Source organism: Malaclemys terrapin, chromosome 4, assembly GCF_027887155.1.
Source record: "Malaclemys terrapin pileata isolate rMalTer1 chromosome 4, rMalTer1.hap1, whole genome shotgun sequence".
NCBI lineage: Eukaryota > Metazoa > Chordata > Testudines > Emydidae > Malaclemys > Malaclemys terrapin.
The window spans coordinates 24,349,491-24,469,679 of record NC_071508.1 but is presented as its reverse complement, the minus strand read 5'-3'; the positions used below and the strand labels follow the sequence as shown (position 1 = coordinate 24,469,679).

General features: G+C 49.0%; 1 protein-coding gene across 3 annotated transcripts; it reads left to right on the top strand.

The window, feature by feature from the left end:
* Positions 1–17,315: 17,315 nt before the first annotated feature.
* Positions 17,316–94,842, top strand: KCNC4 (potassium voltage-gated channel subfamily C member 4). 3 transcript variants are annotated; one of them, XM_054028703.1, is made up of 5 exons: positions 17,316–19,364; positions 31,034–31,970; positions 35,623–35,808; positions 37,051–37,167; positions 78,508–79,328. In XM_054028703.1, the coding sequence occupies exons 1-4, from the start codon at positions 18,720–18,722 to the stop codon at positions 37,146–37,148; spliced, it is 1,866 nt and encodes a 621-aa protein (XP_053884678.1). In that variant the 5' UTR covers positions 17,316–18,719; the 3' UTR covers positions 37,149–37,167; positions 78,508–79,328. The 3 variants fall into 3 exon arrangements, with proteins under 3 accessions (XP_053884678.1, XP_053884677.1, XP_053884679.1); XM_054028702.1 differs by lacking the exons at positions 37,051–37,167; positions 78,508–79,328 and adding an exon at positions 93,958–94,842; XM_054028704.1 differs by lacking the exon at positions 37,051–37,167 and having other exon boundaries at positions 17,317–19,364.
* Positions 94,843–120,189: the final 25,347 nt, after the last annotated feature.

Below are 120,189 nucleotides of genomic sequence, written 5' to 3'. Positions count from 1 at the left end.
GGTCCCCTGCTGGTGGAAATCTCATTTTGACTTCAGTGATTTGCACCAGCTGTGACCGGGACCTCCCTTTTTTTTTTCTGCTCTCATTTACGTTGGCATCTCTTCCCGGATTTCCATAGCGTTACCCCTGACTTGCACTGAGGGGAGACTCAGGCCTGGCATTTGAATCGCTCAGCTGAGCAGTACCTCAGCCTGGAATTGCAAACCTGTCATCTGACCCCACTCCGCAGGACCAGGAGAGCCGCAGACGGGACAGAAGTGCAGGGGAGAGCAGGGTGTCAATGGCATCAGAGCAGAGTCCGTTCTGCTTGCAGCTCGTAGTCCCTGTCCCTGGGGAGCTTTGTAGAGGGCTTCTGCTGGGACAGCTGGCCATGTGCAGGCAGAATCAAAGCCACCTCTCTCCATCCCTTTGTGTCTTTCTCTCTCTCCTTCTCACAGTGCATAGGAACACAGGAATGGCCTCACCTCATCAGACCAGAGTCCACCTCCCCCAGGGCCCAGCACCAGCTGCTTTAGAGAAAGGTCCAAGGAATCACCTCGTGCTCAGTCATGGAATAATATGCCCATTGGGGGCGGGTCCTTCCAAACTCCCTCTATTGCTCCCCCTCCAGGTCTTTTTGCTCCCAGTGGGCCCCAGGATCCCAAGCAGGGGATTATCAAAGGAGCACAAGCATTATACCTGGTGTAGCCTTCCCGGTCTGTGTCTGTAGAGCCACCAGGCCAGGCTATCAGCTGGTGCAAATCAGTGTCGCTCCATTGGAGTCAATGGGGCCAGATCCCCAGCTGGTGTAAATCAGTCGTCGTTCCACTGGAGTCGGTTCACCCCCAAGCAATCCCCAATGTCAATGAGGCCAGATCCCCAACTGGTGTAAAATCACGTAGTTCCAGCCACTTCAATGAAACAATGCTGATTTATGCCAGCTAGAGATCTCGCCCACCATCTGCTGAGTTAACGCTTTCCAGCCAGCAACCAATCCACTCAGTCCCCCTCCCTCTTCTTGTGGTGTGTCAGCCGTGGCGGTAGAAAGATGAAGAACAGCTCTGTCACCTATATACATATATACATAGTAATCTATAGTTTCTATTTCTATTGTATATTTACTCTGTAAATGTTGGTGTAAATTCTGTTAAATGCCGAACATATTCCAAAGTGACCCGTGGGCTATTTTCATTCTCAGTGCTGTACAGATCTATTTTCATTGTATATTTGAGATATTTATAATTTCTTATTCTAGTGTGTGATTGGCAGCTGCCCTGCCACACTGCCCACAGTGGGGAACCACAAGGGGGAACTGCCTTCATTTCTTTTCCGTGGAAGTACAGTATTGCTTGTGGCGTTTGCTAGATATTATGTTCGGGGCGGGGTTTAAGTGTTAGGTGCTGTATGCAGTCACCGTGTGTGTGTGTGTGTGTGTTATGGTTCATAGATGCTACGTGTGTGTTATGTTAAGACTTTTCTGTAATCCAGCCACTCTTCAGTTTCTATTAACAACCAACTTTAGCCTGTTTATAGCAGCAAACGTGGCCTAGGGTACGTTCCCAGATCTTGCTCTCTCCCTGGCAGGGGAAGGGTTAAAGCTGATCAGCTGCAGGGTTTTATGGCCAATGATCAATTTCTATCACGCTCTCTCAGACATGAGGATGAGCCAATATTATGACTGCATGCACTTTTTTTTTTCTGATTGCAAAAATTTGATAGGTTGAAACCCTGTGGCGTGGGATGGGGTCAGTGAGGATTGGGGAGCAATAAGGGGTGTTCTCAGAAAGTGTCCCCACCTATCCTTGAGGGGACACTTAGCTGGCACCTGTCTGCTGAGGGGAGGCTGGTTTACTCGAGCACAGGATACAACTTCGACAAGCACAATAGCCTCTAAGGAAGAATTGACTTTCTAAGGCCTGGCCGACTTGCACAGCCTGCCTGGGAGCTGCCAGCACTGTTTGTAACTCCACTCTCACCAGCTGCCCTATCCTGCCCTGCCCAGCCCCACAGTATCTCCCGTGCTCCTCAGCAGACAGTCCTCCCCGTTTGCCCTCCAGGAAGAGACTGCCCCTTGCTCTGCTGAGCAGCCCTTTATATATGGGCTGCTCCAGCAAGCCTTCTCCTGATTGGCTCTCCCAATAAACCTTTCCTAATTGGCTGGGTTCTGCGCAGCCTCTCCAAGGATGCCTTAACCCTTCTCCTGCCCGTGTGGGGCAGCTACCCCACCACACCCCTATCTTTTTAATGAGGATGAAATACCCCCCACCCCCCCCCAACACTTCCAACCTTGGGAGAGTGGGGAGGTCAAAATCCCAATCCTGGTTTAGTACATGGTCCAGTTCTTTACAAAACTCTAGATCTGAACTTTGGAGATGTTCAGAATCCAGATCCAGGATTTTGGGAGCTTGCGTCTGACTCTGCTAAGTGTCCCCCGAACAGACAGCTGATTTTGCCTTTTGCTGCTAAACCACTGGCAGGACCGAGTGGCAGCCCAGCCCCTCTGCAAAGTGATATTTCTATCCAGGTGGCAGTAAGTGGGGTGGGTAATGGTTTCCGGCAATACATTCCCATGCACGGTGCTTTTAGTAACATATTGTAGATCATCATTGTCTTTGTCAATACCTGTTAGTGGCTGAATAGGTGGTGTAATTCCTCTGGGAACAATACAAACTGGATGCCATTTCTGCCACTGCGAGAACAGAGTGAGCGTGTCTCCACATCTCTCCCTACTGGCCTTGTGCAGTATTACTGGGTGATGCCATCCCCCTGTGCCGTTACCTATAGAGGACCTGGTGACTCAGCATTGCACTCAGCTGATCCCACAGTCCCTACCTTGCTCGTGTTTTGCTCAGGTCGTTTAGACGGGAGCCAGATCTCACTATCTTGTGGAGTTTATTATTGTAGATTTTCTCTCTGCATCCTCTGCCTTTCATCCTGCCTAGCGGGGAATCTTCCTGGCCAGGGGTGTCCTTGCGCGAAGGAGGCAGTCGTAAGGGGCACCTCATAGGCTGATAGATTGCGAGGCCAGAAAGGCCCATGGTGATCATCTCGTCTGAAGTCCTGTATTGCATAGGGTTACCATATCTAATAAATAAAAAAAGAGGACCCTCCACAGGCCCTGGCCCCGCCCCAACTCCGCCCCTTCCCCGCCCTAACTCTGCCCCCTCCTCCCTCCCACTCCCAGCCACGGGGAAAGGGCTGCCCCAGCGCTACCAGCTTCACGGTTTGCCGGGCAGCCCCCAGACCCTGCGCCCCCGGCCGGCGCTTCCCCAGCACAGCTGGAGCCCGGGAGGGGAAGCGCCCAGCCGGGGGCGTAGGGTCTGGAGGCTGCCCAGCAAACCGTGAAGCTGGTAGCGCTCGGGCTTTGGGCAGCCCCTATGCCTCCGGACCCTGCGCCCCCAGCCAGGCACTTCCCCTCCCGGGCTCCGGCGGCGCAGGGTCCGGAGGCACAGGGGCTGCCCAAAGCCGGTAGCGCTCGGGCAGCCCGGCTCTTAAACAGAGCAGAAGAGGAGCAGATCCTCCAGCCGCGGCAGCTCTGCTCCTCCCCGACTCTTTGGCTCTGTTTAAGAGCCGGGCTGCCCGAGCGCTACCGGCTTCGGGCAGCCCCTGTGCCTCCGGACCCTGCACCACCGGAGCCCGGGAGGGGAAGTGCCCGGCCGGCAGCTGGGGTCCGGAGGCAAGGGGGCTGCCTGAAGCCCATAGCGCTTGGGCAGCTCGGCTCTTAAACAGAGCCGAAGAGTCAGGGGAGGAGCAGAGCTGCCATTTTCCCGGACATGTTCGGCTTTTTGGCAATTCCCCCCGGACTGGGGTTTGACTGCCGAAAAGCCGGACATGTCAGGGAAAAAGAGGACGTATGGTAACCCTAGTATTGCATAGGCCGTAGGACTTCCCCAAAATAAATTCTAGAGCAGATCGTCTAGAAAAACATCCCTCCTCCATTTAAAAACGGTCAGTGATGGAGACTCCACCACAACCCTTGGTAGAGGGGGAACCTTCAGGGCTGCCTACTTCACCCCCAGACCAGTTCTGAACTGCTCCTCAGCTCCTGGTTCTGTTCACTCCTAGACAATGAGACCCTGTGGGAGTGAAGTGAGCTGGGGTGCCATTACAGACCCAGCACCCACCAGGCCAGCTACCTGATGCAAGTTCTGTTTACACTGCAGGTGGGTAGGCATAGCGGTAATCATAGGAATGAAGACAGGGATTTGGCGGGGGCCAGCTGCCCAAAGACAAGCTTGCTGGGGAGACTGGATACGTATTTGCATTGTTAGCCCCTGCCACCATGTTGACACTGCTATTGTTACCCATGTCAGCTAGATTAAAGCTAGCAGGAGTATGCCTACCTGTGCTGCAAACACCCCACGACTTGCAGCGTAGACATATTCCTACAAACCAAAAGGCTTTGGGAATCAATGGGAGTCTTTCCATTCCCCTAAGCCTGGGGTCTTCCTGTCCTGAGCCTAGCAGGCACTGTGGTACTGCGGAGTGGCAAACACGGTGCCTGGTGTATGTCCCAGAATCCTTTGCATTTGGAAACCAAGGGCCTGATCGCCAGTGCAGACAATGGATAGACTCCCATCGGCTTCCAAGAACTTTAGCTCAGGCCCCAGAGGAGCAGAAACAAGGGCCAAGAAGCAGGGGAGGGAGATGGGGAAGAGGTCTAGTTGCTGGTGAGCCAAGGGCTGACCCTGAGTAGCAAGGCCTTTAGGCCAGCATGCCCCATGGTGAGATGGCCCCAACTGTAGCAGAGAAGAGCCCTTAGAGTGGCTGTGGTGTGTTTGTGTGAGCTGCTGTGGTGATTAAACTTTGGAAAGCACATATCTGACGAACCCCTATTGTACAGGGCAAAGCACAGAACTCGTCGTCTCACGTAGAACATAGCCGGTGTATTTACAAAGCACACCCTGTGCCGGCAGGAAAATGTGTAGTAGGAGAGAGATACTGTAACAACCATAACTGAGTCCCATTAAAGGTCTCTTCTTACCAAGCGCTGCCTCCTGGACTTCTTTTCTTGCGATCCGTGTCTGGGTAACTCAAAGCTTCGGGGAACCGGGATGTCACACAAAAAACAGGAGCAGCTGTGATGCTATCTTGGGGCACCCAGGACTGTGAGCCACCGTGTTACCCCCCCGGCTTCAGTGAGAGACAGGCTTGCTGGTACTTAACTGGGGTCAGCTCCCTGACGCCCCTAGTCTGTTAGCCACTTCCATTTCCATTTCCTCAGCTCTGCCAGCCCCGACTGTGCTTTTCGGTGTACCCCAATCCCCTCACAAAGTGTCCCCCTGTAGTATCCGGCCCCTGTCACTGGACACTCACAGTAATTACCAGGTTTGCTGTTCGCAGCTTGATTAGTACAATGCAGGATCTGGTCCTTTATAACCACATTGCACGGAGAGAGATTTATAGTGGAACAATCCTACGTGTTTTATCAAAGATTAAGATTTAAGAGACACCGAATATGGATAATGGAAGCGGAAATGGTTACATTTAAAACAAAAAGTATAACACGCTTCTTGAAGTCAAAACTTAACTTTACCAGGCTGGAATCCTTGTCTAAAGTAGGTTATCACTTAAAACAACCACCCACTAACTCCATCCCTGGATGCAAAAAGTGCTGTCTTTTTGGCTACCTCCGCGATTAGATAAAGATGTCCCCTTATACTCCATCGTTGCTCTCCCCCGAGTCAGTAAACCCCCCCTAATGTCTATTCCATGCTGTCTGGTGGCTTCATGTTGACTTCACAACCTCATGTTGAGTCATGTGCAAATGGGCTTCTATTGTGTTGCCTTACAATGCTTCAGTTACACATGACAGAGTGAGACACATTTTTCTCTCCTGTGTGGGGGAGACCTGTTTGCCGGCTCTGCCTGTGATACAGGTTTTAAAGCATATGTCTAGTACATAGACACAACTTCTGAAATATCGTCCATCCATACAGCACGCCATGATAAGGGTCAATGTGATCCTGGCTTTCATTGTAGATCTCACATAGCATTCTTTACAGATAAATACAGTGACAGGAACGTGCTGGGTGTAGTGAGTTTCTCAGGCCAGCCACGGGCTGCTGATCCAGAACAGCGACCCCTTTGCCAGTGGGCACTTAAAGGGTCACAGCAATGCTTATAAGGGCAATACAGATTGAGCCTGAAGGAGGGATCTGGCTGCAGTGACAGAAAAGGGAGATGTTAAATGGAGAGTATAAATATCTATCCATCCATCCATCCATCCAATAAACCGTCTGTCTGTCTGTCTATCACCCTATATGTCTGTGTCTGTGTGTGTGTGGGGACCATCTCTTTAGGTATTTGTACAGCAATTAGCACAGGGGGTCAGGGCCTTCAGCCAGTACAAATAATACTTAATGAGCTCAGTCTATTGCCATATGATCTCCTATATGGTCCTTCAGTCATCAGCCAGGCTCTGAGGAAAGCATATAACCATGGCAGTAGAATCCACAAACTCATAAATGAGGCAGAGAATTGCTTGAACTGGCTGGCACTTGGCGCCTGCAGGAGCAATGGGGTTCTCCCAGAAGATGAGATGAGACTCGTTTTGGAGAAAGCTCAGACAGTCAGAGAAGCATTTGGAGCTGTGGAGAAGGCACACAGGGAAAAGCGACGGGAAGTGCAGAATGGGCGGGCAGGCTTCATGAGCAGCGCCCAATCACTGCACCATTACTTGCTAGAGCTTGTATAGCGCTCTTCTCATCCTGCCCTCCCCCTCACCCCATAGGAGCACAGGGAAAGGGGAGCTCCAGAATGCCTCTCACACCCCCATTTGGACATCCCAGGCTCAGGGCTCTGCTAGGGCATGCAGTGAGACTGATTGTTCTCAATTCCCCACCCTGCTTTCGGGGGTGAGGCTCTGGCATGCACTGATGGGGCCTATTCTGCATTCCCCAGTGATCTCCGTGCTTGTGGCATTCAGCAGGCCCCCTCTCCGCTCCTGGGGACTCGGCGGTGTGTCTGTGGTATGAACTCAACCACCCCTCTTTGGTCTCAGGACTGTTTGCCTGAGTCATGTCCATTCTCAGCCCCCGTACAGTCACAATGTGGCTTGCCTGTAATATGGGCCAAGTAGACTCAGCTCCCCTGTGTCTCAGTACACAGGGACTTAGGTGTGGCAATACAATGTTACCGGCCCTCACTTTTAAATGCCTAGAAAACCATTGGAAGAACAATGGGGCCCCCTAAGCCTGAGTTATATGCTTAGGCTCATCAGTGAATGGGGAAGAGACAGGCACCTAAGATTGGGGTGCACAAAAGCCACCACATTAGGCAGGGAGCCACCTAAGCCAGCCACTGGGAGATGCTGCCAAGAGGTTGGGGGTGGGAAACAGGGGATTTTAGAGCCACAGGGCTTGCTCAGAGGTATATCCCTGCCCTAGGGATGCTGGTGGGGCAGAACGATCCCAGGTAGACTCCAGGAGGGGAGCCTCAGAGAGTTTTCCTCCCGCCCAAAGCTGTAGCGTGTGGGTGGTTAGGATGATTAAACCACAGGTGGAGTTGACACGTCTGTCTAAACCACTTCCAGCCACAAGGGGGCGCCCTCTCCCTGCAAAAAAAACCACTAGGAGCCACTTCACTGCACAAATTGCATGAGCTGTTAGGACTCACTGCTGTGTCTGAAATTTGCAAATGACAGTCAGTCACTTTCCTCACTCATCCTTGCCATGGTGTGTGTTCACATTAAAAGAACACACACAAAAATGCCCTCGACTCTGTGATAACAGAAGAAACTATTAATTTTCATAGCGACTTTGGCCCAGAAACTCCAACTAGTGGAAGTGAGGAGCCAAAATACCTCCTGAGATTCTGGGCCTTCCTTCCTACGCGATCTCAGAGCACGTCATCACAGGACCTGCAAATTACAGGCCACAGGCCTCAGCTGGTGTAAACCAGCACCGCTTCGTCGGTGGAGCTACACTGGTTTACACCAACTGAGGATGTGGCCCTGTATCATAGAATCATAGAATATCAGGGTTGGAAGGGACCTCAGGAGGTCATCTAGTCAAAGCAGGACCAATCCCCAACTAAATCATACATACAAGCGTCAAAATGCAGCCACTTCTAGGATGAAGCATGGCTCCCACTTAACAGTGCACAGCAACAGGCCAAAGGCCAGGAAGACTACTGCGTCCGTTTGAAAGTGCAGGCAGAATTTAGAGCAGCAGGATGTATTTCACCTGGGTGGAATTTGACCTGGCCACCAGGTCTTGCTCTTGGGAAAAAATCCATGGGATGTTTAGTGCCCCAAAATCCAACCCCAGCAGCCCAGGTAATAGGCCTTTGTAATAGAATCGTGGAGTTATTTGGATTTGAAAAGGCCAACCAGTAAAACACTGAGGGCCTGATTCCCTCTTTACTTACACCCACTGAAAATGGGTGTAAATCCTTCCGCTTCCCCGGAGTTACTCCTGATTTTCACCATCCTGAGAAAGAAGAGGATCAATCCCCATCCATCGGGGTGGGGGTGGGGGGTGACGGCGACTGAATGAGGAAGAAAGGCTGAATACAAGGGACCAGATCCACAGTGGGTTATAAATTAGGAACATTGCCATGGCGCTTCCATGAGCTACAGCAGCCGAGGATCTAGCCCAGCATGCCTAGGGACACGCGCCATATTGGAGCTGCAAGAATTTAGGATAGAATCCCCCAAATACCACTGAAATGCAGCCACCTCTGGGCTGGAAGGCAGCAACCAGGCAGACAACTGGCTCACTGCCAGCCACTAGGAAGTTTTGGACAAGGACCAGTGGGGCAGACTCCATGTTTTCACTCTTGGACACAGGTGGGCCAGATCCTCAGCTGGCGTGGATCAGCACAGCTCCATGAATTTCAGTGTAGTCACTCCTGAGCTATAGAACGTCATTCAGACCCTAGTCCTCTGAGGAGCATAGACCCCAGCCCTTGGGCAGTGGGGGCACAGACCCATTGGATGCCGCTAGCCCTGGCAGAAACAGGGTCCAAAGCTGAAGAACAAGCTGCCAGTGACTGAGACGTCTTAGCACTTGATAAGAAAAAACCCTCTATAGAAGTGTCCTAGGGAGTCTATACATCTAATGGGCTGCACAGATGGGAACCGTCTGGAGCTGCATCACCCCAGGGCACTGCAGAGGCACAGCTCTTGCCTTGGTTTCTGCTCTGCTCCAGGGGGTAGTCACAGCACCCCCCACATGCTAGCTCAGGTGTGCTGGCCAGTGAGTGGGAGGGGCCATAGCCTTTCTGTAAGCCAGTGGGGCCAGCTCATTGGCCAGTGTGTTAAATAACTCCTAACAGCAGCTGCAGACAAATCCCTTCTCTCTAGGGGGTGAGATTTGTTTCTCCAAATCCAAAGAGTTCAACATGACTCATGTCTCCCACAGGATCCTACCTTCTCCCTGCAGATCTTACTCAGGGGGGAAATGCTTGTTGGCCTTTGAGCTTAGCACTTTGATCTTTGGGTTGTCCTCTGGCCTGTGACCTCCTCACATGGGAGACAGATAATTAGTCACAAGGGGGGGGGAACCCCTGTTCTCTTCAAGGGCCATGCCTACTGTAGCCCCAGGAAGCATGAGAGACTGAAACCCTCAGAGACTGGAGCAGCCTTTCACGACAAACCGCTGCGTTCCCCGTGGCTGTCTCCTCTCTGATCCAGGTTAGTCCATCCCGCAGCGGCAAGTGGCTTCTAAGACTGTAATTGAGCGAGGCGATAAAGAGCCACCCTGACCTATGTGGCGGAAAGAGCCAAGAGAGGCTCTATTAGCAGAGGCTCGAGTGGAAGGGGACTGATAAAGGGAAGCAATTAAATTAGCAGCACAGGCAGTGGAAATGGGGCCGCTGCCGCGTTTAAAAGATACGGGCGCCCTGCACCACCAGCCACAGGCTCTGCCGGCGTAGGAGCCTCCCAGGATGATTGGCATTAGCATAGCACCTGAGACAGGCGTCTCCTCATGTTAGATGCTGTACACACAGCAATGAGAAATCGCCTCTGTTCCAAAGAGCTCCTACTCGATAGAGAAAAGCCAGGGGAAGGAAGGCTTATTCTGCCTGTCCTACAGGCAGGATGAAGGGCCTTACCCAAGTTCATGCAGCACCTGAACCCAAGTCAGTCACACGAGGCCGTCTTTGCACACTTAGAAAGCCGGGCCTCTTGGAAACACACCTGGGGTGTTTGCACGGATCTGGCATGCATCCCGTGCTGCTACAACCCCCCTGCCAGTTGCCTACAGCACTGACCTCTGCCTCTTGAGCTAAAGAAGCAGCTGCCCCGGCTGTAGTAGGGTCTGGTCCTCTATGTGGTCCTGAAACGTGTTGAGGATGTGAGGCCCGTGGGTAGCGTCTTGCACACGCAGATTGTGCAGTGGGGGGTTTCAGAAGCCCTTTGGGATGTTGGCCCTGGGTGGGAGCGGTGAGGTGAGTAAACAATTCGGGAGCCCGATTAAGCCGAGCTCCGCTGACATCACAGGGTGACCTGGCAGGTGTGTGATGGCATCGCTCCTCGTGCCAGCCAAGAAGAGCTGTGCATTCCAGGAGCCTGTTCTCCAGAGCAGGGAGGGCCTCAACCCATGGAGCCCTGCCTCCACCAGCCTGCCTGTCCTGACATGATGTTACATCATGTCACACTGGCAACCTAAGCGCCATTCTAATCTGTATAGGTTTATATTGCTCTGCAGAATCCGTCATGAAGCTGTTCTGGCTCAGAGGCAAGTGCACCTAATGTGAGGGGAGATTGTCTGCCCTCTGGGGTCCTTTGCACAAATCCCCCCCATGACACCCACCATCCTGGATCCACGAAGGGTTCTCCACTGGTCATGAGGTCCCTTTGCGGGGGGGAGGGGGGGGTGGTGGAGGCGGGTGTAGGGCCAGTGCTCCCAGACTCCCATGCCCTCTGCTCCTTGAGTTTTGGTGATTAGTGAGTGAGCAGCAAATATTTGAGTTTCATCCCCTTTCTGAGCCATGAAGTCATTGCTTTGGGCCCGCTCTGTTCTGCTGACTGTTGGAATAGCAGTGTGTTGTGTGCCCCTTTGTTGGCTGGTCCTCATAGAAGATAACAGCCTACTACTGCTGCCAACTAGTGGAGTCATTCCTTTAGCCCAAGTGGCAGAGCCGGGTGCTTTGAAGCTGGTCTTGGTTTCTGCCCCTGCTGACCTCCCACACTGGGGTGGGGGGGTTGTTACAATGCAAAGGTGCTGAGCACCATCTCTTTGGGATGAAGGACTTTCAGATCCTCGCAAACCCACCAGAGGGCAGAGTGTTTCTATGAAGCTCCCCATGTCTAATTCCCGGATTCTGCTGTTTAATCCCTGAGTTCTCTGCTTATCCCCCATCCAGGGCCAGCTCCAGGCACCAGCAAACCAAGCAGGTGATTGGGGCGGCACACTTTCAGGGGCGGCATTCCAGCCAGCCTTTTTTTTTTTTTTGCGCTTGGGCAGCAAAAGCCTAGAGCCCTGGCAGCAGCAGTGCGTCCTGCTCCGGGTCGCCCTGTGGCCGCTGCGGTTCGCGTGGGGAAGCAGCGCCCGCACCTTATGGCCGGGCGGACTCCGAGCGCGGGACACTCGGGCAGGGGGCCACCCCTCGGGGCACACGGAGCCATCTGCAGGTGCCGCAGGGCGGCCGCCCCCCCCCACAGCGCCGCAGCTGGGGCTGGACGAAGCGGCCAGAGTCCCCCAGGGACTGCGGCAGAGAGGCCAGCTGCAGCAGCAGGAGCGGGGCCATAGAGGGCGGGGCACTGCCGTGTGGGGCCCGGGTCCCGCTCTCCGGGGCTCCGCTCCCTCTGGGGCTTCCCTGTCCTGGCTCCTCAGCCCCTGCCGGGGTGGTCCCACAGCTCGATCCTCCCTGGTCCCAGCCGGTCCTGGAGGCGGGAGCCCCAGCTGGAGGGACCCTGGGCTGAGGCGCAGCCTGGGAGCCCCGCTGCTTACCCCGACCCTGCCAGTGCTGGATCGGCATGAGGCGAAGGGGGAGTGGGCAGAGTCAGCGCTGCTGGGGGGAAGCCCAGCGCTGGGGTGGCAGAGGGTGCAGGTGGCGTGTGGGGGGGAAGAGCCCAGAGTTGGGGTGGCAGGGGGTGCGGGTGGGGTGGGGGGGAAGAGCCCAGAGTTGGGGCAGCAGGGGTTGCGGGTGGGAGGGAGAGCCCAGGGCTGGGGTGGGAGGCAGCCAAAAATTTTTTTGCTTGGGGCGGCAAAAAGCCTAGAGCTGGCCCTGCCCCCATCCTTCTTCCCCACGATCCTTTTTCAGCCCTGACTCTCTCAATTCCTCCCCACCTCGTCTGTGCTTTGTTCACTGCTTCTCTCCCCTCCTGCACTCACACTGCTCCCCCCCACACTGCAGCTCTGCTTTTCATCCTTCAACCATCCACCCAGCCTTCTCTCTTCCTCGCCCTTCTCCACTTGCTCCCTTTCCTATGTGCGCCTCCTCTCCTTGCCCACTCACTTCTTCCTTTCCTTCTGCTCCAATCCTGTTTTATTCCCCTTCCTTGTCCCTATGCAGAGGGACTTGGGACACCTGGGTTCTGTTCCCATCTCTGCTACTCTGACCTGGTATTTCCCATCCCACCCGCCCTCTTCTCGGTAGATTGTAAGCTCTTTGGGGTGGGCTCTTGTCTCTCTTACTCTGTGTTTGTACAGCACCTCGCACAATAATAATACCTTGCTCTTATGTAGTGCTTTGCATCAGGTCTCAAACTGGTTTACAAAGGAAGTCAACGTTACTATCCCCATTTTATAGATGGGGAAACTGAGGCACAGAATGTTGAAGTGACTTGTCCAAGGGCACACAGTGACAGAACAAGGAATAGAACCCTGGTCTTCTCAATCCCAGTTCAGTGCTCGGCCCACTAAGAAACACTACCTCCTGGATCTCAGAAGTTACTAGCTACTATCCTAACAGAAATTATACTAATCCACATTCTTGGTTCATTCCATTAGGGGGTTGTAATAAGGGGGTAGACTCACAAGAGGGCTGGTAAGAGTTGGATCTTTATTGCCAGGCCCCAGATCTTGCAGGGGTTAGGGTTACATGCCAGGCGCCGTTTTCCACTCACTCCAGTGGCTTCTGTTACGAGAACCATTTGCAAAAACTTGGCTTTGGATGCATGTTTGGCTTTTAAATACCTCAGAGGGATTGGATCCAGGGTTTCCAACTGGCCTTTTAGAAGGATAAGGACTATGTGCAAAACTTGGATATGTAGCTGAGTTTGGATTTCCGTCATCACAAAGTTCAGATACTGCCTCAGATCCCCAGCTGGTGTAGGTTGGTGTGTTCCCATTGAGCTGAGACGCTGGCTCATAGCTTCACAGATATTCAGTGTTGAAGCTGGTTCATAGTGTGGCCAGCTCTCCCGATGTTCTGGCAAGTCTTAACACACCAAGTATGACTAGTAAAGCCCCAGCTCCTGGAGACATGTGGTTGTGTGAAAATCTTGGCTTTCATTAGAAGACAAAAGTGCATATGTAGCTCTCATGGTGATGGAAAACACCCTGGAAATATGATCGGCATGTGACCTAAAGGCTCAGAACCCAGAAGGCAAAGAAAAAGAACCCTAAATTTCTTCTTTTTAAGCCAAACTATTGATTTTTGAGACAATCTTGTGATTTTTTGATTATTATTTTTGGTGATCTGGCATAAGAACATAACATAAGAACGGCCATACTGGGTCAGACCAAAGGTCCATCTAGCTCAGTATCCTGTCTTCCAGCAGCGGCCAATGCCAGGCATGATATTTGAATTTGTGGGGATGGTGATACTGGGTTATTAATTTATGGTGTAACACTTACTCTCAGAGAAGTATCCTTCTCAAGTGGGACAAATGCTCTGGGCTCATCAATGGGAGCCTGTAGGAGCCACTTGTCACAGAAGATGAAAGGCATTTCCACCAGTCCTGAAGGCATTCCCAGGGTTTCTGCCCCCCCGGCTGTGCAGTCCACCCTCCTCTTTTTGTCCCTCCGAAAGCAGGCACGCAACTCATCCTCCTGGAGTGCTGTCTGGGGAAGGAGAGCCTCTGCCAGCCCCTTCCTGCCCCTTTGAATGGGAGCTTCCAGGATGCAGCTGAAATGGGCGAATTGAAGGAAGTGAGAGAAGGGTCCCAAGCGGGAGTCACAACAAGGCTGGTGGAAAGCTAAATTCAGATGGGGGGGGGGCTTAGGATGAGCTGTCCCCATCCTGGCTGTTCCTTTCGTTTGGGAAGGGCCCACCTCCTAATGGGTGCTACAGCTACCACTAATTATACCTAGTTTTTATCTAGTGCTCTTCCTCAGTAGATCTCAAAGTGCTTTACAAAGGAGGTCTGTCCCTTTTTACAGGTGGGGAAATTGAGGCACAGCAAGGGAACACAACTTGCCCAAGGTCACCCTGCAGAGCTGGGAATAGAACCTGGGTTTCTGCTTTATCCATAGTCTATTCTCTAAATTGTCTGCCTCCATAATTCTCTCTACCCTGCAGGCTTCACAAGGACACTCGTCACAACAGCAATATCAATGCCCCTTTGCTATGCTGTAGCAGATATCTGGGTCCTCCAGCTGAGTTTCCTGTTGGAGGAGAAATCAGTGATATGGAGCCAGGGTATTTTCTTAGTGGAACTTGTTTATTTACACTATATACACCAGTCCTAGAACAGAGATGATCACAAGCAGCATGCAAGCAATCCCCTCTCTCAAGAATCTCAGCCCAAACACCGATGCCCAGTTCCGAGGGAGAACTCAGTCCTGAGAACTGACTCTAGTTAGAGAGATTCGGGCATAGAGCAAACTTTCCTGTGATTTGCAACAGCTGCCCTGAGGCAAACCTGCATCACAAAAACTAATAGCAAAAGAGCATATCTTCAAAGACTGTACACTTGCTCCTACACTGAAAGGGGCGGGGGGAAAGAAACCTTGTAAGACTGTGTAACAGGGACCCGACTGACTCCTGCAAGAACAGTTATTTCTGTAAGGCAGAATAATCCATCCCACTGCAACTGTGGTCAGAAGCATGTAAATACATCATCTGGAATTTAAACAGGGCAGTGGGATTAATACACCTCTCCTACTGTATGAGCTCTTTAATGACCAAGTGGGCCAGACCTCAGTTTCACATCTCATCTGAAAGATGAATGAGACACCTTCCTTCATCCTTCTGATGTAGATACCTGCATAGAACTCAGTTTAAGGGCACCTTGCAGGGGAGACAGTATGTGCTCACTGTCTTTCTGCATGCACATTAAAGATCTGGTGGCATTTTTGGACAGAGCACAGGTTGGCACAGGTGTCCTTGGCCAAAAGTTCCCTTCCTCCTTCTGATGTGAGCTAGTTTTCTGGCTGGCTGCTTCCCTGCACCCCAGAGGAGGCTGCAGTCCAGTAGTGCCACATGAGTATGGGTTGCTCAGTGCATTAAGGTCTCTGGGGATGACAGGCACTATATAAATGTAAAATATTTGTCATTTTGGGTCCCATCCCTCAGCTTTCACTCCTACTTCATTCTGGCCAACCATCCATTAAGGATGGCAAGGAATAGCCTGTTATGACAGATTTATTATGCATAGAAAGGGGAGAGACCGTTTGCTTTTCCATAGCAGCTTTCCCATTCAAAGCATCCCAGGGCCAGATCCTCAGCTGGTGTAAATTAGGGTAGCTCCATTGACTGCTACAACGCTATGCTGATTTACACCAGCTGAGGATCTGGCCCCCAAAGGGCAGTGAGTGAACCATGGATAGTGTGTGTGTGGGGGGTGTAGTTTAGGTCTAGTATTGCCATTTGATTTTTTTTAATACCTGTTCCGTAATTGAACATTTTTCCCTCAAGCCTAAGGGCCAAATTATGCTCGTCCTTCTGTGGATCCACAAAGAGGGATGCCAGGTACCTCCAACCCCATGCAGGAGGTAGCTGTACTTGGGCTGCGGATGCTAAAAAGAGCAAAGGAGGGAGGGGCCAGCACTGCCAGGGAGGTGTATTTGGGACCATGGGCTGGCCACCCCCCACCCCGCACACAGCAGCCAGGGGTTTCAGGGGAACAGGAAGTGAGTGTAGATTGCACCTTTCCCATGCTTTGTATTAAGTGTCCTCTGCATAGCATATTACCCACTTCCTTCTTGTCTCGTATGCAATGACCCCCTAGCTGGAGAGAAAAGTGCCATCTGTGCCATTCATCACTTCCCTGCAGAGGCAGAAGAGTCATGTGGCCCATTCTGGATCTCCCCTCTGACTGTGGGCTGGATCCCAAAGCCCAATACGTTCAAAGGAAAGACTTCACTCCCTGAACTCTGGGGTTACCCCTAGCCCTGCTCCAGAGAGCCTCCAGAAAGCCCTGGCCTCCCGCTCAGCCCAAATTGCCAGCACTGTATTGGGTTTTGAGCTCCGGCAGGCTGCAGTGGGGATCCTACAGACCTGGCTGCACAATCCTAAAGGCCCAGAGATGACTATGTAGGTAAACATGGCACCAGTAAGCCGCTGATTTGTATGGGCTGATTTGCAGAGGGGCTGAGCACTCACTGTGCCAGTCAGGTCATGAGCAGATGGCTCACCCAGGACCGTGGGCACTGGCCTTGACAAAGGAGGTTGTCCCTTATTCTTTCCCCAAAAGTGCCTGGGCTCCTTAGCTTCTCCCTGGACAGTCACTAGAAACCAGCCAAAGGAAGGTTTTGATTTGAGGTCCCATCCAACATCTAGCAGTCCAGCTTTCCCCTGGGGGAGCATTTTCAGCAGAAAGTGCACTTTCTGAACCTTCCTCAAATTTCCCCTGGCACATCACGGCATCTTGAAAGATACCCCGGGAGGGATAAAGAGCCCTTTGCCTTGCAGGGCACAGCTAGCTAGGAGGGAATGGAGTGCCAACAGACCTTGGTTGGCACATCCCATGCCAGCGCTCCAGGGCATAAGGGAAAGCGGGAGACTATCTGCTAACTGTCTTCTGAGAAGGTCAAACTGGGTTGTGTAGATTTACACGAGCTGAGGATCTAGCCCATTCTGTCTGCTGGTGGCATCTATTAGTCTGGCTGTGGATGGAGCTGGGTGGGGAAAGTCAATGGCTCTTTTACTCCAGCCTCTGGAAGTAGCTGGCTTTGATATCCCTGGGCCGGTCCCTCCAGAGCTCTCTGCTGCCTTTTCCCCAGGGAGATCATTACATTTCCATCCCTCCCTGGAGTGTTGCCAGGCTTAATTCATCGGGGTAAAGTGCTGGCAGATCCCCAGATGGTCCCGGGGTGTAAAATCTCTATCTGGGTAGAGATGGATGAGGGTGGATAGGGCTGGACTGATCAATACAAGGCGAGCTGTGAGGCGGTGCGGGAAGGGTTAACCGGAGAGGAAAGAGGGGCTGGGCTAGCGCTGGCTGGAAGGGCAGGAGCCGAGTATAAAAGCAACAAGCAGCCGGAGGCATTTCATCAAACCAGCCCCAGAACATGGCTGTGCCGCGGCCCGCGGGTCTCTGATCGGCCTCCACCCCAGACGCAGCTGCCACCTGCAGCACTCCCTCGCTGGCGCCCTGCCTGGAAAGGTGGCGAGCACAGAGAAGAAGCAACAGATCCCCGTGCCCCAAGCCCGGGAAGCCAGCGCCTGCTGGGTGATGCAAGAGGATACTTTGGGTGTGAGGAAGCTACAGCTGCCACAGCCCAGCCCAGCCCCACCAGATCGCCTCCCTCCCTTCCTCCCTCCTGCCGAGGCAAAAAGTGACCGTGAGTTGGCAGCGAGCGATAAACAAGCGGCTCCTGGATCCCACCCATCCACGCGTGTGAGCTCGTCTCGGGGCTGAAAAAAACCCAGGCTCGGAGAGAGAGAGACACACAGAGACCGGGCAAGTCTCCTAGCCAGTGTGTTTACAGCGCCTCCGTCTGAAACTGACCCGGCTCCCAGATCCTAGCGACTCCCAAGCCAACCCTCCGCTCCCTTCCCTCCCCGAAGCGCACCTGGAGGGGAAATCCAGCCGAGTTTTGTGTTTCTTCTTCAGCATCCATCCAGGATCCCGATGCATCCGGTGCTGTCTGCTGGGAAGCGGATTCTATGGAGTGTCTGACAGCAGATGAAGGTGGAATAAACCAAAGCCAGCCGTTCTTGTTGGTTCTTAAGCCTGTCTTGGAGGGAAGTATAAACACAGAGAACCAACTACTCTAAATATAGACAGGACCAGGTCTCTACTCATCTTGTGTATGTGAGAGAGAGAGGGAGAGAGAGAGACAGAGATCTTCCCGGAGCATAGATCTCAGTCACTTTCCTTCCAGCTCTTCCAAACTTTAAGATCTATTTGAAAGCAGAGCAAAGCTCTCCCATCTTTTCCCAAAGACTCCGATTTTTGGATTGATTGATTTTTTTTTTTTTTTTGCCATCGCCAGCAAAGAGAGGAAGACAGACACTTGCTGCTGCTGTCGAAATCTCTCCTTTTCTCTCTCTTTCTTCCTCAGATTTGTTTTTGTGGCTTGCCCAACAGCCACATCTATTTGTTCCCCTAATCAAAGTGCCTTTGCCACTACTTTCCAGCCTGCATCTCAGTGGCAGGAGCTTCTGTCACTGTTCTTCTTCTCTTCCTGGTGGGGATTTCCTTGTTGCTGTTTCCTGGTGTCTGGAGCAAGGGCGCCAGGCCATTATATTGTCCCCTACCTTCTCTCCAAAGCAACCACCTGTGCCCCGTCTCCTCCTGCGGAGAGGGATCGATGAGGCAGCCAAAGGGCAGAGCTGTCTAAGGTTGGGGAGAGAGAAATCTGAGCTTCTCCCAGGCCTCTCCCCACAATCGCCCTTCCCTCCCAGCTCCTCACTAGAGGAAGGGTGTTTAGAGGGCATTTCCCATCCACCTAAATCTATGATCAGCTCGGTGTGTGTCTCATCGTACCGTGGACGCAAGTCTGGGAACAAACCACCCTCTAAAACATGCCTGAAGGAAGAGATGGCCAAAGGGGAAGAGTCGGACAAGATCACCATCAATGTAGGGGGCACCAGGCATGAGACCTACAAGAGCACATTGCGGACGTTGCCTGGCACCCGCCTGGCTTGGTTGGCCGACCCCGATGCCCAGAGCAACTTTGACTTTGATGGCAAGAGCAATGAGTTCTTCTTTGACCGCCACCCGGGCATCTTCTCTTATGTGCTCAACTACTACCGCACGGGCAAGCTGCACTGTCCCGCCGACATCTGCGGGCCCCTCTTTGAGGAGGAGCTGACCTACTGGGGCATCGACGAGACCGACGTGGAGCCCTGCTGCTGGATGACCTACAGGCAGCACCGCGATGCCGAGGAGGCGCTGGACATCTTTGAGAGCCCTGAGCCCGGGGCAGGGGGAGAGGAGGCAGAGGAGGAAGGGGGCAGGGAGATGGCCCTCCAGCGCCTGGGCATGGACGACAGGTCGCCGGGGGCTGCTGGGGCCACAGGAGGGGGTGGATGCTGCCGCAACTGGCAGCCTAGGATGTGGGCACTCTTCGAGGATCCCTACTCGTCCAGGGCAGCAAGGGTGAGTTTGCGAGAGACAACCCCGGGGTTGGGGGTGGGGGTGGAGAGAGGGGGATCGGAGCAGGTGCAGGGTCATTGACATGCATTGGTTCCCCCCTCATTGATCTGCTCCCTGGGCGCATTGGTTCATCCTGTCATTCATCTACCACCCCTCCAGGGTGCCTTGGTTCACCCTGTCATTCATCTACCACCCCTCCATGGGTGGCTTGGTTCACCCTGTCATTCATCTACCACCCCTCCATGAGTGCCTTGGTTCACCCATTCATCTCCCCCATCCCACCTGAGCTGCATTGAGGCCCTCCCCATGTTTCCCCCCTGAGAGATGCTGACTCTTCCTCCCTCCCACCACCCATGCTCTTCTCTAACTTCCTATACTCCAATTCTCCTGCCATGCACAGAGGGTGGTTTCACCCACCGAACGATCAGCAGCCAGCCCCCGACACATGTCCCCGGCTGCCATCCCACAGCCGGTGGGGACTGAGGGATTGCCAGGGAGAGTCCTTGCCAGCCCTAAGTCCTGGCAGAATTCCAGGTGGCACCAGAGGCAGGTGGATTATCCAGTTCCTCTTGTCGTTCTCGGTGGATCTACGTGCTGAAAGCGGTGTTTAATGTCACAAGGTTACAGCAGGGAGTCCAGGACTGGAATGCTCTCACAGCCATGCCCACCGACATGGACAGACCCACAACACACCCCCACAAAGCCTGTCTCTCTCACACACACATCTGTGCACATTAAGGGGACTCATGCAAACGCACCCACCCACACCCATCTGTACATATTCAAATACATGGAACATCCCCATACAAACTCTCCTGCCTGTTCCCTCACTCCCGCATACCAGCATCCGTATCGATTAACACACTGGCACAGACACACCCCCATATGCATGAACACAGACCCCATCCGTGTGTACACAGCAACACAGACACACACATAGTGTATCCCTACCCAATCCCACAGAAGTTCAGCTGCACCCATCTTCATCCTCCCCCACACCAGCATGTGCCTTTCTTCACACACTCCTCTCCAAGCCCACACACTACCAACTCATATAAACACACACACATGTGCTGCCACGCACGTCCCCATCTACCCCTGCTCCTTTGACCGCTCCTATTCGCACATCCGTTTCCCTAGTCACACCCAGTTCGTAAATACCAACAGGCTGACACGCTTCGGATCTAAAAGAGTTTTTGACATTTTGGAGGTGCAAAAAGGAACAGCAACAAAAAATAGACTCTAAGCTCCAAGCCTGCTCCTGGCAGGAACCACACTCAAACCCAGAGAGTGAGATGCTCCTCGAGAGTGTTTCCTTTCAACTAAAAGGGAAACCCAACAGACGCCAGAATAAAATGCTTAGGCAGCGACAGCCTTTCCAGAGAAACCTGCTCTAAAGAGGGAACCAAATCTCTGTCTCGGCTCTGAGAGAGATCTGGCTTTGAGAGCTGCTCTAAAATAGACTCTGCTGAAAACAATTGCCTAGGAGTTTTTTGCACTGCATTTCCCTCACCCTGAGCTCCTGTTTTACCCCTGCCAGGCCGAGGTGCTGATGATGGAAACCATGCGTTTGGTATTTTTTATGACTACTTCAAGCCAGCGGGTGTGGCAGCACCAATGCTGCCAGGGAACCTCGGGCATAGCTCACTGGGAGCAGAGGTTGATGTCCTGGGTGCAGTGGCTGGGAGGCTATAGAGCAGCTAGGTAGACAAGTGACTGTAAAAATGGCTCCTTCTTACCCTTTATAATAGGAGTCTACTTAGCATAGAGCTGCAATGATCTTGGGTTCTTTTCTGTAATGCTTTCCATTCGTCTAGCTCACAGCATTTTGCAAAAGTTTGGGATGGCAAACGGTACTTTTTTCAGGGAAACCGAGGCACCGAGCAGTGAAATCACCAACTCCAGATTGCTCAGAGCCAGGAACAGAACGTGGGTTCCCTGATTCTCAAGTCAGTGACTGATCCCCTGGACCACAGGCTCACTGGCACAGAGTAACTAAAGGAGGTAGCCATGGTGGGTGGTTAAAGGATGGGGTGCGAACTGGGGCCACATCCTCAGCTGGAATAAATGGCATCATTCCAAAAAGCCTCACTGGAATTTGGGGTGTTTAAACTGGGGCTTTGTTTCCAACCCATCTTTAGGTCTCATAGTCACCTTTACTCTGACCTACATCAGTAGCTGTAATGAAGTCAATGGAGCTGTGCTGAGGATCCAAACCTCTTTGTAACCTGACAGGCTGGGGGCTAGAAGAGCGTTTAAATACATGCTGAAATCTGATTGGGTTCTAAAGCCCTTCTCGAGCCAGGCCTTGGTATTCCACCAGCAGAATTATAAACAAATGCTTCTGCCTACTGGACTCTGTGCTTGGAGGAGAAGGAACGGGAGAGTGTGACCAGCAGGTCCCCTCTGACATCTGTGTTGTCTTGGCAATGAGTTTTGCAATCCTATGCTCTTTGTTGGGGCAGGACTTGTCAGTGCTTGGCCTGAGTCTCCTCTCCCTCACCCTGGTGTAAATCAAGAGTAACTCCATTGGATCTCATGGCATTATGCCAATGTAGTGTGAGAGGAGAATGAGGCCCACACCCCATCTATGCGATACACCATTTTACCACTGCTGAATAGGACCCATTGAGTGGAATTGCACCAATTACACCGGCGAAAGCGAGATCAGAATTTGGCCCAAGTTGTTTTTTCAGAGGATGTAATTGACTTGGTAGGGCCAGGGAGAGCATATGTGGTAACCTGTTTGATGTGGAGGTGACTCCCCTATAGCTATATAGAATATATAGGTACAGGGCCATACCCTCAGCATGTGTCAATCAGTGTAGCTCTATTGAAGTCTTTGCACAGTGAGTCTTGGCTCTTTATTTGACTGTGGGAACGAGAGGGGAAAGGAGAATATGTTATACCTAAGCCTCAGCAGGCCGCCTCCTCAGTGGATGTAAATGAACATACCTCTGCTGCAATCAGTGGAGCTAGACTGATTTACACCCCTCATTGGGAGTAATTCCCCACTGGCTTATGCCTTGTAAAGTCTCTGACAACGGTGCAAAGTGAGTGTAAAAACTCGACCAAGTCAGAATGGTGGTGTTTATGTAGCATCTTTCATCCTGAAGGATCCCAAAGAGTCTTACAAAAATGTGGATTGAATTCTGCTTTACTTACACCAGTGTAAATGCAAAATAAGCCCATTGAAACCCTTGGAGTTGCTCCAGATTTCTAGCAGTGTCGCTTAGAAGAATTTGGCCCTTTATAGAAAATTTGTCACCCACCACCAAGATATAGTCACCTCCAAGGTGGAGCATGGCAGCATGTAGTAACACTCCCTGAAATATGGGAGCAGGAAGCCTCCAATATCCACATGAAGTAGAAGGGAGACTTTGTCTTTGTCTTATGGTAGCACCTAGAGGCCTCATGGTGCAAGGAACTGTACAAATACTGTTCGGTAAAACAGTTCCTGTCTGTAGAGCTTATGATCTAAGCAGACAAAACAAGTAAAGGAAGGATTACTGTTCCCATTGTAAAGGAGCTGAGGTGTAGGGAAGTTAAGTGATTTGCCTAAGGTCACACAGGGAGTCAGTGGCAAAGCCAGGAAGTTAGTCCAGATGTTTTGAGTTGCTGGCTAGTGCCGTAGAGAGGAAGGATGGTCCAACGGTTAGAGCACTGGCAGAGGACTTGGGAGAACTGGACTGAAGACACTGCTCCGCCCCAGATTTAGCCTCTCTCTGTCTTAGTCCCCCTTCTGTACAATGAGGATAATAGCACTGCCCAATAACAGGGCCATCTAAGTACTATAGAAGGCTAATCATGAGGCTGTCCTTCCCTGTGTGGATCTGCTGACTCAGCCTGTCCTGGGGCTGGCATTACCCCGGTCAGGTGAAAGGGAGGGTGTGTTCCCGAAGTGACAGAGTGGCTCCGAGGCTGCTGATGTGAGCTGAACCCTGAGTAAATCTAGTGCACTCCAGTGCTGGTGGGGAAGTGATGGACGTGTGGTCACAGTAGCTCGACTCACGCATCCCACCTGAGCTGCAGGCCTCCTCGCCAGCGGCCGAGCATTCAGACACCCTGAGTTTGAGAAATAGATTGCTCCCACCGAAGCTAAGCAAAAAGTAAACAGGATGGAGGGGTGGGGAATGGAGCTGATGAGAACTACCTGTTGCCTAGCTACGGGCCTGTTTCCTGCTTACTCAAGTCCTGTTTCACCAGAATCACAAAGTCCAGGGTGTCTGGACTTGGGAGCCAGCTGATGGCTTCCATCTCCCGCCCTGTTTGTGGCCCCGGTGCCCCATCTTAGCCTCTTGCAGCGCAGTGCTATTGCCACATGGTGCCAGAGTCTTGCCTGGTTACCTCTGTGCCCAGCACAGTTTTTCCATTAAAAGAAGAACAGGAATACTTGTGGTACCTTAGAGACTAACAAATTTATTAGAGCATAAGCTTTCGTGGACTACAGCCCACTTCTTCGGATGCATATATGGGTTGTAGTCCACGAAAGCTTATGCTCTAATAAATTTGTTAGTCTCTAAGGTGCCACAAGTACTCCTGTTCTTCTTTTTGCGGATACAGACTAACACGGCTGCTACTCTGAAACCAGTTTTTCCATTGTTAGACTGTAGTTTCAGTCCCTAGGACTGATGCTGTGTTGCAACGGGCAGGCAGGTCTGCTGCCTGCTTTATCTCAGCCCATCCAGCCCGTGCCTCGCATGTCAAATTTATTAGATTTCACTCGTTGATGTAACCAATAATTTAGGATCAGCTGGAAAAAATTATCCTTTGGATTTCTGTCAAAACATGCCAGTGTATGAAGATCACATCTGCCCTTCTATTAGCTGCCTCTGTTGATGGCAGGGCAGAAGCCAGTTATTTAATTCATCTGGGAGCCTGATCTTTTCCTTCCCAACAGCAGTGTCTTTCTGGATGTTTTTTCTCAATGGGTGAGCATGAGATGGGCTGTGACGTTTTCCCAGGGCAGTTCAAAGGAAGCAGACTAAGGCTCCCTGATCTTGGAAGCCAGGTGGGACAAGTGCACGGCCTAGGTCCACGGTTGGAGGCATCTGTGATGCTATGTGAAATGAGGCGCCGGTGTGGCTGAGATTAGAGATAGGAGGTGACCGAGAAGGGAGCCTGATTCCCCTTCCAGTGTAAATCAGGTGCATCTCCACTGGGCCTGCTTGACTCACATCGGGGTTAGTGAGGGAGCAATTGTTACTCTACTGATGCCAACAGAGCTATACCAGTGTAAAACTAGTGCAAACGAGAGGAGACTCAGGCCCATGAGTGCTTAACCCTTCCTGTGCCAGAGTCCAGATGTGGAGCGGCAAGTTCCCTTTGGATTAAAAGTGTAGGAGAAGGAGGGAATAGAAGATCTCCCAAGCAGAGTCACAGTCCTTGTGAAGTATCAAGGTGTCATAAGGAGGAGGGAGAAAACCTGTTCATCTTAGCCTCTAAGGATAGAACAAGAAGCAATGGGTTTACTGCAGCAAGGGAGGTCTAGGTTGGACATTAGGAAAAAGTTCCTAACTGTCAGGGTGGTTAAACACTGGAATAAATTGCCTAGGGAGGTTGTGGAATCTCCATCTCTGGAGATATTTAAGAGTAGGTTAGATAAATGTCTATCAGGGATGGTCTAGACTGTATTTGGTCCTGCCATGCGGGCAAGGGACTGGACTCGATGACCTCTCGAGGTCCCTTCCAGTCCTAGAATCTATGAATCAAGACTGAAGTGTTAGGAACAGATGGGCTCTCCCACTCCTTGATCCAAGGCTTCTTCCTAACCAGCCCTTTCACTGAGGGTTACTCTGGAAGGCACAAACGCTCTTCAGTGGCTTTGAGGGGCTGATCAACAGGACATTGAAGTCAATACAGAGACCAGGGTGAGCTTCAGATTAGGCCCTAGAAGCCTTCCCTTCCCCTCCCGCCCCAGATCATTGATTCAAGTCCAGCCCAAAGTGGCAGCAATCAGAAGCTGCTGCCAGGCGATGGTGGTTTGACAACCAAGGAGAAATGAGTTGACAGTATGCTGGTGTCCCAGAGACTATTGCTGCCATTAGCCCTTCCCACGTCCCAGGGGAGCAATAACTGAAATCCCCTGTTAGTTCTCTGCAGGGTAGAAACCTCATGCTGCCCTTGTCCGTCTCTGCGGCTGAGTCCCCAGAGCTGCCCACCTGGCATCTTTCACTGGCACCAAATCACTAAAGTGACTGAGGAGCCTTCAGCCTTTTTGTTGCTGTCTGAATGGAACTCGCGTGTCCTGCTCTAGAAGTCTCTGAACAGCTCGTCTCCAGGTTCTTTTCTTTACCTACACGTACTATTTTCACAAGCGATGCGAGGGAAAGAGCGGGGTAGCAAGAGAAAGCACAGGCTGCTTCCCTTGAGATGGAGATTAGATGCCAGCCTAGCCTCTTGGTATTTAACCTTCTGCTCGGTGCTCTGCATTATCTCTGCATTAGCCTGGCAGCAAGCAAGGCTGATGGAAATGAACCCGGCTAAATGGCGAGAGCACCCAAGCAGCACGCAGCAATTTCCCCCCCAGCCTGGGGATTGTGAGACACCCTAGAGCCCCTTTTGGAGAAAGTAGACCCGTCTAGTGCAGCTGAATTGTAGCTCAGGGGCACTTTGCTTGGGCAGTGGCTGGGGTATTGCTCTGCACGGAGTTTGTGGGTTGGGTTTTTTATTCGTATCGCCACCCGTAGAACTTGGCAACTGACTCAGCATCTGCTTACAAGGTTCTCCCGAGCATTTAACCTCTCTCCCCTGTAGTAAGATGACAGCATCAGTGCCCGCAGGCTCATAGACCCATTAGCTCATCTGTCTGGTACAACTTCCCTGGCACTGGTGCAAGATTGGTCCTAGTTTATGCTCTCCCACCCACCCCGCCTTCTGTGGAGAGAGCTTGATCCTTAGCTGGGCATAGCTTCAGCACAGCAGACACTGTTTTCTAGTCTTGTATTCTAGACAGGTCACTTGGGGTGGGGGGAGGGGAGGTATTGGGACACTTCCAAGCGCCACCTGCAAAATAAGCCCTGCCCACTTTAAGATGCCAAGGTGCTGCTCACAGTAATGTATGCAGATGTTCTAGATATCATCCCATGTGTTCTGTTGGGCCCCCTTGGTGGGACTTAGAAGCCCTCCTGGGCTCTGCTGGGCTTCTTGAGGTTTGGTGCCATCTTGAGTATTGTGGGAAATGAGGGGTGAAAATCTCTCCCCAAGCGCCACCCACTTGTGGCACCAGAATGAGTGGTCATTCACCTGTAATATGTCCGCTTTCTAATATGCTCCGTCCCCTTCCTGGCCTCAGGCAGCAGAGAAGTGCTTTAACAACGTTGACATCTCAGTGGTCGTTGCTGGGAATCTGAGTCAACATCCCAATGAGGGGAACGTGGCAGGTCACCCGCTCAGAGGTCGTGTTTCAGGCTCTCTGAGGACAAAGAGCATGCCTGGCACTGTGAGAGTCAGTGGCAACTGGACACTTAGCTCCTACAGGCCCATGTAAAACGCTCCAGCCTTAAACCTTGAAATCACAATGAAATATTTGGGGGTCTGGAATTCTCCTGTGACGTGATCTCCCTTTGCTCATTCTGGGGTCTTCTAAATAGCAGGCTCAGAAAAGAGCCCCTTTAAAAGAAAAAAAATCACTTTGACTTGCTACTAGACAAAGGTTGGAGCCAAGGTAAAGATTATGGGCCAGATCCTCAACTGGTATAAAACTGGAGCAGTTCCACTGACTTCAGAAGAACGTCACCAATTCACACCGGCTGGGGATCCAACCCTTCTGTGTTTAGACTCCCCAGACCTGATTCTGATCTCCCCTAAGTTGGGTCTAAAACCAGTGTAGCACCAATGTCTTAAGCAGAGTCACTCCAGCTTTACACTGGTGCAAGAGAGAGCAAAATCACGTTTGTTCTTTCTTTCCTTTGGTCTTTTGGGCTTGATTTGGATCTAAGTTACACTGGTGTAAATCCGGAGTCAGTCCTTTTTATGTCCATAATTGTGGGCTGGATCCTATTAATTGCCTATTGACTTCAACAGAGCTACATCAGTTTTCACCAGCTGACAAATTGCACTGGTGGTTGGGTCAGATCAAAATGAGGTCTTTTGTCTGCCACCTTCTCCATCTCTCTCTCTGTCTCATTCATTCCATCTTCTTCTCCTTCTGTGTGCTGCGGGACATTATCTTTCCCTTCAGTGGTTCTCTGCACTGAACACAGTGTGATATGAGGTCATTCATTTCTAACAGCTCTTTTCCTTGGGGAGCTCAGGATGGGGCTCCGGGATACAGATCCTTTCAGCCTCCCGCAGCCTCCCTCATGTCTTGGCATTTAGGACCAGCCCCTCCACTGGTGTGAACTGAGGTAGCTGGAAGTTGATTCTGATTCACTCCAGTTGAGGATCTGGCCTGTAATTTTTAACTGTCTTGCGGTGTCATGGTCTGATGCAACAAGGGTGGTCAAGAGGAGGTCTGACACGCAAACTGGTCCAGTTCTCTTGACCAGAAGAGACCGAGCACTTAACTTGGCCCAATCCTGCTCGTGTTACAGCCAGCGGTGGAGAGTTTTGCTATCAACTCCAATGGGAGCAGAATCAGGCTTGTGTTTAATGCTGCACGTCACTTCAGTGCAGATCAGGTCCATGTAAAGCAGAAAGCCTGTACGTGCTGTTAATAGAGGAACTGGAGAAGATTCAGCAAGCTTTCTCGGCTGGGGCTTTTCTGCTCCGAGGCTGTTCAGGTACTTTTGGAAACATGCCCTGGATAATGGACTCATGATGAACTCCTCCTGTCAGGAAGGAGGTCTGAGCATGGCTGATTGGGGAATAAAACCCATTTCTCCCACAGAGCGTTTGCTTTCCAGCTTATTATTTTGGGCCCATTTGCAGTTGCTTGTGGTCTAGATGAATGAGAAGCCTGACTGCTGTCACTGTTAGTAGAGGAGCTTTGCTAAGCATTTGAAACCAGGGTTAAAGGTCTGTCTAAGGAGCACAGGAAAGCCAGATTCCTCCTGTGGTCCTATGGGTTTGGGCTGCCTGCACTGCCCCAAGACTCCAGAATCATCCCAGAGCCGGAATTGCTCTGGAACAATTGTAATTTGCAGCTGTTCCATGCGAGCAGAAAATTAACACCCCGCCCCCAGTGCCAGCTCAACTCTGGCAGCTGTTTATACAGGCTCCATCCCTTACCCGCCTCTCCCCACCTCACCCTACCTCCGGTTCAGAATTGGGGGGGTGGAGACATGAATGGAGAGCAGCATCCTGCCTGGACATAAGAGCCTGGGAGCTGCTCAGCTGGTGTAAATTGCTATTAGAGCTACACCAATTTGCACCATCTGAAAATCTGGCCCCTCCTGCTGCAATTGGGTCTGACAAATTTCAGGAGATTCTTACACTAGAATTACAAGCCCTCCCTCCCCAGCAAAATTAATTTCTTTATTCTAATGGAAATCCAGACAGATCCTTAACTCTGGAGCTGTGAATAGCAACACTATCAGTTCCAGCAAGAGATGTGGCATTTGCATGCAGAGCAATTGAAGGCTTTTAATTGGTGCTGTTACACCAGCCTTTCATGTGAATTCATAATGGACACTTAAACAAATCTGTTACTAGAGGGAGTTCCATTTCAGAATCTCCATCTCCTCATTCCAGCAGCTGCTGCAGCTTGACACGCCCTGCAGCCACACCGGATTGTAGCTTTTGTAAATGGATCTGGCCTGGCAGCCCTGGAGCTCGGAGTCCACAGGACGGGTACAACGTGGGCATGGCAAGCATCCCAGCACATGATCCTCAGAGCCCATCCTTGGCCAATTCTAGCCCTGGGAGAGGAGTGGGATATAAGGTTCTAGCTGGAGCTGCACAGATTCAATGGAGCCGTGCAGATTTCCATCAGTGGAAGAGCTGGCCCGTCCCTTCTATAACGATTCAGCACTGCCCGTTTTTAACTGAGGCTCCCAATTCGGATGTGTACCTCTGCCTGCTGGGCAGCTTTGTGTGTGTGCAACTTAGTGGATAATGCACTGGCCTAGGACTCAAGAGACCTGCCTTCTATCTCTGAGCTGCAGGGGGACCTTGAGCAAGCTGCTGCCTCACTCTGTGTCTGTTTCCCCATCTCTAAAATATGCATAATGATACTGATCTTCCTTTGTAGAGTGTGCTGCAAGCTACTGATGTGCTATTTACGAACTAGGTGTTGTTATTACTAGTAGGAACACAACACTGATCTCGCCTAGACTACCAAACAGCCCTCAGATGACTTATATACCTGAGTCTCTTTGGGCTTGGGGTCAAATGCACCCCTGGGATGCTCCCATAGGCTTCAATGGAGATTTGGTTCCAGAGTTGGATTTGAATGAGAACATAGTGGTAGAGGTCAAAACCACTGTGGGGCTGGAATTTCAAACGTCCTCTGCTCCCATTCAGACATCTGGATGAAGTGGCCAGATTTTCAGCTGAGTTCAGGACCCAGCACCTCCCATTGTCCTCAATAGTGTGCGGGGAGGGGGGGTGTGAGGAGCAACCATTGTTCTCAATGGGAGCTGCTGCAACATGAGCTCTTGAAATTCTGGCCCGGGAGGGCTCGAGCCGGAGGGGACTCTGACTTGAATGGAGCTGCTGTCATTCATACAAACTGAGGAGCCAGCTGGTTACCCTAGTAAAAGATGAGCCGAGGGTCTCCCAGCTTTAACTCAAGGTCACCGTGTGCCCGGGGAAGGAGTCATTATCACACCACACCGTGACCCTTTGCGATTTAGGGGGGAGTCTAATGATCGAATAGTGGCATTGTGAATTTTAATTTCTCATGTGGAGCTGCGAGCTCAGGTGAAGAGCAAATGGACTGAGAGAGATGCAGCAGCACAAACATACCCAGGTCACCTCAACCGCAGAGGCCTAGCTGTAGGATCAGGGTCGTCTTCTTTTTTTATTGGTAGTACCAGTGGAAGGTGCCGGGCTGACATTTTGAAAGCCCTGGAGGCCAAAGACCTATAAGATACATCACCACCCCGATCAGCTGTGCGAACTTCCCCCGGCCTGTTCAGTCCATCACCTCTCCTCAACGGGAGGGTCAGGCAGTGGTGGCTTTGTGACATCCTGGCCTGTTCCCTGGGAAATGGTCTAAGAGCCACCCGAGATTCCCGATCTGATATGAAGAGGGGAGCTAGAAGTGAAGCGCTCTGTAGTTGTATCATCCTCCTGGTCCTTGTGGTCTTGATCTTCAACACCAGGGTCTGTTATGAAAAGTAGAGCAGGGCCGAGCCCTCTGACCCCAGCAGAGGTGACCATTTGAAGAACATCCCCACCGGGTTCTGGAGGGCAGTGGTTACCATGACAATGCTGGGCTCTGGTGACAGGTACCCAGTGCTAGTTTCCTAGGTGTCACTGGAGGGGCGGCGTCCTCTCCTTGTCTGTGACCTCTAGCAGGGCAAGCTTCTGGGCTCTGCTTTGATGGGGAACTGAAGGAGATAAGAGCAGGGCTTGGGTCAGAGGGAGTGTACGAAATACAAACAATACCAGGAATGTCCTGTGGTTGAACCCTTCCCCTCAGATTTGGACACAGTGTGTATCTTTCCTCCTATCCCCTTGTAGTGATTGACAAGAAGGGGAAGGAAGTCTATTTTGAAGTGCTTTCATCCCCTTCCCTGTCTGCCCCAGGTTGTTTCCCTAACCACTGAGTTCATTTCCTCTTGCAGGTAGTTGCCTTCGCCTCACTCTTCTTCATCCTGGTCTCCATCACAACGTTCTGCCTGGAGACACACGAGGCCTTTAATAGAAATGTCAACGTGACTGAGACGATGGTGGTTGGCAACACCACAAGGGTCCTGCTGACAAATAAGGTGGAGACGGAGCCTGTCCTCACCTACATCGAGGGGGTGTGTGTCCTGTGGTTCACGCTGGAGTTCCTGGTGCGCATCATTTGCTGCCCAGATAAGCTGCTCTTCATCAAGAACCTGCTCAACATCATTGACTTTGTGGCTATCTTGCCCTTCTACCTGGAGGTAGGCCTCAGTGGCCTGTCCTCCAAGGCTGCCCGGGATGTGCTGGGCTTCCTGAGGGTGGTCCGCTTCGTCCGGATTCTCCGGATCTTCAAGCTGACGCGGCACTTTGTGGGGCTCCGGGTGCTAGGCCACACGCTCCGGGCCAGTACCAATGAGTTCTTGCTCCTCATCATCTTCCTGGCCTTGGGGGTCTTGATCTTTGCTACAATGATCTACTATGCCGAGCGGATTGGGGCCAAGCCATCCGACCCCAGCGGCAGCGACCACACTCACTTTAAGAACATCCCCATTGGGTTCTGGTGGGCGGTGGTCACCATGACAACGCTGGGCTATGGTGACATGTACCCCAAGACCTGGTCGGGCATGCTGGTGGGGGCGCTGTGTGCCCTGGCCGGGGTGCTGACCATCGCCATGCCAGTGCCTGTCATCGTCAACAACTTTGGAATGTACTACTCACTAGCTATGGCCAAGCAGAAGCTCCCAAAGAAGAAGAAAAAGCATATACCCCGACCAGCCCCACTGGACTCCCCCACATACTGCAAGTCCGAGGACAACTCGCCCCGCAACAGCACGCAGAGTGACACCTGCCCCCTGGCAGCGGAGGAGGTGGTGGTGGAGAGAAAGCGATCAGGTGAGATGCAAAAGCCCAAGCTCAATAAGAGGGAGGAAAAAGTGCCAGGTATGTAAGTCCTGCCTAATGGAGACTCTAGGGAAGAGTCCACGCCCACTGGGGTGTTTGGCTGACTGCTATGATTCAATGGGGACACTCCAGATTCACGCTGGAGCGAGAGCAGAATCTGGCCTGATGCCATCACCTCAAGGCGAGGCTGTCCCAAGAAGGGTCAGTGGCATTCAGGTATTGATTTTTTTGAGAGGGACTCCAGGCCTTTGACAGAGGCAGCTGGCTCAGGTGATCGTAACATTATGGAAGCAGAATCCCTGGAAAGCAACTAGGAATGGAGCCGTATGGACCTGATTCTGCTCTCACGCTGGCATAGATTAGGAGTAAATCAGTAGGGTCTAATTCCTCTCTCTCTCTCTGCCCCTGGGGTAAACCAGGAGTAACTCCACTGAAGGACTGCCTGATTTAAAAGCCCCCATGGGATCAGAAGCAACCCCAGTGTGTTCACTATTTTGCCTAACCCGAGAGTGAAGGTAGTAGCGATGAGTTTTATTCAGTGTTGCTTCCTGTCCATGGCTGGCATTTCTGTCTCGATGGCTAGCATGTGCCATGCTTCCCATTGCTAATGGCTAGCAAAGAAAATTGCACTAAGCCATCGGCAAATCCTCTAAGTGCCTCTGTGCTAGCAGCTAGCCCGAAAGTGCCAGTTACTAGCCAAGCACTATGCCTCAGTGTCTTTTGGGCTAGCCTGGCCTGTGCGTTGCCCTGACACCTTCCTAGCTGGCCTGGCCTGTGTGGTAGCTAGCAGCTAGCCCAGCCCATGCAGTGCTCCTATGCCCTGATAGCTGGCCAAACCCATGTCGTGACCTTGTTCCCCAGTAGCTAGCCCAGCTTGTCCTGTGCCACGTGATTCGCCTGAGCTGCTCCAATGATCCCTTTCATCTGGAGCAGGTCAGGAAATGGAATTTCCATTCCCTGGGAAATTCCGACATATCAAAATTTTGTTTTAATTTCAAATTTTGGAGCAAAAAGCGAAACATTTTGAAATGTTCTAGTGGATGAAAATTCTGGGGCCATCGAATCGGTTAGTTTCAATATGGTAACAATGTTTCCTTTCAATAATGTTACAACGTGACCATACCCAATTGCACAAACGTGGGCTGACGTTAAAATTGGCATTTTAATATACACGTCGAACCAAAATGAATCAAAACGATACAGGCAAAACAAAAGGGTTTTTACATTATTGCAACAAACCTCGAAATGATTTGTTTTGACTTTTTCCTCTTGACAATGTTGTTGCAATGGACGCTGATCCTGGCAAACATTTTGATTTTGACCAAACTGCATTTTCCGATGGAAAACGGTTGTGTCGAAAATTTTCCTGCTAGTCCCACTTGCATCTAGCAAATCCTCTGCTGTTTTGTCCAGCCTTATTCACACTGCACCGAGCTGCCAGCACCAAGCATCCACGTGTCTTTGGGGTGCAAAGGTTAGCAGCCAGCCCCCAATGGAATGGATTACAGGGTAATAGATTGGAATCACTGCTGGGGTGTCTTCAGAGCACAGCCTGTCATTGAAGCACATTGCTGCATGCTCCTGATTTGTGCTGTATTTCCTGGTGCCAACACTTGGCAGTAGTTAAGCTCAGTGTGGCTGCTGCCTGGGGTTTGCCTCTCTGGGATTTCTTGCTACAGACTCCTGGCTGGCAGAGGAAGGCACTCTGAGGCCTCCGTTGGGAGCCTGGCCTCTGATGTTTGTCTCCAGTTTTGAATTGCAAACAAAAGATGCATTTAAATTGCATGGAAAGGCTTGGCTTAGAGCCAAGGAATCCAGAGCGAAAGCTGAAAAGCCATCCTTAGCTTGGCCTGTTGCAGGCCTGGAGCCATCTAGGTCACTGGCTCAAATCTATTGAGCTCAGTTCTGGGTGTGAGAGGCTGTAGATCAAAGCAGCAAATAGATACAATAGCAAGTTGATGGTGACCAACAGCTTGTGGGCCGGCTGAAAGTGAGTTGGCTGGGTCTTAATCCAGTTCCCAATGAAGAGGGGTCTTCATCACAAAGCTGCTGTCTACACTGCAAAATGAAGCGGTGATGGTAGCATGGGTGTCAATAGCAGTGTAGACGTGGTGGCGTGGGCTTGGCTACAGGCTAGCAACCAGAGTATGTACCCCAGTGGACTTGTACTCTGGTTGCTAGCCCATGCCATCATGTCTACATAGCTATTGTTACCTAGGCCAGCTAGATTGAAGCTAGCATGGGCATGCCTACCGATGCTACAATCACACTTTCGCTTGCAGTGTAGACGTACTCTAAGACCAGGGCCGACTCTAGCATTTTTGCCGCCCCAAGCAGAAGAAGAAAAAAAAAAAGCTGCAATTGCAAGCGGCGGCAGCTCTACCACCGCTTCATTCTACGGCGGCAATTCGGCGGCAGGTCCTTTGCTCCGAGAGGGAGTGATGGCCCCACCACCGAAAGGCCAGACGTGACGCTCCCCTCTTCATTGACCGCCCCAGGCACCTGCTTGCTAGGCTGGTGCCTGGAGCCGGCCCTGCCTAAGAAACTAGCATAACTGGCACCAACAGGCCGCTTTGCTGGCAATCTCAGCAGAGAAAACAAGGACTGAATGGGCTGTGGAGACTGAACTGCCCTCTGGCCCCAGGAGTTGGTGGTATTTAAGACATGTTTGTGTGGGAAGCTGGCCCTGCTACTTCCCCTGATCGTACTTGCCCTACAGAGGAATCTCCACCCTCCAGGGCTCTTAATCTGGTGTCTTCACCAGCACTAAATTCACACCATGTACAGGGCCAGATCCTCAGCTGGTGCAAACTGCTATAGCTCCACTGAAGTGCTACGCTGAATTACACCAACCGAAGATCTGGCCCTGCTCATGTTCCCTCCTGGGTGAATAGTGGGGCCTGCTACAGGCCTGTGTTTTATACTCATCAGCACAGGACCTGAACACCTCCGTTAAAGGTGCAGGCATTTCCTTTCTAACCCCATGTTTGTCCACACTCATGGAACATTTCCCTTCTTAATGGAAAATTTCCATCCACAGGACCCAGCTCTCAGCCAAAATCCACTGGGTGCAGCTTGGGACAGTTGTAAAGGAGCTGGGGGATAGTTTCCCAATCCTGCAGGTGGCTAATTTGTTGTAATTCAGAGCCGCCTCAGGATTGATCTGAGGATTGAACCCAGAGAGCCCAGGTACTGGTATAAACTGGCGCAACTCCATTGGCGTTACTAGACCAGATCTTCAAGTGGGGTAAACTGACATAGGTCCAATTAAATCAGTAGAGCTTCTCCGGTGTACACCTGCTGGAAGGTGGCCTCCGTCTCTACCTAATGGTGGATTTTTACTTTTTGGAAGGTTTGAACAGAGCCCCTCAAGTTATTTCTGATTTATGGGAGAGCGGCATTAAATTCTCTGGGGGATGAGCCAGCAAACCCTATTGCTGCCTCAGTTCCACTCACATCAACTTGGGCCACATAAGGGGGAAGTTTGCCCTACCATTTCCCACACTGTAGCTAGCGGGCAGTCAGCCACACAGCCTCCCTATTGCCAGTAGCAGGAGCAAGCAGACAAGTATCTTGGCTTGTCAATTTCTCTGGAAAATTGATATTTTTCATCCTTCTTTCCCCTCCTATCCTGGCCCTGAAGATTCCAAGCAGAACGGCGATGCCAACACAGTGCTGTCAGACGAGGAGCAGCCCCTCTCGTCCTCACACGAGGAGAAGCGGCCGATGAGGCGCTCCAGCACCAGGGACAAAACCAAGAAAGCGGCCACCTGCTTTCTGCTGAACGCTGGCGATTTCTCCTGTGCGGCCGACGGCGGCATCCGGAAAGGTACAGGCGAGACCCAGAGTCATTTGGTGGACAGAGTGACAGCACGGGTGGGGGAGATGGAGGACAGAGGGTCGAGTATGGACGCGTAAAGGCCACCGGGGGTGGGGGAAGGTGGGTGGAGGGCATTTCCAAGTCACTTCCCCATTAGCTCCCCCAATAGCAGTCCCCTTCAAAAGCAAAATGCTTCATTTCTCAGAAGAAACACCTCCTCCATCGCTTGAGAATGGCTGTTTAGAAGTGAATGCCAGAGCTGACGTTGCCCATAAAATGCCACCTTGCCCTGAGCTTTGGCTTCCCCGGGCTCATTCCTTCACTGCGTGCCACAGGCATGTGCTGATCTTACAAAGGGCTTGCCTAGTGCACTATGTGATCCATTTCCATCGTCCTGTGTGACCTTTTTCCTCTTTCACATCTGTCCCCAGGAGACCACTAGGATTATTTCCTTCCCGCCTACTCCATCTCCCTCTACCTTTGTCTTTCTGTGCTAATGGAATCCCCTTTGGGCTTCTCTTACCCGTAATCCTCACCTGTATTCTTGGGGTCCTTCTTCCCCATCCACACCGAGCTGCTTCACTAGCCACAGCATTACCTAGAACCACTGGTACTTCCCTGCACCTTGTCTAATCCTTATTTACACCTGTGCAAAGCGTGTGTAATAAGCTACCAGTTCAGCATGATAGTGCTTTACGCTCACTTTGCCCAGAGAATCAGGTCTGCTTTATCTACCTGCCTCCCATCCAGCTAGACTACCTGCCTGTGAAACTACCTTGCCACCAGTATCTTCTCTTCTCTTTTTGCAGCTGCTGACTTTTGTGCCAGCTTCCTTACCCTCCAGCTCTGCCCATACCTTGTTCGTCCACTTCCCGACAGGGCATTCTGATGCCACTCAGCTAGCTAGATCCTCAGCTGGTGTAAACTGGACAAACTCCACTGAAGTCCATGGAGTTCCAGCTACAGCTGGTGAAAATGTTTTCTAGCACAAAAGTGATGCTAGGGCGGGGTTTGGTCAAAATGTTCAGGTTTTGCGATTGAAAAAATAGAAATCGAAATTGGAACATTTTTCAGTGAAAATATTTGGTTTCCTATAAGCATTTTGAGTGTATGGGTTTCGAAAGCCAGACCTCGGTACCAAAAACTGTTTCTGAAAACTGAAATGTTGGGCAATTTCAATTTTTCAATGAAAAAAAACAAAAAATGTTCATGAGAAATTTTGAAACTTTTTTTTTTTTTTTAAATTTCCAGCAAAAAACAATTGGCCTTTTCCAACTAGCTCCAGTTACCCTAATTTACACCAGCCAAGGATCCAGCCAATGGAGTTACTGAGAGATCTGACTGAGTAGCCCAAAGGGACTGCCCCAGGTGGGTTTGTGCAGGTCTGATGGTTTTGCACTGGGTCCTCGCTCCTCCAGTCAATCAGATGATCACTTTGTGTGTTGTTGTTTCATAAACAAATTCTGTAAAGAGCTTAACTGAAAACTTGGAAAATAAATCAAATCAGGATTTTTCTCTTTCCTATTTAATGAGCTGCATAAAGCAATCTGCTGGCTCCGTCCTCTCTTGCTGCGTTTAGAGCTCAGAAGCTCTAGGCAGTGGCTTTGTTCTTTAAATCTGCCACTGAGGCATCATGGCCTATTCCCCCCCTTTCTCTCTTTCTGATGGTGTAACATGATCCAGTGCTTAGGTGCTCTGCTAGTTCTAACCCAGTAGGCAGGGTCAGTGTGTGTGTTACACATTCCCCTCTGGGCCCAGTCTACAGAGGAGATGAGTCTCTCACGGTCCCAGAGATGGACCCAGACAGTTTAGCTCAACCTATAGGGAACTTCGTTTGTTCCTTGGTGTGAGCCAAGAACATTGGTTGCCACGCTATTGTCTCTCATGGCATTAGAGACTGGGTGAGCTAGCAATGAGCAGTGCCCAGGGTTGGGGAGCCGTGGGCCACTCCACCAGTGACAGTCTCTCTTGCAGTCTGAATGGCTAATCCAATGGCAAGAGTCTAGTTCCAGTGTTCTCTTATGGCAAGAATAAATAACCCGCTCCAGTCCCTCTTGTACTATTTGCAGACCTGGGACAGGTGGGTCAAGCCCCCCCGCAAAACTAACGGGGGAGTAGCCGCTATGCTCACGCTACAAGGGAGTGTGTGGGACAACGAAGGGGAAAACAGGAACAGGAGTGAGGTCAAAGGTTGAAAGTCAAGGAACCAGATGGGGACACCCTCGGAGAGCACCCACTGCTCCTCAACGGCATGAGGCCGTCCGTGGACACTGCCCAAAGGAATTCTGCCCAGAGGTGTGATTGAACGTGGGAATAGAAATAGGTCCCACAGTTGCAAAGCACACCGCACCCCCGCTCCCAGCTTCCTCCTCCTGCAGCGATGGAGGCCATCTTGGCCAGCACCAGGAGGAGGTTGATAAGGAGGTCCCAGTCCCGTGACTTTGTGCATAGATCAGGGAATGCAGGGAAAAGTGCAGCCAGCACCTGAATACAAGGTTCCGGAGGAGCCAGAAGAGGGGCTGCCACCTGACACACCTTACTCCAGTTTCCCTTGTCGTGGCAATAGCTGATCCAGCTCTGAGGAGCTTTGGACCAGCACTGCCTTTCCAGTGGTCAATGTGGATCCAGTACTGTGTCAGATCCAGTCTCTCTCTGGCAATGCAGAGAGCCCTGAGTAGCTTCGCCAATTCCATCCTCACTTTGCCATCACAGCTCCTGGCTAATCCAACACTACGCGGGACTGGGCATCACTGCCAGCCCATTGTTGTGATGTAGAAGCAACATTGCTAGACCAAAACTCTCTAGCTCCTCCAGCAGAGACGAGAGCTGGAGCCTTCTGTGTGACTCTGCCATGGAAGGACCCTCTGTTATTCTCCACTAACATGGAGATTAGGCGCCAGATCCAAAGGCCACTGAAGTCCACTGATTTCATTGGGCTTTGGATCAAGTTTTGGGTCAGCTAGGAAATTGGAGCAGCATATTTTGATTTAGTTGGGGATTGGTCCTGCTTTGAGCAGGGGGTTGGACTAGATGACCTCCTGAGGTCCCTTCCACCCTGAGATTCTATGATTCTATGATTCATAGAGGAGATGGAATTTATATCATATGAAGCTTCGTGCTTTATCAGGTGAAGGAAGGAATTAGAAACTCAGAGATATTAGGATTTTCAGATTTTTGGGAGAGTTGGAAGAAAAAGGTCAATTACTTTTCATGGGAAACGTTGAAACATTTTTTTATTATAAACATTTTCCTGCCTTTTATTTATTTTTTTTTTAATGAAAAAGCAAAACTGAAAAGGATTTTTTTTTTTCAGTGTTCAAAACTAGTTTTTGGTTTAAAAAAAATTGACTTTTGTAAGCCAAAAATACCCAACAATGTTTACTAGACCAAATACAAATATTTTTTTGACTAAAAGAATAAAATTGTGGAGGGGGGTTGGTTAAAAAAAAAATTGCCCCCCCTCCCCCAAATGGTTTTGAGGGTTTTTTGACCTAAATGAAAAATGTCTGCAAACTTTTTATTTTGGACCTGAAGTCATATTTTTTCATTCACAAATATTTTGATTAAAAAAAGTGTCAACCAGCTCTGATTTGTAAACTTTCAGACCAGATGGGGAAACTGGTTGGGGAAAACAAGGAAGAATTAACACTGGGCTTTTCCCTTTACTTCTTTAGACAGAGCCTCTGCTGGCGTAAACTGGAAGTGGACCAGCTGAGGATCTAACCTGTTCTCTTTTAAACTGCACAAGTCAATTGTAGAGGGTTGAGTGGGCTCTGAACAGGAAGTTTCAGTGCGTTACAGGTCTGTCGCATCTTACACGCATTTAACATGCGCGAATTCAGCTTTACGCGGTCGGCAAAAACAAAAACAAAACAACAAAAAAAGAGAAATAACAGTATTTAAATTGTTCCTGTAGTGCGGGGGATTCCGCCCGCCATTACACTCAATGTAATTTTGACTATACGCGGTTTTTGCTTTACGTGCTGACCGCGGAACGTAACCCCAGCATAAGATGAGAGAGACCTGTACAATGGACTCTTGAGCTATCTTTTATAAAATCATGATTGCTGATTGATTATATGGTTCCTTTTGCAAGCACAAGGGGCTTTACAAAGGTATGAATTCTGTGCATACAGGGGTAACTTGCCATCACCCTCAGCTGAAATGCCACCACCTCTGGAATGGGATGCGGCAGTAGAATAGCTTGAGCAACACTCTAAGGGTGCTCTAAAACTGAAAGTGGGAGAGATTACTGTAACCAGCTGGAGCAACTGGGAAATGTAAGTGGATGGGATGCAATTACCCACATTAGCTGGGACCCTGGCACTGGCATCCCTTCTCTGGTGAAAACCTTCATGGGATCTTTCATGATGACATGTGGTCAGGACATCTCACCCAACAGCGCACAGTATCCCCTAACACCATGCTGGGGCACTGGTTCACTAACAAGTCCAAGCAAAGTGCACCCACCCTACTGGATCACCAATACTATTTCCTATAGCATCTGCATTGGTTGCCAGAGATCTCTCTTCCAAGGACTGACCCAGCCTGGCCCTGCTTAGCTCTGAGAATCAATGTATTCACGTTCGTGGGGTGTGAAAATAAATGGACCAGCACATTCCTTTAATGTCCCCACCTAAAACATCTAGACCTCCTGGTTGAGGTGCGGTCAGAACTTGGTATCGGATGACTTGGGTTGAGAACTGGGGAAGATGCTCATTTGGAGATGCGACTTCCAGTTACTGTGTGATGTGATGAATGATAGGTCTCTGAGGGGTGAGATGGCCATTTCTCAACATGCTTCATGAAACACATTTAGCCTGGAGACTAGTGATTGTTTCTATTAACTGCGGCCTTTGTTTCACACATTGTTATTTAAAGAGGTTTCTTCGGACCAGAAGAGAGAGAGAGAGAGAAGATTAGATATGCTTAGGAGGATGCTTTGTATCCAAATATTAGAACCTTCTAGCTCGATTGTCAGAGGTGCTGAGCGCTCTCAGTCCTAGATGAAGTTAATGGGAGCTGTGACTGCTCAGGCCCTAATTAATCTCCTGTTGCGGCTATTTGTGCTGGTACTGGACACCCTGGCAGTGCTCCAAAGTCAGAGTACTTTGGTTCTGAGCCCAGCTCACTGAGAGACTTCTGTCAAATTTGGGGACAGGTACTTATGTTATTACAAGCTCTGGAAGCCAGGACGTTGGCGTTTGGTTGGAAGAATAATGCAGATATCAGCCATCGACAGGATTTTGGTCCTGGTTCCAGTAGAAATGTTGCAAACTGAGCGTGGTTTATTTCAGGAAGATGGAGAATATAATTCTCCTTCCCATAATACCCTTCTTCTTTGGTCCTGAGAAGGGCAAGCCTGTCCTAACACAAGTGAAGCATTTTCCCCTCTTTTCCCTTCTGAGGGCATGACCCCAATCCCTTGTCCGTACAGATGATGTGTTTGAAACCGTCTCAGCAGCAGAAGTGGGGGAATCACTTGTTGCTATCCTGAAACATGGCTGTGTGTGTCTGTTTTGGCATGTGTCTGTGCGCACATTTCCCTTTGTGTGTACCCTGCATGTGGGTGCACATGCTACCCTTTTGCTGAGCTACACAAAGGGCTCTGGAAGGTACACCCCGGCGGCAGGTCCAGAACTCATCCTGCCAGCATCAGGTGGGGTGGTTCAGGGCAGCCCTCGGGAAAGGTGTGGCATGGCTCTTGGATTCTAAGGCCTAAAGGGAGCGTTGTGATCATCTCGTCTGACCCCCTCTAGAGTACAGGCCAGAGAACTTCCCCACAATAATTCCCAGAGCCGATCTTTTAGAAAAACATCCAATCTTTAAAAATTGCCAGTGATGGAGAATCCACCACGACCCTTGGTAATGGTTAGTTACTCTCACTATTTAAAAATCTATGCCTTATTTCCAGTCTGAATTTGTCCAGCGTCCGCTTCCAGCCATTGGATCATGTTAAACCTTTCTCTGCTAGCTTGAAGATTCCATTATTAAATATTTGGTCCCTTATGTAGATGCTTGTAGACTGCAATCAAGTCACCCCTTAACCTTTTCTTTGTTAAACTACATAGATTGAGCTCCTTGAGTCTCTCGCTAGAAGGCAAGTTTTCTAATCCTTTCATCATTCTCATGGCTCTTCTCTGAACCCTCTCTGGTTTATCAACATGCTTCTTGAATTGTGGGTACCAGAAATGGACACAATATCCTATCAGCCATCTCACCAATACTAAATACAGAGGTAAAATAACCTCTCTGCTCCTACTTGAGAGTCCCCTGTTTATGCATCCCAGGATGGCATTAGCCATTTTGTCCACAGCATCTTAACATGGAGAAATAGATGACCCCAGCTGGGTCATTACACATATTGAATCTATTTCCCCATGTTAAGTATCATCACACCTTCTTGTCAACTGTCTAAAATGGGCCATCTTGATTATCGCTACAAAAGTTTTTTTTTCTCCTGCTGATAATAGCTCATCTTAATTAATTAGCGTCTTACAGTTGGTATGGCTACTTACACACACACACACACACACACACTTTTTCATGTTCTGTGTGTGTGTGTGTATATATATATATATACACACTTTATGTTCCATTCTATGCATCTGATGAAGCATCTGACGAAGACTTATGCTCAAATAAATTTGTTAGTCTCTAAGGTGCCACAAGGGACTCCTATTCTTTTTAAGGGTGTTTTAATACTGGCAGCATGAGACTCCAGCATGTGTCTTGCAAATTGAAGTCCTCCTGGTCACAGTTGTTTTTGTTTGTTTTTTATCCCTACACATTATAGATAGTTGTGTAAGGAGCCAGTCATCCTGTTCCCTAGTGTGATTTGGTGGTCTGTAGCACCCCATCTAGTACTTTATATGTTAGGACATTGATTCATAAGCATCTTAGTACTTCTTCAAGAGGAGCAGCAGCCAACCAGATTATGGGTAAAATTTACCACTGGTGCTGGCCCTTGGTATTAGGGTATATTTTGCCCCATATGCCTGGAGGGCTTCAGGGCCTGGAAATGCCATGAGATGTGCAGACGACATCCCCTTGAGGCTGTAGTTGGGCAGCAGGCATGGCCAGCCAGACCCCTAACCCAGCACCTGTGTGCTACTTTGCAGACTGTCCGGCCATCTAACTCCCACTGCCTCAGGCTGTGTCTATACTACACAGTTAACCTGGTTAGCCTAGCCTGGCATCTCCACTGCTAAGTCTGCCCTCAGTACTGGGTCCTCACTGTTTCTGCATTCACCTGTATCTGTCTGGGCATATCTCGTGGTTCTTTGGGCTGAAATGCTCTAGGATTCTTTCCCAGTCAATTGCGAGAGAATTTCTGTCCTTCGGGGGGAATTGTGGGAAGGCATTGGAGGACTATTAGAACTCAAGTGATTTGCTTGTGTCTTCACTGAAAAGTAGGCAGGTTTCCACTTTGCCAGCAGATCGAGGGATGTGATCATTCCCCTCTATTCAGCACTGGTGAGGCCTCATCGGAAGTACTATGTCCAGTTTTGGGCCCCACACTACAAGAAGGAAGTGGAAAAATTGGAAAGAGTCCAGCGGAGGGCAACAAAAATGATTAGGGGGCTGGAGCACATGACTTATGAGGAGAAGCTGAGGGAACTGGGATTATTTAATCTGCAGAAAAGAAGACTGAGGTGGGATTTGATAGCTGCTTTCAACTACCTGAAGGGGGTTCCTAAAAGGATGGATCTAGACTGTTCTCAGTGGTAACAGATGACAGAACAAGGAGTAATGGTCTTAAGTTGCAGTGGGGGAGGTTTAGGTTGGATATTAGGAAAAGCTTTTTCACTAGGAGGGTGGTGAAGCACTGGAATGGGTTACCTAGGGAGGTGGTGGAATCTCCTTCCTTAGAGGTTTTTAGGGCCCGTCTTGACAAAGCTCTGGCTGGGATGATTTAGTTGGGGGTGGTCCTGCTTTGAGCAGGGGGTAAGACCAGATGACCTCCTGAGGTCCCTTCCAATACTGATATTCTATGTTTCTATTCTACGATTCTGCTCGAGTTAAAGCAGAACCTGGGTTCTAACCCACATTCCCAGCTGGGTAACTTCTCACAGGCTCAAACACCTCCAAACCCTGGTTAGAGGTTGTTCTGTGTGGAAGGTAGGGAGGGTAAGAGCCTGGGTAACTGTGCAGTGTTAACATACGCCAAGTCCCATTGTCCTGCATCAGCCTAGTGCACCAAGCAGCTGAGGGTTTTGCCATCTATGTATGTACAAGATTATATGCATATGTGATTCAGAAGTAATACCTACATAAGTCTGTGTTGATCTGAGTGCTATGCATGTGGGAGAATGTGTATATAATTCATTTAGGAGTGTGTGTGCGTGAGTTAATGGACCGGGTCATGGATGTGCAAACATCCATGTGTTTTTCATGCTAAGTGAGTGCACAGTATGTCTGCATGAGTTATTTATGATGTGCCGGTGTGTCTGTGGTATATATACATGGATGACTGTAAGAGGGCATGCGGGTGAGTACATATGTTTTTGTGTATTTTTGCGTGACTGTGTTGCAAGAATGTGAGTAATTGATCAGAAGTATAGGAGTACGTGAGTTAATGCAGCTCCCCACCCGTGTGCATTGTTGGGTCCATGTGCATGTCTGTGTGACAATGCATTTCTGTTCCCCATTCAGTGCACGTGTGTGATCATGCAGGCGCATCACAGAGTGCTGAGTATTTGCACGTGGATAAGGTGGAATCTCTGATGCCATTTTGCATGGGAAGAGACCATCAAGGTGCCCACTGCTGTCAGCCGCTCTGTTTATAAAATGCCTCCATGGAGCTCCTTGGCAACAAACCCATTTTTAAACCAATTAGGCTGACCTCAGTTAGCACCTATATGTGTTGCTGGGAAACCAGCCTCCCTAACTAACAGCACTGATGGCAATTAGCATAGCAAAACCCTCCGATGCTTTGCAACTTTCCTTGGATGGTTTGCCCAAGCAGCAGCTTGGGATTGGGTGCTTCTGTGGCCCTATTAGAAAACAACGCTACCCCTTGGGGCTGGGTGAATAGAACCGAGACAGCTCCCTTGGTAAAGAAGCCTGCTGATCAGCCTCTTATTCACAAATGCTCACATAAGCGAGGTGTCATTCAAACTGGGCACCAGCGGCACACTTTTAACGGGGGGGCGGGGAGGGGAACTGACCACCGGAACAGTTTACTATGGGGTGGGATGGATTCTCCCATCCTTGGGCCCTGTCACAGGGTGGCTGGCCCCTTAAGGGCCTCAGCGCCCCACCTGTGGTGAGATCAGCGCATCTCCCCAGGTGGGACAAATGATTTTGGTCATGTGGCAGGAAGGTCATGTGACTGACCAGGCTCAGGGATATAAGGGAGAGTGGAAGGGCAGGTGAATGCTGTAAGGATCGGGGCTGTTTGGATTATAACAGGGAAAAGGAGCTGGGGGCACCTGACTCAGGGAGAGAACTGGTGTCTGAAGGGGCCAGCTGGTGTGAAGTGCTGCATTGTTCTGAAGAGATGGCTATGGGCTCCCTGGGTTAGGCGGAAGGGTTGGGGCCTGGAGGGCCAGTGTGTGTATGGACTACATTAATTGTCACCTTCCCCCCCACCCTTCTAGATGGGAAATGTTTTAAAATGATATATACTGGGTGGAGTTTTTGAGGAACCCTGTGAGAGAGGGAAACTGAGGCAGAGTGCTGCAGAGCCACCACCAGGGAGTGCTCAGGAGGCAGAGATCCATTTACAGGCCTCTCTTCAAGAAAGCACTTAAGCATACTCTTAACTTTTAAGCGTGTGCTTAAGTACTGTCCTGAATAAAGATGCTTCGGTGTCTACAAGATCTGTAGCTGTTCAACCAGGGTAGGGATTGAGGTAAGGATTTTGGGGTGAGGTTCTCTGGCCTGTGCTATGCAGGAGATCAGAGGAGAAGATCATAACATCCCTTCTGACCTTAGGAATCTCTGAATTCACCAGGATGTTTGGGGAAATCCCAAGTGTAATGAACATTCTCGTGAAGAACTGAATGTGCAATATTTCAGTAAATAACACTGAACTTCTGGGGATAAATTCAAACCTAAACTTTGTAAATGGAAAGAGTCCTTTACTGTCATCCAGGCAGGGAGCTGGCTTGTGACCTTGGTGACCAATTAAGCAGCACAACTAGAGAACAATGAGTAGCAAGCAATCCACAGGCTGATACGGGTTTGCACAAACTTCTGGTTGAATGATTGCGAAGAGCCACTAATTTGGGGCACTTCCATTTGCAGGTGCCCAATGGCCTTAAGTTGAGCACCAAGAAATTGAGGCACCTGCAATCAGTGGCCACTTCACGAATATTTTAGGCTCAAATCAGTCAACTGTGACCTCTTTACAGGCAGCTTGTGGTCTGAGAAAGGGATGGATTTGTTGAATAAGCTGTTTGATGCAATAAGTTCACCTGGCTGTAGTAATCTTTCTTTACAAACTCCAACTGGTGGCTTTCAACAAAACCAGAGCCTCTTTTCTACTGTGGGCCTGATTCAGCTGTTGCTTATATCCCAGTAAACAAGGAGTTAGCACCACTGAAATTGGAATAGGGTGCATCAGGAGTCAGAATCAGACCCTTTTGTGTCTAAACCTACACACAGAAACATGATAGTTATACAGAGTGTTTCCAGGCACTGTCAAACTGACTAACAGTTTGGGTTTTTGCTGTCAAAAAACTGATTTTCTGCTCTTCCTTAGAAGTTCTCAATGTGGTGATGAGGGAAACCTCATAGACATCTGTTTTCAAGGGATAACCCCAGTGCAGGGCTCTTAGGAGTGATTTATTGTCTTTGTGACTGTGGAGGGTGAATGCAGAATGATTCCAAGAGCCCTGCATGTTATCAATGGACACTGTCTGGTCATGAATGAGGCCACGTTTAGTTTAAGCAGAGGGAATCTTGATCGATCTTGGGTTGTGTTAATGGTGGTAAAATCTGGACCGGTCATTAACGTTCATGGAGGATGCATTGTAGGACGGACATGCTCCATCCTCTGGTGGTGCTGTACTGGGGGTGAATTAGGCATCAGGATTTTCTGAGGGAAGACCAGGCCTGAAGTGGACTCTGGAGTACTCTAAAAGTAGAACTGATATTTGAGCTAATCAGAATTTTTTTTTCAATGTGACATATCGTTTTTTTCCAAAGGGGGGGGGGAGTTTTTTGATGCAAAAGAGAATTTTCATTTTGGCTGACATTTTCTGATTTTTTTTTCAATGAATAACCAAAACACTTTTGATTTCTCCTTCTCTCTTCCCCCTTCCCCCCCCATGAATTTTTTTACTTAAAACTTTTTGGCTTTCACAGAAAAATTTCTGTGGGAATCTTTTTTATGACCATTTTAAAATTTCTCATGGAAAACAACTGGATTTCTTTTTTCCAACCAACCTTGCCTGATATGTAAACATAGCAGCAGTAGGCATTAACCCTACTATCTCCGATTTAAAATGAGAGCTGAGGGAATACTTCATTACAAATCATCAGTTGGTTGAAATCTGCCTCTTTCTCTGTTTGTTTGCAGCCCACAAAATCCCCTCTTTCATTTATTTTTCATAGTTATTTGTAAAACAAAAAAACAATTTTCCTTAGGAACAACTCGTTATCCAAACTTTCAAGATGTTGGTTTGCTATATGAGTCATAGGGCGCAGTGTCTGTGCCCTGATTGGATGATCTCTGTAATTAACCAAAGCAATGCATATTTACTACTGAATGTTCCAGTCTATATTCACCCTCAGTGAATGCTTGACTTTCAAATGAGCTTAAAATTCATGCTGTGGTAAAAGACCATCCACGGACAGTGACCATGAGAGGGTTGGGAACATGGCTGAATCAAAACTGGTTTTAGAATTCACTCCCCTGTGACTGAAAGCCCTGTTCACAGTTGTCTCTTTCCAGCAGGGACAATTCTTTCCTGAGCTGACTTTTTCCCCTCTAGGTTGATTAAGGATTCTCATCCACATAGATGAGCCCTATTTTCATAGCTTTTAGGCAGATGTGGGCTGTGGTCTCTAGGGGACCATACTTGGGAATGGATCCTTTTAAATGTAGGCTCTTGATGATGCTCTTCTGAGGGTTTCTGCACATCTAGGTCACGGTCACCTCTGACTCTGCCCAATGAAGTTTCTTTGGCTCTAACCTCACTTGTGTCCATTTTCTTCACAAAGGCTATGGAAAAACCCAGGAGTCTGAACAACATAGCCGGTATGGTAGGTACCCTGGGCGTCTCTCTGCTCCCATCGCGCTGCAGCTCCTCTTATTCTCTGAAACACCCCCAATCTCCCATACCTTCCAGTCTCTAACAGCATACGGACCTCTTTGTCACTTTCATTGTCCTTCACTGGTCTCTGCTCCACCCCCCCCCCCACCATCACACAACATGATGTTGCATCTCCACTCTGCCCTTCCCCTGCACGTTGACATTGACAACTGAGTGCCAGGAGAGGAGAATCAAACTGGGAAGTGCTCTCCTCCAGCTTAGTGCGCTGTCCTTGGCGCTAGCCACCTGTTTTACTGGCCACGTTCATTTTTCTGTAAGGGAACAAATCTATTCTCTCCCACGTGCATTTGGGGAAAACCCCGGGTGCAGATTTGCCACTTTCCTCAAATCCTTAAGTGTAACCTAAATAAAACAGGGCAAGGATGTTCAGCCTCTCCGTTGAATTGCTCCCAGAACAGCCAGGAGTGCAAGTGAGTGGGTGGAACATAAAGGGTCACTGAGTTGGGAGATGAAGTCTCATCTTTTTTTAAATTACTGCAACATAAGGGTTGGGGAGGGGTGACCTCTATTTCCCCATCTCCTTAGCCACCCCCAGTTTTGGTGATTTAAGCTGTCTCCGTCTTGCTGTCTGTGCCCGTTTTTGTCTATCCAACAACTGGATCGTTAAGGTCAATGGTAGCCCTAGCCCTGTGCAACATCAGAGCAATGGAGCACAGGGGCAGAAACCTGTAGCCTCTATGGGGGCAGGAGGCTTTGGCAGCTGGCTGTGTCAGGGAAGCTAGTCATTAAGGAAGTATGGGGGAGGGAGAGCCGTACTGGGGGAGAAACAGGGAAACAGTTGTGCCTCCCTCCATAAAGTATGTCTACGAACGAATGTTCTAGCCCAAGTAGACTTGAGCTAGTGCACTTAAAATAGCGGCATTCTAGCTCAGGGGGGAACGTGGCTCTGAAGATAAGAGAATCCAAGCTGGGACATCCACAACCCCAGCTGGCAGTGAGTCTCCCAGCTGCAGTGTAGACCTACTAAGCAGGCTATGGTGCTGGGAGCCGTAGATGTGTGCTGATGGGGCCAGGTGCCCTGAGCATGCTGTGTCATAGAACCATAGAAGATCAGGGTTGGAAGAGACCTCAGGAGGCCATCTAATCCAACCCCCTGCTCAAAGTAGGACCTGCACACTTGCTCTGTGATTGGCTACGGCTTAACCCTTGCTCTGTGTTGGCCGCTGTGGGGCCAGGCTGGGAGCCTCTTGCTCACGCTAGGTAGCACCTTATTCCACAGCAGGACTGGTCAGGAATTTGCTGCCGAAATGTCTTGTAGTTGGGGAAAATGCTGATTCGTCAAAAAGGACACTGTTTGCAGGGAAGGGTCCTCTTCAGCAAATCTCCACTTTGAAAAATTGGGGGGCAGGAGGGGAGAAGAAAACTATTGATGTTTGTGAAATGTCCCAGTTGAATGTAGCAGTGAAGTAAAGGACTCTCCAGCGGAGGAAGGGGATCAGAGCCCAGCCTTTGGGTCCTTTGATGGAGTCAATTAAAGTCCTGGGACCCTTAAAGAGACCAATCTCCTCTATCACTAGCAAAGCAGAGCTGAGCGCTTATATTTCAATGGGACAGCTTGAGGGGTAGGGTACTACTCAACAATTGGGCTCATTGTTCCTGCTGTATTTTTGGAGGCACCATGATCCACGCTAGCCAGGCAATCAGGAGACCTGGGTTCTAATCCCAGCTCTACTGGGGACCTGTTCAGTAATTGCTTCTCTTCTTTGCCTCAGTTTCCCCATCTGTACAAGGTGTATAATGATACCAGCCTCCCTCAGTATTGAGAGGGGTGTGTGTGTGTGTGTGTGTGTGTGTGTGTGTGTGTGTGTGTATGTGAAAGGTACTACCTAAGGGTGATGTGACTGGCCTGATTTCCCTGCCGAGTTTAACAAGCTCACAGGAGTGTGTAGAAAAACCTCCCTCTTCTTTCAGAAGAAAGAAAACGTGGGTTTTTCCGAGCCCTAGTTAGCACAGGGCAGAGACTAGAATAGTCGCAGTTGTGTCTTTTTCTCCCCTGCCCCCCGAGCTTGTCTGGATCATTAAAAGAACAAAATAATTAAAAGCAGGGACTTGTGCTGGGAGCACTCTGCAAACTTCAGCTGCTTCCTTTAGGCTGCAGATCACTGACAGATTTATGTCGGGGCTGCTAAATAACCATTTCTGACATGGTACCTTCCCCACCTCCCCCACAGGCCTGTTACCAAATTTGGAGCAGCAGTGCAGGCCAAGGCTGTGTTTACACTACAGCCCAATGCCAGTGCAGCTATAATACCTAGTCCTGCCATGAGTGCAGGGGACTGGACTAGATGACCTCTTGATGTCCCTTCCAGTCCTATGATTCTATGTGGATCAGGGAGGGGTGTGATCCCTGACTGTAGGGTGACCAGACAGCAAATGTGAAAAATCGGGACGGGGGTGGGGGGTAATAGGAACCTATATAAGAAAAAGACCCCAAAATTGGGACTGTCCCTATAAAATCGGGATATCTGGTCACACTACCTGACTGACAGCCATGCTGGCAGCAGTTCCTAGTATGCTTTTACTGGCATTGCCTGTTCTGCTCGTAGGGAGTGGTTTCATTATGCCAGTGCAAAGCATGACTTTGGCTGATAGCTATATCCAGACCAGCAGCACTTTGCTGGTGTAGCTATACCAGGGGTGCATGCCAAGGCCAGTGTGGACATAGCCTGAAAGAGAACCTAGCCCTGCGTTTTCATCCATTTCCAATCTCGGGGCCAGGCTTGCCCTGGACTCTGCCATGCCTGTGACTCATCTGCCATTTACCTCAAACAAGCTCGTCATGGAGCTATTCTGTAGCAGTGCACGCGTCTGATCTCGGTAATTAAGCGTATTCATTTACCTAACAATTCTGGTGATTTTTAACAGGTTTGTGAGTCACAGAATATTCATGGTTAGCACCTCTAATGTAACCAAGGGAAAAGAGAAGAGGCCACAGCTCATAGCACTAATAATGCCTTGACCTTCTCCCCTGGCATCTATTATTGTAGCTCAACAGACTTTACAAACAATGTCTTATTATTTGGATTACCATAGCACACAGGAGCTCCCGCCATGGGCCAAGACCCCATTGTGCATGGTGCTGTACCAACACAGAACAGAAAAATGGTCCCTGCCCCAAATTCTAGCCTGACAATAAGTCAATATTGGTATTTGGGGTTTGCAGATGGGGAAACTGAGGCAGTGAGGAACAAAAGCCTATTTAGGTTTTAATAACCGGTGCATCAGCATAGTAAGTAGCTGGGCATCTTCCAGAGAGAGCATGCGGTGGCTTCTCCATCCCTTCAGGTCTTTCAATCAAAATAAGATGTCTGTTTCTGAAAGAGCTGTGTCAGTGAAACCATAAGTTATTGGGCTGGCTGCGGAAAGTGGCAGGTGAAATTCTCTGGCTGTGCTATGCAGACAGCACTGATCACCCTGATCCTTTCTGGCCTTGGCATCTGTGAATCATAAGTGATTTGCCTATGTCACGCAGAAAGGTTGGGAAGACCAAGGAATAGAATCCAGACCTGCTGCCCCCTTTTCAAGGAAAACCTTGGTTCTGAAAAACTTGAAAGCTGTAGATATATCCAATGTAGGGCCAGGTCCTAAGAGCCTGTTCTTTGCTGTCACTGCAGCGAACTACCAAGCTCCTGAAACCGACTCCTGCAAACATCAAAGAGGAGCCCGTTGCTCTGTGTGGCATGGAAAACTCTCAGCAGACAAAGAAACTTATGATCAGCAAAGCTCCTAATGTTTCATCTAATGTGTATTAGACCTGACATGTAGCTGTGCTCTGCGATTTTTAGAATTGGCATTATGTAACTTGGTAAAAAGCATGACTAATGTGCAGCCCTTCCCGCTTCTACAGCAACAGAAACCAGAAATAGAGAGTAAGACTCAGGGATTTTGTAGTGAGAGGCACCAAACTGTTGAGGAATCAATTGGATTTTTTTTCTTTTCCACCCAAAAAATAAGTAACTTCTTTGGGGGGGGGGAACCTGTACATGCTGGGTTGTTTTGGTTTTGTTTTGTTTTGTTTTTTTCCCTCAGCCTGGAATAGCCTTTTAAAAGGACCTTTCCTCTTCACGATGTTTAGAGATCTATGGAGAAGAAACATTTCTAATTAAGGAGAAATGTCTGTGGAAGAGCAGCAGGGCAGGTTTTTTTTATTCAGATTCTCCAAAAAATAAATAGCTCATTTGCCTTTGCCAGAGTTCTGACAAGACCTGGTTGTCAAGTATGGTTTTCACATTGAACTCAATTCCGGCTTGATGGCCTTGGGGCCTGATTCCTCTGTTTAACTGCTGGGCCTAAGTAATGGCAGTGCCAGCTTTAATTAAATGTGCACCTGCTCTGGGCTGGAGGTATCCTTTGGTCTTCATGCCCATTCAGTCCTTGGCACCTCTGCTTGCTGGAACAGAGGGCTGGGGGTGGCAGTGACACCTGTTGGCTGGACTGGAGTGAAACCATAGACTCATTGCTTCACATGGCTCACTGAATAGCCCTCTGAGTGTAACGTGCCATTGCTGCCAGCCCAAGCTGGATTTAGCAATAAAAACCTCCTTAGTCTATCAGCAGTCCCCTGAGTCACCAAGAGGCAGGCCAGCTGTGGCTAATCAGCTGCAATTGGCCCTTGTGACAGGGCTCTGAAGCTAGAAGCCTGATTGGATCAGAGACTATTTCCACAAAATTTAGATTGGTAACTTTACCTGAAGTTGTTTATGGATCCAGGGTAATTTCTCAAACTCTCATATTAACAGATTCATTATCAGGTCAATGCTGCTGAAAATATGGTGACTCAGTATGTTAAATTCCCCCCCCCCCCCCCCCCCACACACACACACACCCTGGGCAGGCCCTGGAAATGGCTGGGATTGCTACAATTCCAGGGCTGCCCAAAGGCGGGGCAAATGGGACCCTGACCGAGAATCCCTTTCCTCACCTGATAGCGGTCCGGGTCTTCGGCAGCATTTCGGCGGTGGGGGGCCCTTCAGTGCTGCCGAAGACGTGGAGCGACTGAAGGGCCCCCTGCCACCAAAATGCCACCGCCGCAGACTCGGAGTGCCGCCCGGTGAGTACAAGCTCCCCCACTTTGCCCCAGGCCCCCTGAATCTTTTGGGAAGCCCTGTATAGCTCACGTGTTTGCTGCACTGAAATTCAATACATACACACATTGCACACACAGGCCCATCCAAGGTGCGTACACACTCACTGCATGAAGACCCATCATGTGTCTCTATATGAGCGCACTCAGCCATACATTAACGACACCCACAATGCATGAGCACTGCGTGCAAAGGATATACCTCCCCTCCAGCAGTGTGCACGCACACACACTGTTGCAGTACACTGCACAAGGCCTGTCTATGCATATGCTATGTTTGCACATACCTATACCCAGGCACAACCCCCACATCTGCATACATGACCCATAGGACACATCTGCTGGCACACTGCTGTGGATTCAAACTCCCACTTGGAAAACCATGTGAGGGTCTGGTGTGGATGGCAGAAAAGAGACACAGTCCATCAAGGTGTGGGGTAGTATGGTCCAATAATTAAGGCACTGGAGGGGCGGGCAGGATACCTAGGCTCTCTTCTCAACTTAATCACTGATCTGCCTGTGGCCTGGGGCAAGTCTGCATCCTTTCCTTGTCTGTTTTGTCTCTTCAATTTGCAAGGTCTTTGAGAAGGGGGACTCTCTCTCACTGGGTATAGGCACGATGGGACCCTGGACTTGGCACTATTCTAACACAAATGATAATGAGCATATGCAGCCAGCCAGCTCATCCTCTATCCTGGCCCTATGCATTAGTCCCTATTACTGCTCCAAAACAGGACCCCCACTGTGATATGTGTTGTACAAACACAGGGAGAAAAAACAGATGGTCCCTGCCGCCAAAGTGCTGACATGCTCATCTGACACTGTCTGAGCACTGGGCACCAGAAATCCTACATTCCTTTATCAACTCAGTTTTCTTCTCTGTAAAATGGGGATAAACATGCATGGGTGTTCTGGAAATCAGTTAATGCTTGTGAAGCCCTTTGAGATCCCAGGAAGAAGGATATGTGCAAAGTATTGCTCTGTTTCTCAGGGGAGTCCTGAAGGAGCTGAGAAAATGGAAAGAGCTAACGATCAGCTGGACAAGAAATAGACGTGGCATGAAAATAATTGCATTGCCCAGAAACAGTCTGTACCTGGCTTCTCCAGCACTGCCAGTAAAAATCCGCAGTGCCTAATTAATGATGATAAAAAATGTCAGTTAGGCAATGCCTATGAGGAAATAAGAGAGCAAAGGCAGATGTGGTATAAGACAGTGGTTCTCAAACTAGGGCCACCGCTTGGCCAGGGAAAGCCCCTGGCGGGCCGGGACGGTTTGTTTACCTGCCGTGTCCGCAGGTTCAGCCGATCGCCGCTCCCACTGGCCGCGGTTCGCCGCTCCAGGCCAATGGGAGCTGCAGGAAGCGGTGCAGGCCGAGGGATGTATTGGCCGCCACTTCCCACAGCCCCCATTGGCCTGGAGCGGCGAACGGCTGCTGGTGGGAGCTGCGATCGGCCGAACCTGTGGACATGGCAGGTAAACAAACCAGCCCAGCCTGCCAGGGACTTTCTCTGAACAAGTGGCAGCGCTAGTTTGAGAACCACTGGTATAAGATGCAGTCCTAGGATAAAGAGAGCTCTCTACTCAACTTTAAGCTACTGATATATTATTAGATTGTCCCCCTCCATCCTTCTGGACAATAGCTTCTTGTTATGCCATGCTCTTGCCTTCCAACCAAGACCCAATGGAAAGTAATGATTCCTTCAGAAGGACCACAAAGCACTTGGCAACACATTTATACAAGGGCCATTTTCTCTGACGGTTGAAATGCAGCCACCTCTCAGGTGGAACACAGCAGCTGCTCAACACCCCAGTGCAACAATAAATGGCACTTCACGACAGGAAGAAAAGAAGAATTACAGCACTGTATCAGTATATCAAACAGCAGTTAAAACTGCAAAGGGGAAATATAAGTAATTCATCAATATACCTAGGACACAAAGTGCCATGGGCACCTTAGAGATCAAATCTCAAGGAACATGGATGCTTTAAAGTAACAGCATGTGGTATATGGGATGGGGGGTGGGGAGGGAGGGATTATAGGTGTGTGGTGTTTTGGTTTTTTGTTTTGTTTTGTTTTTTGCCCCATCTCTGTGATATGTTAATGGGAACCCATTTTAAATCTCAGCCATAAACAATAGATGTTACTTACAAGGCAAGCCCAGAGGCTGCAACTGTGAAGGGACTGCAGAAAGGAGGTTGCTGAGAGAGCTGCTTTGGGTATTTTAATTCCTACAGTTTTAGAGGCTGTCATAGTTTGCTGAAATAAAATGAAAGGGATGAAGGAAAATGGTCCCGGAAAGTGTCATGTTCCAGATCTAGAAAGAAAAACCCCTTCAAAGCCATGTATCTGAAAGATTAAAGTTAGATTCTAAGGGCTGAAAGGCTGGGTAATGATATTCAGCAGAGGAAGGAGGAGAAGCTGCATAGAAGTCACAGGTGCGATTTCCCTTGCTAGGACTTTTTCTTCCACCTCGGCAAGTGTTGCGTCTCCAAGGGAGAACCGTGTGGTATCCAGAGGGCAATAGTGTTCATGTAACCCACATGAACCCAGGCTGGCTTTGTCTTCCTCTCGTGGCTGGCTCTCACAAGAGGATAAGAGCCTACTATAGCTGCCAAGGAGCATTTGGCTCAAGTGACAGAGGCTTGTGCCGTTTAGTGCTGAATATCCAGCATTCAGCCCCCCTGAGGGCCCAGCGCTCGTTGTTTCAACTTTGAAAACCTCTTGACAAGAAAACCTCTCCATTCCTTTCAACCAGCAAGATTGGCTTCCCTACCTTTGAAAGGATTCTGTGAAGCTTTCCAGCTCCCATCCCTGTTTGTTTTGTGCTGTTTTTGCTTGAATGGGTTCAGGTTCCAGCATTTCCTGAGCTGCTCTGTCCGCTCAAACAGGTTCTTTGACAAAGGGAACCAACAAAAGCAGGTGATCTATTGTAGGATGCACACAATCAGAGCAATGTGGCATGGGTCAAGCTGTGTGAATAATTGGGGTGTTGTTTTTTTTTTAGTTTGAAGCATGTATCCCCACGTCTATATTGCTATTTTTGCCATGCTAACCTAGGTAAAGCCAGTGCAGGTATTTCTACCTGAGCTACAATCACACCTCTGATTACACTGTAGACATGCCCACAGAGGATTCCAAGTTATAACAGTGGGCAGTGCACTAGGATAGCACCCGAGGAGACGTTACTGTAGCAAATAACGTAAGGACCCAATCCCGCTCCCATTACGGGTCACGCGATCACTTCAGTGGGAGTCTGCTAATATGATAGCATGCTATGATGGGCATGGGGTAGCTTGCTTCAGAGTAGAAGGCTGGCCTTGTGGCCATGGCACTGAATTTGGACTCGGGAGAGTTGGGTGCCATTCCTGGATCTACAACAGACTCTGTACGGGACCTTGGGCAAGTCACTAAATAGTTCTGTCTCTGTTCTGAGAAGGAGAATTCTGCTTTGTCTATTTATATTGGGGCAGGGACTATATTGTCTTATGGGCCCCTGATCTCAGTCAGGTCCTGCCCAGTGTGGGGGCCCCAATCTCAGTCGAAGCCACGATAGTCTCTGCCGTAATACAAAATAATTCTATGAAAGCAGATTGCTCTCTTGGCATTGTTGTCTGTTGATGGGACTAAACAAAGTCCGTTGTTGCTATTTATTTCTTAGCTGGGTTAATTTCTCAGACTGGGGAAGCTGTTTTCAAAGGCAAGTCCCTGGGGGACCTGGACAATCACAACTTTGATGCAAAAACAGCTGGGAAGTTAAAGGAAGCTGGGGGAGCTAAAAGGGAGAAATCAGTAGAGCGGGCTGGAGTGTTCCTAGCTGCACTGGAGGACAATGGGAAACTTTTAAACACTGCCCCTTTCTCCAAAAGCAGGGCAGGGTGTTGTTTGCATAGGTGAGAGGGGATGCTTTGAGCAGAGCTCTGCTCCTGGCTATAGTTGGCTTTTCCTGGGAGATCACTCCCAAGCCAAGGTCCAAACTCAATCCTCTCCCCATCCCGACAGGAATGGTATTGCCAAGTGCTAGAGTCCTGCGGGTATCTTGGATTACCCCACACCTCTGCTACCCTAGGACACTCCCCCTTTCAGCCCTGTCTAGAGCCCTCCTGCCCCACCACTTCCATCAACTGGAGACGTGAGCTGTTATCCTACTCCTGACTCAGCCTCCTCTGAGATCTTCTCTTCACGTGGATAACAGACTCTGCTTGTGGTTCCAATGGACTCTGCCCAGCATGGTGGCTCAGAGGTTCACACACAGCCTCACAAGCTTTGTGGCTGGCCTTCAGCTTCTTTGGGGGAATGGGCTGGTCTGAGGGAAATGGACAGAGCTCCTTAGCAGGGAAACAAATTGCCTCAGACTTGGGAGACCTGGGTTCAGGTCCCTGCTTTGCCACAGACTCCCTGTGTGACCGTGAGCAAGTCACTTAGCTGCTCTGTGCCTCATTTATTAATGCCCCTTGGAGTCAATGGCACTTAAGAGCACTAAGCTGGCCCTTCATTTGGGAAGCCCAGAGCTGGCACAGCCACAGAGGCTGCAGCATGACTCAGAGCTCCAATCAATACTGATGAATTCATTGACCAAGAGAGCTAGAGCCCTATGGGTTACTAGTGCACTAGGCTTTGGGACATCTGGGTTTCAGTGAGGCATGAGGGAGCAAAACCGCTCCTGTGAAAATCCACCCGAACGTTTGCTGGGGGTGGGAATGGATCAGAATCCCAGCGCTGACCAATGGGGAAGCTTGGTTCTGAATCCCAACTCTGGGCTGGATCCTCTGCTGGGGTAAATCAATGGGTCTTTCTTTGTATCTATAGAAGAACTGGGTCTCAGGGCCATCTCTGAACCAACTCTTTTTGGAGGTGTGAAAAAGTTTTTGGCAAACCTTTGCTTTCATTTTTGCTGATCTCTGAGCTTCCCGGTGTGGTCCAGGATGGATGCAGAAATTCCTGGAATCCTGAATGAAAGGCTGCTCTCCTGAGTGGCAACCTCCCAGTAGGGTGACTGCATGTCCCGTTTTAGCCAGGATAGTCCCTTTTTTAAGCCCTGTCTCAGCCGTCCTGACTTTTTTGGCAAAAGTGGACATCTTGTCCCATTTGCTCTTGCCAACTAATCAATGGGACAAATACCCATTTTTGTCAAAGTGGGGTGAGGCGAAATGTGTGTGTGTGGGAGCAGCCCCACATGTGGGGGAGGCAGGGCTCGGGTTGGGGGCAGGCAGGGCCTGGGTGAGCAGCGACACCAGCCCCATACATGGGGGGAGGCGGGGGGAGGACTTGGGCTATCCTTATGCGGTGTCCCGTTTTCCCTTGGGGAAAATATGGTCACCCTACCTCCCAGGGATCTTCTTCTTGGGACATTACTGACAGACTTGCAGCCCCAGTAGTTTGGATGAGGCTCGACGAAGCAGCCAAACTTCTGGAGACTCACATGGCTCCAAATTTCAAACCGGTTTAGAGATTCTTCCATCTCTCATTTGAATCTCCTTTGCCAGCAAATGACGACGCATGAAATTCAGCAAAAATCCCACTGATCACCATGAGTGCATCTTACCATCCTGCCCAATGCAGGGGTCTGGAACAGGATAGTGAGACTGTTGTAAATTAGGTATCAGATTTGGCTGAGCTGGGTGGTCATGTCTGGGCAGAGTCATGGGGCATCAAGACTGGGCAGAGCTGTGTGACATAGGCAGGGCTGGGTGGTCAGGTTTGCCTGTAGAGAACTAAGCAATCTCTCTGCCCAAGATGGGATCTAGGACTGGGCTATCGGAGGGACCAGGAGGTCAGGACTGAGATGCAGCAGCAGAGCTCGGTGAGGGCTGATGACTGGACTAGCAATGGGAGTTGCGGGTCAGGGCTGATTAGCAGAGCTGTGTGGGTGATACGAGCTAGGAAAACCGGAGATGCCGCTGGAAGAAGGAGGAGCATTAGCAGAGCTGTATGTGGGAGCCCAGCACTGGAATAGCAGGGAGTACTGCAGGTCAGGGCTGAAGTGTATTGATAGAACTGTGTGGGTGGGAAGCTTACAAAGCTCATTTCCCATATCGTGCCTTGTAATTATTTGTTATATACAAGGCATCAGAAATGTACGTGGTGCTTTGCAAAACAAAGATGGAATCCCTGCCCAGAAGGACTTAAAATCCAAGGAGCAGACAGTTTATTTTTGTCACCATACCACCTTGATCAGGGCCCCATTCTCTTGCGTGCTGCAGACACTCATAGCAAGAGACAGCCCCTGCCCCAAGGAGCTACAGACAAAGGAAACAGAAGGGAAGTGACTTGACCAGGTCCAACGACAAGTCAGGGACAGAGCCAGGAGCAGAACGCAGGTGTTAAGGCTGTATTCCCACTTTGAACTTTAGGGTACAAATGTGGGGGCCTGCATGAAAACTTCTAAGCTTAACTACCAGCTTAGATTTGGTTCGCTGCCACCATTTTCAAAAACTAATTCCCTTCCCTGGGTAGCCTTGAGAAACCTTTCACCAATTCCCTGGTGAATACAGATCCAAACCCCCTGGGATCTTAAAACAAGGAGAAATTAACCATCCCCCCTCCTTCCTTTCACCAACTTCTGGTGAATACAGATCCAGCCCCCTTGGATCTAAAAACAAGGAAAAATTAATCAGGTTTTTAAAAAGAAGGCTTTTAATTAAAGAAAAAGGTAAAAATTATTTTTGTAAAATTAGTATGGAAAATAACTTTACAGGGTAATTAAACTTAAAGAGCTCAGAGGACCTCCCTCTAACCTCAGGTTCAAAGTATAGCAAACAAAGATAAACACTCTAGTAAAAGGTACATTTACAAGTTGAGAAAACAAAGGAAAACTAACACGCCTTGCCTGGCTATTTACTTACAAGTTTGAAACTTGTTTAGAAAGATGTGGAGAATCTGGATTGATGTCTGGTCCCTCTCAGTCCCAAGAGTGAACGAACTCCCAAACAAAGAGAACAAACAAAAGCCTTCCCGCCCCCCCCCCCCCACCCCAAGATTTGAAAGTATTTTGTCCCCTTATTGGTCCTTTGGGTCAGATGCCAGCCAGGTTACCTGAGCTTCTTAACCCTTTACAGGTAAAAGGATTTTGGAGTCTCTGGCCAGGAGGGATTTTATAGTACTGTACACAGGACAGCTGTTGCACCCTTTTTTTTTATAGTTATGACACGCCCCCGAAATTACAGATAGTGTTGGACAGCTGGTTTCACACTGGCTGTGATTTTTTTCTGGAGCTTTAGGAGAAAACAGAATTAATAAGACACATGTACCTTTAGACATACTACTGATTATATAAAAACTAATAATATGTTTTATTTTAAGAACAATTTTTTAACCAGTTGACTTTGGGAAACTTTTCTGGGAGAGTGCATTAGCCACTTTGTTAGAAGCTCCTGAAATGTGTTGTATTTTAAAATTAAAATTTTGGAGAGCTAAACTCCACCGAAGAAGTTTTTTGTTATTTCCCTTGGCGGTATGAAGCCACTGTAGCGCAGCATGGTCTGTTTGCAGTTGGAAACGCCGTCCCCAAACATATGGGCGTAGCTTTTCCAGCGCGTACACAATGGCGTAGCATTTTTTTTTTGCTAATTGACCAATGGCTTTCCCTTTCAGACAGTTTTTTGCTGAGAAACATGACAGGATGGAATTTTTGATTCGGTCCTTTTTGCATTAAAACTGCTCCCATGCCTTGCTTGGACGCATTTGTGGTTACTAGGAACGGTTTGTTAAAGTTTGGGGCCCTTAGCACAGGGTTAGACATGAGTGTTGCCTTAAGCTGGTTAAAGGCCTTTTGACACTTATTAGTTTACTGAACTGCATTTGGCTGGGTTTTTTTGGTTAGGTTTGTTAGCGGGGCGGCGATTTGGCTGTAGTGTGGTACAAATTGCTTATAATATTCGGCCAAGCCTAAGAAGGATTGGACCTGTTTTTTTGACTTTGGAATCGGCCACTTTTGGATAGCATTTACTTTGGCCTGTAGGGGATTTATAGTTTCTTGACCCACCTGGTGCCCCAGGTAAGTTACTTTGTTTTGGCCTATTTGACACTTTTTAGCCTTAACAGTTAGTTCTGCCTACCAGATGTGCTTGAAGACTTTTTTCAGATGGTTTAAGTGTTTTGTTCATGAATTAGAAAAAATGGCCACATCATCGAGGTAGGCAACTGCAGATTTTTTAAATTCCGCTAGGAGACCATCTACAAGTTTTTGGAAGGTGGCGGGTGCATTTTGCAACCCGAAAGGAGTACATTGAATTTATACACCCCTGCCTGGGTGACGAAGGCTGACCTTTTTTTAGCGGGTTCATCTAGTGGTACTTGCCAGTACCCTTTGGTTAAGTCTAAAGTAGAGATGAATTGGGCATGTCCCAATTTCTTCAATAGCTCATTTGTGCGTGGCATTGGATAGTTGTTAGGACGAATTACAGCATTTAGCTTACGGTAGTCCACGCAAAAGCGTATTTCCCCATCTGGTTTGGGAACTAGAACCACTGGAGATGCCCATGCACTATTAGAGGGGCGGATTATACCCATCTGTAGCATGTCCTGGATTTTCCTTTGTGTAGCAGTTTGGGCATGAAGTGACTCCCGGTAGGGTGGGGTTCTAATTGGGTGAGCATTACTGTGTTAATGGAGTGGTATGCCCGTTCGGTCCGTCCTGGAGTGGCTGAGAAAATTGGTGCAAAGCTTGTGCACAGCTCCTTGATTTGCTGTCGCTGCAGACGTCCAAAGGTTGTGGAGAGGTTTACCTTTTTCACGCCACCATCCTTTTTTTTTTTTTTGTAGTAGACACCTTTAGGCCACTTTGCATTATCTGTTTTTTGGGCTGTAAACTGGCAAACGTTTAATTCTCTGGAATAAAAGGGCTTAAGAGAATTAACATGGTATACCTTAGGCTTTATATTGGAGGTGGGGGAGGCTATGAGATAGTTAACAGCTTTTAGGTGCTCCTGGACCGTGAATGGTCCTTTCCATGACGCTTTTATTTTATGGGCCTGGAGCGCCTTTAAGACTATGACTTGGTCTCCTACTTTGAAGGACTGTTTTTTGGAATGTTTATTATACCAGGCCTTTTGCTCTTTTTGAGCATTCTTTAGGTTTTCTTTAGCAAGGGCTAAAGAGTGTTGGTGCTTTGTAGGTTGCTTACAAAGTTTAGAATGTTAGTTCCTGGAGAAGGCGTAAACCCCTCCCATTGCTGCTTCACCAACTGTAATGGCCCCGTAACCTCGCGGCCATACACAAGTTTAAATGGTGAAAACCCTAAACTGGGATGTGGTACAGCCCTGTAGGCAAAAAGCAACTGCTGCAACACTAGATCCCAATCATTGGAGTGTTCATTTACGAATTTACGTATCATGGCCCCCAAAGTTCCATTAAACCTCTCCACCAGGCCATTGGTTTGATGGTGATAAGGGGTGGCAACCAAGTGATTTACCCCATGAGCTTCCCACAGGTTTTTTATGGTCTCTGCCAGGAAATTAGTTCCCAAATCGGTAAGGATGTCGGAGGGCCAACCTACCCTGGCAAAACTGCTAATGCCTGGCACACACTTTTAACCCTGGTGTTGCTTAAGGGTACTGCTTTTGGCCATCGGGTAGCAAAATCCATGAAAGTTAGTACATACTGCTTTTCTTGGGATGTCATAATTCTTGTCCTTGCCCATTCCCTCCCAGTGGAAGGACTTCCCCAACCAGTCTTTGGTTCTGTTCATCCCAGAATGGCCACTGGGATGATTATGGGCTAAGCTCAAGAGCTTTACCTGATACTTAGTGGGAACTACCAACTGTCTTTGAGGATGCCAGTCTTCCTGGTGTCCACCAGAAAGAGACTTCTTGTATAAAAGTCCTTGTTCTACCACAAACCGGGATCGGTTAGAAGAGCTGAGAGGCGGTGGGGTGCTCCGTGCCACCGCCGAAGCTTTTTGAAGGCTGTCATCTGCTTTCTGCTCAGCCTGGAACTGTTCCCTTGGAGACATTAGTTCCTCCTTGGACTGTGGACTGGGGCTTGGCCCCTCTGGAAGCGATGCAGGTGCTGGGGCTGTTTTTATTGACTGTGAACCGCTGTCCACTGGTGCACTATGTGGTATTTCAGGCTCTGGCTGAGCCTCTTGGGTAGGGTTATCTGCTGCTTCCGCCAGGTCAGGCTTGCTGGTGCCCTCTGGCATTGGAGTTGTAGACGGGTTTGCAAGCGCTGGACTCAGGGCTGGCAATGGTTCTGGTGCTGGTTGCGTTGCCAGTTCCGGTTTTGGGACTGGCTTTGGCTGGGTCTCTGGGATTGGATCCACTACGGCTGTTGCAGTTGTTGGCAGGGGATTTGGTTCCACCACCTTTGTTTGGGTCTCTGGTAACACAGACGGGGCCCTGGTGGACGGCTCAGGAACAGGGATGGGGGTGCAAGCTTGCTTAGCCTGGCTGCAGGTGACTATTCCCACCCTCTTGGCTAGCTTCACATGGTTGGCCAAGTCTTCCCCCAGCAGCATGGGAATGGGATAATTGTCATAGACTGCAAAAGTCCACATTTCTGACCAGCCCTTGTACTGGACATGCAACTTGGCTGTAGGCAAGGTTACAGACTGTGACACGAAGGGTTGAATTGTTACTGGAGCCTCCGGGTTGATGAGTTTGGGGTTCACTAGGGATTGGTGGATAGTTGACACTTGTGCCCCAGTGTCCCTCCAAGCGATAACCTTTTTTTCGCCCACTTTTAAGGTTTTCCTTCGCTCCGAGGTTATGAGAGAGGCATCTGGGTCTGGGGATTTTTGGTGTGATTGTGGTGTAATGAACTGTAATTGGTTGGGGTTCTTGGGGCAGTGAGCCTTTATATATCCCAGTTTATTACGTTTAAAACATCGCCCTGCTAAGGTATCACCGGGGCGATGTTGGTTGGTGGAGACTGGTGTGGTGGGGTGAGAAGGCGCCTGGGGTTTTCCTTGGGATGTGGGTGGGGCCTTGGGTTGTCCCCGGTGGTAAGGTTTTGTTTCGGCTTGCCCCTTCTGAGATTCGCTCCAACTGCTACTAGCTTTTTTCTTTTCTGTCACCTCCACCCATTTGGCTTTAATTTCCCCCACCTCGGTTACACTTTTGGGCTTCCCATCTAGGATGTACCTTTCTATTTCCTCAGGAACACCCTCTAAAAACTGCTCCATTTGCATTAGGAAGGGCAACTCTTCCATAGATTTAACATTTGCTCCTGATATTCAGGCATCCCAATTTTTCCCAAAGGGGTAGGCATGTCGGGTAAATGACACATTGGGTTTTCACCTTAGGGCTCTGAACCGCCAACGGGCATGCTCAGGTGTTAGCCCCATTCTGAGTCTGGCCTTGTTTTTAAAAAGTTCATAACTGTTCATGTGTTCCTTAGGCATTTCAGCCGCCACCTCTGCTAAGGGTCCACTGAGCTGCGGCCTCAGCTCTACCATGTACTGGTTTGGAGTGATGCTGTATCCAAGGCAGGCCCTTTCAAAATTTTTTAAGAAGGCCTCAGTATTATCGCCTGCCTTGTAGGTGGGGAATTTTTTGGGATGGGAAGTGGTACCTGGAGAGGAGTTGCTAGGATTGGCTGGTGTATTCGGCCTAGCCCTTGCTACTTTCAGTTCATGCTTCCTTTTTTTTTCTCTTGCCTCCTCTTTGGCTTTTTCCAGCTTCATAGTTCTCTTGTGGGCCTCCTCTTTGGCTTTTTTTTCCCGTCTTTCTTTTAGCTTCATCTCTTTTTTGTGGACCCCCTCTTTGGCTTTCTCTTCTTTTTTTTTTCAGCTCTATCCCTTTTTTTTTTTTAGCTCCATAGCTCTCTTGTGGGCCTCCTCTTTGGCTTTTTCTTCTTTTGTAGTATTTTCCTGTTTTCTTGTGCTGGGTCACACCCCTCTGCAGTTGACTGAAACTGGGATGTACTCAGCTCTGGCTGCTGCTGAGTTAACAGAGACTTTCTAACTAGCTATTCCCGAGGATGTAAAAAGAAAAAAAAACAATTCAGCTTGTAAATTCCTTTTACCAGTCGTTTGCTCATTAATTGAACCCTTCTCTTAACAAAGGCCCTTGTTAAAAAAACTTAACACCTCTGCCTTCAGGCAAGGAGAGATAAGATATGCATCTACCTTCAGCTCTGCTTTCCAAGCAGCTAGAAGGAAAAAAAAATCTTACTGGCTTTTGGGTTTAAAATGAATCCCACTTCTGCCACCATGTCAAGGCTGTATCCCCACTTTGAACTTTAGGGTACAAATGTTGGGGCCTGCATGAAAACTTCTAAGCTTAACTACCAGCTTAGATTTGGTCCACTGCCACCATTCCCAAAAACTAATTCCCTTCCCTGGGTAGCCTTGAGAAACCTTTCACCAATTCCCTGGTGAATACAGATCCAAACCCCCTGGGATCTTAAAACAAGGAGAAATTAACCATCCCCCCTCCTTCCTTTCACCAACTCCTGGTGAATACAGATCCAACCCCCTTGGATCTAAAAACAAGGAAAAATCAATCAGGTTCTTAAAAAGAAAGCTTTTAATTAAAGAAAAAGGTAAAAATCATGTCTGTAAAATCAGTATGGAAAATAACTTTACAGGGTAATCAAACTTAAAGAGCTCAGAGGACCTCCCTCTAGCCTCAGGTTCAAAGTATAGCAAACAAAGATAAACACTCTAGTAAAAGGTACATTTACAAGCTGAGAAAACAAAGGAAAACTAACACGCCTTGCCTGGCTATTTGCTTACAAGTTTGAAATATGAGAGACTTGTTTAGAAAGATGGGGAGAACCTGGATTGATGTCTGGTCCCTCTCAGTCCCAAGAGCGAACGAACTCCCAAACAAAGAGCACAAACAAAAGCCTTCCCCCCGCCAAGATTTGAAAGTATCTTGTCCCCTTATTGGTCCTTTAGGTCAGATGCCAGCCAGGTTACCTGAGCTTCTTAACCCTTTACAGGGAAAAGGATTTTGGAGTCTCTGGCCAGGAGGGATTTTATAGTACTGTACACAGGACAGCTGTTACACCCTTCCCTTTATAGTTACGACAGCAGGTCTGACTAATTCCCCGTCCAATGCCCTCCGCACTAGGCATCACTGACTCCCAGTACACTTTAATGGAGTTACTCGTATGAATAAGTGTAAAACAGGGTGGAAAAGGGCTCCCCACTCGGTCTTAAATTAAGACACTAGCAGAAAGAAGAAGCAACAAATAAAGGGGAGCAGGCAGGGCAGGATTAGGTTGAAGAAGTTTAGTCATTTGCATCACTCACCCAACAGATGACAATGGAGGGTCCCATTGAGTCTTGGTTTCATTGTAAGAGGGGGTATAAGGCTCCTTAGAGAAGACAGGTTGGGGTAGGATGGTGTGAGAGGACAGGGCAGTGGGGAAAGCAGGCAGGAGCTCCGTAATCTGGGCCCTACATTTAGTGAGCACTAAAATTAGGGGAATTCACATGAAGTAAGAAATAGGACTTTAAAAGGTAAACAGAGGAGAAAAGCCCCTTTCAAGGAGCCAGGTTTCTCTGATTAGAAACCTGGGGCATGATTCTGCTGCCACTTACAGGAGTAAACTGGGAGTGGCTCCACTGGCGTGACACTAGTGTTGATTCTGATCTCACTCCAGTTTAAGCTCCTGGCTCTACTGTACTGCCAAGGACTGAGAACTCCCTCCGGTCTCCAGATTTTCTGGCGAAATATCTTTCTTCAAAGCAAGAGTTAGTTTATTCCCCATTCAGCTTTGGAGGACATTTTTTCTCAGTGTGAGCAAGGAGTTTATTAAAGCCTATAAAATAATTTCTTTTGCTACAAATTGCACTTCATTGCATGCATGGGATCTGTTCTGTCACAGGGAGATACACCCTTGGGAAAGAGCATTGGGGTTTCACCTGAAGAGCACAGTGTTAGGTTATTTTTATTTACACATCATACAATTAGCCTGTGGAACTCATTGCCACAAGATAATGTGACAGTGGTGAGTGTGTATTACGGGTCTCCTTCCGTGCCTGATCCACAGAGGACATTAGTTGTTACAGCCTCCGGCTACAGAGCCTTGGCTCGTTATCTAGGCTTTTAGCTTTGAAGGTCACTGATTCAGTCCCAGTGTGTTGGCTGAGGGGGTGGCCGTAACAATAGCACTAAAGCAGAAAACCTCTGAAGTAACCAAAACATTTTCCTCCCACATGTTCGTCTGTAAACAATATGTAACTCATCAATTAAGCATGTCCTGACCCCTTCTAGTGGCTAATCCACATAAAGCATGTCAGAGAACTGCTTCCACAAGCATAAGAGCATGCTGTTTCTACCAGGAAATAGAGAATTAGCTCAAGTGATAGAGACCTGTGCTTGGAGCTGGAGAGACGATATTCTATCCCAGACAAGACAGCCTCTGGGTTCGGGGATTGATTTTGTATAGGCTTGGCAGAATTGAGTTTTTATTTTCCTTTTTTATCATTTTAACAGATATTGATTTATTTTAAAGCACTTTTTCTATTTTTATCTATTTAAACGTTCACAGTCGTCAGAAATTATGAGTGGGTCAGACAATGATTTAATGGCAGTAGATGTGGAGATTCAAAAGTTAAGGTTTTATAACCCTTAAAACACAAATTTGTCAATGTCCTCTCAAAACATACACAGTAAGCAGCCTTAAATCAAACTCTATGTTCTCAAGCAGCATTTTTCTTATTTTGCCTAGCTGTCAACTTTGATTATTATTGGTGGAAATACTCTTTGTCAGTTTCTGCATGGGCAGTGATGTGTTTGGGTTTTTTGTTTTGTTTTTTACCAACACTTACTGATTTTTTTTTTTAAATGTAATCCATCCTAGCCTAGTTATGTATCATGTGAGCTGTCTGTCTTTGTCCCCTTCTAGTGGCCAAACCGTGGAAGGAGATTTAAATTACACTGTCTGAGTGAATGGGGCTGATTATTTATTATCCAGTAGTAGCGGTACATGCCCTTAGATCCAGAGCTCCTAGGTTCAGTCCCTGCAGATAACACATCCAGGGAGATTGTTTCAGTGGTCAATATTTTTGGAGAGATTTTCCCCCTACTATTTTTTTTTCTAGTCTAACCCTTGATCCCTGTGTTATTTCATTGCTGCCCTAACAAATCCCAAGTTTTTCAAAGCTGAAGGAAATTCATTACTGAGCCTGCTACTTATCAAGTGTTTTAACTTCCCACAACTGCCATCTCGGCGGTTCCCACCCTGACAAACAGCAGGAGGGATTTTAAAAAAGGAAGGTTTTAGATGTATAATGGCTGATCTTCCTGTTGACATAGAGTATCAGGGTTGGAAGGGACCTCAGGAGGTCATCTAGTCTAACCCCCTGCTCAAAGCAGGACCAATCCCCCAGACAGATTTTTGCCCCAGATCCCTAAATGGCCTCCTCATGGATTGAGCTCACAACCCTGGGTTTAGTAGGCCAATGCTCAAACCACTGAGCTATCCCTCCCCTGTTTGGTTTTCTCTGCACAAGAGGAGCCTGTGTACCTCACTCATGGCTTTGGTGCATGTGAGCTAGTTTGTCTTTTCTCAGCAGGGGCTGTAATGTCGTATCCGAATATAACCATCAGGCACGGAGATCTGTTTGTAGGGACAGATTTCTAACTGCTCAGTGCCCCCAGTGGGGCCAAAATTTTCACTGTCCTTTTGGCCTAGTGCTTGGCCAATACTCAGGGCCTTATAGAGTTGGGATCATTAGAATGAGAAGTAGTTTCTACCTAACTCGTAGCATCAAGCAAACAGCAGGGCCTCAGAAATCCCCATGCCTGCCACTCCAGTGAGCTCTGTGCCCAAGAAGTTCTATGTCTCTGCTTCCTCTCAGAGTCACACTCACAACTGCTTCTCCGGGCTTCCTGCCTCCAACACACACAGGCTGTAAAACGAATCTCCTAGCTCCTGCGATGGCAGTAAGGGAAAGTCAGCCCACACAGCTAAGCTGCAACAGGCCATGTTCCTTGGGCAGTCCCTGCATTGTTCGTAGCTGTCTGCTATAAAAAATGGGCTTAATTGCTCCTTCCATTGAGTCACATACCCACTGAGTTTAGAGGTCTATGATTGTCCTTGGATCAATGACTCTCCTGAGGGCAGCCATTAGCACCTTTCAACATAACAGTTCCCTGAGATCCATCCAGGCAACGGAAAAGCTCAGCAGACCCTTTAATTGCTCGCTGGGTTCCAAAATGAAGCTTTGCTTCTGCATTGATCCCTGTGCAAGATGCAATCCCCCCCCCGTCCTGCCCTACCTCTTGGCACCCAGTGGTCTGTGTGCTGCGTCCGTGAAGGCCGTGAGATATAACAGGCACATGGCAGACTGCTCCAGCTAATCTGCAAACTGATCTCTGCCACTGCAGCCTTTGAGGCTAAAAGGATTTTTTTTTTTTTAATGTTGGGAATATAGGTCATCCCTAACCTTAAAAAAGAAACCAAACAAGGAACCAAAAAGCCTAAGCTGCAATCTCTGGTGTCTTGACGGAGGCTCGGTTCAAATAGCCCACGTGGAGGGGAGTCTAGTGAAAGGAACCGAGATTTATTTGATTGAAGGCCCTTGCGATTTCATAGAGGGTCTGGTCTGGCACACATTAATGTACTGTTAACAAGCCGCCCCCAGCATCAAGGAACCTGCGGCTAGAATTTCTGTGGGCGGTTTAAAGCTTCAGACTGCTGTTCTCCAGAGAAAGCAGCCCTTGATGGGCAGACTCAGGGAACAATCACATGGGATACTCCTTACCAATCTAAGGTACTATCCATCACCTGCAGTGTCATAGCATCTATGCATCTCACATTCTGTAAGGTATTTATCCTCCCCCCACCTCTGGTAGGCAGCCAGGGTACTGCTGTTATCCCCATTGTAGAGAGGGGGAACAGAAAGATTAGGATCCAGATGTTTAAAAATATTTGGTTCATAGATTCCATTGTGATCATCTAGTCTGACCTCCTGCATAACCCAGGCCAGAGAACTTCCTTAAAATATTTCCTAGAGCAGATGTTTTAGAAAAACATCCAATCCTGATTTAAAAGTTGTCAGTGATGGCTTTCAGAGTAGCAGCCGTGTTAGTATGTATCTGCAAAAAGAACAGGAGTACTTGTGGCACCTTAGAGACTAACAAATTTATTTGAGCATAAGCTTTCCTGGGCTACAGCCCACTTCATGGGATGCATAGAATGGAACATACAGAAAGAAGATATTTATACATACACAGAACATGAAAAGGAAGAAGTAGCCATGCCAACTGTAAGAGGCTAATTAATTAAGAGAAGCTATTAACAGCAGGGGAGAAACTTTTGAAGTGATAATCAAGATGGCCCATTTCGGACAGTTGACATGAAGGTGTAAGGATACTTTAACATGGGGAAATAGATTCAATTAGTGTAATGACCGAGCCATTTCCAGTCTCTGTTCAAACCTAAGTTAATGGTATCTAGTTTGCATATTAACTCAAGTTCAGCAGCTTCTCGTTGTAGTCTGTTTTTGAAGCTTTTCTGTTGCAAAATTTCCACCTTAACGTCTGTCACTGAGTGATTAGAGAGGTTGAAGTGTTCTCCTACTGGTTTTTGAATGTTATGATTCCTGATGTCAGATTTGTGTCCGTTTATTCTTTTGCGAAGAGACTTCTCCGGTTTGGCCAATGTACATGGCAGAGGAGCATTGTTGGCGCATGATGGCATATATCACATTGGTAGATGTGCAGGTGAACAAGCCCCTGATGGCGTGGCTGATGTGATTAGGTCCTATTATGGTGTCACTTGAATAGATATGAGGACAGAGTTGGCAGCGGGGTTTGTTGCAAGGATAGGTTCCTGGGTTAGTGTTTTTGTTGTATGGTGTGTGGTTGCTGGTGAGTATTTGCTTCAGGTTGGGGAGCTGTCTGTAAGCGAGGACAGGTCTATCTCCCAAGATCTGAGAGTGAGGGATCATCTTTCAGGATAGGTTGTAGATCTTTGATGCGCTGGAGAGGTTTTAGTTGGGGGTTGAAGGTGACAGTTCTGTTATTTTTCAAAGAAAACTGTCCAAAATGGGCCATTTTGATTATCACTTCAAAAGTTTTTCTCCCTGCTGTTAATAGCTTCTCTTAATTAATTAACCTCTTACAGTTGGTATGGCTACTTCCACCTTTTCATGTTCTCTGCATGTATACATATCTTCTTACTATGTGTTCCATTCTATGCATCCGAAGAAGTGGGCTGTAGCCCACAAAAGCTTATGCTCAAATAAATTTGTTAGTCTCTAAGGTGCCACAAGTACTCCTGTTCTTTTTGTCAGTGATGGAGACTCTACCACGATCCTTGGTAAAATGTTCCAGTGGCTAATTACTCTCACCGTTAAATATATATGCCTTATTTCCAGTCTGAATTTGTCTAGCTTCAACTTCCACAAATGGATTGTGTTAGACCTTCCTCTGGTAGATTGAAGAGCCCATTATTCAATATTTGTTCCCCATGTAGGTGCTTATAGACAGTAATCAAGTCTCTCCTTAACCGTCTCTTTGTTGAACTAAATAGATTGAGCTCTTTGAGTCTCTCGCTATAAGGCAGGTTTTCTAATCCGTTCATCATTCTTGTGGCTCTTCTCTGACCCCTCTCCAATTTATCAACATCTTCTTGAATTGTGGGCATCAGAACTGGACACAAGATTCCAGCAACGGTCGTACTAGTGCCAAATACAGAGGCCAAGTAATCTCTTTACTCCTACGTCAGATTCCCCTATGAATGCATCCAAGGATTACATTAGCTCTTTTGGTCACAGCATCTCACTGGGAGCTTCTGTTCAACTGATTATCCACCACGATCCCCAAATCTTTTTCAGCGTCACTGCTTCCCAGGATAGAATCCGCCATCCTGAAAGTAGGACCTACAGTCTTTGCTCCTAGATGTACACATTTACATTTTGCTGTATTAAAACACAGATTGTTTGCTTATGCGCAGTTTACCAAGTGTTCCAGATCACTGTGTATCCGTAACCTGTGATCTTCATTATTTACCACTCTGCCAAGTTTTGTGCCCTCTGCAGACTTTATCAGGGATGGTTTTATGTTTTCTCTGCAATCGCTGATAAAAATGTTAACTAGCGTAGGGACAAGAATAGGTCCCCACTAGAAACACATCTACTCAATAATTCTTCATTTGCAATTGAGGCCATTTAATATGTGCCATGTTAATTTTATATCATTATAGTTTTGTTAATCAAAATGTCATACGGTACCAAGTCAAATGCCTTTCAGAAGTCTAAGTATAGTACATGATATGTCTTTTGATGAGATTACCAGTTAGTTGGACAGGATTTATTTTCCATAAACCCATGTTGACTGGCATTAATTCTAATACATAACTCCCACTGAAAGGGGGCCTCCATGGGGGAGCAGGTAGAGGCTTGTGCCCTGGGGCAGAGCCTGGCCTTGTCACTGGCCCCTCACTCCCATCTCCTCCAGAAATCAATGGGAGTTAGGTGCCTAAATACCTTTAAAAATCTGGGCCTGAGCGATTTGCCTGAGGGATGTGTGGCAAAGCAGTATTCTGAATGCCCTGCTTACTGGGTCTATCTCCAGAAAGCCACTTGTGGGCAGGGACATACCATTCATTTCTATGGTTGAACATTGCCTTCTCACCCACACAAGTGGGGCCAGCTCCACTCTCCTCCCAGGATGTGAGTTAACAGGGGTCATAGTCATTTCCCCACTGTAGCTGCCTTTCCCGCAGTGACCACCAGGGCGAAGACAGCCTTTGTACATTCCTACCCTGCACCCTGGGGAAAGCAAGAATGTAATCAGATGGACAGTGATTAATATGGGAAAGGTGGCTGCTCAGTGGCACTGCACCTGCCGTTCTGCATAGCAGCTGGCGCTGAGGAAGGATCCACGGTCCATTTTTGTTTCATCACACTGACCTAGTCTGAGGTCATGTTCATGTGTTTGTCATCAGTACCCGGCCAGGGGTTGGCTACTTGGTAACTGTTCTGAAGCTGCTTTGAATGCGTAGATCTCATTCATGCCTCTTTCCAATGCGTTGTTCACATATAGTGCATGGGGCAGTCATAGTTGCATTATGTACTTGAGCTGGAGCCAGACATTCCTGAGACCCAAAACCGGAGTTTGCGCATGCTCCTTTCTCAGCATTCAGCCTAATCCGACCCCCCACAGATCTCAGAATGCCAGGAACATCTGGAAAACTTGGATCCCACCTCTATGATACATTAAACACTTCCCTGACTAGCTGGAGCTTCTTAGGGAGCTAAGTTCACCAACCCTTCAGAATTGGCCTGGAGTCTCCAGGAATTAAAGATCATGTCAGGTGATCAAATCTCCAGGAATACATCCGACCAAAATTGGCAACCCTATTGGGAGCCCAGCCTCCTGGTCCCAGTATTCTCCTCCCCTCCCCCCTCCGGGAGTACAAGCTATTCTTTCAGGTCCTAAGCCCACATCTTCAATGGTATTCAAGCTCCTAACTTCATTCAAATCAATGGAAGTGAGGGGCTCAATGACTATTCAGGAGCTGGGTTTAAAGCACTTACTTCAAGAGTGTGAGTAGTCCCCATGACTCCAATAGGACAGTTACATGCTTAAAAGTGAGCCTGCACTTGAGCTCTGCTGAATTGGAGCATCAATCTTTTGGTGTTTAAGTACCGAAGAAGGCAGGGTAGTAGAAGGAGACTAATGCAATGAAAACACCCTCCCTATCTGAATGAATATACCATCCTGTGCTGTGCAGATCAGGCAGTGGGAAAAGTGACAAATTCTCAGGACAAAGTCTGATCTGGCATAACTCCATGGAAGTCCATTGAGTTTGGATTTACATCGGTATAAGAGATCAAAAAGAGATGTGGACAAATTGGAGAAAGTCCAGCAGAGGACAACGAAAATGATTAGGGGTCTGGGGAACATGACTTCTGAGGAGAGGCTGAGGGAACTGGGGTTATTTAGTCTGCAGAAGAGAAGAGTGAGGGGGGATTTGATAGCAACCTTCAACTACCTGAAGGGGGGTTCCAAAGAGGATGGAGCTCGGCTGTTCTCAGTGGTGGCAGATGAGAGAACAAGGAGTAATGGTCTCAAGTTGCAGTGGGGAAGGTCTAGGTTGGATATTAGGAAAAACGATTTCACTAGGAGGGGGGTGAAGCACTGGAATGGGTTCCCTAAGGAGGTGGTGGAATCTCCATCCTTAGAGGTTTTTAAGGCCTGGCTTGACAAAGCCCTGGCTGGGATGATTTAGTTGCTGTTGGTCTTGCTTTGAGCAGGGGATTGGACTAGATGACCTCATGAGGTCTCTTCCAATCCTAATCTTCTATTGTCAGGATCTGGCCCATCTGTGGATAATCCCACCTTTTCCATGGCAATAACACTACCCTGCTGAGGAGAAAAAAAGCCTCAAAGATCACAGGGCTGGATTCTGATCTTATATCCACCTGTGTCAATGTGGCTCTGCTCACTGCAGTGGAGTTACTCTATTTTACACCAGCATAGATGGGAACAGAATCTGTCCCATGGTGGGTTCCCTCAGCATCTGGTCCCAAATATGCATGGAGTGTCAGGTGTATTCTGTGGCAATGAGGGGTCTGGAGTGATTTTGGAGTGTGCTGTATTGATGACCTAGGAAGGACTATGTTTCTTAAACATCCTGTTAAGGAAATATGCAAGCTTTATATTAAGATAAAGGCTCTTTTCTAAAAGAATCGTACTCCCATTATGCTGTTAGTCATTTTGGTCAGTTTATTAACTAGGATCATATAAGCAGGGGCCTTGATAGCTTTGGTCTTCTGCAGGATCTGTTCCCTTGTTGCATTTCCTGACTACAATCAATAGCAACTTCTTTTCTCAAATCTCACATGGGCTCCCTGCACCTAACTAGCTAGGTAAGGGCCCCAGGAGATTGCCAGCTATTTACCAGCTCCACTCAGCCTGATGTGAACTCAGGGGTAGCTGGGATCTGAGCCCAGGCAGTGGGATGATGCAGGGAGTTGTCAGTAGAAACATAGCCCTAGAGGGACATGTACAATCCTGGGGTCCATGCAGGCTCATGGCTGGAGTGGTACCCTATCTGGCCCCAGGCATTCTTAGCCAAGGTAAGGGTTCTCATGTGGCCAGCCCTAAGGGAGCGCTGTGAGGGGTGATGGTACTCTGTAGCCAGGGGTGGCTCCAGGCACCAGCACACCAAGCGTGTGCCTGGGGCGGCAAGCTGCTGGGGGCGGCCTGCTGGTCGGTGTGGGGGCGGCAGTCAGGCTGCCTTTGGCGGCGTGCCTGCGGGAGGTCCGCCGGTCCCGCGGGCTTTGGCGGCAATTGGGCGGTGGGTACGCCGAAGGCGTGGGACCAGGGGACCTCCCGCAGGCATGCTGCCGAATCGGCGTGACCAGCGGACCTCCCGCAGGTGCGCCACCGAAAGCCGCCTGACTGCCGTGCTTGGGGCGGCAAAATACATAGAGCCGCCCCTGTCTGTAGCATGGGATCGCAACCTGGGGGCTGCAAATGGCTATCAGCTACCTCCTCTTTCTTCATGGCTAGTTGGGACTGAGGTCCCCAAACTAGCTGTAGCAATATGGGGGTCACAGTATTCTTGCCAGCAAGCTAAAGAAGTATGGGCTGGATGAATGGACTACAAGGTGGATAGAAAGCTGGCTAGATCATCGGGCTCAATGGGTAGTGATCAATGGCTCCATGTCTAGTTGGCAGCCGGTATCAAGCTGCCAGGGGTTGGTCCTGGGGCCAGTTTTGTTCAATATCTTCATTAATGATCTGGAGGATGGTGTGGACTGGACCCTCAGCAAGTTTGCAGATGACACTAAACTGGGAGGAGTGGTAGATATGCTGGAGGGTAGGGATAGGATACAGAGGGACCTAGCCAAATTGGAGGATTGGGCCAAAAGAAATCTGAGGTTGAACAAGGACAAGTGCAGAGTCCTTAGGAAGGAAGAATCCCATGCACTGCTACAGACTAGGGGCCGAGTGGGTAGGCAGCAGTTCTGCAGAAAAGGACCTAGGGGTTATAGTGAATGAGAAGCTGGATATGAGTCAACAGTGTGCCCTTGTTGCCAAGAAGGCTAACAGCATTTTGGACTGTAGAAGTAGGAGCATTGCTAGCAGATTGAGGGACATGATCATTCCCCCTCCATTCAGCATTGGTGAGGCCTCATCTGGAGTATTGCATCCAGTTTTGGGCCCCACGCTACAAGAAGGATGTGGAAAAATTGGGAAGAGTCCAGCAGAGGGCAACAAAAATGATTAGGGGACTGGAGCACATGACTTATGAGGAGAGGCTGAGGGAACTGGGATTTGTAGTCTGCAGAAGAGAAGAATGAGGGGGGATTTGATAGCTGCTTTCAACTACCTGAAGGGGGAGTTCCAAAGAGGATGGATCTAGACCAGGGGTCGGCAACCTTTCAGAAGTGGTGTGCCAAGTCTTCATTTATTCACTTTAATTTAAGGTTTCGCATGCCGGTAATACATTTTAACATTTTTTAGAAGGTCTCTTTCTATAAGTCTATATATAATATAACTAAACTACTGTTGTATGTAAAGTAAACAAAGTTTTCAAAATGTTTAAGAAGCTTCATTTAAAATTAAATTAAAATGCTGATCTTAAGCCGCCGGCCTGCTCAGCCCGCTGCCAGCCTGGGGTTCCGTTCCGCTAGGCCGGCAGCGGGCTGAGCGGGACCAGTGGCTGGGACCCCAGCTGGCAAGGGGCCGGCAGCCAGAACCCCAGACCGGCATCGGGCTGAGTGGGACCAGGGCCGGGACCCCAGACCAGCAGCGGGCCAAGTGGCTCAGCCTGTTGCCCGTCTGGGGTTCCATCCACTGGCTCCTGCCAGCCAGGGTCCCGGCTGCTGGCCCCGCTCAGCCTGCTGCTGCCCTGGTGCTCAGGGTGGGGGTGGGGATGTGGGGGGGTGCAAGAGTCAGGGCCTGGGATGTGGGGGGCCTGGGTATGTGTGGAGGGTGCAGGAGTCAGGGATAGGGTCATGGGGGGGATGCAGGGAGCTGGGGTGCAAGGGGGGTGCAGGGGTCAGGGCAGAGGGCTGGGGGGGTGGGCTGGGATCAGGGGGGTGCTCCCAGCCCCCTGAGTGGCTCATGGCAGGGGGCTGGAGGGATACGCCCCGCTCCTACCCCCTTGCCTCTTCTCCGCCTCCTTACTGGTCTGAGCAGTGAGGGCGCTGGGGCTGCTCTTCTCCCCTCCCTCGCAAGGGCCATCGGCAGCAGGGTGGGAGAGGAGGTGGGGCTCCACGCAGCACGCTGGGGGAAGAGGCGGGGGCGGGGGAAGCTTGGCTGCCGGCGGAGCCTGCCCTACAGCAGCAGTCAGCAGGATCAAGCTTGCTTCTGCCCCCTGCCCCCACCAGAGAGAGCGGTAGGCGGGGGGCAGAGTAGAGCGGGTTGGGTCGGGCAGGATTTTTAATGGCATGCTGCTGCCTGCCGGGGTCCAGCTCAGCCTGTTGCCGGGGTTCGGCAGCGGGCTGAGCGGGACCCCGGCAGGCAGCAGCGTGCCATTAAAAATCGGCTCGCATGCCGTCTTTGACACACGTGCCATAGGTTGCCGACCCCTGATCTAGACTGTTCTCAGTGGTACCAAATGACAGAACAAGGAGTAATGGTCTCAGGTTGCAGTTGGGGAGGTCAAGTTTGGCTATTAGGAAAAACTTTTTCACTAGGAGGGTGGTGAAGCACTGGAATGGGTTACCTAGGGAGGTGGTGGAATCTCCATCCTTAAAGGGCTTTAAGGTCAGGCTTGACAAAGCCCTGGCTGGGATGATTTAGTTGGGGATTGGTCCTGCTTTAAGCAGGGGGTTGGACTAGATGACCTCCTAAGGTCTCTTCCAACCCTGATATTCTATGAAAAGGTTAAAAACCACTGCTCTTCTGAGTCCCAGCCAGGGTGAGGCTCATCCAGTGCCCAGGGATCCTCAGCTAGGGGGAGGGACTCTAACTGCAGAGTGATTGTACTGTACCCAGCCTCAGGGGTGCCCATCCTGGGTGATGTCAGCCCTTCATTTAGCCTAAGCCTTCTCCCTCTGACTCACCCAAACTACCATATGTTCTTTCTGGGCGGCTTCAGTGTTACCCAGGCTTTAGAAAGCTGAATGAATCATCCTTTCAAAGCATCCCTGTCTCTGGATCCACACGGCACATGGATCTCCTTCTGTCTCTATTTATTTATTATTTATTTTATTTAAGTCCCTGAGCAGGAAGTGCTGTGAGGAGAAAGCATACCATGGTGTGTTTAATGCCTGTGTCCTTTAAAAGCAGAGAGCTGCAAAGATGTCCTCTCTTCTAATTATCCCCAAGCCGAGGTCATCACCTTCTCTTAAAGCTTTGGTCATGTGCTGGCAGGCAGAGAGAACAAAAGATGAGTTAGTGGGGCCATGTTTGCCTGCTCTCAGCCGCACGGGCAAAGATCTTTTTGCTGTGAAAGACTCTGAAAATCCTTGTTTTTGCAGGACTGTCGAATCCCCTCTGACTCCCTTGGAAGCTGGGATTTGTTCAGACCATTTGCCAGGTCTAAATGTACCCAGGGCAGGTGAGGGAAGAGGGGGACGAGACCGGATTCTCCCGCCGTGCTGTAACCTTGCTTGTTGTGCATGTGTCGTACGACCGTCTGTCTGATGTATACCACGGTCCTCGCCCCGCCCTGCCCCCACTGACGACGCCATTAACGACTCCCGTGCTGTCTGACTGTTCCAATGAACCCTACTCGCTCCCCGTCACTTGTTGACTGACCCGTTGGCCGGCGTGATTGCTGTCGTTCTGCTGTAGTAACTTAGACGGCACCCGGATCTCGCTGCAGACGACCATCGCTGGGCGTCAGCTGCTCATCACAGACGCCCTGTTGCAGGCACCATCTGTGCTCTCACCGTGTCCATCCGCCGAGCGGTAGCTGTGGACTATTTTTTTTAATTATTATTTTTAGACTCTGTGACGTTTGCTCCAGCCTCCTCCAATGTACAGATTCCTTCTCTAAAAGAGGCTGCTCCTGGGATTGGTTGGGACCCATTGGACAATGGGTCCTGAGGTGCATGGGGGTGGGGTGGAGAAGCCTCCAAGAAGTCCAAGTTGCAATACTAGAGTAGCCAATGACTGCGTGCAATAGCAGAGACCAGGTGGACCGGCTGGCCTGATATGGCTAGCTTCTTTCTAATGCTGTTACATATCTCTGTGACCAAGGCAATACTAATCCCATTACCTTATATGCTGTACACACGCCTCTTCCTGTCAAGCAGTACTAGAGTTCTAATAAAGAGATCTGGGAGCTGAAATTTGGTTCTTGTACGTGTCACTGACTCTGCATTTCCTTTGCGCAAGCTCGCTGAATCATCTGGTTATCGGCCAAACCCACTGCACCTATAAACTGCAGCCAAGACTCTGTATAACCCTGAAACACCCTGGGCCTCTATTCTACAGTATGGTCCCCCACGTTCTGTGTCCAGGTCCCTGGACTCTATGACAGAGTCACTGGATTCTGCCTCAGGACACCTGGGTTCCACAGTACTCTCGGTGCAGCAGACTGGAAATTCCATGGCAGCTTCATTTAAATGATTCCTGGTTTTATGTGTTCTTTGTTTTTAATATGAATGTCCCTACTTGACAGCACAAGATTGTAGAAGAACACATACTGGCTCTTTCTGTAAAGATGATTAGCAGGGAAATAGTAATGTTGACCTTTTAAATGCCATCTTTAGGTTTCAGAGTTAACAACCTCTTGCAAGGAATGGAATTGTTCACACCTCACTGAGCTGTTGTCAGGCTGCCTGCAGATTCAGGAAGACAGCACTATATCACGAGTGATGTGGAGAAAGTAGATAAGGAAAAGTTATTTACTTTTTTTATTTACTAATACAAGAACTAGGAACAACCAAATGAAATTAATGGGCAGCAGGTTTAAAACAAATAAAAGGAAGTTCTTCACACAGCGCACAGTCAACTTGTGGAACTCCTTGCTTGAGGACGTTGTGAAGGCTAGGACTATAACAGCATTTAAAAGAGAACTGGATAAATTCGTGGAGGTTAAGTCCATTAATGGCTATTATCCAGGATGGGTAAGGAATGGTGTCCCTAGCCTCTGTCAGAGGGTGGAGATGGACGGCAGGAGAGAGATCACTTGATCATTACCTGTTAGGTTCACTCCTTCTGGGGCACTTGGCATTGGCCACTGTCGGTAGACAGGATACTGGGCTAGATGGACCTTTGGTCTGACCCGGTACGGCCGTTCTTATGGTCTTATATTGTTTTACATTAAGTTCATATTTTCAATTTTTTTTTTTTTTTGCAGTCATAAGGCCTAGAAATATAGAATCAGATCCTCAGCTGATGTTAACTGATGTAGCTCCACTTGAGTCAAAGGAGTTGCACTGATTTGCACCAGGGGAAGATCTAGCCCCTGATAGTTTTAACTGACAGTTTAGGTTCTCTAGCACAGGACGGGGATTGAGCAGCAAATGGCATGGAATGGCAGTGTACATGGGGGCCCTGATTGCACTGCCTAGTGTTCCAGGTCACTGTTGCAATTAGCTTGTGGACATTAATTTAAGCTCACAAGAAACACATGTTGGGAATGACTCTGGAGAGAATGTACACAGGCGGGGGCTGGTTTTTGTGAATGATGGTGAAACGTGATGATCAGAAACAGAACTAGAGGGTTTCAGCCCCAGGGAATGTATCACTTCGGAAAGGCCTTCCATAACACTGGAAAGAAAGCAGTGTCAAATCCTGAGTGATCAGTGGTTTTGTGGCTGATGGCCAAGCATCAATTAAAGATAAAACCTTTCTCTGAGACATTTAGAGAAACTATATATTTCCCACTCAGATGAGATAAAGCCATTTGCAAGCCAGGTTGGCTGAAAGCTGCACCACTGGCTTCATAATTATATTAAACTCCATGGCCCGGTTCCAAAATGCCGCTGTTTTGCTCTCAGAAGATCAATGCTGAGCAAGCGGCTTCATTGTCTAGGTCTGAAAGCAGCTCAGAGTCACTGCGTAAATGGGCCCGAGCACCTCGGTGCTGCAGGACCACAGTGGCACTTGCTGATTGACCGTGCTGTGGGATGAGTCCACGCCTGGGCTCCATAGCCCAGAGTTCAACTTCTCAAGCCAGAGTGACTCTCTTGCAGCAGCCCCAGGGTGGTAGAATAGGGATCACAGAAAGGTCAAGCAAGGCAAGCACTGGTGGAGATGTCAAAGATAGATGAGTATTGCTGCAAACTATCTAGGTCAATGCAGGGCTGGGCCATGTACGAGCAGGTGCTCAACAAGCAATATGACCAGCTCAGAGACTGCAAGGGGCCTTGGCAAGTGTGGAACAGAAAGAAGCAACTGGGGCAATGCTGCAGGCAGGAGGAGAAGATTAGGGACCTTCCCCTCCCAGCCGTTCTAGGTCTCCTTTAGAGGGCAGTGGTGCTATGTCCCTTATCCAATTTGGCACCACTAGGAGGCACTGTCACTAGCTCAAAGCCAGGCTGTTACTCTGCCATCGAAACTTTCATCAACAAACCAATTATTGGAATCTTGTTGAAACTTCAACGAGAAAATGAGATGAAACTCGTGGAGGAAGTCCTGTTTTTTTGTCATTGGAATTCAAAGCTTTTGATTAAAATTTTTGTCCAAAAACAATGAATTTGGGGGGAAATGTTAACCAGCTCAAATTATCAGCTTGTTAACACTCTCAGCCCCAGATCTGGCATGGATCTGCTTGGGAATTTCAAAATAACCCAATTTCTAACTAGACATGTAACTCCAGGGCTGAACACACCCAGACACTGAGGAAGTTCTGATCTGGGTCAGGAATTTCCCGCTGGTTCCTGTCTCTCCCAATAGGTAGATCCAAACCTTTCTCTTCCCCGTCAGCTGGTGGCTAAGCTCCCCACCCCTTGCCCCCTTTCTATGTGATACAATCGTGTCCTATGGCTGAGCTCTGCTGGCTTTTGCTGCTTCCTCCAGTACTGTTAATCAATTACACAATCATTTGGGGCCTGATCCAACTCCCTTTGGAATCCAATGGGTAATGGTAGATCTGTCCCTTGTGACACCTGCAGGGAGAAGGATAGGTAGCAACAGAAGACATAGAGCGAGCATGAGACGGCAGATGCTACCCAGGGCTTCTATGCCTCTGCAAAGTGGGCTCCATTCTGGTGCAAGGTAGAAGCTGTATGGCTGGGGAAGATGGCTTCAAAGGTTGTTCCTAAGTCATGCAAGAGTGGGTTATAACTCCTGAGCATTTTAGTTGCTCCTGATTGCAGCCATCTCCTTCTGACACCACACTGTTGCTCCAAAACATCCTTTTGTCCCTCCTGCTACAGCATGCGTCCTGCTCCTAATCTCTCTTGCGGCAGATCATAGAATATCAGGGTTGGAAGGGACCTCAGAAGGTCATCTTGTCCAACCCCCTGCTCAAAGCAGGACCAATCCCCCAGACAGATTTTTGCCCCAGATCCCTAAATGGCCCCCTCAAGTATTAAACTTACAACCCTGGGTTTAGCAGGTCAATGCTCAAACCACTGAGCTATTCCTCCCCCTTAAAGATAGCTTTAAGGTGCCAATCACCTTATGATCCCAGCTAGCCACACCATAAAGCTGTTCAAGTGGCAGGCAGACATGCCAGAGCTGGGAGGTGGCAGGAGACTGGCCATTTGTGGAACGGATGCAGAAAAAACAGTTGGGTTGTGGTGGGTTTTTTTGTTTGTTGCAGCATCTTGGCCAGAATGGGAAATGCTGAGGTCACTTGTGTGGGTTCAGAACCTCCTTGTTGTACCTGGTGCCCTCCCAGAGTGGGACACCTCTCCATGCACACATGCAGATGCTCAAGAACACAACACATGTTCAGACAGAGAGGCGCACCCTTGCAATTGGAAAAGCATTTGGGAAACATGGCTGTTAAAATACGGAGGGGTCCCTACATGACTGAAATAGCCATATAGAAAGTAGCCCAGCAGACATGTATGCAGATGTTCAGGCTGAGAGCCAGACCGAACCATTCAGCGTTAAACAGTGAAGAGAGGAGTGAGGGGGGCAGCCTAGCTACAGAAGACCAAATGGGTTGATTGCCGAGTAAAATGGCACATCCTGAAAAGGGAAGCAGAGCAGTAGAGTCGCAGCATGGCTGATGAGAGATTGAATCAGAAGAAAGGGACTAAAGGAGTGGGCCAGAGAGCAACTGTTGACGTAGCCTGGAGACAAGAAGGAAATAGAAGAAAACTAGAAATCCTTTTTCTTTTCTTCCCCTCGTCTCCTTTCTCTCTGTGGCTTCACACATCTGGAAAGGAAACCTACCGATGGGAAAGCCCCTCTCTTGCAACTCCTTTCTGCTTCCATCTCAATCAAAAGCAGCCTATGGCTGGGAATCAGGCATCCAACTTTGGTTTTGGGTGCCTAATACCCTTTGGACTGGTCTGCAACACTGAGACTGGATGGGAGCTGAGCTTTGAATTGCCATAGAGCAGAGGTGGGCAAACTACAGCCCACGGGACCCAGACCCGTCCCTGCTGTCCCCTCTCCCCTGCAGCCTCAGCTCGCCGTGCCGCCAGTGCTCTGGGCGGCGGGGCTGCGAGCTCCTGCCAGGCAGCGCGGCTGCCGGTCCTGATGCTCTGAGCGGCATGGTGAGGGGACAGGAAGCGGGGGTGTTGGATGGGTCAGGAGTTCTGAGGGGGGCAGTCAGGGGGCAGGAAGTGGGAGAGGGCGGATAGGGGGCAGGGGCCAGGCTGTTTGGGGAGGCACAGCCTTCCCTTCCCGGCCCACCATACAGTTTCGGAACCCCGATGTGGCCCACCCCTGCCATAGAGCCTTTAAGATGTATGCAGAGGTTCCTGCCCCAGACAGGGCCATGGCTGCTGCACCAAATGGCTTCTTTGGTTCCAGGAGTTAAAGCCAGGTGAACCAGGTGCAATCTTTCCAGTGGCTGGTCCCAGGGAGTTGTGTATGCAGCAATTGCAGTAGCAGACTCCAGGTAAGAGTAGAAGCAGAAGATGCCACAAATGGAAACCTGCTGGCATTTCTAACCTGGGCTCTTGCTGCGATCCAGTAAGTTCATCCTCCATAACAAATGTGCTCCCTGCACTCGGTCTAAGCAGAGGAGTATGGACCAGAGAGGTGCAGTGGAGATAGAAGTGGGATCCCTACCAAGTAGGGCTTCTTGATCCTGAGACAGCAGTGTGGATCTCCAATCTCACTAAGGTGGGAATCTACTGGATGTGGCCTCTGCTTTTCCCCACGGCTTTATACATGCTTATCCAGCTGGAAGCAAACAAACCCCTCTGAAGCGATTAGCTGTGTCTGTGCCTTAACGAGGAAGGGCTGTGATTCTGGTGTAAAATAATCCTCCGCAGCCCATGAGAGAATAAGGCCTGATTGGGGCAGGTGTCTGGGTTAGTATTAAGATAGGAGGAAGCCCTCACAGCCTCCTGGAGGGGCAAGAGCAAGACCAACCGTTCCTGGGGCGTTAGGTGCCCAAATCGTATTGAAACACAATGGCAGTTGGGTGCCTAACTCCCATCGGCTCCTTTTAAAAATCCCAGCCCCCATGGCTACAAATATCTTCATCTCAGATGCTGTCCACTCAGAGATGATAACACCTCTCTCTTATCATCTTAGATCTCAAAGCACTTTGCAAAGGAGGGTTGGTATCATCACCACCACTTAACAGATGAGGAAACTGAGGCATGGGGCGAGAAAGTGACTGGTTCCAAAGTCAGCCAACAGAATAGAGCCCAGCTCTCCTGAGTGCTCTATTCACTAGGCCACACTGCCTGCCCTTATAATACTTGGCACATCCCTAGCACCTTCCAACTGCGGAGATCAAAGCGCGTTAGAAAGGTAGGGTCACCTAGCATTGTCTCCAGTTTAAAGATGGGGGTCCGTCAGTCGCAGAGGGATGTAGGGCCAAAACCTCCACGGGGTGTAAATCAGAAGACACTGGAGCGGCAGCCGTTTGCACCAGCTGAGGCTTGGAGCCCAGAGAACCCAGTCAGAACCATGCCAATACGGGGGTAACTCCACTGATGTTAGTGGAGCCACTCCAGTGTGACAGTTGTGGAGTCAGCGTGAAATTGGGCCCGCCTCTCCCCTGCTGCAGGTCACAATCAAGCAGAGAATCCAGTCCCCCACCCCAGGCTACGGTCCCCTTCTCCAACTGCAACATGGTGCGGCCTCCTGTGCTGCTCTATCTAGTGCCTTCATGCTGTGGCGGGATAGAGCCATACAACAAGCCCGCTGTACATCAGCACGCGCTGCTGGAGCTGATGATGGCACCTGCAGTGTGAACACGGCAGGCCAGCAGGGCACCGGAGGAAAGAACAAGCCACAGAGCGGAGGAAGCAGAGATGAGGGATGCCGGCGGGTGCAGCAGAGTCCCTCTCCTGCTGCTGCACTGGGGAGCTGCTGCTTACTAACAAGACGCAGAGGCCTTGCTTGGGTCCAGCCAAACGTTGCGTTCATCCCAAAGTAGTTGTTTAAAGCCAGTTGCTATAGAGTTGCTATAGCAAGTTTGGAACACTCAGGAGGCAGGATCCCCTCCCAGGGGGGATTTAACACTTTCTGATCTGGCCCAGAGGGACAGAGAGATGAGTGCTCTGGCTGCAGTACCAGTGTTTGATGGTGGGGAAAAGATGAATTATTTAACTAAGCCCAAAGGGGGATTCCTGGCAGATAAAAGAAATAACCCATGCCGGGGTAAGAATGGCTTGTAATTTATGCACACATTCCCCCTTGGGAAGGATGCAGCTGGCTATCTGCTCTCCTCGGTAATAATGATCACAATCGTTTGCATTTCTAGTGAGCCTTACACCCACAGGTCTCAAGGCACTTTGCAGATATTAATTAACCAGTCCTCGCCAGAACCCCTGGGAGGCTGGACATGGTGCCTGTTTTACAGAAGGAGAAGCTGAGGGACAGAGAGGTTAAGGACCAGCTTTTCAAAAGAAGGCGGCATGCATGGTGGGTGCTGAGCTTGTCTGAAAATCTGACCAGTAGTATCCCAATGGGAGCTGCTGGGTGCTGAGCTACTTTGAAAATCTCAGCGCAAGTGGCAAATCTGACCCTGAGCTCCTGTGAAGATCTGGCCTCGGGTGACTTCCCTTAAATGCTATGATGAGGCAGTGACAGGGCTAGGAATAGAAACCAGTCCTGCCACCCCATGCCCCGTTCTATCTATCAGACCACACTCCCTTCTGCAGAAGGAAGAGAACCCAGGCATCCTGGCTCCCCATTTGAAGCAGTGGTGCTGAATGGTGCATTTCCTGCTTAGTTTTGTTTGGTTTTGCTTACCACGCTAACATTCTTTTGGGGGATAATCAGGGAGACTTTAATCATAATTTCTAATATTTGAATACAGGGGGATTAAAATACCACAGTCGAGAAAGGACACAGAGAACAGAAGACACTATTGTGAGGCAGCAACCTGAACTCCATCTGATCAAGGGGGTTTTGTAAGGGAATCTGCTGTTTATTTAAGGGCGTGTGTGTGTTTTCTCTAGACTCCCGTTCTTGACAGCAAGCCCTTGGAATAAGTCTCTTTTGGCAAGACTTTTGCTGTTGGACTGTATTACTCGGCTCAACAGTGCCTCTGTGTATAAAGCCATCACAGGCAATACGAGAGAGGAGAGAATGAGTCTGCAACATACTCACAAGCCCTGTTTCCTCCCCGAAAACAAAGAGACAACACCCCCCCCCCGCCACCAGATTGGATTTATAGCTCCCCAAAGCACTTTGTATCTTATTTCCAAGCGCAGGACAGAGAGAAAGCAAGAGGAGAGAAAATACAGGTGGAATGACAGGAAAAAGTGAAAGGCAGTCAGCTGGCGAGAGGAGAAAAAAAGCCAGAACGAGACAGACCGTGAGAGACTAGAGCAGAGACTGAAAGACAAACTGGGACGAAGGCACGAATCCAAAAATAGACACTGGGCCCCACATGCCTGCAGGTGAGCCTGCGATGAGCTGGAGAATGTAATAAAAGGGATTTAATAAGCAAAAAAACAATATTGTAAAATGGGTGGAGGGGGGCTGCTCTGAAGTGTCCTGTGCTGCTGAGCCAAACGGTTGATTGCATTACTTTTAATCTAGGAAAGTAGCCCCAAGTGTCCGATCAGGCAGGAACAAAACCCAGCAGGGGTGTCAGCATCTGGGCTGCCTCCCATCTGTCAATATCTTTCAGGGAAAGAGACGCCCAAGACTAAATGCATCATTATGGTGGCAATTGCACTGGAGAAGGATAGAGAAGGGCTGTCTCTTCCAGGCTTCATTGGCAGAATATGCAGACTGGCACTAGCCTGTATAGCTGCCATATTGCACTGCACACCCACATTTCATTTACTGTCACCCCTATGTATCATTCAGCACTGCAGTGAAAAGTGCGTAAAGCCAGACCATGGAAACATCCAATGAAAAGTAAATGTTATAGATATTTAGCCCTGGAGAAGAGCTCCTCCCACACATTTCAGATCTAGCTCTGGATGTCCACTTCCCTGAGTTTCACTCTGGTGCTCTCGTACCAGATACATAAAATGATGGGGTCTATAAGGGTACGTCTACACTTACCGGAGGGTCCGGCAGCAGGCAATCGATGTTCTGGGATCGATTTATCGCGTCTGGTTAAGATGCGATAAATCGATCCCGGATCGATCCCGGAAGTGCTCGCCGTCGACGCCGGTACTCCAGCTCGGCGAGAGGAGTATGCGGCATCGACGGGGGAGCCTCCCTGCCGCGTCTGGACCCGCGTGTGACAGTGTACCCCATAAGGCTTTATGGGGAGGGGGTGCTTATAAATGTATGTATGACATAACTGGAATATGTTTTGTGCTGCCTGTGCCATGTAACATATCTCCGTAAGGGTTATGGTCTACTATATCTATTCATCCTATTTGTACACATATATCATTTTCTACTCGAGGTTAAGAATATGGGCTGTATGCTTGCCTGATTTCTAAGTAAGCTTTGTGAGGCATTTGGTCAGCTTCTTTAGGAAGGAATTTGCCAGGTTAAGTACCTGATCAGGAGACACTTAGGGAACAATGCATCTTGGAATGCTCCAATCCACATGAGAAGTCTTCCTGGAGACATGCAAGATGCCATGTGGACAATGGCGTCGGCCTGCAAAGACTGAGTCATGCAGGGGCATGTGACTTGCCCAGGTGACTCCAAAACTCCATCTTGGAGCTGGGCTTTGCATAGGAGGGAGGAGGGGGGTCTCCACCCACAAGAGAGAGTCTACTTAAGCCTGTGGGAGACCCCTCCAGGTTGTCTTCAGCTGGCTAAAGAAGGAGCCTCTCCACCCCCCCCAGGATACTTGAAGGAGACTGAAACAAAAGACAGTAACTACAGGGGGTGTGAGTGATTGCTGGACCCAGGCTAAAAGGAGCTTAGCCTGTAAAAGGGAGCACTCTGGAACTGGTGAGGAAATTATCTGTATTCAATTTGATTAGGCATAGATCTGCGCATTTTATTTTATTTTGCTTGGTGACTTACTTTGTTCTGTCTGTTACTACTTTGAACCACTTAAATCCTACTGTCTGTATTTAATAAAATCACTTTCTATTTAGTAATTCACTCAGAGTATGTATTAATACCTGGGGGAGCAAACAACTGTGCATATCTCTCTATCAGTGTTATAGAGGGCGAACAATTTATGAGTTTGCCCTGCATAAGCTTTATACAGGGTAAAACGGATTTATCTGGGTTTAGACCCCATTGGGAGTTGGGCATCTGAGTGCTAAAGACAAGCACGCTACTGCGAGCTGTTTTCAGGTAAACTTGCAGCTTTGGGACAAGTGATTCAGACCCTGGGTCTGTGTCTGGAGTCAGACGGGAGTGTCTGGCTCAGCAAGACAGGGTGCTGGAGTCCTGAGCTGGCAGGGAAAACAGAAGCAGGGGTAGTCTTTGCACATCGAGTGGCAGCTCCCAAGGGGGTTTCTGTGATCCAACCCGTCACACCGCGGTAAGTTCGGACTAAGGTACTTCGAATTCAGCTACGTTATTAACGTAGCTGAATTTGCATACCTTAGTCCGAAGTGGGGGCTTAGTGGGGACCAGGCCTAAATTAGCTGGTCCCACTCAAGAAAGAGATCTTGGAGTCATTGTGGTTAGTTCTCTGAAAACATCCACTCAATGTGCAGTGGCAGTCAAAAAAGCCAACAGAATGCTGGGAATAATTAAGAAAGGGATGGATAATAGGACAGAAAATATCACGTTGCCTCTACATACATACATCTTGAATACTGTGTGCAGATGTGGTCGCCCCATCTCAAAAAAGATACATTGGAATTGGAAAAGGTTCAGAAAAGGGCCACAAAAGTGATTAGGGGTATGGAACGGATTCCATATGAGGAGAGATTAATAAGACTGGGACTTTTCAGCTTGGAAAAGAGATGACTAAGGGGGCATATGATAGAGATCTATAAAATCATGATTGGTGTCGAGAAGGTAGGTAAGGAAGTGTTGTTTACTACTTCTCATAACACAAGAACTAGGGGTCACCAAATGAAATTAATAGGCAGCAGGTTTAAAACAAATAAAAGGAAGTATTTCTTCACACAACACACAGTCAACCTGTGGAACTCCTTGCCAGAGGATGTTGTGAAGGCCAAGACCATAAGAGGGTTCAAAAAGAACTAAATAAATTCATGGAGGATAGGTCCATCCATGGCTATTAGCCATGATGGGCAGGAATGGGGTCCCTAGCCTCTGTTTGCCAGAAGCTGGGAATGGTGATGGGGATGGATCACTTGATGATGCCCCGTTCTGTTCATTCCCTCTGGGGCACCTGGCACTGGCCACTGTCGGAAGACAGGATGCTGGGCTAGATAGACCTTTGGTATGACTCAGTAGGGCCATTCTTATGTTCTTATGTTCATAGATCAGAGCTATTGTTGCAACCAATCCCAATCTTGTACAGGAAAGGAAGATGTTAAGGCTGTCAGTAGTTAAATCGGGGAACTGGAGTCAGGAGGCCTGGGTTTTTGGCAGCTTACTTGCTCTGTGCCCGTGGGCAAGTCTGTCGCTCTGGGTCTCAGTTTTTCCATGTGTAAAACGAAGATAATTTTATTTACCCACCTCAGTGAAGTGTGTCAAGCTTCTTGCTTGGCACATGCTAGCTCAATGCAGGGGACTCTTAGTGTTTAGTACTGTAAAATCAAAGCAGCGAGACTGAGATTGCTAGCTAGCCAGGGCCACGGCTGTTCTTTTGTCACATGGTTGTACAGCGCCTAGCACGATGAGGCACTACTACAAAGGGAATAAATAATAATTAGCAAGAGCACAATGTTACTATCCAGGCTGGGGCTAAGGAGGAATCCTAACCTCACTGAGAAGGCTGATGGATGCTGTGAGATAGAAACATTGAAACCCTTTGGGCCAAATTCTGCCCCGATGTGCAGCCCCTGCTGGTTGCAATAGGAGTCAGTGGTGCACTTGTGAGCAGAATTTTGGCTCTTCACTGGTTCCTTTGAAGACAGGAGCAGCATGGAGCTGAGGCGTGGTCTGACTCCTGACCAACAGGCAGTCGACCTATCACCTCAGGTAGCTGTGTTGCCTCTGGCAAGTAGAATAAGTAGTTTTCCCCCTTTGCTGGAGCTGTGCTTGTGCGTCAAATTCTCCCCACCGCAACTAACATGCTCAGCCACCAACCTTCCTTCAAAGGCGCCTGATGCACCAGTCACTTCTGATTCCGCCGCTAACTGGTCAAACGAAAGGCAAGTGGCCTGTAGCAAGCTGTTCCCTGCCTACCCTGGGGGATAGAGATCTGCCAGCAGCCACTGTTTTAACTTGGCTGATGCTCAAGTCCTGCCTTTGAAAGGGCTGATTGAAGCAGCCCTCTTTCATGTAAGGGATTCGAGGCAGAGAGAGAGAGAGAGACAGACAGCACAGACTTCCCTGATGGGGAGGAGCCGATCAAACAGTTGCTGGATGAAATCGATGGTATGTATCATACTGACCCATGCTGGGCAGCCAGAGCAGGGGAGGTCTTCTGATAGTGGCCTTTTGTCTATCTCTTACTGTAGCAGGGCGATCACCCCGCTCCAGTTTGGAAGGGGTTAACAACAGCCCTGGGAAAGGGCTGCCCTGGGGAGCCAATCATGAGCGGGCTTGAGGCAGCCAATCAGGTCCCAGCTGGGCCAGTATAAGAAGGGCTCCTGGGGTGAAGGTGGTAAGTCTCACTCCAACTTTAGAGTGAGAAGGATCTAGCTATCTGGGAGTACAGGGTACCTGGGGTGTGGTGCTCCAGCCTGGCAACTCCACAGGCTGAGGCCTTGTTAAAGGCCTAAGGAGGTACTGGGGCTGCAGAGATAGCTGGTCCAATCCCCTTGCCAATGATAAATGGCCGTAACAGACTGCAGTGTGCCCCAGGAAAAGGGGGCTAGATGATGCCTGGCAGTAGCCACTGAGGCAAGGTGGGTATATGGGGAGGGGAGACCTAGTGTGTGGGGACTGCTGTGGAGCACCACCCCAAGGTAAGGGGCACTGGGGTCCGGGAGGGACATGGGGCCTGTGGCAGGCTAGACACTGGCCAGCAGGAAGTGCTCTGAGCCTGGAAAGAGCTAATTCCCGGACTGACCAGCAGGAAGTGCTGTGGTGGTGAGTGCTTGATTCACTACACTTACAATCATACTCACTTACTCTACTGTTTTGTATCTAACGGTAGCACCAAGAGGGCTCCATTGTGCTAGGTGCTGTACGTATACATGGCGAGAGCCAGTCCCTGCCCTAAAGAGCTTACAATCTAGCAACCTCACTTGTCAGGAAGCAGGGCCTGCAGCAGAGCCAGTCTCTGGGCAACCTAACAAGCACAGCTGGCCTGGATTGACAGCCTGATTGGCTACCCCATCTCATTGTTTGAAGAGTCAGCAGAGCCACTCATAAGCTCTGCAGCAGTTCACTGGCTGCTCAAAGCATTCCCCCATGGCTCTGACAGCTCCTGTTCCCACCCTGGCCTCACTCCAGGTAACCCGGTCCAGGCCCTTGGCTCTGTTTCCTGACTTGTGATTTCAGCTCTGACCCTTGGCTCTGATGCCTGGCCCCTGACTCCGACTCTGCCCTGGGTGCCTATTCCAGACTTACAATTCCTGCTCTAACCACTAGAGATGCCTGCCTGTGTTTTGGTCATTGACACCCCTGTGGTTTACAGGAATAGGACAGTATCCCTTTAAGTAGCTTGTGAGCCCTGTAGTGTTGCTCACTGTATTCAGTGTTTTAGAAGCTGCAGCCAGCACAGCAATGTATGTGCGTAGCTAGGCCTGATGTGGGTATATTTGGTAAATATGGTTATTTGAGATCTGACAGTGCCCATGTGGGGTTTTTCAGATTATTTTGGTTGTGTAAATGAAGGGTAAAAAACACAGCACCCCCAAAGGGTATGTCTGCATTAGAGGCTGATCAGTAAAAGCAAGTCTGGGGTGAACAAACCTTTGGGGAGTGTCCAAACATTTGTGGTTTAACTCAATTAACTTGGCAAGTAACGCAAGGTAAAAAATTTAGGCCTAGTCTACACTAGAAAGTTTTCCCGGCATAGCTATGTTGGACAGGAGTGTGAAAAAATCACCGACGTAACTATGCCTGCAAATGCCATAGTATAGAAGCAGTCGCTGGTACAGCTTATTCCATTTGGGGAACTGGCTGACACTATGCCATCAAAAGAACTCTAGCTAGTATAAGCTGCATTTCCAATGGGGGAGCTTGCCTCTCTAGCTATAGCAATAAACCCTTTTTAGTGAAGACAAGGCCCCAGTGTAGACATATCCCAATGGGGTTAACCACAACTAGCTAACTAAACATCACTGAGGCTTGGTTTGCACTGGAAAGATTTTTCTGCTATAACTATTTTGGATAGGAGTGTGATTTATTTATTTTTTTAACTGAAATAGTTATACAGGTAAAAGCCTATTGTAGACACCAGTTATACTGGTATAAAGGTGCTTTATACTAGCATAGTTTATTCCCCTTCCTGTATGGGACTAACTATACTAGTATAAGGACCTTTATACCTATATAACTGCATCTATACTAGGGAAGTTGTAAAACTTTAACCATACCGGTGTAGTTAAAGAGGTACAACTTAATAGTGTAGACAAGGCCTTAGTTTAAAAATGTGTTTAAAAAGTGCTAGTGGATATGTTTGAAAACACCGTTCATTCTCCAAGGCTAGATGAGACCCAAGTGCCTGGACCAGTGCAGTATCTAGACTCTCTAATAATTCATCATCAGAAAATAACTATGGAGCAGGTCCAATACCATGTGACTTAGGTGCCCAATCACTCTGCATGAATACCCTACAGTGACCAATTGTAGCGACCAACTCAAAAATGAGTTCTGGAACAGCGTGGTGAATAACAAATACCTTTGGGACAAGTTAGCTGCTTGCAAAAGGATCTTAGGGATTTTGTCCCCGATAACAGCCACCTTTGGCTGGCCACCAATTCATACAGTAGGTGTAACCTATTTACAGTGCTTTGAACCATGACTTGTCCCAGTGCAGATTATCCCAGCTCCATCAGTGCAACTAGTGACTTTGCTTTCTCTACACTGGGGCTTCGTCCCGTGTAACTACACCAGCTGCTGAAATCAGGGCAAATTCCCAGTGTAGATGAGGCCTGGTTTGCTAGCAAATATGCTTAATCGTGAAGAACTCAGCCAGCCCCTAAATGCCCGAAGCCTTTTGCCATCAATATTTACCACCCCCATCGCAGATCCATCTTGTCTTCCCTGGACTCTTGGCAGTTTAATTCGACAGTAGTCTATAGCTCTCCTGGCTGCGCCTTCTCTGCACGTCCATTTCTGCTCTGACACTTCAGACTTTTACTCTAATGGGGCCTAGATTGAGTTTTTGTCAGAGGACAGCTCGTTGATTATGTCCAGTTCCTGGTAATTTAATGTGATGCAAGCTAATAAATCAGACCCTAAATGGCTTCTCTTTACAGGTAAGGAGTGGAACTCTCAACCTATTTTTTGCTGGAGAGAGAGATCCTCATACAGGTTTATTTTATTTTCCTTCTTACATGGAATGGATGGAAAAATTTGCCTTAATCTTCTTGTCATCAGGATGAAGCTGTTCGAAGAACAGACAAAAATTACCTAAAATGTCCTTTCCCCTTTGTGACACCCACTATTCACCACTGTCATGTCATTAGGATATGTTTTGTACAAAGTATGCCTTGTAAGATATCATTCCAGAAGTCTTTATCTGCTAGACAGTAATATCTCAGTGGTTTGTATGTGAAGTTTGGCTATGTATGTGTTACTGAAATATGTTGTGAGGTTGCAAACACCCACAAGCAGCCTTTCAGGTACAACAGTAAAAAGGCCAAACAATGTTAATGGCTTATTGAGGAAATGCACACAAGCACCAGGGTTACTCCAGGAACTGTGTGCAATAGAAACCTCTCAGAGATAATGCTACACGATGGGAACTGTTTGACCCAGGTCACAGCAAAAGAGCTTTCCAGCAAGTGAGGAGAAGATATTCCCCCCACCACCCCTTTTTATGACGACATGATGGTACCTCACTCTGCCTACAACAACATACCTGGAAACACCTGAGGAAGAAATACTGAACAGGGGGGAGGTGATGGTCCTAGGCTAAGGGATTCCTAGCCTGTGTAAGAAAACCTGGGAAATCCAAGCTGCAAAGCCGAAGCAGCTTGTGCCTTAAGAATCTGACAGCCTGTTTATCAGTCGGGGTGGGAGTTTGCTAATTCATATCCTACCTATCTAGGGTGTTGAGCTCAGTTTGCAGTTTTGTTTATTTATTAGGTAATCTGCTTTGATCTATATCCTATCACTTAAAATCTATCCTTTTGTAGTTAATAAACTTATTTTATGTCTTAATCCAAATCAGTGTGTGTTTGATTAAGGTGTCTGGGCAAAATCTCAGCTTGGTTACCACAAGTGTGCATTGTCCTCTTCACACTGAGGGAGAGGCAGAGTGGATATTAAACCCATGTACTGGCCACATTAGACCAGAGCAGGATGGTACTGCTCTGGGGTCCTAGGCTGGTGGGTAGAGAGCCCACGTGTGACTGCAGCTGGGTGTGTCCCTACCTGTGTGAATGCAGGTGAAAGTGCAAAGCACTCCAAGCTTGCAGCTTGTCACAACAGCACATTGTGAGGGGCTCAGATACAATGCTAATGGGGGCCTTATCAGTGCCCAAGTCAAGACAATAGATAAAAAATGCACTCACCATGCATCCCATGCCCTGACTTTTTGTTAGTTTCTTCATCTAGCTACAGGAATGCTTCTGGGAGGCTTCATTAATGCTTCTACATAAGAACGACCATAGTGGGCCAGACCAAAGATCCATCTAGCCCACTATCCTGTCTTCTGACAGTGACCAGTGCCAGGTGCCCCAGAGGGAATGAACAGAACAGGGAATCATCAAGTGATCCATCCCCTGTCACCCATTCTCAGCTTCTGGCAAACAGAGACTAGGGACACCATCCCTGCCCATCCTGGATAATAGCCATTGATGGGCCTGTCCTCCATGAATTTATCTAGTTTTTTTTTTTTAACCTAGTTATAGTTTCGGCCTTCACAACATTCTCTGGCAAAGGGTTCCACAGGTTGACTGTGCGTTGTGTGAAAAAATACTTCCTTCTGTTTTGTTTTAAACCTGCTGCCTATTAATTTCATTGGGTCACCCCTGGTTCTTGTGTTATGAGAAGGAGTAAATAGCACTTCCTTATTTACTTTCCCCACACCAGTCACAATTTTATAGACCTCAATCATATCCCCCCTTAGTCATCTCTTTTCCCAGCTGAAAAGTCCCAGACTTATTAATCTCCCCTCATATGGAAGCCGTTCCCTACCCCCTCATCATTTTTGTTGCCCTTTTCTGTACCTTTTCCAATTCCAATACAGCTTCTGAAGCACTTTTAACTCCTCAGCTGAAGGACAACATACAATTATTACACGGTGGCCACCACAAACCCTTCAAAGGGGAATGATTTTTTGGCCCCACATATGAGCTGCTGAACAAGCTATGAAAGTTCCCATCACCAGCCCTGCGAGCCATCCAGGCCCTGCCTCTCCTAGATTTAAAGTGTCATTCTCCTAATGGACCTTCTCCTCAAGAAGCAGAGGTGCATCAATCGGATTGGTGCATTACCCCAGTCAATGGTGTGCCACAACGCAGCCCAGCTGGTGTCCAGCAATCCTAGAAGAACTGGAATTACTAATATTTCTCCGGCGTGGCACCTCAGGTCAGAAAGAATTCTTACACCAGGCTATCTTTTTAAGAACCCAAACCAGTGAGGTGCTGAGCAGGGCCGGCTCTAGGATTTTTGCCGCCCAAAACAAAAACAATTTTGGCCGCCCCCCCTCCCCTTATTTAATTACGACACCCCTGGCCCCGCCTCAACTCCGCCCCTTCCCCAAATCCCCAGCCCTGCCTCCTCCCCCCAGGCTCTCAAGCCTAGGAGGGAGGGGGAGAAGCGGCGGCGCGCGAAACGGCCGCTCGGGATCTCCCCCTCCCTCCCAGGTTTGAGAGCCTGGGAGGGAGGGGGAGACTCCGAGTGGCCGCGGCGCGGGCGCCGCTTCTCCCCCTCTCTCCCAGGTGCCCAAGCCTGGGAAGGAGGGGGAGCAGCAGCTCGCGAAATGGCCGTTCAGGATCTCCCCCTCCCTCCCAGGTTTGAGACCCTGGGAGGGAGGGGGAGACCCGGAGCTGCCGCGGCGTGCGAAACAGCTGATTCACGCACCGCTGCTCCCCCCAGGGCCGGCTCTAGGCACCAGCAAAACAAGCTGGTGCTTGGGGCGGCACATTTTTAGGGGCGGTATGGCCGGCGCTAGAATGCCGCCCCTAAAAATGTGCCCCGGCCGCCCTAGCTCACCTCCGCTGCTGCTGCCACGGCGCGCAAAACAGCTGATTCGCGCGCCGCTACTCGCCCTCCCTCCCAGGCTCTCAAGGGGAGCAGCGGTGCGCGAATCAGCTGTTTCGCGCGCCGCGGCGGCTCCGGGTCTCGCCCTCCCTCCCAGGCTCTCAAACTTGGGAGGGAGGGAGAGATCCCGACCGCTTCTCCCCCTCCCTCCTAGGCCTGAGAGCCTGGGGGGAGGAGGCAGGGCTGGGGATTTGGGGAAGGGGCGAAGTTGAGGCGGGGCCGGGGGTGGCGTAATTAAATAAGGGGAGGGGGGGGCGGCCAAAATTGGTTTTGCTTTGGGCGGCAAAAATCCTAGAGCCAGCCCTGGCTCCCCCTCCCTCCCAGGCTTGAGAGCCTGGGAGGGAGGGCGAGTAGCGGCGCGCGAATCAGCTGTTTCACCCGCCGTGGCAGCAGCAGCAGAGGTGAGCTAGGGTGGCCGGGGCACATTTTTAGGGGCGAATTCTGGCGCCGGCCCTGGCGCCCCTAAAAATGTGCCGCCCCAAGCACCAGCTTGTTTTGCTGGTGCCTAGAGCCGGCCCTGGTGCTGAGTGCATTTTTTGTCACAGGGTGACTGGCCCTCTATGGTGATATGACACAGCAGTGTCTGTGCTATAATTAGCAGCCACCCAGCCTAAGGGGGCTGGACTAATTGGAGTCAGATGACAGCCTAATAAACAGCTGGGCCTCATCAAAGGGCAGAGAGTTCAGTTTGGGGGAGAAATGATGGGGAGTAACTTGGGCACCTGGGGAAGGCCCTGAAGCAGATCTGGGAGGACTTCAGGGAAGCAGGCTGGACCTCAGGATTCTATCCCAAAGCCGGGAGAACTGAAAGATAAGCCAGAAAGGGCTGCAAACTGAACCTGAGGGTGGGCTGAAGAAGAAGCCCAAGCAGGGTGTTTGTTTGGACTTTTGTTACCCTGGAAGAGGTTGTTTTAGCTGTTGTCTTGGCTGGAGGGTTAAATCACATCACCAGCCCAACCTGGGTGGGAAAGGCTGAGGGGGCCCACCTCAGAGGAGGAAAGTGAGGCAGGGAGTGCCTACAGCAGCATGTTCAGCCAGCAGGGGGCACCGTGGTGCAGGCATGTCTGTGACAGCCTCCTAAGAGGGGCAGAGTTGAAATCCGTGCAAGTTGAGAGCACTCTAAATCCTTGTGACAATCCTCCACGGGAGAGGGGGGAAGTCACTGGCTCTTCAAGTGCTTCCATTCTGCAGGGGGGGTTGTAGAGAGTGAAGCCAGTACTGGTCCCAGCTCCAGTCTGCACTGCCCACGAAGCCAGGCTCTGACTCAGGTTTTAACCTGAGCCCTGCTTCCATCCGTACACAAATCAGTCTGACTTGGGTCAACCAGCCCTCAGGCACTGTGTGCTAGAGCTCTGCTGTGTAGGGTGTCAAAGCCCAAGTCCAGCTGTCATGCAGGTCCAAGCCCTGTCATTTTGCAGTGTGGATGCCGCTCAGACCGCAGACCCGAGTCAGAAGCAGGGCTGCCCAGAGGTGGGGGCAAGTGGGGCAATTTGCCCCGGGCCCCGCAGGGGCCCCTCGAGCCCTGTCCCGGCAGCGGTCCAGGTCTTCGGCCACATTTCGGCAGCGGGGGGTCCTTCAGTGCTGCCGAAGACCCAGAGCGACTGAAGGGCCCCCCGCCGCCAAAATGCTGCCGAAGACCCGGACCGTCACCGGGTGAGTACAAGCGCCGCAGCTCCCTCGCTTTGCCCCAGGCCCCCTGAATCCTCTGGGCTGCCCTGGTCAGAAGGTCGGCATAGTGCAGTGTGGATGCATTCACGTGGCTGTGAGACCTCAGGCCCAGCAATTGTAAACCCAGCTTTACAATGCAGGATGAGGCTTGGCAACCCCGAGTCCCCAAGACCCGGGTTTACAATGCAGTGCAGACATAACCTGTGGACCCCCAATCATAGAATATCAGGGTTGGAAGGGACCTCAGGAGGTCATCTAGTCCCACCCCCTGCTCAAAGCAGGACCAGTCCTCAACTAAATCATCCCAGCCAGGGCTTTGTCAAGCCTGACCTTAAAAACCTCTAAGGAAGGAGATTCCACCACTTCCCTAGGTAACCCAATCCAACACTTGGCACACAACGAGAAGCCCATCACTGTAGCGTTAGGGAAGAGGAGTGATGCGCATTTTACATTTCCTCAACAGTTCTGCCAGCTTCCTAATTTTAGCTGATTCATGGAATTTCAGAGGCTCAGCATTTCAGAGGTGTTGCTTTAAGATGCTTACTCAAGTTCAGGAGGAGATGGAGCGTTGTGTATTTTTAGCCCACCGGGTAGCTGAGCGGTATTAAAATGCAGTCAGTGTTACAGACGCTTGGTGTGAATCAGTATTCCAGCACAAGCCTCTCTGTGCCAGCATTTTCCATTGAGTGTCTGAAAAGCGAGTTACCATGGAGACCTAGCTCCAGGGCAACAGAACTTCTTGTCAGAAAGCAGCCACACAGGTAGAAAGATGGTCCAATAGCAATCCAAGCAGCTTCGAGAATGTCATACAGTTCATCTCTAGAAGGCAAATGTCATCAATAAATCCTGTCTCCTTTCTCATCTGAGATACGTGAGGATAAATGAAAATTAGGACAATTAGGCTGTGCACCCCTGAGGAAAGGTAGTCTAAAGGCATATGGTGAGATTTTTGTGTGCCTTCCTAGAGTGATCTGCTCATTTGTCTCTCTCTCATTCTTTTCATTCATTCTGCTGCCTCCCACCCTTCATTGTTGATTTCAAAAAGCCAAAGTCACCCTCAGAAAGGTAAGTATGAAAAATGAAGGATCCCTAAGGTGGCTGCAGGGTGTCTTTGACCTGAAAAACACAACTGCTGTGGAAGAAATTACATGAAGCAAAAGCCAAGGGAAAGGTGGTCCTTCTGGGGATGATGGAACAAGAAATTATTGCCTTGAACCTCTCTTCTAGGATTAGATTAATTGAATCAGATGTGCACTTCATTCTGTGGGTAACATCCTCCCGTGGACCTTATCTTCTCCCAGCGGCCCAGTTCCCAGCAGCTTGGCTCTCACACACTTGCGTCCCATGGCCTATTCAGAAGGGCTCTGCAACACACTGTATGAAAGCTGAATAAAATAAAGATTCTGTCTCGTTTTTGAATTGGCCCAAGAATGGGACTGTCTGTTCCAGGAGGAGAATTGGAGGGAGGACCATTCTTCGTTGACGGGCCAAATGCTCTGCTGGTGTCCACTAGTGCAGGTCCACTGATGTCAGTGGGCCAATTTACAGCAGCAGAAAGTTTGCCCTGATGAGTCCACTGTTGAGGGAAGCATCCACTGGGATGGTTCAGTTTCCTTTATTTTCTGGCCCATCAAATCTCCTTCTCCTTGGTCTTGCAGCTGCCTGGGAAGTTTAGAAAAAGAATTAGCTCTTGCTATGCATAATAATAGTGATGGACACTTATATAATCCCTTTCATCCAGAGAGCACTGAAACACTGGCATACTGTACAAGGATCATTTCACCTGTCGCTGAAACAGAGCCACCTCTGGGATGGAAGGTGGCAGTTTTTAAGTAGTACAGCAATCCTCTGGAATGCAAAACTAGATCTTCCTCAGCTGGAACACTAGGGAATGTTTGGCCAATACAATGAGCCCTAGTTATTCCTTGGTCACATCCGAGGAGAGACATCTCACCCCAGGGGATTCTTTGGTCGCTCCACAGGATAGACCCGGAGGGATTAATTTGTATCACTGTAATTAGGCAGTTGGAGTTGTTGATCACAAATGGTCAAGATGTTGGTTTTATGCCTTGTTCAGCACAGCTGGTTCAATATTGACTTGGAAGAGCACCCTATATGACTCACTTACAGCAGGGGTGTGCAAACTTTTTGGCCCGAGGGCCACATCGGGGTTGCAAAAATGTATGGAGGGCCGGGTAGGGAAGGTTGTGCCTCCCCAACAGCCTGGCCCCCGCCGCCTATCTGCCCCCTCCCACTTCCTGCCTCTTGACTGCCACCCTCAGAACCCCCGACCCATCCAACCTCCCTGCTCCTTGTCCCCTCACCGCCCCCTCCTGGGGTCCCCCCGCCCCGACAGTCCCCCTGCGACTCCCACGCCTATCCAACCCCCCCTACTCCCTGTCCCCTGACTGCCCTGACCCATATCCACACACCCGCCCCTGACAGGCCCCACAGGACTCCCATGCCTATCCCACCCCCGCTGTTCCCACTCCTTGACTGCCCCCCCCAAAATCTCCACCCCATCCAACCGCCCCCTGCTCCCTGTCCCTTGACATCCCCCCTGGGACCTCCTGCCCCTTATCCAACCCCCCCAACTCCCTGCCCCCTTACTATGCCGGAGCCAGCTGCGCTGCCCGCGTGGCGTCGTAACTGTGGAGAAAGCGGGGGAACAGCAGGGGGAGGGAAACATCAGGGGAGGGGCCGGGGGCTAGCCTCCCTGGCCAGGAACTCAAGGGCATAGCAGGATGGTCCCGTGGGCCGGATGTGGCCCATGGGCCGTAGTTTGCCCACCTCTGACCTACACTCTCTGTGTTTGTGCAGCACCCAGCACCATGAGATGTGCCCTTTTGGGCCGTCCTTATTTATCTTCTGAGTTCCAACAAGATCAAAGCTCCAGGTGAGCTGCAAATATTCAGACTCCTCTCCAGTCCCTTTCTCTTTTTCCCCCAGTGTCACACAATGCCAGCATCAGCCGCACAGCGGTAATCTAACATGACTTGAGAAACAGAATCAAAGCACCTTTAATGAAGCACAATTCCATGCTTTCAGCTGTGACAGCCTCATTTACATCACCTTGTCTCTTTAAACTCTGGCAGATCCCCCAGCTGCCATCAGGCAGTTTATAATGCAATACCCAGAGGAACTATGGTCACAATTCAGAACATGACTGCAACCTGGGATTCACAAGTAGCTGTACCAGCGCAGGCTGAAAAACCCATACAGTAGGGAGATATTGTTCTCAATATGTTGTGACAAAGTAGTCATGGGTATTGAGCACTTGTGGCACCTTAGAGACTAACAAATTTATTAGAGCATAAGCTTTCGTGGACTACAGCCCACTTGGGCTGTAGTCCACGAAAGCTTATGCTCTAATAAATTTGTTAGTCTCTAAGGTGCCACAAGTACTCCTGTTCTTCTTTTTGCGGATACAGACTAACACGGCTGTTACTCTGAAATGGGTATTGAGGTTTTAGATACAAGACCTGAGTTAAGACCAGGGGACTGGGCTTATAGGGCCAAATGTACAGGTGATATGTAAGGTGGTGAAACTGAGATGCCCTTACACTCAGAGTCCCTTAGACTTACTTACACCCACTCAATTGATGTGCTGAGTTGGTGGAATTTACTAGCTGGATTAGAAAAAAATAAACTGTATGTCCCTCCCAAGCTCTGCCCCCCCACCTAAGCCTCACCTACTTGTGATGCCAAAATGGGATGCCACTCACTGTAGATTGCGCAAGCCTTCCAGATATGATTGCCCCTCTCCTGTCTTGTTTGCTTGGAAACAGTTCAGGTCGGTATTAAAATTGTCATCAGTAGGCTCCAGTGGTTCTCAAACATATTTGATCGGGACCCCTCGGGCTTTGGCTTCGGCCCTCGACCCCAGCACATCTAAATGCCAGCCCTGGCGACCCCATTAAAACGGGATCCTGACCCACAGTTTGAGAACAATCCAGATGAATGAGAGCAGTTTGCCTGGAAACTCAAGTGAGTGTCGCCCCATCAGTTACTCTCAGCTCATCTTATGAAGGTCCAACTCTAGAGGATTCACCAACCCAAAAGACGAGAGGGTGAAGTTTTTAAAAAGCTTACACTTTGCAGCACGAGATGGAGATGGAGATCCTGGGGAAGAGAACCATGCTGCTACAGACCAGTCCAGTTTGACTGGTGTTATCTAAGTTACTGTTAGAGAGGCTCATTTACTGCACTTTATGTATATTGCTTCTGAAATTGGCCTTGAAGAAAGCACTGAAGAAAGCTGATCTCCATTGGAAACTATTAGGCACTACTCCCTTCAAAGCCATAACTTCTGCGGGGTATCCTCGCTCTGAACCTTGTCAACCTACAGTAGCCTTCATGATGCCTTGATGGTGCTATGCAGCATGGGCTAGTGGCTAAGAGCTTGGCAAGGTGGGTGCTAGCCTCAGTTCCGCCACTGACCTACTGCTTGACTGTGGGCAAGTCACTTTGCTCTCCCACCCTTTGCCTTATCTTTTGAGACTGTAAACTCTTGGCAGCAGCAGCGGTCTGTCATTTTGAATTTGTACAGCACCTGGCGCAGTGGGGTTCACAGCTTGATTGGCACGACTGCACCATAAATCATCATCATCTGCAGCTAGCATCTGGTGTCTTCTTCAGTGACTGGGAGGCAAAATTAGTTTCCTTCCACGTACATGTGCAGAGCATTTTCTTGCTATCTGAGCTGGGTGTGTACAAGGGGGGAAATCCATTGGCAAGGGCTGGAGCAAGGCCTACGCACTGCTTACACTCCGTTCCTGAGTAGAAAGGGTTAACAGTTGGAGAGTATATTTCATGTGTACCAGCCCTGCTAGCGGTGTTCTCACCTTGTGCCTTATCTCACTGGGACAGGTCTGAGACAATGAACAAAAAAGTGAACTGTGAGCCCAAAGATGAGATTGTGGTCTCTGTTCATCCCTCGTGCCGTGGAGCTAACGGGCGAAATGAACAGTAGTCTGTAGCTCTGAACTCCAGCTGAACTGAACCCCAAGTGATCTTTCCTGCTACACAAACACTCCATGTTCAGGTCTTCAGCTTGTTGTGGGCATGACAATTAATGCCCCCCTGTGCTTCTGTCCCACCCTCCCCAGGGATCTCAAAGTAGGGAAACAAAGGATAGAGCGCTTGATTCTTTGTCACTGAAGTCAGGGGTGGGGAATCAGGACTAGAAGAATGACTTGCCACAAGTGGCAAGCCAGGGATTGAACCCTGTTCTCCAAAGATAGGGTACATCATCTACGCTGGAGGTATCATTTCCAGCTCAAGCAGATTTGCCTGCGCTAGCTCCAATTGGATCATAGAATCATAGGACTGGAAGGGACCTCGAGAGGTCATCTAGTCCAGTCCCCTGCACTCATGGCAGGACTAATTATCTAGACCATTCCTGACAGGTGTTTCTCTAACCTGCTCTTAAAAATCCCCAATGATGGAGATTCCACCACCTCCCTAGGCAATTTATTCCACTGCTTAACCATGCTGACAGGAAGTTTTTCCTAATGTCCAACCTAAACCTCCCTTGCTGCAATTTTAGCCCATTGCTTCTTTTCCTATCCTGAGCAGTTAAGAAGAACAATTTTTCTCCCTCCTCCTTGTAACAACCTTTTATGTACTTGAAAACTGTTCTCATGTCCACTCTCAGTCTTCTCTTTGCCAGACTAAGCAAACCCAATTTTTTCAATCTTCCCTTATAGGTCATGTTTTCTAGACCTTTAATCATTTTTGTCGCTGTTTGCTGGACTTTCTCCAGTTTGTCCACAACTTTCCTGAAACGTGGCGCCCAGAACTGGACTCAATACTCCAATTGAGGCCTAATCAGCACAGAACAGAAGAATTACTTCTTGTGTCTTGCTACAACAGTCCTGCTAGTACATTCCAGAATGACATTTGTTTTTTTTGCAACAGTGTTACACTGTTGACTCATATTTAGCTGGTGGTCCACTATGACCCTCTCATCCCTTTCCGCAGTACTCCTCCCTAGGCAGTCATTTCCCATTTTGTATGTGTACAACTGATTGTTCCTTCCTATGTGGAATACTTTACATTTGTCCTTATTGAATTTCATCCTATTTACTTCAGACCATTTCTCCAGTTTGTCCAGATCATTTTGAATTTTAATCCTGTCCTCCAAAGCACTTGCGACCCATCCCAGCTTGGTATCGTACGCAAACTTTATAAGTGTATTCTCTATGCCATTATCTAAATCATTGGTGAAGATAATGAACAGAACCGGACCCAGAACTGATCCCTGCGGGATCCCATTCGTTATGCCCTTCCAGCATGACTGTAAACCACTGATAACTACTCTCTGGGAACAGTTTTCCAACCATTTTGGATCCACCTTATAGTAGCTCCATCTAGGTTGCATTTCCCTAGTTTGTTTATGAGGGGTCATGCGAGACAGTATCAAAAGCCTTACTAAAGTCGAGATATACCATGTCTATCACTTTCCCCCTATCCACAAGGCTTGTTACCCTGTCAAAGAAAGCTATCAGGTTGGTTTGACCCAATTTGTTCTTGACAAATCCATGCTGATTGTTACTTATCACCTTATTATCTTCTAGGTGTTTGCAAATTGATTGCTTAATTATTTGCTCCATTATCTTTCTGGGCACAGAAATTAAAGGGACTGGTCTGTAAATCCCTGGTTTGAGCTAGCATGCTAACAACAGCAGTGTACCCCCAGGCTGCCCAAGTATGATCCCACCTGACAGCCTCGGAACACACTTGGGTGGCTAGCCCAGCCTGCTGCCCATGCTGCCACAGCTACACTGGTGTTTTTAGCATGCTAGCTCAGAGCTAGTGCAGATATGTCTACCCGAGCTGGAAATTACAGCCCCACTCCAATGCAGACATACCCACAGCCAGGAGCGCCGGCAGCCTTTTTGGCGCCCTAGGCGGCGGAAGGTCCCACCCCCAAAATGGTGGCCCCGACGGAGGCGACGGAAGATCCTGCCCCTGAAATACCGACGACAACCACAGCGGCCGCCGCCCCCCAGATGTCAGCGTCCTGGTCGCCTAATGGGTTGCGCTGGCCCTGCCCACAGCCAATATTTCCCTACAAGATCATGCTCACATCCTTCCCTCGGGCATGTGGTACTTTCCCAATGAGTAACAACAGTGGTTGAAAAAGGCCAATTATTTTTCCTGGAAAATTTAGGGGGAAAATTACTTTTTAAACCTCCCCTCCGATTCATTTCCTTAATACAATTTTTCGGGTTTTCAAAAGCCATTTTTGGTTTAAAAATTGATTTTCAAAAACCAAACACTGAGGGGTTTTTTAACTGAAAACCCCCCAAACTGAAAGCTGAAAATTTTTACTGTCAAGTTTTCAGCTTCTGATTTAGAGTTGTTGGGTTTTTTCTTTTTGTCCAACCTGAAAATTTTCTGTGGGAATGTTTGTTTTGGGCTAAAAGCCACTTTCCATCCAAAAAGATTGCTGTGTGACCAGCTTTCATGAATAATCAGTTTGCTATTCTAAACATGCACTCAGCATAACAGTAAGGAGCTGGAAACAGCCCTCATCCAGTGGGCTCTTCATCTGTGCTTGTGGCATATTTATCCAGCCCGTTTCTAGGCAGGCTACCATCAGAAAATGCTTCGCTTCCCTTGTTATGGGTAATAATAATAAAAGAAAATAGTTCAGTCTGACACCTGTGGTCTTGTGGCCTTGTAAACCACTTGTCCTCTCCTAGCAACTGACAAGAATCACGCTCAACAAGGACCTTCAGTGACAGATCGACAATTAAACCGTGAGCCATTGCAAGGTATGACTAAGAATTTTCACCAAGGTACATTGTTAGGCATGGGGTGAAGGTTGAAGGCTGTCAAGGCACCTAGGCAAGACTTGTGTCACACAGCCATTCAAACTCTGGCCCAGGATATTTTTAGCGCTCCCCTCAGAGGGTTCTGCAGGGTGGGAAGTTTGGTTCCAGCTGTCCCTGGGGGGAAGATCTCTGGGCTCAAAGTTTGCACAAGACAATCTCTGGGGCAAGAGGTGAGGGGGGGCAGGCGTCATGATAATAGGGCAGACATTTATTCCTGACCTCGACTGGAAGCTCTTTGGGGCAGGGGCTGACTTTGTGTTCTGTGTCTGTACAGCGCCTAGCACGATGGGGGCCTGGTCCATGACTGGGGCTGCTAGGTGCTACGATAACCCAAATAATTAACCATAATAATTCACAACATGGGTGTGTGTAAAAGAGTGTGCTGGCACTTTAAGGACAATCCCAACGCCTTTTATAGGGCACAGCTAGAGCCCTCATTGTTCCTGAATGCTTAGATAGTGCCACTGGCGGGGAAGTGCCCACCTCTCTTTTGCAACCATTTTTCTCTGCTGCTGACCTCTCCCCAGAGGCCCCTGCCTTGATGATGCTCTCATTAGATTATTCCAATGTAGTCTATGCAGCTACCTCTCCAGAACACTGACGTCACCACAGTGACACAAGGGGGGATGCACTTGCAATTTGTCCAGCTATCAGACTGAGAGAGGCACTAAGTAATTCTGCCTGCCCTGCGGTAGAGGAGCCAGCTGGCAGACAAGCCACAGGCCTATGATCACCATCAGAGACGTGTAGAAGGTTTCTACTTGGTCTCATTTCTGCCGCTGAGATCTTTGCAAGGTGCTCCGAGTTGGGCCTGTGAGAGGCTGTACAAACTATGCACGGGCCAGGTGCAGGTTGTTGAACTGCTCTGGGCTCAAGCGGCCCTGCCCCACCGCAACTACAGGGCACGTCAGGCCTGGAAGAAGGGCCTACAAAGGGGACATGCCACTCAATTAGCAACAGCCTTGGAAGAAGAACAGATCTCCGTATGTCAGCTCCAGGAGAAAAGTATGACTGAGGAGGAAGGACTGCTCCTCTGCCTGCCTAAGTCCCTTGAGGGGAAGGTGGGCTGGTCTGCTAATGATTACTTTGGAACTCTTATTAGCAACTCAGCTGTGGGTGTTCAGCTGGATTATGACTTGCCAGAGGCACCAGGAAGGAAGGAAGGTCAGCTGGGGGCTTATCAGTTTGTCTCTCTCCCCACCTGCTTGTAGACCTATAGTAGCTCTGGAAGGGTTACACTCCCATGGGACCTTGTGCTGCTGATGGAAGGGAGGCTGGGTGAGTACAGGGCCCTATCACCCCAGTGGGGTGGGGGACCCAACCAACAACAGGCACTCAGCTCAAATGGGTGCGTTTTGCCCTGTCGCAGGTGGAAACTGCTGGAGTGTGTGATGTGAGCTATGCATGAGTTGCAACCCCCCCCTCCATTTGTGTGAAGAATGCTGTTGTGTGGATCAGGATGTATGCGAATGTGTATGACCTGTACCAGCTTGCATGAGTCAGTCTGGGTGCATGTAGGAAAAATAATGGCCTGCATGAGTCTGTCTGGTTGTGAAAATGGCCCAGGAGATGGAAAAGATGCTCACCTTCAGCTCAACTCACAAAACCAGGTCAGTTCCAAACGAGTCAAGTTCCTCTTGACTTGAAACTTTCCTAACAACCTCACACAGCACTGATCATTATTCACTCCCAGGAGGTTCTGGGTCTCTCTTCTCAGTATGAATATGATTTAAGCCAAATATAGACACTGTGGGCCCAATTCTCCCTCCAGATCTACACAGCATAACCCTCCTTGCCTTCAGTGGAACTACAGGGGCCTTAAACCTGTGTGAGTGAGAGAAAAATTTGACCCTGGAGCTGCATTGGAAACAGAATGCAGGAAACCAAATGCAACACGAGATCCCTTCAGATTAGAGACCTTCCATTTAAAGAATTGAGTGCAGCAAGTTTATTGGATTTGCCAAGGTAAGAAATAGATACAAATGTTTGATTTAAAGAGCAGGAATTGCACTGGGGAAACTCTTACAATCTGCCATGCTTATAAATGCCTAATGATTTAGTCAGCTCCCAGGACTAGCCTTTCAGATTTAGGCTTGGACATCCTGAAATGAAAGCTGATGCCTCTGACGTGATGCGTAGCTCGGAAAGGCTGCAAATGGAAGATCTCTGTCTGAAACACCTAGATAGTCTTGTGCATTAAACACACCTGTTGTTGATCTGCTGGAGTAGTCTGTCAAAAGCTTTGCTATCCTGGGAGGCAATGGTTAATAACAACACCTAGTTCTTATATAGTGTGTTGCATCAGTAGATCTCAAAGCACTTTACAAAGGAGGTTGGTATCATTATCCCTGCTCTTTTACAGATGGGGTAAACTGAGGCACAGAGTCGCTTAAAATGGGAGTTATTGGCAGCAGTCCCAGCTTTATTATTGTTTTTTGTTTTTATTTTTAAAAAGTCTTCACTGAGCTCAGGGCCCCATTGTGCTAGGCACTGGTGAGAGACAGTCCCTGCCCCAAAGAGCTACAGTCTAAACAGCCATGGGAAGGATTATATTTAAAGAGGAGGAAGAGACTGACCATAAGTAACGTGGCCAAGCTCACACAGGGAGTCTGTGTTAGATGCAGGAGCAGAGCTTGGATTTCAGGATCCTGGTCCAGTGCCTTCACCACAAGAGCCACCCACCACAGGCCCCCTGCCTTACCATAGCATCTGAGCACCTGATATTTAATGTCTTGATCTTCACAGCCCCCTCCACCCTCCCAACCCCTCCTCTGCCCCCCGTGAGCTAGGTCAGTGCTGTTCTTCCCATTGAACAGAAGGGGAGTGAGGCCCAGAGATGCTAAATCTGTGGTGAGCAGTGACTTGAGTCCAACTCTTCGAAGAGTGCTCTAACCATTGAACCGTCCTTCTTCTCTAAGGCACTAGACAGCCTCAGAAATCTGGGGGACTAAGTGATTTGCCCAAGATCACCCAGGGAATCTGTGCTAGAGTAGGGAATTAAACTTGTCTCCTAAGTTCCAGCCTACTGTTCTGACCACTGGGGCATCTCTCGGTTGTCATGTACCTGCACATCTGGCTGTTACTAATCATGTTTATGATGGTAGTGCTTAAGGACCAACCAAGAGAGCTTCCAATCTAAATATACCAGACACCGGGTGGGGAGGTAGGATGCACCAGCAGAGTGAACAAAGTGATGGCAGCAAACTCCATGTTAATTCCATGAAGATTTGGGTGCAGGATTTAGGTTTAGATTTGAGATCAGTGGGTTTAGTTAGGAGGGGATCGGCTCCATGGGAAGGGAAGGGGACAGGGTAGGGGAGAAGAGGGTAAGAGCGGCAGGTGAGGAGTGAAGCAGAAATAAAGAGACTGGAGGGAGGTGGGCTGCTTCTCACGGGTTTCCAGGATTGTGAAGCACCTGCCCTTAGCGGGAGGAAGCCACGGCTGTGCCTGCTGTGAGTCAGTTCCCCAACACAAACGCTGCCTTCCAGGCCTCACTGCCTATTTACAGGTTCAAATCATAGAGTATCAGGGTTGGAAGGGACCTCAGGAGGTCATCTAGTCCAACTCCCTGCTCAAAGCAGGACCAATTCCCAACTAAATCATCCCAGCCAGGGCTTTGTCAAGCTTGACCTTAAAAACCTCTAAGGAAGGAGATTGCACCACCTCCCTAGGTAACCCATTCCAGGTCAGGGCCGGTTCCAAGTTTTTTGCCGCCCCAAGCAAAAAAAATGTCCCGCGCCCCCCGCCCCTCCCCAACTCCGCCCCTTCCCCGCCCCATTCCAACCCCTTCCCCAAATCCCAGGCCCCGTCTCCTCCCCTGGGCGCGCCGCATTTCCCCTCCTACCCCTCCCTCCCGTCCCAGCCTGGGAGGGAGGGGGGAGAAGCGGAGCGGGGGGAGGCTCGGGGGGACCAGGCGGCAGTGGAGTGGAGGTGAGCTGGGGAGGGAGCGGTTCCTCTGCCCCCTCCCCCCCCCCCCCGGTTACTTCCTGCGGACCTCCCCGCGCCCCCCACCGCCGCAGCTCAACTCCACTCAGGGCTGGCTCCCGGCTTTTTGCTCCCCAAGGGAAAAAAAAAAAAGGAGCCGGAGTGCCGCCCCTTGTTAAGTGCCGCCCCAAGCACATGCTTGGAGTGCTGGTGCCTAGAGCCGGCCCTGATTCCAGTGCTTCACCACCCTCCTAGTGAAAAAGTTTTTCCTAATATCCAACCTAGTCCTCCCCCACTGCAACTTGAGACCATTACTCCTTGTTCTGTCATCTGCCACCACTGAGAACAGTCTAGCTCCATCCTCTCAGGTAGTTGAAAGCAGCTATCAAATCCCCCCTCATTCTTCTCTTCTGCAAACTAAATAATCCCAATTCCCTCAGTCTCTCCTCGTCAGTCATGTGCTCCAGCCCCCTAATAATTTTTGTTGCCCTCCGCTGGACTCTTTCCAATTTTTCCTCATCCTTCTTGTAGTGTGGGGCCCAAAACTGGACACAGTACTCCAGATGAGGCCTCACCAATGCTGAATAGAGGGGAATGATCACGTCCCTCAATCTGCTGGCAATGCCCCTACTTATACAGCCCAAAATGCCGTTAGCCTTCTTGGCCACAAGGGCACACTGTTGATTCATATCCAGCTTCTCGTCCACTGTAACCCCTAGGTCCTTTTCTGCAGAACTGCTGCCTAGCCACTCGGCCCCTAGTGCATGGGATTCTTCCATCCTAAGTGAAGGACGGAAGCTTAGCAATAGGCACAATCCAACTCTGGAGCCCTCCAAGCATCTCCCTGGAGTGCCCAGCCCCTGGTCCACTGGGTGCTCTCAGGATTCCCAGATCCTTTGGTCCCAAAGGAACAGGCCATCCAGCTTCCCCGTTATGTCACAGAACACAGCACTTGGATTTCTAATGACTATAAGTTTATTTAACAAAGAACAGAGATTGAAATGCACAAGCAGAAAGATTGGAAAGAAAGGATACAATAAAAATAAAATCATAACACACCTACTAGAGCCTAAGCTCTCCTACCAACACACTGTGCCATCATCAGAGCAAACGTGCGCCCCCAATGCTTCCAGTGTGTGTCATAGCCAGGCTTTGCTGTGGTCTTCTGTTCATGAGATAAGCACACTGTCCTCTTCAATCCCCAGTGTTTGTCTCTGTCTCCACAGTTATAGTTCAAAAATCCATTATCTTCACTTGAACATAAGAACGATTGTACTGGGTTAGACCAATGGTCCATCTAGTTCTAGGCCCATATCCTGCCTCTGACAGTGGCCACTGCCAGATGCTTCTGGCAGTTGGAGATTTAGAGACACTTGGAGCATGGGGTTGTGGCCCTGACCATCTTGGCTAATAGCCATCGATGGATCTATCCTCCATGAACGTACCTCATTATTTTTTGAACCCCTTATACTTTTGGCCTTTACAATATCCCCCGGCAACGAGTTCCACAGGTTGACGGGGCATTGTGTGATGAAGTACTTCCTTCTGTTTTAAACCAGCTGCCTATTAATTTCATTGGGTGACCCCTAGTTCTTGCGTTATGTGAAGGGGCAAATCACACTTCCCCATTCACTTTCTCCCCACCATTCGGGAGTTTGTAGACCTCTCTCGTGTCCCCCCATAATCGTCTCTTTTCCCAGCTAACTTGCAAACCCCCACTGCTTGTGTTTCCCTATCTAGGATCTCCCCTGGAGACTTTGCAATTACTGGATTAGCACGTTGCTCAGACTGTAAATAGGCATTTGGTGTGAAGTATGCAGTACTTAATTTACATGTGGACAGACCAATAGATAAACATCATCTGCTGGAAAGAAACCTTTTTCTTGCCTTTTGGTGACCACTCCAAGTCACAGACCTTCAGAACATGATTTTCAGGAGTTGTGTGTAATTCTTTACAATTATCCATCCATCCATCTCACAATGGTTATGAGGACCAGCGTGACACAGGCTTTCAAAAGTGACCTCACATGACACTCTTTGGCGAACTGCTATGTAGATACCACTCCATGCTCTCTGACAGTTGGCATCAAGAGGTCCTTGAGTCAGATGGGAAGGGAGAGGGTTGGTGCAAACAGCCAAGCAGCACAGGGCACAGAAAGTCCAATCAAAACTGTACAGTGTTCTCTGAATGTCAGAAGGTCCCCGCTCCGGCTGCAGTCTCTGGCTGGCTCCTCTCTTCCGTTTTCCCCAAAGCCCCAAAATGGGAAAGAGAGGAGGCACTATGGGGTTCTACTTTGCCCAGACTGTGAGGGGTCTTCCCTATACACTTCTGAGGGGTGCTGGGGATAGGGGTGGGCCACCCTCCCCCGAGTGCAGAAGTCCCTGCTTTGGCTGCTCCAGCAGCTGCTCCTACCAGCTGGTGTCTCTCTGGCTTGTGCCTTGTAAAAATCCATCTCTCCAGCGTATTCGTATTCGGAGAATAACAAACATCCATTTTTGTCTTGAAGAGTCTAAAAAACAACCCCCAAACCCCTGAACAAATGAATTGCCTCTTGCCATTGCTTGTTGTTCACTGTTCTCCACATCATTAGCCTTTTGTTTCTTTCTGGCGCGAACTATTCTTCATCTTTTGCTCTCTGCTCCGAGAACATGGCGTTTGCAGAACAGCCTGCAGCACAGACAAATTGCAGCATTCCAGAAATTCACCGATGCTAATAGTTCAGTCACCTGCTGAAACTTGCCAAGGGGCAAGGTTTCCTTCAGGGGGCGCTGTTTCTTTCTTGTGTGCAGACGCTGAGGTGTCGCGGGAGGGACGCCAGTCTGTGCAAAGCGAGGTGCAGTCGGGGGAGAGGCAGGGTCGGAGGCGTATTAATGTTCTGTGATGAATTTACTGCACTCCAGTATGCTTAGGGTGTTTGACACGGCCCCTGAATTCCTTTGGGCTCCTGCATCTTCAGAACCTGCTTCCTGTCGTGACCACCAAATCGCCATCCGCATCTGGCACCGTTCAGTCCTAAATAATTCATGACTAGGGTGCCACTGTGCCGGGTGCTGTACAAACGTAGAACAAACAAGACGGCCCTTGCCCCACAAGAGTTTCCCGTCTAAGATTGCGCGGCTCCTGGAGCCTGCGTTCAGACCATCAAAGTAACAGAGCAGGATCCTGACAGGCAGGCCACAGATCAGGATATGCTTAAATGCTTTGCTGAGTGGGGCTGGGCGTAACGGGTAGTAAAAGCATGAGTGATAACACTGCTCTACAGCCAAAATGCTTCTGAAATAAATGTAGTCAAACTTTACTAATTCTGGGTCACTGAGAACGAAAATGATGCTTAAAATTGTTGATTGGCTCTAGTTTTCAAGATATGCTATTGGGTCAGTATAGACGACCCTTGACTTGGGAATGGCGGAGGATAAGTGAGTTATAAAGGGAAGGATCTCAATTTAAACCAGAAATGACTAAAATACATCTTTGACTGGATCTATGAATAAATTTATGACTGGGTTTGGACAGTACTTGCTTTTTAGGCAAAACAATGAATGATGCAATCTGAAGCTGGTATTGTGTCATACATGATATGAATTGCATCATGTTATTCCTAGAAGTCATGGATGATGCAATCCTAACGAAGCTTACATCACTCTGCTGAACAAATTGCCCTATATCAGCTCTAGAAATCATACAGTGTTGTGCTCTCTTATTTGTCAGTGTTTGATTTTGCAAAGGGACACATTTCTGTTTAGCCAAAGTGAGCAGAGATGGGAAAGGTGTGTCAAAGAAGAAAAAGTGGACTGTGCATTATCCAAACATTCCAACAGCTATACGCCCAGTACCCCACGGAGAAGGACTGCCGGTTCCTGATGCACCAGAATCATTCTCACTTGAGTCAGACGAGGAAGAGGATGAAACTTCTGGTCCTGAACCATCAATGTCACAGGACCCACATTTTCTCCCATCCTCCTCCTCTGAACCACACCGCATAACACAAGGTGAACTGAATGACCTTGTCAGGGATTTGGAACTACCCAAGAGTAAGGCAGAGCTGTTGGGCTCCAGACTACAGCAGTGGAATCTCCTGGCAGGTGATGTTAGGGTTTCCATGTTCCGTGACCATCAAAAGGATCTTGTCCCATTCTTCTTCATGGAAGGTGATCTTGTAGCCTGCAACAACATCGATGGTGTGATGGCAGCCCTCAACATTGTTCACGATCCAGATGAGTGGAGACTGTTCATTGATTCATCAAAGACGAGTCTTAAAGCTGTTTTACTGCATAATGGCAATGTTTTGCCATCAATTCCAGTTGGTCATGCAGTCCATATGAAGGAAACCTATGACAACATGAAACAACTTTTGAGGTGCATAAACTATGACCAACATCAGTGGCAGCTTTGTGGCGATTTGAAGGTTGTTGCTCTCTTGCTTGGTCTGCAGACTGGATACACAAAGTACTGCTGTTTTCTCTGCGAATGGGATAGTCATGCAAGAGATTCCCACTACATTAAGAAAGATTGGCCACTCCGACAGTCATTGGAGCCTGGGAGGAAAAGTGTTCAGCATCCACCACTTGTTGAATCAAGGAAGATTTTGTTACCACCCTTACACATCAAGCTGGGTCTGATGAAGAACTTTGTCAAGGCCATTGACAAAACACAAGCAGCTTTCAAGTACCTCTGTGGAAAATTTCCAAGGTTAAGTGAAGCTAAGATAAAGGAAGGTGTCTTTGTTGGTCCTCAGATTCGTGAACTTCTTCGAGATGATGCATTTGACCATGCACTGCGTGGCAAGGAAAAGACGGCATGGAAAGCCTTCCAGTTAGTGGCAATAAATTTTCTCGGAAACAACAAGGCAGACAACTACAGGTTGTTGGTGGAAAACCTCCTCAAGGCATACAAAAGCCTTGGTTGCAACATGTCACTAAAGATTTCTTTCCACCGAACTGCAGAGCAGTGAGCGACAAGCACGGCGAGAGCTTTCACCAGAATATTGCGACAATGGAGAAACACTGTCAGGGCAAATGGAGCCCATCAATGCTTGCAGACTATTGCTGGACAGTGACAAGAGATGCTCCATTTAATGAATACAAGAGACAAGCCAAGAAGCTCCGAGTAGACACTGAATAGGACTAAACTATGTACATAATAGTTTTTGCCTTTTGTTTCATCATAAAATTTTATTTATGTAACCCTTTTGCTGATTTTTAAAGTGTTACATAAACAGGACAGGTGAAATATTATCAGGTAAAGCAACCATAAACACATGAAAAGACCTAGGTTTACAATTTATGATTAAAACTCTACTATCTACACAATATACATAGACATAAAATGTAAAAACTTAAATATCTTAGAAACAATAGCCAATCAGTTGTTTTAATTGTCATATTTGAATTCAGCACATCAAAATACATAAAATGTGCTATTTATTATCTCTGAAGCAGACGACTTCTCAAAAATTGTAGACCAGTATAAGCGGCCGTGCATGGGGGGACGAGGAGAGGGTTAAAGAGCAATTCTTGCCCAACTGGATTGATATTTTTCAGACACTATTCCATCATTTGAAAGCCTGGAAGTCCATTCTTCTGTGCCCCATTTACTCTTCCTCCCGTCCCCTCCTCCCACGCCTGTTTGTTTCCCCTGACCCCTGCAGTGAAATCCCTGCCTCAGTGAAGTCAGTGGCAAAACTCCCATTGACTTCAATGGGGCTAGGATGTCACCCCTAGACAGTAAGCATTCTGGGGCAGGGGCTGCGTTTTTGTCCTGCATCGGTACAGGAGGCAGGATGGGGTCCTGGTCCATGGCTGGGCACCCTAGTGCTGTGGCAACCCTAATAATGATCAATATAAATACTTATTTGTAAGGTGTCTATTGCTAGGGGGCCTTGGTCCTTGATAAGGACCTTGTATTGCTACTATAATACAAATAATTGCTAATAATACTAATGCAGTAACTCTCCTGTGAGTAGGAGCTGTGTTCCCTTGTGCAATCCCTGCATGACTCCACGGAGCTGCGGCAAAAAGCCGCAGCTGCTCTCTGTGTAGTTAGATGAGTGAAACATTCGATTTAGCCTGTAATAAAAATCTCGCTCCCTAAATTAATTCAGATTGGCTTGGAGATGAATGCTGACATTCTGGCTGCAGTGTAATATAGAAATGCAGGGCTGGAAGGAACCTCGAGAGGTCATCTAGTCCAGCCCTCTGCACTGAAGCAAGACCAAGTAAACCCCTTTGCTGCCCCGACAGGTGTTTGTCCAACCAATGACGGGGGTTCCACAACCTCCTTTGGAAGCCTGTTCCAGAGCGTAACTATCCTGAGACTTAAAGTTTTTCCTAATATCCAACCTAAATCTCCCTTGCTGCAGATTAAGCCCATTACTTCTTGTCCTACCTTCAGTTGTCACAGAGAACAATTGATAAGGGCTTTATAAAGAGGACAGTTAACATATTTGGAGACTGTTAGCAGGTCCCCTTCTCAGTCTTTTTTTTTTTTTTTTCTCAAGGCTAAACATGCCCAGTGTTGTTTTTTTTTTAAACCTTTCCTCATAGGTCAGGTCTTCCAAATATTTTCTCATTTTTTGTTGCTTTCCTCTGGACTCCCTCCGCTGTATCCACATCTTTGTTAAAGTGAGGAGCCCAAAATTGGACACAGGTCTCCAGCTGAGGCCTCACCAGTGCCAAGTAGAGCGGAACAATTGCCACCTGTGTCTTACATAAGACTCTCCTGTTCATACACCCCAGAACGGTACTAGCCTTTTTTTTTTTTTTTGCAACTGCATCACGTTGTTGACTCTCATTAAAATTGTGGTCCACTGTAACCCCCAGATCTTTTTCAACCAGTGCAAACCCTAGGAACGTCATCACTAAGATTGCACTAAAAACAAAATAAAAAAAGTAAACATGCTGACGTGGGTATGCGGTTATCACATCCAAACACCAGTAACTCAGCCCGGTAGTGCGGGAGCCTTATGATTTTAGTGTTTGTGGTCCCCGATAAGGTTAAACTGATTTTTTTCTTTTAAAGATGTTTTATTTTTTCATAAAAAGCAACAGAGGGTCCTGTGGCACCTTTGAGACTAACAGAAGTATTGGGAGCATAAGCTTTCGTGGGTAAGAACCTCACTTCTTCAGATGCAAGTCTGATACTTATTTTTTCATGGCTCAAAGTCTGCAGCAGCCTTAAACCTTTATGTGGTCCAGCCACTAGAGGGGGGCAGTGAGCCAGACTGTAATTACACAGGTGTAAAAGGCGCAAATTCATTTTGGGGGTGGGGAGAGGGAAGGGGAATGCAAGATGATATAGATGAGGCGGAAATAATTGCACCGCCAGAGACCAAGTTGGAGGGAGATATCAGGAGGCTGTAATGCTGAAAGGGTTTTAGGGGGATACTTAGGGTGACTATATTTCCCAAAGGGAAAATGGGATACCCCTGGGCTGGCCTGAGCCCCTCCCCACCACGCAGGGCTGGCCCAAACCTGCCTACCTCCCACCAGGTTGGGCTGAGGTCCCCTCCCCTGGCACCTGCAACAGACCTTCTGCCGCTCCCCCACACCCAGGGCAACCCAAGACCTCCCAGCTTCCTGCCCACGCTAGGCCAGTCTGAGGTCCCCCTCCCCACTGGTATCTGGGGCCAGCCCAAGCCCCCCTCCCTTCCCCCTGTGCATCCTTAACCCCCATGCACAGGACTGGTGGTCTGAGTCCCCCACCGCACGCCCGCACCCGGGGCTGCCTGAGGCTGCCCCCTCCACCCCCCACATGGGGCTGGCCAGCCTAATCCACTCTCCCTTCCCCTCCCTCCAGTGCAGGGCTGGCTTTGCCACTCATTCCCTGCCCCCCATACACGTGTTCCTCTACACCCCACTAGGGGTCTCGCCCCACTTTTCCCCCCAAAATTAGACAAATGTCCAGTTATGTAAAAAAAACTCGGGACAGACGGGACCGGGCCTCAAAAAAGGGACTGTCCCAGCCAAAACGGGATGTATGGTCATGCTAGGGATTTTGGCCTGCTGAACAGAGATGGGTCTGCAGTGTGATATAGCAGCAAGAAAGGTCGGTGTAATCTTGAGCTGTGTACACAGAGGCACCACATCCTAGAGGAGGAGGACGTTGATAGTCTTCCTGTGCCCAGCTCGCAGGCTTAGACTAGCATCTTGCAATCCACCCCAAGTAAGGGGCAGCATGTGGATGCACTGCCCCAGGAACAGAGCAGGAAATGAACTGTGACTTCCCCATTACTCTGGGGAGTGGGGTGGGGGACAGAAATAAGCTGCACAAGGCCTCTTCCTTCCCCAAGACTCTGCCCAGCCCCATGGAAAACCAAGGACCCTGGACGTACGTGGCATTAAAGCAACCACAGTATATTCTGCAAGAATCCTGGTGCCCTGGTCAGTTTCCTGCTCTGGGATTTATGCTGTGCCTCCCTAAAATTCCCACTCTGTTTTCCAAGGGATATGCAAATCCTCCTGTCCCTTCATGAACAGTTGGGTAGTGTTGCTGCAGGCTGTTAAATACTTGCTTTGTTCCATCCCAGAGGTGGCTGCATTTTGCTGAAAGTGATTCCTCTTTGTATGTGTTCCGCTGCTTTCCTGAGGCTTGCTTGTGGGACATGTGACAATCGACAGAGTTGTCTTTTCATGTGCGTGTACAGATGCCTTCTAGGATCCATTGTTATGACTGATTCTGTTCCAAAAATGTAATTGTGTCTTACACTAGTCACGGGAAAGAGACATGCTCACTGTAGTTAGTGAATTATTACTTAGTGCCACAATTAGTGGCTTTTCAAAAGTATTTGTCTGTTAAAATAAGTTTGTAAGGAGATGTTTCAAAAAGTTAAATCTGGATAATTCCTCATGTGTGTGGACTGCCCATAGGCCAGCTCTTCCACTGGTGTAAATCAATGGAGCTACACCAACTTAACACCAGTTGAGTCTCTGGCCCGGTGTAACCTAACGGGAATAGTGTCTGGGCCTGATTCTTGGCCATCATGAGGCAGCTGTCCACTAACCCACAGGATCAGTGTCGCCCTAAAGCTGGCTTAGCTGACCACGGGTGGACACCTGTAGTGTATGGGGCTGGGGCTTCCTTACACCCAGCTGATCCTCCAGCTTCCAGAATAGCTTCTTGGGGCTGTTAGCAGCCAGTGTAAATTAGAGCAGCTCCCAGGCTGCTCTAATTCATGTTGGGAACCAGCCTAACACAGCATTCCCAGGATCCTGAGCTACACCAAGTGCTCCTTGGCCACAGTCCAGGATCTGGGCCTTTAAATTAAGCAAATTTGAGTGTAGCTCAAGTGATGGCATCAAAGCAACGTTGATTTATCCCAGCTGAGGATCTGGCCCTTGGAGAGCAGATGAAACCAGCCAAAAGTCCATTTCCATGAACTGCAGAGGAGAAAGCTCTTGCATCCCCAGTGATGCTGAGTCACCACTGAGTGAGTGGAGGGACCAGGGAAGGAAATAGAAAGAGAGACACAAGGTCTGTGAGATCGGCTGGAGCGAGCTCATGAAGGGTTTTAAAAAATGCAAGGGAGTAAGTGTGACAGGCGAAGTGAGGAACAGAGAGACTGGGGGCGGGCGGAGGAGGGACAGCCATATGGTTTGGGAGGGGGGAGAAGAAGCGGCAAACATGATCATAAATGGAAGGAATCTGCCAGGGAAGGGAAGCATGTAGACACAAATGCAGTGTGGCTCTGACAGCGACGGTGGGGCCAAGATCTGCAGCCACTCGGCTGCGCTGCACCGAGCCGGTTAATGGAGGAGTGCACGGCTGAGAGCCCCTTTTTATGCGATAATTAGAAATGTCTTTCCATGGCTTAGAAAACAAAAAGCATGTCACAAAAGCCCTTTTCATCC

What these genes read in the sequence shown, in the direction of transcription:
- KCNC4 (XM_054028702.1), top strand. Translation starts at nt 18,720, where the DNA reads ATGATCAGCTCGGTGTGTGTCTCATCGTACCGTGGACGCAAGTCTGGG. An exon ending in ACTCGTCCAGGGCAGCAAGG is followed by an intron (nt 19,365 to 31,033) that starts GTGAGTTTGCGA and finishes TTCCTCTTGCAG; the next exon opens with GTAGTTGCCTTCGCCTCACT. An exon ending in CGACGGCGGCATCCGGAAAG is followed by an intron (nt 35,809 to 93,957) that starts GTACAGGCGAGA and finishes TTCTCTTTACAG; the next exon opens with GTAAGGAGTGGAACTCTCAA.